A 112,135-nucleotide genomic window follows, 5' to 3' on the forward strand; every position below is an offset into this window, starting at 1 on the left:
TATCAACTGAACCACCGGGGGAGCTCAAGCAGATATTAAAGTTGTGAGAATGCCTTTTATAATGCAACCAATAAGGATGCACTGGGTTGCCCCATGACATCAACCAAAAATCAAATAAATGTGCCCCAACTAATAACAGAACTTAAGCATAAGAAGAAAGAAAACTTATCAAACAAAGTAACAATGCTATTCTGGACATCCACTAAACATTGCAGAGGATGGGGAGAAATCTTTGACTCCAGATTATATTCCTGCCTTCAGCACCACAAAGAGTTAAACTCTTTGTAAACCTGACACCTACTGTAGTGTAATGAGGAAAGTTATCCGCCTACTCCTTCACCTGAGAGCGGGTGGGTACTTTCCTTCAGTTCCCTTCAGTGGATTGATGTGTGCTGCAAAACTAAGAATGAAGAAACTGTTTTAACTGCTGCAAGGATTTGAACAGTACACTGCAGGATTTCCACACTTTGTATGGGCCTTTTCTTTGGTGAGTAAACCACTAACTCGCAGAGGAAGCAGCACCTGGGCAAGAATGGGGGAAAAAAAATCTCAAAACCATTGCAGCAATTTTTGTTGAAGTTTTTTAATGAGCATATTTTACAAAGTTTTAAACTGAACAAATTTTACGCTGCTCCTATTTTACCTCAGCTTTGTGGTTGTGCTTTGTTATCCATTAGAGTTCAACAATGAAATTGTCATTGTTATCAGAATGAAAAGTTAAACTACATTTTGGAATGAAAAAGTGATCATTGTTTAATGAAAGATTATTGATTTTTAAAAAAAGATTTTGAGATGGGTTTCAGATTCCAGGTCTAGCAGTTTGTACCTATTGTTTGAAATATCTTAAACCATGTCTTTAATATAAACCCCTAACATCATTTCATTTAGACAGTTTAATGTGAAAGCAATTGCTTATTGTAAAGTATCCCAATTTCAGAGCAGAGCCTAGTTTTTGGTCGAGTGGACTGTCTCTGAGTGGAGTCTTACGAGAGCATTGTGAGCTGTAAAATAATGGGTTGAAATGCTGGAGGTTACAGTTCTGTCACTGGTGGGTAGTGATGGGAGCAATTTGAGGAGATGAATTAAGAGCATCACACAAGCAGTGTATCACGCACTAAAATATACTGGGTTAAGTGCGCATTTCTCAATAGTGTATTGGGAGCAACACATTGAACAAACCCAGTGACAATGCCTCATGTCATGTCTGATATGTCTCTTATGTACTGGACAGTGAATAGTTCTGATGTAACAAAAGCTTGCATTCAAAATAAACTGGATTTTATTCTTCGTTCATGACTTTATAGGGAAGAATGTAATACCCTGTTCACAGTGTTTGTATGAATCCTGCTATTCAAAATACATATCCCAATTATAGTACAGCAATTCCCCACCTCAGTTTCTCTCTCCCCTGCTCCTGAAGATGCCGGGGTACAGTTTATCCTCCAGTGCCTCACCCCTCTTGGTGAGCCTAGCAAGTGAGTGTCAGCAGGTTATTCAACTATGTGGGGGGAGAGAGTGGGACCTCGCCCAACGTCTGCATACACAAACAGGAACCAATGGATAGTTAGTGAATTCTCCCCTCCCCCCAAATGCCCAAGGACACGGAGCCTATGTGGCTCACCAGGCACTATCCTGGCCAAGATCTTCTAACTCAGCACAAACCAGGGATTGAACCGGGGATTTTCTTAATCTATATGGTTTAGCTATTCACTGGATGAACTCAGTGAGCCATCAGGGATCTGTCAAACAGTCAACTGTTGGTATTGCAGTGGTATCATCAAAGATCTAGTGGCATTAAAATAATTGATTAAACTGCAGAGTAAGAAAGAGATCTTTAATTCATTGAAAGTTACATGCAACAGGTGCTTTTGTATTGTGCTAGTGCAAACTGTGCCCTAGTGCGGGACTCGTTGAACCCGTTGCAAACCAAATATAAAATGCCTGAACTAATGATGGGAAAATCTTGCACAATGGACTCCTGACTGTCTGAAATGTGCATTTAGCAGCCGAGGCTCATCACTGGCAGCGCAAAGTTAGGGGATTACCCCAACTATTTTGCCTCATGCCAAAGCAGTCTAAGCCATAGAAAATTATGCCAATGAGATCTCCGACACTGCTGTTCAAACTCCCCATGCTACACTGTTTACCTCCAAAAGTCCATGATTGTCAGCGGCTGAGCTAAGCAAGCCACTGAGAGCCAAGAAATTGCTATTGGCAATATCAGTGGGCGAACGTATTAACGTGTTTAATTGTGTGCTATTTTAACGCAGGCTTCAACTGGTTTATTTTAAATGGGTTATTGCCTCCACTAAGATAGCAGACGGAGGAATATCACATGAACAAGTTGAGCTTTCATCTGTCAGTAATTTCTGTACTATGAAATCATAACAGACTAATGGTGGCAGCAAAACCAGCGACTGAGAGCTAATGGCATAAGAGCCATTCTCCTGAATTACCAATCGTTTAGTTATGCTGCTGTTCCTGCTGAACAAGTCTGACTGCCCAAAGGTTTCTGCTTGACTACCCTGCCTAGAAACTCAGTTTCACAGCAATCTGAAAGCTTCTGTAAACTTTCTAAAGAGGATTGGCATTATTCAGATAACTTACTGTTTTAAGTTCGGGCATTGAATAGAATGCTGCTAGTTAATGGATATTGTTTCACTAATTAGATTTGTAAATGTAGAAAGCTACTTAATTTTACTTCATGTGTTTACGTTTAAGAAATTTGGGGAAGGGCAGGGTGACACAAGGCATGCCACAGCATCTTAGAATCAGTTTAAGGGTTTTGTAGACCTTTATTATGATTTATTTCGTCTTCCTGGCTCCCCTGATGGCTTAATGGAAAAATGCACTGCCCGGTTTGGGACTCAGTCACATCGAAAGAAAGAAAGAATTTGCATTTATAGCACACGTTTCAAGACTGCGTGACGTCCCAAAGCGCTTTACAGCCAATTAAGTACTTTTTGAAGTGTTGGAAACATGGCAGCTAGTTTGCACACAGCAAGGTCCCACAAACAGCAATGACATAATGACCTGTTTTTTAGTGATGTTGGTTGTGGGATAAATGTTGGTCAGGACATTGAGGAGAACTACCCTACTCTTCTTCGAAATAGTGCCATGGTATACTTTACATCCACCTGAGAGGGCAGACAAGACCTCGGTTTAACGTCTCGTCTGAAAGAGGGCACCTCCGACAGTGCAGCACTCCCTCAGTACTGCAATGAAGTGCCAGCCTGGATTATGTGCTGAAGTCTCTGGAGTGGAACTTGAATCCACGACCTTCTGACTCAGAAGCGAGAGCGCTACCAACTCAGCCAAGACTGACACCTTACATTGGCCAAGAAGGTCCCAGTTTTATCCCTGGTGCATGTTGATTTTAGTGATTCAACTATGGGGACCATCGCAGCCAAGTCAAATCCTACCCTCATTGAAAATCCACACACATGCTCTTTCCAGCAGGGATCATTGGATAGTGTTCAGGAGTGAACGCCCAGGCTGATTTTCCCTTCTTTAACCCAGGGCACTGAGAATAATAGCAGCACCCCAGCTCAGCACGTAGTGCCGTACTACAGCATGATTCACTGCCCTTAGGGAAGGAGAAGGAATTGCCTTGTTACTGCAACAATGTTAAAAACAATGAAGACACAGTGCATGATAACTGTAACATTGTGCATTACAGCACGAACATAGTATTATCATACTAACACAGTGTATTACAGCACTAACACAGTGCATTGAAGCACTAGCATAGTATTACAGTACTAATACAGTGTATTACAACTCTGACATATTGCATTACAGCACTAACATAATACTGTGGCACTAAGACAGTGTATTAAAGCTCTAACAATGTGCATTACAGCATTAACACACTGCAGTCCAGCACTAACACAGTGTGTTGATAGATTAAGAGAGTGGGCAAAACTGTGGCAGATGGATTTCAATGCAGGTAAGTGTGAGGTCATCTATTTTGGACCAAAAAAGGATAGATCTGAGTATTTTTTAAATGGTGGAAAGCTAGGAACAGTGGAAGTTCAAAGAGATTTCTGAGTCCATGTACACAGATCACTTAAATGTAGTGGTCAGGTACAAAAAATAATCAAAAAGGCTAATGGAATGTTAGCTTTAATATCTATAGCGCTAGAATATAAAGCGGAGGAAGTTTTGCTACAGCTACACAAAGCCCTGATTAGACCACATCTGGAGTACTGTGTACAGTTCTGGGCACCGCACCTTGGAAGGAGTGCAGCACAGATTCACCAGAATGTTACCAGGGCTCCAAGGGTTACATTATGAGGAGAGATTACATAAACTAAGCTTGTATTCCCTGGAATATAGAAGGTTAAGGGGTGATTTGATTGACCTTTTTAGGATTTTGAAAGGAATTGATAGGGTAGATAGAGAGAAACTTTTTCCCCGAGTGGGGGAGTCTAGGACAAGGGACATAACCTTAAAATCAGAGCCAGGCAATTCAGGAGAGAAGTTAGGAAACACTTCTTCACATAAAGGGTGGTAGAAGTGTGGAACTCTCTCCCACAAAAAGCAGTAGATGCTAGCTCAATTAATAATTTTAAATCTGAGATCGATATATTTTTGCTTGCCAAGGGTATTAAGAGATATGGAGCCAAGGCGGGTGGATGGAGTTAGGATACAGATCAGCCATGATCTCATTGAATGGTGGAACAGGCTTGAGGGGCCAAATGGTCTACTCCTGTTCCTTTGTTCTTATATATTACAGCACTAACATAGTATTATGGCACTAAGACAGTGTATTAAAGCTCTAAAACAGCGCATTACAGCATTAACATACTGCATTGTAGAACTAACACACTGCATTACAGCACTAAAACAGTTATTATAATACTAACATAGTGCACTGCAGCACCAACACATTGCATTACAGCACTAACACAGTTATTATATCACTAACACAGTGCATTACAGCAGTAACACAGTATTACGGCACTACCAGTGTATTAAAGCTCCAACAGAGAATTACAGCACTAACGGTGTATTGCAGTTCTAATAGTGCATTACAGCACTAACACACTAGTGTTGCACTAACACACTGCATTACAGCATTAACACACTACACTGCAGCACTAACACAGTGTATCACTGTCATAAAAAAGGCCAACAACATGTGTTTTTTTTAATAGGATTATGGAATCTTTTACATCTACCTGAACAGACAGATGAGACCTCAGTTTAAAATGTTAACCAAAAAGCAGCACCTCTGACTGTGCAGCACTCTCAGTACTGCACTAAAATAGCAACCTAAATTGTGTGCTCAAATCCTTACATGGGGCTTGAACCCATAACTTTCTGATTCAGAAGGGTGCCACCACAGAGAAAAACTGACACTGCAACACACTGTATTACAGCACTAATACAATGTATTACAGCACTAACACATTAATACAATGTATTACAACATCAACAACTTGCATTTATATAGCACCTTTAACGTAATAAAAAATCCCAAGGCGCTTCACTGGAGCGGAATCAGACAAAATTACAGCACTAACACAGTGTATTATAGCACTAAGGCATTAATCCTGTCCTGATAGTAACGAGTCACCTACCAGCATTGTCAGAGGTCCATTTGTCTTCCCTTCACTTAAGGAGTGACCTGAGGGAAGGAAATAAAGGAACAAATTAAGTTGTAACTCTGACTTGAATGTCTTGGTTTAATAATGCAGCCTCACGGTCAACAGTTGCAGTAATCAGATCTCTGATTTTTTTCCCTTTCACCTCCTAAATATGCTGATTCTTACTGGGGTCTGGTTCCATGAGCATTGGGTGCCCTTTGGTACTTCATCCATGTGGCCATTTGTCCAGATAGTGAGCATCAGCCTTGACCATGATGCTCCACTTGGTTAAATAGCTTGTGGCACTCACTGTATAGGATCATGCATGAAGAATATCCTCATCTACAAATTGCTTCACAGCCTCACCCTGCCCTATCTGCAACCTCCTCCAGCCTTATATCCCCCTCTTTGCCCTTCAGTACTCTGTCTCTGGGCTTCTATGCACCACCCTCTCTTCATCCCACCATTGGTGACAGAGGCTTCAGTTGCCTAGGCCATACTCTCTAGATCTCCATCCCTAAACCCCTCCACTTCACGACTTCTCCTTCTGCCTTTAAAAACCTCCTTAAAACTCATCTCTCGACCAAGCTTTTTATCTTCTCTCCTAACTCTCCCATGATGGCTGGCGCCTGTTTAGCCTTATCCTTCTGTAAAATGCCATGGGACATTTTTCTACGTTAAAGGTGATGCATAAATACAAGTTACTGTTGAATGACCACTGGAGGTACTGGAATCATACCCCAGCAAGAATCAGCACAGGGGGCAGGTGAGAAGAAAATAGAAAAACCCTTATGATTATGATGATTAAATCATTGGAGAGACTAGTTGCGATGAGTTACTGAGTAGGAGCACATGAAGGAGCTGAGTCAGTGGGGGTGATTTTGACTTCAGACGACAGTGTAAAACGGGCACTATTGTCTCAGTCGCTCGTTAAGCATTTCTCCCGATTTTCGTTTGCATTGACTTCAATGGAAACCGAAATCAGGAGAGCTGTTTAATGAAGGGTCAAGCCGATATTGCGCATCTTACACTATCGTCTACAATCAAAATTATCCCCAACGTCAGAACAGACACAGTCAGTAACCTGGAGCCCTTCAGCAATTAGCTCATTTTGACTTGAGTACTAATTCAGATCAATGAGTGGCTCCATACTGCAGTTGAATCTTTGCATTTACATTTTTAATGGACCTGTTTTTTTCCGACTGCTTTTTCCCAGACCCGACCTTAGGCAGACTGGGAAGTTTACTTTGGGGTTGTTGCCAATTTGCATGAGACCTGCACGGCAGGAGCTGATGGTACCGGAACTGATCTTGGATCTTAGATTCGCATTTAAATAACGACAAAGATGAAACAGAATGATGGTGAGGCGAGGAGCAGAAACGAACCATTGTGGTTTGTTGATGGAGAGGAAAAGGAACTGTAGTTAATTTGTTTACTGATGGTATTTAAACTGGAATGTTTGCTGGGCGGTTTAAAATGTCACTTTTCGTACATGTTTTGCAATACACTGCAGCTACAGCAACCGACTCCTCCATCTACTCTGACAAGGGCTGCACCCACTTTCTATTTGTCAGTTTACTGCTCCCTCTCCTGACGGAACCGGCTGTGGTCATCAATCATCCTCCCGTATCTCATCCAACTAGTAAGTTCTTCAAGTGTGAACAGATGTACCCGGGGGGAAGTTGGGAGTGGGCATCACATCCTCACCTGACATCCTCAGCAGGGGTCACTGGATAAAGATCAGGAGCAGGAACCCTGGCTGATTTTTCCTCTCCCTCTCCCGGAGGCACTGATGGTAAATTGTAGCAGCCCTACTGTCACTCCAGCTCAGATCAGCTAACTCAGCTCAGGCTGGGGATTGAACCCGGGGCCTTCTGAGCCTCTGAACTAATGGCCGGTCTGGTTCCATCAACTTTCATGCTCAGGGCAGGTAGGTTTCTCAGTCCAGCCATTCTGTGGCCCCTCTGAGCGAGATTGTCAAATTAGTGTCAAAGTAGGGACATTTTAAAGACTGGCCAAACTCATTTCACAAAGGACTCTTACAGCCAGCAAATAGAGAAGTACATTCATCTCTTCAGTCTGGGCTAGATATGAAATCAGGTCATAGAGGTGAAAGGTATCCAACTCACTGTACCACTCATTCTACCTAAATTTTAGTAAATCTTCCTGAACAGCAAAGAAAAAAAAAATCAGAACTCAAATCACAATACCACCCCCTACCCCACTCCTATCCCACCTCTGCCCCATTCATAACTACCCCCTGCCCCACTCCTATCCTGCCCCACCCCGCTCTTATCCCACCCCTATCCAATTCATAGCTGCCCATGCCTCATTCCTATCTCACCCCGTGCCATTTCACCCCCTGCCCCGCTCCTATCTCACCCCTTGCCCATCTCATATCTGACCCTCTGATTATATTCCTATCGCACTGACCGACTCCTATCCAGTCCCCTGCCTACTTCCTATCCATGATGTGGAGATGTCGGTGATGGACTGGGGTTAACAATTGTAAACAATTTTACAACACCAAGTTATAGTCCAACGATTTTATTTTTAATCCCACAAGCTTTCGGGGGCTTTCCCCTTCCTCAGGCAGTGTGGAAAAGACACACTGTCTTTTCCACACTGCCTGAGGAAGGGGAAAGCCCCCGAAAGCTTGTGGGATTAAAAATAAAATTGTTGGACTATAACTTGGTGTTGTAAAATTGTTTACAATTACTTCCTATCCCACCAACTAAGTGCCTATCCCATCCTCTGCCTAACCCTAACCACCTCTTGAAATCATCCTATCCTCCTAGCTTGTTCCAAGCATTCCCACTGCTACTGCTCTAACCCTTGAGCCTTAGTGCATTTACTTTGCCCGGATGTGACTGACATCCTGTCCCAACCTTCGTGCAAGTGTTGTGAGGTGATAAGGTGGTGTTGCTGCCTCCAGAGAGTGGTGGGATTTACTGAAGTCTCTGGAGGTAGTGACACCCCCCCCCCCGCCCCCCCCAGTAACAAATATAAATCCTGTCTGTGGAGACAAAGGCTGTCATTAGACCAAGCTGCTTCACTCTCCCAAGGTCTTCAAAATCTAGTGTGGACTTGGGAGAAGTACAGCCAAAAGCACAGGCAGTAATCATGATCTTTAACTTAAGCACATCATCTACTCCAGTACAGTACTGAGGGAGTGCTGCATTGTTGAAGGTGCTGTCTTTTGGATGAGATGTTAAATCAATGTCTGCCTGTTCAGGAGGATGTAAAAGATCCTGTGGCACTACTCGAAGAAGAGCAGTGAGTTCTCCTGGTGGCCTGGCCAATTTGGATCCTTTAGCCAACATCACCAAGACAGACTAACTGATCACTTATCTCATTGCTTATGTGGAACCTTGCTGTGCACAATTTGGCTTCCACATGTACCTACACTATAACAGTGACTACACTTCAAAAGTAATTCTCTGGCAGTTGAGTGTTTTGGGGCATCCCGAAGATGTTTAAGCTGCTATACAAAGAATTGCATGTACAAAACTGTTTTTCAACAGCCTTGGGCTGTATCACACACCTGATTTACCAAAATGCACCGTAGTATGAACACAACATTACAATGCACCATATACGCCCTATTGCTTCAGAGGCTTAGTAGTTCGAAAAGTGAGTAGCTGACCCAAAAATATCAGAAGGTCCTCAGTTCAATCCAGGTCTGTGGTGAGTTAGCTAATCTCAACTGGGGTGCTTTAATTGGCCTCAATGCCCTTGGAGAAAAGAGGAGGGAAAATCAGCTGGGGTTTCCCCCCTGATCAGCTATCCAGTGACCTGCTGCTGGAAACATGTATTGATGTTGTGTAGGAACAGGATCAGGCTCAGCTGTGATGCCTCCCATGGTCAGATAGTCTGCTGACACTCACTAACAAAGCTCACACATGTAATTCTCAACTCAACGTTTAAAAGACTGCACATACACATGATATACACAGTTATTTATCTGTTGTCCTGGGTGCTATGGAGCTGTCCTGGATTTTAAACAGGTGAATTCCACAGCATCAACAGCTGAGGCCAACAGAAGCACTTCTAAATGAAACAATTTGGTAACTTTAGTCTGTGTGCGTAGAGAGAACGATATCTCTATATCAGCCTTGGTATGCAAGGGGCACCTCCCTCATATCGACCAGTTAATGTTTGATGGCCTTTATTAATTAACCTGGGGTGAAAAGGAAAGCTTTCCAGATGCACGGTTAATTGGTTCTTTTGTGTTTATGTATTTATGCCTGTAATTTAGGAATGTTGAATAAATTTAGGACCTTACTGCAGAATGTGGATTTGGTTTCAAGTTTCAAAACCCAGGACAATAGCCGTGTTTACTTGAGGTAGTGCTGTTGCTGTGTCGTCACTGGGCGGGGGCAGAGGTAGACTGTGGCCTGTCAGCTCAGCAGGTTTCACTACCTAGTAGTTAAAGGTGCAGGTATAAAATACCAGAGTGGAATTTGCTGCAAGCTCCTTGCAGCAAGACTGGGAACTGTTGTTTACATTTGGAGCACAATATCCGCCCTCTTTGAACTCAGGAGTCACGAAAGTGGAGAGTTATCAAAATACCAGGAACCAATAACAGAAGGAGTGAGAGAAATCGGGAAGTATGAGAAGATAGTCACAAAATGGCTGTCAGATTTCAGGATCAGGCAAGTATAACTGTGAATCTATTGAACCGGTTAATCTTAGCACTGCAATAACTACAGGTTTGCAACCAGAAAGTTACAATATTTTAACTCACTGTGACCCAGGTATACCAAGCATCTCTGACCAGTGATTAATTGTATTAGAGTGACTGCACAGGAAACAAAATAAACCTCATAGAGCACAGAATGTCACTGTTGATAAAAATACAAAGGATGATTGTTCTGATCTCTCTGGATGGGGAGGAAGGGTGGAGAGAGTTACATTGCTTCACCAAAGAGTTCAGACACATGAATGTCAGTTTGGATCAGTGCTAGTAAACTAGCCTCTGAGTGATAAACTTGTGGGTTCAAGCCACACTCCATCTAGGCTGATACCTCAGTGTCGTGTTGAGGGAGTGTTGCAATGTTGAAGGTGCCATCTTTCAGATGAGAGGTTAAAACGTGGCTCTATTTGCTTGTAATATAAAGGATGGCATGGTCTTATTACTGTCTCAAGCTGAACAAGACTGTTTGCAGTCTCAAGCTGAACAAGACTGTTTGCAACCTCAGAGTCCTATTTGACCCTGAGCTGAGTTTCCGATCCCACAGCCTCTCCATCACCAAGATTGCCAACTTCCACCTTCGTAATATTGCCCGTCTCCGCCCCTGCCTCAGCCCATCTGCTGCTGAACATAGGAACAGGAGTAGGCCATTCAGCCCCTCGAACCTGTTCCACCATTCAATTAGATCATGGCTGATCTGTATCTCAACTCAATTTACCCTTGTCTAACAAAATTCTATCAATCTCAGTTTTGAAATTTTCAATTGACCCCCAGCCTCAACAGCTTTTTAGGGGAGAGAGTTCCAGATTTCTACTACCTTTTGTGTGAAGAAGTGCTTTCTGACATCACCCCTGAATGGCCTAGCTCTAAGGCCATCTACAAGGCACAAGTCAGGAGTGTGATGGAATATTCTCCACTTGCCTGGATGAGTGCAACTCCAACAACACTCAAGAAGTTCGACACCATCCAGGACAAAGCAGCCCACTTGATTGGCACCCCCATCCACCACCCTAAACATTCACTCCCTTCACCACTGGCGCACTGTGGCTGCAGTGTGTACCATCCACAGGATGCACTGCAGCAACTTGCCAAGGCTTCTTCGACAGCACCTCCCAAACCTGCGACCTCTACCACCTAGAAGGACAAGAGCAGCTGGCACATGGGAACAACACCACCTGCACGTTCCCCTCCAAGTTACACACCATCCCGACTTGGAAATATATCGCCGTTCCTTCATCGTCGCTGGGTCAAAATCCTGGAACTCCCTTCCTAACAGCACTGTGGGAGAACCTTCACCACAAGGACTGCAGCGGTTCAAGAAGGCGGCTCACCACCACCTTCTCAAGGGCAATTAGGGATGGGCAATAAATACCGGCCTCGCCAGCGACGCCCACATCCCATGAATTAATAAAATTTAAAAAAATAACATTAAGGTTATGCCCCCTTGATATGGACTACCCCATCAGAGGAAATAGTTTCTCTCTATCTACCCTATCAAATCCTTTAATCATCTTAAACACTTCAATTATTTCACTCCTTAATCTTCTATTCAAGGGAATACAAATCTAGTCTATGCAACCTGTCCTCAAAATTTAACCTTTTTAGCCCAGGTATCATTCTGGTGAATCTGCGCTGTACCCCTCTAAGGCCAATATATCCTTCCTGAGGTGCGGTACCCAGAACCGAATGCAGCACTCCAGATGGGGTCTAACCAGAGTTCTGTACAGCTGTAACATAACTTCCACCCCTTTGTATTCCAGCCCTTTTGAAATAATTGCCAACATTCTATTAGCCTTTTTAATTATTTTTTGTACCTGTCCACTGGCTTTTAGTGATTTCTGTACTTGGAGCCTTAAATCTCTGTGCTCATCCACAGTTCCTAACTTCTTGCCATTTAGAAAATACTCTTATATATCTTTCTTAGGTCCAAAGTGGATGACCTCACACTTTCCCACACTGAACTCCATCTGCCACAGTTTTGCCCACTCACTTAATCTATCAATGTCCCATTGCCACTTTCTTACATAGTTACATAGAATTTACAGCACAGAAACAGGCCATTTGGCCCAATTGGTCCATGCCAGTGTTTGTGCTCCACATGAGCCTCCTCCCTCCCCTCTTCATCTAACCCTAACAGCAGATCCTTCTATTCCTTTCTCCCTCATGTACTTAACTAGCTTAAATGCATCTGTGCTATTCGCCTCAACCACTCCTTGTGGTAGCGAGTGCCACATTCCAACCACACTCTGGGTAATGTTCAAGAAGTACTTGGCCATTTAGAAGTTCTCTGCTGATTTCAGGCAAATTCGGTGTTTCAATCAGCTGTTCGCACCTCGTTAAAGTGCAATTACCTTGGTGACGAGATTCTGGATGTAACTACTAACAATTGGAGATGCAGTTGCTAAGTGAGATTACCTGCTTTTAAAAAGAAATATGTTGGTTGCTTTTTTTGATTTTACCGTCCACTGCCTATAGCAGGCAAATCGCGTTAACGCCAACCTGCCTGCTATAAGTGATAGGTACTGTTGCCACTTTCTGATCAATTGTGGGCCACTTCTAATACTTGCTTGTTTTAAAACTTCTGAAACTCTAGTTCTGAAAAGCTAGTACGAGTTGCTCCCATCTACATTATTTATCGTGCCACCTAACTTAGTGTCGTCAGCAAACTTAGATATACAGCTCTCTATTCCTTCATCGAAGTCATTTATAAATATACTGAAAAGCTGTGGTCCCAGTACAGATCCATGGGGGACACCACTAGTCACATTCTGCCAATTTGAGTACACATCCATTAGCCCTACTCTCTGGCTCCTACCTCCTAACCAATTCCCTATCCAAGCCAATAGGTTGCCTCCAATTCCATGCGCTCTCATTTTTGTTAATAATCTCTTATGTGGAACCTTGTTAAATGCCTTCTGGAAGTCCATATAAATAACATCCATAGACACTCCCTTATCTACCACGTCAGTTACCTCCTCAAAAAATTTAACTAGATTCGTTAGACATGACTTACCCTTTACAAATCCATGCTGGCTCTCTCTGATCAGCTCATATTTGTCCAAATGCTCAGTCCACTGTCCCTAATAACAGATTCTATTAACTTCTCCACAACTGACGTTAGACTAATAGGCCTATAATTTCCTAGTTTATCTCCCTTACCCTTCTTAAATGGTGGAGTGACATTGGCAATTTTCCAATCCAAAGGGACAATTCCTGAATCGAGAGCGTTTTGGAAGATCACCACTAACGCATCAACAATTTCCTCACCTGTTTCTTTTAATATGCTGAGGTGGAAACCATCAGGTCCTGGAGATTTGTCTATCTTTAACAACATCAGTTTCTCCATCACCTGTTTTTACTTATATTGAATCTGGTTAGTTCCTCCCCTTGATTTAGTTTTAGTTTTCCTTGTATCTTTGGTACTTTATCCTCATCCTCTACTGTGAAGACCGATACAAAGTATTTAGTAAGTCTGCCATTTCCTGATCTCCAATGACAATTATCACCTGTGTCTATCATTAAGGGGCCCACATTACTCTTAGCCACCCCCTTTCTCTTAATATATTTGTAAAAACCTTCAGTGTCGTCCTTGATATCCCTTGCAAGCCTTTTCTCGTATTCCTTTTTTGCGGCTCTTACCACTTTCTTTGTATCCCTTTGCTGCTATTTATAAACCCTTCCAGTCCAGCAATACCTCAAATTGAAAATTCTCCTCCTTGTGTTCAAATCCCTCCACGGCCTCGCCTCTCCCTTTTTCTGTAACCTCCTCCAGCCCTACTACCCTCCGAGAGCTCTGCGTTCGTCCAATTTTGGTCTCTTGTGCACACCCGATTTCCTTCGCCCCACCATTGGCGGCCACGCCTTCATCTGTCTATGCCCCAAGCTCTGAAATTCTCTCCATAAACCTCTCTGCCTCTCTACCTCTCTCCTCCTTGAAGATGCTCCTCAAAACCTACTTCTTTGACCAAGCTTTTGGTCACCTGCCCCGAATGTCTCCTTCTTTGGCTCAGTTTCAATTTTTGTCTGATTACACTCAGGGGGATTCTGGACCCCAAAAACCCTAGGTAAATTGGGAGAAAATCAGTATTTTTTTGGTACAACTTGCATTTATATAGCGCCTTTAACGTAGCAAAACATCCCAAGGCACTCACTAAAATTAATGTCAAGGAATTTAAAAGATGATGATTTATTAATGACACTCTGGAGTTGTTTGTTATATGTGCCACAGTTAAACTGGAAACATGGCTACATCTCAGAGGTGAAGGGTCAGCGTTAGTCTACAGCACGGTCCTGAGCATATTTTACATTTTTTTAGGTGGTGGTAGCTGCCTTTGCACTGACCTGGCTTAGGATCAACTATCAGATGTAGCTGGAGCCAAAGTATTGCTATGTTCAGCCAGGTCTGGAGATTGTCGTTCATATAAATGATGGTGGGAGAGGCTAGAAGATTTCTGTCAAACTTCTCTGTGAGGAATCGTTTGAGGCATCTGTGTGCAGTAAAACATTAAGTTGCAAAGCCTCTGTTTCTTTCCTTGCTGAAAGAAGCAAAGAGATTTGGGTGTCCATGTACACAAATCACTAAAACCCAGTGCACAGGTACAAAAGTAATCAAAAAGGCGAATGGAATGTTGGCCTTTATCTCAAGGGGATTAGAATACAAAGAGGAGGGAGTACAGAGCCTTGGTCAGACCCCATCTGGAGTACTGCATTCAGTTTCGGGCACCGCACCTCAGAAAAGAAAGGGGTACATTGCAGATTCACCAGAATTATAACAGGGTTAAATTATGAGGACGCATTGTATAAACTTGGTTTGTATTATCGAGTTTAGATGGTTGAGGAGTGATCGCGGTGTTTGAAATGATAAATGTGATCCGATAGGCTGGATGCAGAGAAACTATTTCCTCTAGTGGGGGAATCCAGAAAAGGGGGGCATAATGGTAAATTTAGAACTAGGCCATTTAGGAGTGAAATCAGGAAGCACTTTTTCATACAAAGGGTAGTGGAAATCTCTAACACTCTTCCCCAAAAGGCTGTGGTTGCTGGGTCAATTGAAATTTTCAAGACTGAGAGCGATAGATTTTCGTTCGTAAAGGGTATCAAAGGATATGGAGCAAAGGTGGGTAAATGGAGTTGAGGTGCAGATCAACCATGATCTAATGGAATGGTGGAACAGGCTCGAGGGGATAAATGGCCTGATGTTATTCCTATGAAAGTCAGATCCAAGATGTGCATGCATGGCGTTGGTGATGCCATCACCTGCATGTGTGCTATATGTGGTATATGTGGTATGCATGCTGAGTTTGTGCTGTGGCAAGAGTGACACGTAACAACATCACAACTGCTGGACAATGTGTCTCAGGACCTGATTTGCAGCATGAAGAACAGGGAGAATTCGGGTGTTTTAAAAAAGTTGGCAGAGAACTGATCAACCAACCTAAGACTATCTGTGTATTTATTGTGAGAATCTGTAAAACCTGACTTGAATGATCCTGATATACAAATGCAAGTTTTTACCTGTGTCCAGGCAGCTTGCATACTACATGTTGAGAGAGAAGAGGGTGAGGCCTGGATCGGACTAGGCTGTATTGCTTGCTGGCACTCGGGCAGATTTCCACACCCCCGCCCACTCCTGTGTATGTCATACGGTGCGCTTTATAAACACACTTGATTTGACCTTGGCTGAGCCTGGTGGTTTTCTGGGATCTGCTAATTTGCATTTATTGGACAAGTGCTGGGCAAAATGGCTGCCTCAGAATCAGAGCTGGCTTCGACTCGGGGTGAGACGCTTTGTGCTGCTATAGGCCTGAAAGGCCTGCAGAAGTGCTCACTCTGAGCAAAGTTTTGGCATGCTGCCTTTTGTCAGAACCAGCAGCTAAGTGGCCTCCACCCCCTGGTGTTTCTGTGCCTCACCGAAGAATTTAAAAAAGACCACACCTGAGCTCAGAGAAAGTTATGGGCTGCCCCAATTTGAAGTCACCACTGATTCCTGCCCAACCGATTAGCTGAAGCCAGGAAACTGCCGGGTGCCGGAGATGTCAAGTTTGATGCCTTCATTATCATACCGCTGGGCGGAAATCAGTCCAAGTGTCACCAGGCTACCTGTCTGTAGGAGGATAGGCAGTGGTTATGGTAATGGACTGGCAACCCAGAGGTCATGAGTTCAAATCCCACCATGGCAAATTGTGAAACCAAATTCAATAAATGTCGTGAGTTATGGGCTGAAGTGGCCGAGCAAGCCCCTCAGTTATAAACAATTGGTACAAAACAGTATGTAAGTGTAATATCGGACAAACCCATCTGGTAACAACCCAAGCATCAGAACAGGAAAAACCTAAGGCAATCCCAGCCCACTTAACCCTGCAAAATCCTCTTCACTAATCTCAGAGGACTGATGTCTGAGTTGGGAGAGCTGTCATCCAGTCTAGTCAGGCAACAGCCTGACATAATCGTACTCAAAAAGTCATATCTGGGAATACTCACCACTTGCCTGGATGAGTGCCGCAGCAACAACATTCAAAAAGCTTGACACCATCTCAGAGAGAGCAGTCTGCTTGATCAGTGCCACTGCCAGTAGACTCAATAGCTGCATCTCCACCACCGGCACACTGTGGCTGAAGTATGTACTATCTAAGGGTAGCAACTCAGTGAGTTTACTTCAACAGCTCTTCCCAGCCCCATGACCTCTGCCACTGAGAAGGACAAGAGCAGCAATGTCATGGGAACACCATCATCTCTAAGTTCCCCTCCAAGTCACACACCATCCTGACTTGGACATATACCGCTGTTCCTCCTTTGTCGCTGGGTCAATATCCTGAAATTCCCTATCTAATACCATTGTGGGAGCACCATTAGCACAAGGGCTGCAGCGGTTCAAAAAGCCCACTACCACCTTCTAAGGACAACTAGGAAAGGTAATAAATGCAGCTTTGCCAGCATTGGCCACATCCTGAGAACAAATGAAACAAAGAACCTCCAATATGAAGTGACCACCCTTGCAATCTCCATCACTCGGTTTGCATGGGTGGCCTTCAGACCTGGTAAATGCTCAGCAGAATCCCTGCAAAATGCCACAGGAAACATCATGACATCACTTTCTGGTCATTTGCATGCAGTTTAGAATCATAGAATGGTTACAGCACAGAAGGAGGCCATTCGGCCCGTCGAGCCCATGCTGGATCTCTGCAAAAGCAATCCAGCTAGTCCCACTCCCCCGCCCTTTCCCCGTAGCCCTGCAATTTTTTTTCCTTCAAGTACTTATCCAAATTCCCTTTTGAAAGCCATGATTGAATCCGCCTCCACCACCCTTTCAGCCAGTGCATTCCAGATCATAACCACTCGCTGCGTAAAACAGTTTCTCCTCATGTCGCCTTTCGTTCTTTTGCCAACTACCTTAAATCTGTGTCCTCTGCTTCTTGACTCTTCTGCTAATGGGAACAGTTTTTCTCTATCTACTTTGACTGGACCCCTCTTGATTTTAATTTATGAATTTAAATGCTCCAGCCTGTTTCTCCCACCCCCAACTGGTAGGCCCCAGGAAATGGGTATCAAGCACAAATGGTAGATATACAGTGGTCCAGGGTCAGACACCGAATGGTGCAGTGGGTCAGATATTCAGCGATGCAGTAAGTTAGATATTGACTGGTTGGTGCAGTGGGTTAGGCAATGGCCTTTTAGTTGTGGGTTTATATCAGCCCAGACTGATGGGATGAAATTATCCCCTATCTCTAGATTTCAAGTGATTTTGGAGAGTCTCAATACAGTCACTGGTGAGAATGGACCCAGAGCAGAAAATGGCTGTCAGTTCGGCAGTTTAATAGATGTCATAGGATGGAAAGTGAAGGAAGTGGAAAATTGTCACACTGGTGCAGTAAGGGCCCCCCTCTGAAGTTGGGGCTCGGGCCCACTATTGGAGCAGTGTAGAAAGAGCTTTACTCTGCATCTAACCCATGCTGTACCTGACCTGAAGTATTTGATGGGAAACCGGGTACCTGATTTGGGGCATTCCATTCCCCAGCAGTGACCAACATCAACCTGATGATCACAAAAAAGAATAACATTTTAAAATTCGAGTGTATTTATTGATCTTACCCACACAAAAGAAAATCACAAATAAAAGAAAATAATATATGAATGGATGAAAAATATTATCCAATTCAGTACAAAATATCAGTGTAATATGCAACAACAATGAGATGCTAAAAGGCCAGTGACATTTAAAATGATAAACACACTAAAGATAATTAATAAAATTTACAAGTACTGTCTTCATCCATGGCAACGGAACCGAACACACAATGTACAACGCCATCTGTGTGCAGTGACTGTATGGTGTCATGTGTTTAATAACTGTGCTCTTACATAAAGTGAGAGACCAGCTGCACTGCCTGACACTTGAACAGCCTCCTATTTGTACTCTGTTATCACTGGCACGCCACCCCCACTTGAAGTAATTCCGTTTATAACCCTTACTCACTCAGGCACTCAAAGGGTCATCGGTGAGTAAAACTGAGGGGCCAGAGCCCATTGCCCATCTGATACTACCAGGAATATCTTCTGCCCTTTTCTCACCAGCACTGCCAATGAAACCTTAATCCACGCCATTGTGACACTCAGGTTTGGGATCGCCAAAGCTCAAATTCAGCCAAAGCTCCACCACCTGCATCCCATCTTATACTCAGCCTCACTCACCTATTTCCCCTGACCTCATTAACCTCTACTGGTTCTCTTCCCTGCAACATATCAACTTAAAAATCTTTGTCTTTGTTAATAAATCCCTCCATGGTCTCACCCCACCCTCCTTCGGGGATCTCCAGCAGTTCCAAGTCCTCGGTCGCCTCTCCACTCCACTGATCCTAGCTGACTATGCTCTGCCTCCCCCGCTCCATCAGCAGTTGCAGTCATGGCCCTACTCCATGGGACTTTCTGCCATAGTCCCTCCCCCTTTCCTCCTCTCTCTTCACCTTTAAAACCTTCCTTAAAGTCTTTCGCTTTCACCATGCTTTTGGTCACCTCCCCTAATTCTGCCTCTACAGCTGCTCTGTGCCCGTTCCTCAGCACCTCCCCCTGCCCCAGCCCCACCCTCGCCATGACATGCCTCATGAATTTTTGAAACATTGAAGCTTTTTGTATAAATGTAAGTTGTTGTAAATATTTACAATCCGGGCCTTTGTCTGAAAAGTCAGCCTTCAAGGCCAGATCTAAGCCCCTGTTTTTTGAAAGTTCTTCCTACATTGAAAGTGTGGGAGTCAGGAGGAAAAGGTCGGGAAATAAAAAGGTTTTAAACCTTTTAAAATAAATTTACTTTTGTTTCTTGCCAATTTCCCCCCTCAACCAACATCGTTAAAAGCAGGTCATTCATCTCATTGCTCTTTGTGGGACCTTGCTGTGTGCAAATTATCTTCTGTGTTTGCTTATACAACAGTGAACACACTGGGATGCCCTGTGATTTATGATAAGGCCCTATATAAATGTATGTTCTTTCTGCCTTTCCCCCTCCTCTCCTGAAGGTGTTAACTCTTACTCGCATCCTGTTCCACAGGTCCCACCAGCCCTCTCATACTTGTTAAAATGACCATTCTTCATGTGTGAGCCTAGACAGTGAATCTCCCAGTTGCTGGTCCAGCTGAGATCCATAACTCAGCACAGACTAGGGATTGACCCTAGCACCTTTCTGGCCTGTGTGACACAACTACTAACTGAATAAACTCACTGAGCCATCGAAGGAGCTCATATATGTACTTTCAATGCATCATTTTGTAATCCCAGCCTTATCTTGCACTCTTAATGTCACCATTAGTTCATTTAATTTTTTTCATAGAATCTTATAGCACGGAAGGAGGCCATTCGGCCCATCTTGCCTGTGCCGGCTCTTTGAAAGAGCTATCCAATTAGTCCCTTTCCCCCGCTCTTCCGCCATAGCCGTGCAAATTTTTCCTTTTCAAGAAAAATACCATTAAATCTGCTTCTAACACCCTTTCAGGCAGTGCATTCTGTGATTCTGTGTCTTCGATAAGGCTGTTGCTACCATATATTACTGTTATAAGAAATAGGAGCAGGAGTAGGCCAATCGGCCCCTCGAGCCTGCTCCTATACATTAGTGTTTGTTTGTGTCAGTTTGTGTGAGCTGAAAACTTGAAGAAAACCAGGGAGACTGTTGTTTCCATAGGCCTGCCAGAGTCTAAGGGTTAAACGCAGCCATTCTGGGTAATCATTTTTTATTTGTTCAAGCTGTACAGACTCTATAGAGACTGTCAATTATTCAATTCCTACTAAAAACATGTAAAGTTGTAAGTGAGTTCAGTTCACCTTTGGGCTGAGTGTCTTAATCGATAGATTTGGGTTTAGGCCTGAGGCTTACAAGTGCAGAACCCCACCGAGAGTGAAAATAGCAGGAGAGATTAGGAGGTAAATCAAGTGGAAAATCACAGCCAAAAATAGAAAGGGGAGGGGAGATGCTCCAAGCACAGAGATGAAATGAATCAGTTGAATAACCTATAACCAACTTAAAAGTGGCACCAAGCTTGGGTTTTAAAAGCCTTTAGATTGCAGAACAAAGGGAAGGCTGAGGGAGGTGAGAAGTTCCAGTTTTGAGTTCCTGTGATAGAATAAAGTTACAAGACAGTGCAATGGGTCTTGATTTTTCAGAAATTTCTGAGTTGCCTCCTCTGATTCCACTGCCCCTCCTAGTTTGATATCATCTTTAAAAAAATTGTTTTTAAGTTCATTCTTAGGATATGGGCATCGCTGGCAACACCAGCATTTATTGCTCATCCCTAGTTGCTCTTGAGAAAGTGATGGTGAGCCGCCTTCTTGAACCACTGCAGTCCTTGTGGTGAAGGTGCTCTCACAGTGCTGTTAGGTAAGGAGTTCCAGGATTTTGACTCAGTAACAATGGAGGAACGGCGATATATGTCTGAGTCACGATGGTGTGGAGGGGAACTTGGAGGTGATGATGTTCCTGTGCGCCTGCTGCCCTTGTCCTTCTAGGGGTTGGAGGTCGCAGGTTTGGGTGGTGCTGTCGAAGAAGCCTTGGTGAGTTGCTGCAGTGTATCCTGAAGCCACGGTGCGCCGGTGGTGAAGGGAGTGAATGTTTAAGATGGTGGATGGGGTGCCGATCAAGTGGACTGCGTTGTCCTGGATGGCATTACCATTGTTGAATCCCCCACCATCAACATCCTGGGGGTCACCATTGACCAGAAACTTAACTGGACCAGCCATATAAATACTGTGGCTACAAGCACTCGAGATTCTTGAGTGTTGTTGGAGCTGCATACATCCAGGCAAGTGGAAGGTATTCCAACACATTCCTGACTTGTGCCTTGTAGATGGTGGAAAGGCTTTGGGAGTCAGGAAGTGAGTCTCTCACCTGCTCTTGTAATTACGTGGCTGGTCCAATTAAGTTTCTGGTCAATGGTGACCTCCAGGATGTTGATGGTGGGGGATTCAACAATGGTAATGCCGTTGAATGTCAAATTTGACCACTTTGTACTCAGTTTCTGAACCCAGGTCATTTATGTCAATTAGAAACAGTAGTGGTCCCAGCAAGAGCCTTCTGACACCTCACTCAGTACTTCTCCCCACTCTGACATAACTCATCTAACGAATAATTGTTTCCTACTTTTCAGCCAGTTTTTTTATCTGTTCCCAGGGTTTACCCTGAATCCCCACAGCTTTGAGTTTAATTACTAGCCTTTCATGTGGAACTTTATCAAAATCCTTTTGGAAGTCAGGTTTCACTGTGTTATGGGGCTTACAATAGTCCAATTGGGTTGAGACCTCCTCAAATAAATTGAGGAGGTTTTTCAGGCAGGATTTCCCCCTTCTGAATCCACGATGACTGCTGTTAACTAGGTTATTGTACAGATAATCCTCAAGTTTACTCCTGATAATTGATTCCTTTGTTTTATGGAAACAAGACTAATGGCTCTGTAGTTTCCTGTGTCTATTTTGTCACCCTTTCGAATATGTGCACCACATTAGCCTGTTTCCAATCTACCTCCCCAATGTCCATTGATTCCCTCATAATGATTGCCAAAGCATCACAAATCTCCTTCCTAGTCTCTCTCACTTCTCTGGGATAAATACCATCTATCCCTGGGGATGTATTTATTTCAAGCCCTTTTAACCTGTCTAAAACTTTGATCTCATTTATAATTATTCCTCCCCAACATACAGAACCAAATTATCACTCCCAACTGCTGCCCAATCTGAGATCAGCTAACAAAGAACAAGGATTAAACCTGGTGCCACTCTGCATGGCTCAGTGCCACACGTAGCAGCGTATGTAACACCTGAGCCATCAAGGTGAACTCTAAATGAGGTCTAGATATCTGAACATAATTCATTCTTCTGGTGTAAGAACAGCTTGCAGCACACGACCAAACAAAACTGGTTCAATTATCAGCAATTATAATCTCGACAACCACAAGTAATCATCCATAAATTCTCATTATATTTGGAGCTGCTGAGGCAATATTTTGTTTTTGCATTGCTGCTGTGTTACACCAAGAGTCTAGCCTGGAGCAAGATTCTGTTTCCCAGATTGTTGAGCATTGTTGTGCTGCACAATAGCTTTCCAGCTTCAAAGAAAAGTGTTACCAAGCCATTTTTATATCGGCTACTGCCCCAGGCACAGAAATCTCACAGTCACCGCAGCACCAAAGCTAAACTTACCAGATTTATTTAAGGTTGGCGGCACATGTTAGGAGCCAGTGGTACTGGCACAGGATAAAAGGAGAATGTGGCCATGTGAGGACAGGACTGCTTCCAACAGGGATCACCAGACAGTGGTGACAAGCCGGAATCCTGGATGATTTGTCCTTTCCTCACCCAGGACACTGCTACCACACGGAGTAGTTGAGGCGAATAGCATAAATGCCTTTAAGGGGAAACTAGATAAGTACACAAAGGAGAAAGGAATAAAAGGATATGCAGATGAAATAGGGTGGGAGGACGCTCGCGTGAAGCATAAACACTGGCATAGACCAGTTGGGCCGAATGACCTGTTTCTGAGTTATAATTTCCATGTACTGCACTGAAATGTCAGCGTAGATTACATGCTCAAGTTCTGGAATGGGTCTTGAACCCACGACCTTCTGATTTAGGGATGAGTGTTACTGACTGAGCCAAACTGATACCTAAACAAATTAGCAGGTTTCAAGTGAGGCTGGAAATGTTCCCCTCTCTTCCCCCCCAATTTGGTAGGTAGTTGATGTTTGTTGTGCCAGTGCTGAGGGATTGATTTTAGAGATAGTTGGGCAATGTTTGATTTTGAAAGGTACTGAAACTGAGGGTTAAATCAAGACATTGCTACTCTACAGGAGGTTATGGCTGCAACCTTGCTGGATCAATGGGGTCTGACATTCCTGGAATGTGCTGGGCTCAGGCTGGATAGTGTAGATCGGAGGATAAGATTGCTCTCCTGGAGTTTGCCATTCCATTAACTTTGAGGTCAGTGGAGAATATCTTTCTCCATCTCTATCTGTCTGAGGGTATTAGAAAGAATGAAAACTTGTATTCAAATAGCATCTTATCACATTTCATTTCAAACTGATTCACTTCAGCAAATTACTTTTTGAGGCACAGTGACTGTTATTATGTAGGCAAACAGAGGCGCCAGCAGATCCCACAAATAATGAAATTAATTACCAGTTAATTTGTGTTTGGTAGAGGAATGTTGTCTAGAACATTGGGGAAATTTTCTGCTCTTCTTTGAATCATGCCAGGGATCTTTAACATCCAATCAGCAGAACAGGCCTCAATTTACCCTCTATAGTACTCCCTCAGTACGACACTGAAGTGTCTGCCTGGATTATATGGACAAATCTGGGAGTGGGACTTGAACCCACAACCTTTTTGATTCTACCAAAGAAAGTTACATAGAAAATGTTCAACCAATAACTGGGTAATAAAGGCCTTGTGTTGAAATAAAATATTCCAGCAGCAATGGTTCAGTTAGTAAATTTGCTGTAAAATGTCAAACTGAGCAACACCAGCGAGAAAGATCGAGATTCCATCCTCTAACTGCCGCTATGTTGATTTGCTCAGCTGAGGTGGCAATTGAGGCATGTCTTGATTAGGAAAAGGAAGTCAGCCAAAACACCCACTCCTGATCATTATCTACTGTTTCCAGTTAGAAAGTGCATTTGTGTGGAGGTCAGGAGAGGCACAGCTGTGAAGGCCATCAAGGTTGAAGAGCCTACCAACTGTACACGCTGAAAAATTAAGAATGGGCAATTGAGCGACATAAAGGAGGGCATCTGAAACCCATAGATGGACACCCTAACAAGAGTCAACGCCCAGGGAACAGTACCCTAGCAAGAGTCAGCGCCTGGGGAACTGTACCCCAGCAAGAGTCAGTGCCCAGGGAACTGTACCCCAAAAAGAGTCAGTTCCTGGGAACTGTACCCCAGCAAGACTCCATGCCCTGGGAACTGTACCCCAGCAAGAGTCAATGTCTGGGGAACAGCACCCAAGGAAGGGTCAATGTCTGGGAAACTGTACCCAAGGAAGAGTGAATGGCTGGGGAACTGTACCCGATAAAGAGTCAATGTCTGGGGAAACTGTATCTGAGAAAGAGTCAATGTTTGAGGAACTGTACCCGAGGAAGAATCAATGCCTGGGGAACTGTACCCAAGGAAGAGTCAATGTTTGAGGAACTGTACCAGAGGAAGAGTCAATGTCTGGGGAACAGTACTCAAGGGTGAGTCAATGTCTGGGGAACTGTACTCGAGGAAGAGTCAATGTCTGGGGACCAGTACACGAGGAAGAGTCAATGTTTGAGGAACTGTACCCAAGGAAGAGTCAATGTTTGAGGAACTGTACCAGAGGAAGAATCAATGTTTGGGGAACTGTACCCGAGGAAGAATCAATGTCTTGGGAACTGTACCCGAGGAAGAGTCAATGTCTGGGGAACTGTACTTGAGGAAGAGTCAATGTCTGAGGAACTGTACCCAAGGAAGAGTCAATGTCTGGGGAACTGTACTCGAGGAAGAGTCAATGTTTGAGGAACTGTACCAGAGGAAAAATCAATGTCTGGGGAACTGTACCCAAGGATGAGTCAATGTTTGAGGAACTGTACCCGAGGAAGAGTCAATGTTTGAGGAACTGTACCAGAGGAAGAATCAATATTTGGGGAACTGTACCCGAGGAAGAATCAATGTCTGGGGAACTGTACCCGAGGAAGAATCAATGTCTGGGGAACTGTACCCAAGGAAGAGTCAATGTCTGGGGAACTGTACTTGAGGAAGAGTCAATGTCTGAGGAACTGTACCCGAGGAAGAGTCAATGTTTGAGGAACTGTACCCGAGGAAGAGTCAATGTTTGAGGAACTGTACCCGAGGAAGAGTCAATGTTTGAGGAACTGTACCCGAGGAAGAGTCAATGTCTGGGGAACTATACTAGAGGAAGAGTCAATGTTTGAGGAACTGTACCCGAGGAAGAGTCAATGTTTGAGGAACTGTACCCGAGGAAGAGTCAATGTTTGAGGAACTGTACCCGAGGAAGAGTCAATGTCTGGGGAACTGTACTAGAGGAAGAGTCAATGTTTGAGGAACTGTACCCGAGGAAGATTCAATGTTTGAGGAACTGTACCCAGCAACAGTCAACGTCCTAACCCTAATGCAGAGCTGAAAAAAGTCTTTTTGTTGGAACTAATTTAGTAATATCTGTATTTTCTTAACAGTTCACAGAGATGGAAGAAACCCTGATATGGGAGCAGCACACAGTGGTGATACATCGGGTAAATACATATCCTTCGGTCTTTTGTCATTTTGTTTCCCTGTTTTCTCTTAGAATCTAAGAAACTGGAACCATTCAACCTATCAATCCTGCTCTTCCATCAGACCCCTTACAATCTACCCTATCATAAAGTCTATCTCACCTGCTTAATGCCCCTCCACAGTCCTTGAACACTACCTTTCATGGACCTTACCCGACCCATTCAATTTCCTGAGGGAAAATCTTGAATAAAAACTCCTTGATCCTCAGTGGGAGGGGACAGTGAAAAATCAATCAGTCCCTGTTCGATTACTGTCACAGATAGTGTGCCAACAATAAAAACTTCTTGTAAGAATGGAAAGGATGCAGAGTTAGTAAACAAGAGTGTCTTAAGTCAGTTTTACTCTGGTCGTTGTCTAAATTCAAATTCCAGAAGACTGTGAGCCCGCTCGCGGATTGTACACTGCTAAACCCGGCTCCCATATCCCGGCAGCAGATTTAGTCTGCCGCTAGGATAGGCGAGCCAGAGTTAGCAGTGCCACGATCAAAGTAGCAGCGCAGTGCTTAGTGACCCGTTCCCGCCAATGTCTTGGCCTCCGCCATTTTGGTGATGACTTTGAAATGAGCAGACCAGACACCCGGAAACAGGCAGGAGTCTCATTAGCCCATGCAAATCAGGGCCCTACGATGTCAATAGGTCGCAATGCAATTTTGAAGTATCAATGGGCACGCTCTGCCCATTGATCCTTGGCATTAAGCAGCCTAACCAATGGTCTTAAAAGGACCGCTACAGGCCACTCAAAAAAAGTGGTAAGAAAGGTTTGTAAATGATTTTTGTGGGACGAGGAGGAGCATTAATACTTCACCTGGTCCCACAAAAACTCCACCTTCCCCCACCACACGATGTCCAACTCTCTGCAGCTCTCCCCCAGCGTTGCCCCCCCGCACCCCCACCCCCCCGCCCTGCCCCTTACTTGCACCAGCTGGGCTCTGCAGTGGAGCCACCTGATTTCTCGCCGCCTCTGATCAGTGAGCTGCTCAAAAAGGCCGGGCAGCTCGCTGTTAGAATGCTGATGAGGCCGGACCATGAAAATGGAGGATTCACCCCAGTGTCTCTATGTGAGAGAATGGTAGCACAAAACAGGCGATAACGCATCGCTAGCCCATTTGACACTCCACCCGTTTTACACCCTGCCCGATTTTTGTCTCCACTGACTCTATCGCCCATCTTTGTACCATCGCTCAAGATGAATTTCACCCCCATTATGCCTAGTATGGCACAGTTAAGGGCCAGGTAAAGCTCCCGCTACTCTGCCCCAACAATGTGCCTCAGCCCCAACCTCAGAAAAGTACCCTCTGCTGCACCCATTTGACATTTATTTCATTTCCCACACCAACTATCTTACTGTCTATAGTCATTCTTAGTCTTTTGTGTTTTGCTGCAGGATTCAAAGATAGGATTTGGCATCGCAATATCTGGGGGGAAGGATAAACCCAACAGCAGCACTGGAGAAACCGCCATTCTGGTGTCAGATGTTGTTCGGTCTGGACCAGCTGAAGGGAAGATCTTGTGAGTAAAAAGATCCTTCAGTCTGGGTGATTCTATCCATAAATTAAAGAGGCAGAAATGTTAGGAATAGGTCTTGGTATGTATTGTACTTGATGGGAGTAAATATATTGTAGCAATTACACTTCAGGATATTCTCTTATATTGTTGTTTATATCTAGAGAATGTTCCAGAGAATCTGGAATAAAATCAGCCATGACATTGTCACACCAACTTCAGTGTTTATTGAGATGTAACAGTTGTGATCTCTTCCAGTTGAAGTGACTGGTGTCATAATTTTAGAGTAAATCAACACAAAGAATGGCTCATTATAGATCATTAGTAACTCATCAGATTGTGCTCCGGGTCATCACAACCCTTCATTTCCTTGTGGTTCATCAGGGCTACACCGGCATATGAAACAATCAGCAGGTTCAAAGTGCAGCTTAAATTATACAGACATCATAACTATGGAACTTCACAACAGCGGCTGGAGGGATAGTGAAAGAGGAGGAGGTGTGACTGGAATGATTCAGGCTTCTTCTCAGAGAAGATTAATGACTATGAGAATAACTACCCCTTTGGCAAAAAAAAAATCCTGAAAAGGTCCCTTCTTCCCTTTCCTTTGTTGGCTCTCCTCATGTCGTAACCATCTTGGCCCAGGAGGACAACCAGGCAATCTAGTCCTAAACCTCTGCATGCAGTTGCTAAAAGGCCAGTGGCTGAGAATGAATGTCCCTCCATTTGGTGAGCTAGGGGACTCAAATTCCAAAGAATCGTGAGAGTGGCCCCCAGCCACACCCTCAGGCTCTAAAATACAGTGCTGTCAAAATCTAGCCATTTTTAATTCACTGGCTTTAATGTGAGATCAATGCAAGGTGCAAATTATTCCTCTCACATCCCTGCACAGTCAATAGGAAGGTTCCTTGATACTTTTTATGCCAACTGAAGTGACGGATATCAGTGATGGAGAATCAAGCTACTTTTCCTACCCAGCTCCCCCTACATTGTCTGTTCAAATATTACCAGGTCAGATACAGCACAGGTTAGGTGCAGAGTAAAGAAAGCTCCTTTTACAATGCATTATCCAGTGCTCCCAAGTCAGGTACAGCATGGGTTAGATGCAAAATAAAACTCCCTCAACACTGTCCCATCAAGCACTCCAAGGTCATGCACAGCACAGGTTAGATACTGAGTAAAGCTCCCTCTACACTGTCCTAGCAACATTACAACCCCAACTCCATAAGAATGTCCCCTACTATGCCAGAATGATATTTTTCCATCACACACCATGTGTGATTCAACATCCATGCATGAGCACCTTGAAGGAGGGGTGACAGGATAGTGATCAGGAGCAGGCACCCTGGCTGATTTCTTCCTCTCTAGTCCAGAGGCCAGTTACAGCACTCTCCCACTGGGACCCCAGCTGAGATCAGCTAACTCAGCACAGAACATAAATCAAACCTGAGACAGTTCTGCAAAGGGCAATGTGTTCACCTACTAAGCCAACGGAGGGGAGAGATGTGGATGAACAGGCCCACTCTAACCAAAAACTTCAAACTCAAAACCATGCACAGAAAAAAGTTGAATAATCTCAATGGCTCAGTGACTTTATCCAATAATGAACTGAGGCACGACCCAGGATGGTCCCAGATTCAATTTTCTGTCTGTTTGATCTCAGCCAGGGCAACAGTAGCAGAGCAGTATTTACCTCAGCACTGTTGCCTTCAGGAGAGGGGAAATCACAATGGGTTCCTGCTCCTGATCATGTGTGTTTGTGTGTGTAGACGATGGGGCTGAAATTGGACATGGGGCGTGGGACGCAAAACAGGCGGTATCCGATTGGTCACTTCTTATACGCTCCGCTCATTATTTGGTTCCTCTGGCTTCAATAGAACGGAATTTCGGGCATGTTATATAACTTGCAGCAAATGCGATTCCATCTGTTTTGTGTCCCTGCCCACATCCAATTTCAACCCCGTTAAGTGAGGACAGGATTAGTCTTAGCTGTAATGCCGTCTGTGGTTGAATACCCTGACAACATGCACTGTCTGGACTCCGCATCAACCAGCGAGAGTGCCCCATCTGGAGTCAGTGTTATCAGAAGAAAAGAGGAGAATATTGGGGAGGGGAGGAAATGACACAAAGCTTATCTTGTGATAGGGAATGTTGTGTTGCTGAAATGATTCCCACTTTAATTTGAATGATTCTCCCTTTTCAGGATGAAGGACAGGATTGTTATGGTGAATGGAGTGTCCATGGAAAATGTGCCCTCTACGTTTGCCATCCAATGTCTAAAGAGTTCTGGAAAATCTGCTAATATAGTGAGTGTCAAAGGATTCTGTGCAGGTCGGAGGCAAAGACTTCTTTTACTCTGAAATATCTATTGTATCAGTTTGCTCTGGGTTTCAATAGTACCGGACTAGCAACCCAGAGGTATTGAGTTCAAATCCCACCATGGCAAACTGTGAAATTGAATTCAATAAATCTGGTAGTTTGTGGACTAGCACCAGAAAAAAATGCCATGCAAGCTGCTGGACAGTGATAAGAACCCAACTGGTTTAGTAACATCCTTCATGGAGAGATCTGCTACCCCTAAACCGATCTGGCCTACTTGTGACCCCACTCCCACATTACACGGTTGTTCTTAATATCCTCGGGGCAAACAGGGATGGGTAATAAATACTGGCTTGTCAGTATCGCCCACATCCCAAGAATAAATTTTAAAAAGGTTCGATTGAAAGAAAGAACTTGCATTTATATAGCACCTTTCACAACCTCAGGACCTCTCAGCTTATAGCCAATGAAGTACTTTGAAGTTTAGTCACTGTTGTAATGTAGGGAAACACAGCAGCCAATTTGCATACAGCAAGGTCCCACAAACAGCAATTAGATAGATGACCAATTATACTGTTTTAGTGATGTTGTTTGAGGGATAAATGTTGGCCAGGACACCGGGGAGAACTCCCCTGCTCTTCTTTGAATAATGTAATGAGATCTTTTACTTGCAACTGAGAGTGAGTCAGTTTAAAGTCCCATCTAAAAGCTGGTACCTCTGATAATGCAGCACTCACTCAGTACTGCACTGAAGTGTCAGTCTAGATTTTGTGCTCAAGTCTGGAGTGGGGCTTGAACCCATGAGGTGAACGTGCTACTGCTGAACCAAGGCTGACACAGAAATAAGTATTTTTAGAATAATGTAATGGTTTTGCATCTCATACAATTGGTCAGTGTCCTTTATTAGGGAGGGAAAATCAGGCAGAATTCCTTCCTCTGATCACCATCCAGTCACATTTGCTGGAAAGCATGTGTGTGATATGGATATGGGCTCAGTCGTAAGATCTGCCATGGTCGATCAGCCTGCCATCACTCAAGCCTAGATTTTCTGATCAGCGTTATTTTAATGTTGGTGATAGCACATTTAATTTAAACAAATTAAAATAACATTTTAGCAGAAATCACTTGGAACGGTGAACCAACAGTGCTCGCCGCTCCATAGATTTATACTAGCCCACTAACTTACCGCAGTCTTTACTTCGGGTACTTCCTCGAATAGGAAGCGGAGAAGAGCCCAGCGTCAGTTCAGGCGAAACTAGGACCTGTGGGATGGGAGAAGGGAGAGGATCACACTCTCTCCTCGAGCAATCAGATTGCAGCATTTTTAACATGTTGCAAAACTCTCTCTGCAGGTTTCCATCGTTAAAACCAGGAAGTGAAAGGTACAACATTAGAATCATTGTAAAAACAGTTATAGACAGCAAAAAAAAAGAAAGGGTAAGAAATAATTGAATTAAATAAAAGAGACAGAAGGGAAAAGTAAAAAAAAAAATTAATTTAAATTCTATTTTTAAATGACCAAAATCTATTAAAATAAGGAGTAATGAGACTCCACATTTTTAAAAGTTAATTTTTAGTTGTTTGGCAGTCATTAAGACTTACCGCGCTATTTAAACGTAGTTTAGGCCTGGTATTTTTAAATGTACCTGCTTTTGGCGATATTAGTTAGTTTCCAGATGAGCAAGTTGGCCCTGGATCAATGATTTTCCTGATTGCGGTGGGCGATATCCCTTTAATTCCTTCTCTCTCCAGGAATACATCCAATCATCCCCTGATCCTATTTATACTAGTCACTTCAATGACCATCCCTGGTAACTTATTCTACAATTCTGTTATGCTTTGGGTGAAAGACTTTTGGCCGACCTCCATTCTGATTCCAAACTTCCTCATTTGCCAGTGTGTTGTTTAGTATATTACCACTTTTGGTGTGCTCTGCCTGAAAGGGTGGAGGAAGCAGATTCAATAGTGACTTTCAGGTATGGAGGTATGCTTGAAGGGGAAGAAACTGCAGGGCTATTGGAAAAGAGCAGGGGTGTGGGACTAATTGGATAGATCTTTCAAAGAGATGGCAGAGGCATGATGGGCCGAATAGCCTCCTTCTGTACTCTATAATCCTATGATGTGCAGATGCTTGTTTGAATCGGTTTCTGGGTGATCTCATGCTAACTAATGGTTACGTCTTTTCTTTTAAGACAGTGAAAAGGCCTCGTAAAGTACAGCTTCCTGTGACTAACACAGCACCGCCAGCAGGCTCTTTCTATTCTAGCCGTTCAAATCGATCAGACTATGCACACGATGATGCCTCTGATGAGGATGAGGACTATGATCCAGCTGGCAGGAATCTACGAAGGATTCAGAATCAAAATCTGTACCATGATGACTACCATCACAGTAGTGACATTGACCGAGACTCTGGCAGAAACCACAGCTACGATCGAAGGCCCAGTCCCTCCGGGAGCTTCGATCGAAGGCCCAGTCCCTCAAGGAGCTACGATCGAAGTCCCAGTCCCTCAAGGAGCTACGATCAAAGTCCCAGTCCCTCAAGGAGCTACGATCGAAGTCCCAGTCCCTCCAGGAGCTACAACCATCGACACAGTCCAACTGGGAGTCACCATGAGTTTGAGCACTCCGGCAGCATCCATGACCATGCCATAAAGAAACCCATCAAGAGTTTCCTTATTAAAAATAAGGCTAATGAAGGTGAGAGAGATTTCTGTCAATGGAAAAGCAGAATCCAGTGGGGAAGCATTTCTAGTGCTGCTCACTCTGAATCACCTTTAGTTCTGCTCACTCTAAATCACCTTTAGTGCCGTTCACTCTGAATCATCTTTAGTGCCGTTCACTCTAAATCACCTTTAGTTCTGCTCACTCTGAATCATCTTTAGTTCTGCTCACTCTAAATCACCTATAAAGCTGTTCACTCTGAATCACCTTTAGTTCTGCTCACTCTCAATCACCTTTAGTTCTGCTCGCTCTGAATCACCTTTAATTCTGCTCACTATGAGCACCACGTGTCAGAGGTGGACGGCTTGGCCGGCGAGGCTGGTGATGCTGTTCACCATCCGAGGAGGTCATGACTGCAGCTACGGCGGCCCCCATCCGGAAGATGAGGGGGTCCGCAAGGTAGGTACATGTCTCTGGACCCTGGGGTAAGTGTGCAAGTTGGTGAATTTGATTGTCAGGAGGAGGGTGGTGGAGGCCAAACTTTGTCCCAAGTGACAGAATGGCCTCCTGCAATGAGTGAGGGTCTCCCCCCAACCACCTGTCAAATGGACCTTTGCAGCTGCCACAGGCTGATGGCTGCAACACGTCCATTTCAACTGGGAGTGTTTCCCCCTGTATGGGAAACAGTCCCAGTTGTTTCTAAAATCCCACCCCTCCTGACATATTCCCTTAATCAGGTCTGTTAATGACCTGAAATACCTAGGTAAATAGTCTCAAGTGGCACCCGCCGGCTTTAATTGCCTGCGGGAGTTCCACATGCGGGGGCTGCGCGCGCACATCGGCGCGTCTGTGGGGAACCCGGAAGTGGGCGGGTTGGAGCCGGGCTTCCGACCCGCTCCGGGATTCCCCGATTTTCGGAGCCCCCCCGCCAGGAACGCACCCGATAGCGGGTGCTAAAATGGAGGCCTATGAATCATCGAATGCTGCTCTCTCTGAATCACCTTTAGTTCTGCTCGCTCTGAATCACCTTTAGTTCTGCTCGCTCTGAATCACCTTTAGTTCTGCTCGCTCTGAATCACCTTTAGTTCTGCTCGCTCTGAATCACCTTTAGTTCTGCTCGCTCTGAATCACCTTTAGTGCTGCTCACTCTGAATCAAATGAGAAGACCCAGGAAACCCGCGTGTAATTGCCTTCACAGATTTTTTTTAAAAGGTGCAGAAGTGGTGTAAATCAGTTTGAGGAAATTCTAGGCCTTCGTCTTTTGCATCTACACACACTGCGTTATACATAATAGTCTATTAATCACTTTAGTGTTGTTCTTTCTTAAAGTGATCTGGGTTGCTTCCTTGGGTCTCTGCCTTCACTAGTTCAGTCTTTTTCTTTTTTCTCCTTCTCTCCATCCTTCTTTCCCTCTTTTCTTTTTCTCCCCTCTCCCTCCATTTCTCTCTCTTTTCCTTCTCTCTCCATTTTCCTCTCTGAGATGTAATGCGGGCATGGTGTAGAATGTACACTTGTGTCATTTGTGTGCATGTAAGGTTTTAATATTGCTGGATGTGTACTGACGTATCTGAGAGGCCCAAAGAGGTGGAAAGGGCAGCCACACATTTGTGTTTCAGGCCTATCGTTTTGCTTTTAATAAACTTCTCTCTAAAAGAATAATTGGGCTGCATGTGTCTCATTTGAAATCAAAATACAAGAGCAGGGAGATGGGGTTGAAGTCTCTTTAACTGATCATGGGTTGGCAGGATTTCTGAACAGTTCAATAGTTGAATTTCTAACTAACTTTGTGCACCATTTTATCCCACAGAATACGGCTTGAGGTTAGGAAGTCAGATTTTCATTAAACACATGTCATCGAGTGGCCTTGCCTCAAAGGAAGGGATCTTACAGGAGGGAGACATCATTCTGAAGGTAAGATATCCATTTTCAAGGGTCATAGAGCTAATAATTGGTGCAGATAATCGATTGCATTTGCAGATCTCCAAGTGGGGTCCCAGCCTATCAAAGGAGTGATTCTGCGACGCCACATTACCAGTGGGAAGCAGCTCTCTCAAAGAGTATGGATCAGAGAATCAGAGCTCTGATGGTGGAGTCCCATTAACAGGGAGAATGGGTCGAAGACAGAGTTACAACACTGTAGCATTAATTCTCTGACCTGTGCTCCCTGCAAGCGTTGTTCCCCACTGGCAGTGTGGGTTCAACCCTCTAGAGCCAGCATCAACATTGTCTGATGGCTTCAACTCCCCATTTTCCCCCTTCAGTTCAAGATCACCATGGATTTCCGGTGAATGAGTTACCTACTACAATTATTTCAGGGGCAGGGGTCACTAGAGGATGGGAGACGAAAAGAGAAACATATCATAAAAATCATTTTGTTCAATCCCTTATAGCTCACTCCAATCATTGCCCAGTGACTACAATCCATTAATGGGATTTCCAAATTACAGAACCTGTATATGACAGAAAAGACATTAACTTTATATGTTCTGATCTTGCTAGGACTAAGAAATAGAGGGTGGGCAAAGGGCTCAAACACCCGGGACGCAAAATGAGGCAGTAAAGAGTAAGAAGGGAAGTCGGGGGAATGTTTTCGGAATTAATTACCAGGAAAGACATTGAAGACATTGAAGAGGAAAGTATAAATGGGGTGAAGCGGAAATTAGATGCCGTTCTGGAGAGAGAAGGGATTGCGGAAGGTCAGTCGGCAGAGTTAAGATCCATGTAAATAGGCACAGCCTTGTTGGGCCTAATGGCCTATTCTAAGTATATTCTAAATGGGCGCGTGTTGGAAGAGGTGACAGTGATGGACCATTTTCTCTGTTTAACTAGATTAATGGTATAGTGACTGAGAATATATCTCTGGAAGATACAAAGACACTAATTGAGAAGTCGGAAGGGGAGCTGAAGTTGGTGGTTCTTCGGGATAATGAACAGTTTCTGATCAATGTTCCAGAGCTGGTAGACAGTGAGGAAAACAGCTCAGGCCTGGAGGGTAAGTGACCAAACCACAAACACGTTACTATCATACCATGTTCTCATTTTAATCCTTAAACTATCAGCAGGTCCAGGGAAAATCCTGTCTTGCTGCCTACACACTTTTTTTTAGTTTTCATTTCGTACACTGTGGCACTGAAACACGCACTAATATTACAGTAATAAATCTACTCAAACATCAGGCGTGCATTTATTACAGAAATATTATTACCCTTGTACAGCTAAGATAAATACTGTGGTGTAGAATTTCCACAGAGGGTTCCCCAATCTCCCGCTGTAACTTTGGCAGACGATTGGTGGAAACCACTGAAAAACATTGGAAATGGCTCTTAACTCCATTTCTCCAGGGATTCTGCCAATCTTCCACCAAAGTTAGAATTTTTTACATTTCTGCTCACTCTGTCCTCCATTTTCCTCATTGTCTTTGTCTTCTCTTATTTTAACTTTTCTTCTATCGATTATTTCCTATTCCGAACTATGCTAATACCTAAAAATTACATTGCCAATATTAGCACACAGATGGATAATGTGTTTGTACGAGATTCCTACCCCATCTAAAATAAATGGGACAACATCTCCCCTAAAATAGCAAGCGGAGGAATGACCGATGAACATATGCTAATATCACAGACCGTAATTTCTAGTATGATATCTTTTTCTTCTTTAATAATTAGAGGTGTCACCTTCTGCCTGCTCCAAACTGGACAAGGGCAGAATTAGATGTTTGGCAGGGGGCAAGGGAGCAGTGGAATCAAGGTTTGAGTTCTGATATTTGCTTGGTTGAAGCTAACTTCTCCACAAGACAGAGCAGTAAGAAGGAAAACTATACAAACAGACTTTTGGTGTCCAATTTACCTTTCAGAAACTTCTGGAAAGTCCAGTCAAAAACCACACAGCCTGCCCCAAACACATAGTCAGGTGTGATTCTTATCAAGTTGAACAGAAATATGGCTTTTTTTCAAAAGAAATGGAGAATAAAGCTCTAGTTCTCAAATTGTTCTGAATATCTGTATTTTCTGCGCAGATATTTCAGACTTGGAGCCTGAACGTTCAGATTCACCTGTCAAGAATCAGTCAAAACGCATTGGAGCAGATCCTACCAACACAATGAAGAGCAATGGAAGGTAGGTGCTTTACAGAGAAAAAAAACAAAGACTTGCATTTATATAGCGCCATTCATGACCTCAGACATCCCAAAGCGCTTTACAGCCAATTAAGTACTTCTTTGAAATGTCGTCACTATTGTAATGTAGGAAACCCCGCAGCCAATTTGAGCACAGCAAGGTCCCACAAACAGCGATGTGATGATGACCAGATAATCTGTTTTTCACTGAGAAACAAATGCGTTAAGGGTTTCTACATTCTTTTTCACAGGCTCTGTTGGTGTTGTTTATCCCGTGGTCAAGGGTTTGCATTCTCTCCATCATTGGCTGAAAACTGGTTCTGAAAGTTGGTTTTCAGGCGATCACAAAGGCAGATTGCAATGATTGATAAAGTAACACGGAAATGAGCTAGGCCAACCAAGTAAACTTGGCAGAGGAACCCAGAGCCCATCAGTGAACATTTTTCCTGTGTGTAAGGGTTAAATGAAACAACAACTTGCATTCATATAGCGCCTTTAACGTAGTAAAATGTCCCAAGGCGCTTCACAGGAGCGTTATCAAATAAAATTTGACACAGAGCCAATTAAGGAGATAATAGGACAGGGAAAGAGGTAGGTTTTAAGGAGCATCTTAAAGGAGGAAAGAGCGGTAGAGAGGCGAAGAGATTTGGGGGGGGGACATTCCAGATCTACAAGCTATTGAAATTCAGGCTGGTTGATAGACAACATCAACAGAGCCAGTGAAAGAGAATGCAGAAACTCTTAACGCATCCGTACATAGTTTGTTTGCTCTTATACCTAAGGCATTAATCTATTTACAGTGAATTAACTCCTCCATTAAAACAGTGAACAAAGGGAATTATATATCAACATGGTTAACATTCCAATGTTAATTTTCACACATTGTGATGTGTGTCCTGTGTGGAATTGGTGTAGAAACCCAAGTTTTCCATTTTGTTTATGTTCATGGCTGGGTTGGTGCTGACCAGGGCAGACCCATGTTTTTCACTCTTTTTCCAGTTTAAAGCCAAACAGGAAGCCAGTGTCAGAGATGGAGGGCAGACCTGCAGCCTCCAAATCCCCTTATGGTGAGTACAAATGGGTAACCAGCTTGTTGCTAGTAAGCGAGTTCTAAGGTTGGAACCCAGTGTAGCTATTTTGGTGCTCACTGATTGATCCTAACAATCACACTTCACAGCAGTGAATGGAGTTGGCTTAGCACAAGACAAGTTGTTGTTAATGAATGGATTTTAATACATCATTTATCTGACAGCTCTGCCACTGACAGAAGCCCTGACCTGGGTCCAGTGTTATAAAGTAAATTAGACGGTGCTGCTGCTTCTAAGGGGTCCCAGGCTGTCCTAAAGAGATAGTTTCTGCAACTGCCTCCAGAGCCAGCAACATAAACATAGGCTCCGATGAAGCCTGCCTTTACTTATTTCCATCATGTCTAGTTCTTGAAAGGTCAAGAACGAGGAGTTAAAGATAGAGGATTAATTGTAAGAGATTTAGAACAGAGGGCAGGAGAAAGCTCTTCACACAGAAAGTTATGAGGATGTGGAATTCACTTCCACAGTTAGTAGTTGAGACAGAAACTATGTCAACATTCAAGGTTAGATTGGATAGGCGGATGAAGAGAAAGGGGTTGGAGGGATATGGGACCAGGGTGGGTAAATGTGATTCGAGCTTTTTGCTTGCGTGGAGGGTAAACGCCAATGTGGACTGATTGGACTGAATTACCTGTTTCTGTGTTGTGACTTCTATGTTTGTGTATCGCTGCCAGAAGTGAGGAATCTAATCCACATTGCAAAGGGGACAAATTCCGCAGCTCCAGCAGCCACGTGTTTCACAGAATCCTTCTCCTTCGAACATATATAAAGGCAATGTACATTTCATTCCAACTCTGCCTCCTCAACTGAAGGTGTTGCCTCTTTGTTGGGTTACAAGACTACAGCTAGGTGACCATTCTTCATGTGTGAGCCTAGACAGCTAATGTTGCCAAGCTATTCAAACCCTGGAGGTGGGACAACAAAGTCAAACCCAATCTTGTCTCCATGGACCTCCACGTACACACACTTTCCAGCAGGAGTAGCTGGATAGTGATCACGATCAGAAATCATGACTGATTTTGCTCTCCATTGCCCAAAGTTGGCTTCAATTGAAGAGTATGAGAATACAGGCCTACTCACTAGTAACTGATCTCTGATAATGGTGAGAGTTTGGATGTTACAGTGCAGTAAGGAGCTGGGTTGTACAGTGCAGTAACTTTCTTTTGTTGATTCCCTAATGTCTGTTTTTCAATATAAATCTTTGACTTTCCAAACACAGTTATTGAGGAGCCAACATATGCTGCCCCTATAAAGACTTCAAACACAAGGCCACAGGATGAATACAACGTTGGGTAAGTACCATCAAACAATCAAACCATTGAACTGGGGGTTGGTGATATGTGCACAATTGCACGATGATGCAAACTTGATTCACCAAATACACCCCCGTGAACTGCTGGTTTGGCAAGAGCAATGGAGCCTGATTCATTCACTTTTTATTTTCTCCCCTCTTCTCCTGAAGGTGCTGACTGATGCTTGGGGCACAGTTCCATGGGCACCAGGTAGCCTGGTGCACTCCTGCTGATACTCATTGGCTAGGCCGTGAAGAGAGGCCAGTTGGACAAGCTACCAGAGGATGGCCAGACCCCATGGAACAGTCAGCACTTTCAGGAGAGGGGAGAACAAAATATGATTTTCCTTATTGTAAATTCAGTAACAAACCTGTTGATCTCCAAAAATAAAAGCTGTTAATATAATGAAGTAAACTGAGGAGCCCTCCAGGCCTGAAGACTCATCAAACTGTCCTGTACAGTAAGATTATACTTTGCATGATTTAGTCATTTGCCTTCAGTTCTGTATATCTCAGTTTCTCATTTTATAGGTCTGATCCAATTGTATTTTCTCTTTGTCCTATTATATCCTGAACAAGTAGCTGAAATCATCAACAACACAACCCGCATTTATTTAGGCAGCATTTGAAAAATGTAGCACACTTCAGAACCAGCCCTAAGGGCTTCTTGACTTCTTCTGTGCCCCTCTGGGCTACATCTAGCAGCAAGGGCTGCCAGGTGCAAGTAATAAAGCCGGGATTTACTATGAAATGTATTAACCACAAGGGCAAACCTCAGGATCATCTTTCAAATCCCGAACTTATATATCCTTTTTAAGAAATAACTTCACAAAGATAAGTAGACATCAGGGAAGCCATTTGGCCCATCCACAGAAACCTACAGTCACCCCATCACAGCACCTTCAATGTCTCCTAAAAACTGTTTATTTTAACTGCCTTAAAAAAAACGGAGTGAATATTGACACTGTTGCCACTTGACGTTGCTCAGTCGGTCAAGCCGAGTGTTGGTGCTGTGTTGTGGTTGAAGTGCTATACATAGTTGAGTTCTGCACTTAGCCATGTAGAGAACTTCAGTAGAGAACTTCAATGTAGTACACCGTCTGTCTACAGCCTGACTGCAGCAAATTACACATTACACTTCTTCATTAATTAAACGCAGCCAAAAACAAAACCTTTCATCTAGATCCTTAAAACCAGAACAATGAAAACACAGACTGCAATTCTTTCCCCCTCTATCATTGTCCTTCAATCAAACATTCAGAAGGATCAAAGTCACTGTGTCAAATGTTTCAATATTTAGCTACAGTCCGGACATGAAAGTGGCGAGATTTGTCAAGGATGCCAATGTTGGGCTGCAGCTGGCCGGAGGCAATGATGTCGGAATATTTGTATCTCGTGTTCTAGAAGATAGTCCCGCAGCTAAACAGGGAATCCAGAAAGGAGACCAGATTCTGAAGGTAACAGAATGCTCAATTCTAAATTGTTGTTATTGACATCCCATAGCCTCAAAATGTTACTCTCCTCTTTATTTTAATGTAATTTTTTTTGGGTGAATTATCTGCTCATTAAGGTGAAGAATTTATCTGGGCAAAGGTCTCAAGGATCTCTATTCAACAAACCCTAGATCCCCGTCCCCGACAAAGGATAGTCACTGAAATTGATTCATCCAGATGTCCAGGCAAAGACATTGCCAATATTAAACAAGGGGCATAGATTCAGGATGATCACTAGAAGAATGAAAGGGGATCTTAGAAAACTTTTTTTTCCCACAGAGGGTTATTAGAACATGGAATGCTTTACCACATGTGGGTACTGTGGAAGAAACTAAAGGATCATTTAAAAGAGAATGAGATACATATTTGAAAAGGAAGACTATGAAAGGATGCAGGAAAATGACAGGGAAATGGGATTAGACTGGATTTCTTTAATTGGTTAGAATGTGGAATCCTCCACAAATTGCTGTTGAAGCAGAGAACATAAATTCTTTTAAAAGGGAATTAGGTATTTGATGGCTATGATGAGGAAGCAGGTGAGAGGGATTAAATTCAATTGCTCGTGGAAAAAAAACACTGGCACAGTTAATGAGCCAAATGGCCTATTTTTGTGCTGGAACATTCTATTATTCTGCGCCAGTGTTGGAGAGCCAGGCTTCTAAGATGGATGCAATGAGGTTGACCTTTGATGTGTTAAAACACATACCCAAGCCCAGAGAGGCAGATGCTCATGAGTGTACTCTTCTGAGAACCCTGCAGTCTAATTGCTCCTAATAGAGGCTATTTCTATGACTTTGTTTGTGATTGTACAGAGACAGCAACAGATTGACCATGTGTCAAGTTAAAGCAAAGGTCAACAACACTCCCCATGGCACAATTGATAATTGCACTATCCGGTACTGATCCATACAGACTAGAAAGGTCTGGTCTTTGCTGAGTTCAGCAGTGGAGGTGCTACAACTGGTCTCTTTCCCCTTGAAGGAAAAAAATCAGTCGGTGATCCCACTCCTAATCACTATTCAGTAATTCTTGTTGGAAGTGCATGAACAGATGTCAGGTGAGGACAGGATTGGACTTGGCAATGATCCCATCTGCAGTCCAATACCTTGCGAACAATCACCGCCTAGTCTCACACATGAAGAATGGTCCCTTGGACGCTCTGCTTCGCGGTTGCAGAACAAAGTTGAAGACTTGAGTTTTCACTGTAAAGCTCAGTTATTCATTTTTTTTTGCCTGAATAGGTGAACAATGTAAACTTCCAAAATCTCACCCGCGAAGAGGCAGTGCTGCTCATGTTGGATATACCAAAGGGACAGCAAGTGGAGATCAGGGCTCAGAGGAAGGAGGACAGTGAGTAGAACCTGCTGTGCAAATCCCTACCTTTTATACTGCATCTTTATTTCATGTTTTTCAGCAAATATTCTCCCGTCCTCTCCTGAGGCTGACTCTTGCTGGGGTGTGACTCCAAATTGCCAGAGTCCCTCCAGAACCTCATCAACTCGGTCATTCGTCAGACCATGAGTTTCAGCAGACTATTTGATCAATGAGGGCGTAACAGCTGAGGCTGACCCTGTCCTCACTCAGGATTATCTGGAGCTGGGTGGGAATAATCCTAGCCCCCAGTCACAGGCCTACCCCTCTACATTCTATTAGTGAGCCAGGCAGGTTGGTCAATTAACAACAGTGCTCTGTGGACCTGCTTGGACTACCAAGTCTGCCACAGAGGGTTGACTTGGTTCCAAACTTGCATCACCAGATGTGTCATCTTAGAGACTTCGCCTACCTGCCCCCTACCTCCACCTCCCCCGCCCCCAGGAAGATGGTCACCAGCTGGCCTTTACTTCAAGGAAAAGGATAGTAGCTGGGTATTAAAAGTAAAACTAAAGATCCTGGAAATACATAGCAGGTTGATCAGCGTCTGAAAGAGAAAGACAGTGCAGCATTTTGGCTACGGCCCTTCACCAGAAGTGTCCTGCTCCTATTTTATTGATATTAGTTGATCTACATGGCATTGCTCACAGATTGGAGCACAGTTGTGATGTTTAGCTGCTACGGTGGAGCTGTGTTTAATCTGGCGTGTCCCTTCAAGGCCTCTGTTCAGACATGCCCTGTCGGTAAATGGTCTAAATGGCATGTCCTAAGCTCATTTAGAGCTAGTTGCTGAAGGAAGTTTCTATTGGTTGGCATCTGCATATAAATCCCCAGATCATGGCCATGAGAGAGGCCGGGTTATCAAGGTCAAAAAGCAGCAGGAAATGATTGGCTTCCTCTCTTTTTTTTAAATGCTTTTGACACTTTGAAGTGTGACATCTGAGGTGTGACAGAAAGGCTCTGGACAACAAACTTTTATATTCAAGAATACATATAACAGATTTCCAGTAGTCACATTTCTTCTTTTAATGTCTATATTATCTGTGTTGTTGACCGGAGGTCACCGGTTACGGTTACTGGCTTAGTTCTCTCTTAACTCTCAATTCACTTTATTCACGCCGTTAGATCATATACATATAGCTTATACGTCTGGTTAGATATAGGCATGCAGTTTACACCAGGTTATACAGTCTTATACCCAAACTAAGATCTAAACGCACACCCACTAGGTTTCTCTGACACTCCCTGAGTGGTCACAGAACATAAAGGATAATACCCGAAAAGGAGAGCTGATGCTGGCCAGGCGTTCCGTTCTCTCTCTCTTTCGACGTCATCTCTACGTCCCTGACGTAGGGTCTTCCACTTCTGCGATGGTTGGTCTCTGGAGTCTTCGCTCTGGCTCCACGCCCCAGATCCTTCATTCTTATTCCAAATCTTATCTCTTCAAGCTTGCTGTCTCTCTCCCTTTGGTTTAGGCCTACTCGCTTTTTGCCTGTGTCTTCTCCTCATTGGCTCTGTCCCAAGGACTTAGGTAGCATTACCTCATTACTCCTTTTCTAAATAAGGACTTGTGTCTTATCACATTTCCTTTGTCTTTCACAGAACTTGGTTAATTCAAACCGGTTTCAGGCAGCTGAGGCCAGGTTACTTCAGTTCAAAAGTCATTCCTGTGTATCAGTAGCTGACGTCTCAGATTACCTTCTGCAGCCTCTGGCCAACAGTGTTATTTTTAAATTTAAAATGAATTATTGGAATTTAAAATTCTGAATCTTTGTTTTCTTGCCCAGTTTCATTTCCTGGCTGACTACACTATTTATAAACACAAAATAACACAAAGGTCTTTTTCTTTCAGTTTATAAAAAGATGATCAACTCAAACGTAGGGGACTCTTTCCATGTGCGGACACACTTTGACCACGAACAAGAAGGGACACGTGATCTAAGCTTCAGGAGAGGAGAGGTTTTCCGAGTCGTCGACACCATGTACAAAGGGAAGCTGGGAGCTTGGTACGCTGTGCGAATCGGCCGAGACTTCAAGGAGCAGGACAAAGGCACCATCCCCAGCAAGAACAGGTCTGCAGTCTGATTGGGACTCTGTAAAGAACACAGGCTAAAGGATGTGCAGCCAGTGTGATTTTATTTCAATCTGGCTCAGGAATGTCAAACCATTCCTTTAAGGAAATGATAGATTTATTTTATCAGATATACAAATTTTTATAAATCTTGCTCCCCTACTCTCTTGAAGGTGCTGACTCCTTGATTCCAATGGTAGCACCCTGCCCGCTGCCCTGGCTGAGATCAGGAAACTCAGAACAAGCCAGAAATCGAACCAGGAACCCTTCCATTCTACCTGGTGCAGCTACGCACAAAATTAACTTTCCAATTCTCCTCTCCCACATTAATTTTCCTCCATAATCTTTGCAGTGGCAGAGAACTATAGGTACAGGCCACATCCTGGTACTTTCTTCGGGCGGCCATTTGTCATACATATAGAACATAAGAACATAAGAAATAGGAGCAGGAGTAGGCCAACCGGCCCTTCGAGCCTGCTCCGCCATTTAATAAGATCATGTGTGAGCCAAGGGAGTGGGGGCATCACAGATGATCCTGATCCTATCCCCACCTAATGCTCAAACATGGGCATATGAGTCTGGGTCACTGGATCATGATCAAGAGTAGGAACCCTGGCCAATTTTCATCCCTGCCTTCCTAGCCCAAGGACACTGATGCTAATTGTGTCTGTATTGTTAGCATGGCTGAGATCAGCTAACTCAGCATAATCTGGGATCTTCTTGGTCTGCATGGCTTAGATTCTCACTGGCTTAACCAGCTGAGTTAGGGGAGAGCTGTAATTTTGGAATTTAAAAGCAGATTGGGTGACGTTAAACTCAGTTTAAAATTCAGTAGAATTTCCAACCTTATTCTCAGAATGTGGATGTCGCTGGCAAGGTCAACATTTATTGCCCTGAGAAGGTGGTGATGGACCTTCTTATTAAAATAGTGGTTTGATATAACTGAGTGGCTTGCTCGGCCACTTCAGAGGGCAGTTGAGAGTCACATATGGGTCAAACCAGGTAAGGACAACAAGTTTTCTTCCTCTAAAGTACATCAGTGAACCTGTTGGGTTTTTACAACAATCCGACAACATGATCACTTTTACTGATCGCAGGTTTTTAAAAACTGAATTCAAATTCTCAAACAGCCATGGTGGGATTTGAATTCACATTCTCTTATTATTAGTCCAGGACTCTGGATTACTAGTCCAGTAGCATGACCACTACATTACTGTACCCTTGTGCTATGGATTTGTGACAATAATGTGGACTGTAGTGCTTTTACTTGCAGGAAGGGTAACTGTGATACAATGATCTAACATCACATCTTGTGCTGTTCATTTCCTTATAGAGCTGAACAGATTGCCAGAGTTGAAATGACTCAGAAAGTGTCGTCCAGTTCATCGGCCGGAGCTCGGGCTGAGTTCTGGAAAATGCGCGGCCTAAGAGGTGCCAAGAAAAACATTCGGAAAAGCAGAGATGACCTTTCAGCTTTGACTATTCAAGGCAAATTTCCCCCCTATGAAAGGGTCATTCTGAGAGAAGGTACAATATAAAGAATGTTGTCTGAGCGAGATTTAATTCTTTTTACATGATGTGACATGTTTCAAGAGTAAGGATGTGGTGGATTCAGTCATTTAAATCACCAAGTAAAAGGGGAACCATAAACTCGAGTACCACGGACATGACTAAGTTTCAGCAGTAGCATCAATTTCAGAGACCTCATGAAGACAAGTGAATAAGAGTGGAGATTGGAGGGGGGGAGGGTTTGGGAAGAGAGACAGAGAATGTGTGTGATTATGTGTGTGAATGAGAGAGAGACACACATACACAGATATAGGGAGAGCAAAAAAGAGAGAAATTAAAGCAGAAGAGCAGGAGAGAGTCACAGAGAAGAACAGGGAAAGAGAGAGCAATAGACAGGGAGGGAGAATAAGACTGGAAGAGACAGAGAGCAAGAGAGTCACACAGAGAAAGACAGAAAAAAGAAAAGGGAGACAGAGAGATTTGAAATGTATAAACTATACAATTTTGGGGGGAGGAGAGAGTTGGAAATATAGCACAACCAACATACACAAATCTTTGAAGGTGTAAGGCTGTTTAAAAAGCATACCGGATCCTTGGCTTTATAAATAGAGGCATAGTGTACAAAAGCAAGGAACTTATGCTAAGCCTTTATAAATCACTTGTTAGGCCTCAGCTGGAGTATTGTGTCCAATTCTGGGCACCACACTTTAGGAAGGATGTCGAGGGTTTGGAGAGAGTGCAGAGGAGATTTACTAGAATGATACCAGGGATGAGGGACTTCAATTAGAGAGAGTGGAGAAGCTGGGGTTGCTCTCCTTAGAGCAGAGAAGGTTAAGGAGCGATTTAATAGAAGTGTACAAAATCATGAAGGGTTGTGATAGAGTAAATAAGGAGAAATTGTTTCCATTGGCAGGAGGATCGGTAATTTTTTTAGGCAGCAAGTTATGATGATCTGGAATGCACTGCCTGAAAGGGTGGTAGAAGCAGATTCAATAGTAACTTTCAAAGGAAATTGGACATATATTTGAAAAGCAAAAATTTGCAGGGCTATGGGGAAAGAGCAAGGGAGTGACACTAATTGGATAGCTCTCAGGTACGATGGGCCAAATGGCCTCCTTCTGTGCTGTATGATTCTACGAAGACAATGTAATATCAGATCCATGATAAGATCAGATCCCTGACAGTATCAGATCTGTGACAGTATCAGAACAACCTCAGATGCCCAATAGATCAGATCCCTGACAGTCTGAGATCCCTGACAGGTTTAACACTCTCTGCTCATTCCTCTGTCATGTTTGTAGTTTTGTGCCGTTCTCAAGCTACAGTTTTTTGACAGGGTGGAAATTGGGTTGATACCTGGGGTGGACGCATAGGAGTTGAAACTGCTGGCGTGGGACTCACATCTGGCTGTTCCTTTTCTCAACTGTACTGTTTAATGTCAGTGCAGTTACTGATTCAGCCATCAGGGAGTGTGTTGAGTTTGTCTTAAAGAAAGATTTAAATGAATCCAGCACTTTATCAGCCTTGGCTCAGTGGTTGTACTTCCACCTCTGAATCAGAAGGTCGTGGGTTCAAGCTCCATTCCAGAAACTTGAACACATAATCTAAAATGACACTTCAGTACAGTACCGAGGGAGTGCTACATTGTCAGAGGTGCTGTCTTTTGGATGAGATGTTTGGATGAGTAGTTGCAAAAGATCATCTAGCATTATTCAAAGAAGATTAAGAGAGTTCTCCAGGTGTCCTGGCCAACATTTATTCATCAACCAACATCACGAAAACAGATTATCAGATCATTTATCTCATTGCTGTTTGTGGGACCTTGCTGTGCACAAATTGACTGCCTCCTTTCCCTACATTACAATAGTGACTACATTTCAAAAGTACTCCATTGTTTGTGAAGCACTTTGGGATGTCCTGAAGTTGTGTAGAGTGCTATATAAAATGCAAATTCTTTCTTTCTTATCACATGTCTCAGAAATATCCCAAGGCATTTCAGATAGAATGAATTACTCTGAAGTGCAGTCATTGCTGTTATGTACGCAAACATCATCGCCATTTCATACAAACAGCAATGAGATAAATGACCAGTTAATCGTTTTTTTGGTGGTGTTGGATGAGGTTGGAACGTTGGTCAAGACTAGGAGAACCCTCTACTCTTCTTTGAAGAGCACATGGGATCTTAAACATCCACCTGAACCACTGCAACTGGCAGATGGGGCTTCAGTTTAACATTTCATCTGAAGGACAGGGAATTTAATGTTATCAAGGCCCCACTTTACCTCAGTCTTGGGAAAGAGAAACTGCCTGAGGTGAACTCCCACTTCCAAATGGCTATTATATCCACTGAATAAAATAATTATTTGTTTTTTTCCTGAAGTCCAGAAATTATAGTATTTTATTAATCTATATTAATTTTGCATTCATTTTTTACTTTCTTTATTACAGCCAGTTATAAAAGGCCTGTTGTGATTCTTGGACCAATTTCAGACATTGCTACTCAGAGGCTGGCCAGCGACCTGCCTGACCAGTTCGAGCTTGCCCGTGAGTATTCATCTCACTGTGACTTCAGTTACCTATCCTGGAAATAGAGGTGCTTTTGGTCAGTGATGGATTGGTTGGTTTTAGGTGGCAAGCTCAGTTGGGCAGGTGCATTCTTGCATTTGTGCCTTTGGGTTCACTCAGCCTTTCATCCTTCCAAAGCATATAAAATAACGAGCAAGTATTGGCTGTTTGGAAATAAAATAGGGATCAGGATTGCACCCAAAAGGCATTCCCTACCCAACAGAGACCAACTTCTACTGGTAGTCTCTCTCTCAGTTCATACAAACATAGAAAATGACAGGTAGAAAAAGATCAGCTGGTCCATCAAGCCTGCCCCAGATTTGTGATGCCTGGAGCATAATGAGTAGACACTTCCTGCCCCCCAGCAGCCATGTAATCTCCTGTGAGAGGAAAAAAAACCCAGGGCCAAAAAAGGGGGAAAATCTGAAAGATTCCTCTCCAACCAACCCCACCCCCCCACACACACCTTGAAACCAGTCCAGACCACCAGATTGGCCATGATTATGGTAAATGGTACATGGCGTACCTTTTATAAGATGTGATCTCTGCAACAGCTCTGTTTTTAAGGTATGCAGAGAGTCAGCACACACCGCATGAGCCGTCAACTTATTCCAAAGATCCAATACTTTCTGGGAAAAGAAGAACCACCTAACATCTAGCCTATTCCTACTCTTGCATAGTTTAAATGCATGTCATCTGGTCCTCCCCAATCTGTCAAACTGAAATAATCCATCAGTGGGTATACAATCCAGCCCTTTCATTATTTTATATACCTCTATCAGGTTGCCTCTAAGTTTTTGCTCCTCTAAAGTAAACAGAACCAGCTCTTTAAGCCTATCTGAGTAACTTAGGTTTTTTAAGCTCATAATTATACTTGAGGCTCTCCTCAACCTTTTCCAAGGCCACTATATCATGCACCATGTGAGGGAACCAAAACTGGATGCAGTACTCTAGCTGCAGTCTAACTAAGGACCTCTATAAGGACAGAATGGTGTCCTTTGACTTATAATGAATGGTTCTATTAGTACAACCCAAAACCCTGTTTGCTTTGGCTATGGCTTCTCTGCATCGGTTGTGAACCTTGAGTGATCTGTGCACAATAACACCTAGATGCTTTTCTCTCTTGACCAATTTCAGTACTGTTCCCTGTAAATGGTAAGTATATTCTATGCATTCCTGCCTACATGCATCACATTCCATTTGTCTAGGTTAAATGCCATTTGCCATTGTTTGGCCCGTTCACCCAGCACAACAAAATCTTTTTGCAGAAGATTGTACTCCTTTACAGTCTTAACATTCGCACATATTCCTTAGTGTGAAGATCCATTATCCCCAATTTGTGAATGGAGTGTGTGATTTAGTTTGCAAAAACAAGCCTCTTTCCACAATGCAGTCAAATGTTCTTTGAACTCTGTACCATGCAGTAGTTTAATGTACTATTACTTCCAATCCATTTATTCAAATATACCCCATAAATAGCCACTGAATAAAGAAAAATTTTGCATTTATATAACGCCTCAGGGTGTCCCAAAGCACTTCACATCCATTGAATTACTTTTCAAATGTAGTCAGTGTTGTTATGTAGGCAAATGTGGCAGTCACTGTGGCACCTGGGTTGTATTATAATCACCATGGATGTATTGAACTCTCACTAATCCTACAACATGTCCATTCTAGAAACGGTACAGAGGAATGCTGAAGAAGAGGGATCGTCATCCATCATCAAACTTGAAACTGTGCGGCTTATCTCTCAAAAGGTGTGGCGAAGTCTACTGATTGTGTAACAGTTAACCATCATTTGTGCATATTTCTTAACAAGAATCCCATCAATAGCTCAGTGGGTGAATGCACCGTCAGCAATATAGACCAGTAAAGTCCCAGGTTTGATTTCTGGCCTGCCTTGAGCTAGTTGATCGTCAGCCAGGCAGCAGTTGGGGTATTATAATTGGCCTCAATACCCCAGGGTTAGAAAGGGAGAGAAATCAGCCAGGGCACCCACTCTTGTATGCACAAATGTGGACATCAGTGAGGGCACGGTCAGTCTTGGCTGTGATACTTCCCTGTGGTTAAATAGCTTTCTTATGCTCACACTTAAAGAACAGCCATTTTGCTAAGGTAATGGAGGGTGACTAATGCATGTGGAAGCGCACCCGAGAAAGAGTCAGCATCCTTAGGGGAGAGGAAGGGAAGGAAAATAATTTTTTTTAAAAAGGGCAATCCAGCAGTGCTGGAGTTTTCTGTTAAATGACACATGGTGAAAAATGTAATTTTAATTCAATTTACAGAACAAACATGGACTACTTGATATCACACCTTCAGCCATAGAGCGGTTAAATTACGTCAAGTGGTACCCGATTGTGGTGTTCTTCAATCCAGAGAACAAACAGGAAGTGAAAGCCATGCGGCAGCACCTCTACCCTCAGTCAAGGAAAAGCTCCAAGAGTCTCTACACCCAGGCTGTAAAACTGAGGAAATATTGGTCTCACCTCTTCACAGGTAAACGCTTTAGCTTCCAGTACGAGATACTTTGGTGCAATCATTCTTCAACTGCGTCCTGACATTTTGTTGCCTCAGCTCTTAAATTCCTGGAATGTTTTCAACAAAAATAGCCCAAACCTACTGGACACCTCAAAAGTTAACTAGTTGGCTACATTTGATCTATGGCTTCATTTCCATGTTGCACATAATGTGGTGACTGAACTTACCCACTCTGTGGTTAATGGGAATGCCATCTTGAGAATTGACTTATCCCCACATTAATACTAGGACACTACAGTCAAATATCCTGTCATCACCTACTGTCTACAAGAAATTAATTTAATTTAAATTTAATTTAATGCACTTAAGGAGAAGCTAGATATGAACATTACCATCGCCAAATCCCCCACCATCAACATCCTGGGGGTCACCATTGACCAGAAACTTAACTGGACCAGCCACATAAATACTGTGACAACAAGAGCAGGTTGGAGGCTGGGTATTCTGTGGCAAGTGACTCACCTCTTGACTCCCCAAAGCCTTTCCACCATCTACAAGGCACAGGTCAGGAGTGTGATGGAATACTCTCCACTTGCCTGGATGAGTGCAGCTCCAGCAACACTCAAGAAGCTCGACACCATCCAGGACAAAGCAAACCGCTTGATTGGCACCCCATCCACCACCCTAAACATTCACTCCCTTCACCACCGGCGCACCGTGGCTGCAGTGTGTACCATCCACAGGATGCACTGCAGCAATTCACCAAGGTTCCTTCGACAGCACCTCCCAAACCTGCAACCTCTACCACCTAGAAAGACAAGGGCAGCAGGCACATGGGAACAACACCACCTGCACCTTCCCCTCCAAGTCTCACACATCCCGACTTGGAAATATATCGCCGTTCCTTCATCGTCGCTGGGTCAAAATCCTGGAACTCCCTACCTAACAGCACTGTGGGAGAACCTTCACCACACGAACTGCAGCAGTTCAAGAAGGCGACTCACCACCACCTTCTCAAGGTCAATTAGGTATGGGCAATAAATACTGGCCTTGCCAGCGACGCCCACATCCCATGAACTAATAAAAAAAACATGAGGGAGAAAGGAATAGAAGGATATGCTGGTAGGGTTAGACGAAGTAGGGTGGGAGGAGGCTCATGTGGAGCATAAACACCTTGGGCTGAATGACCTATTTCTGTGCTGTAAATTCTATGTAATTTGGACCCTTGGATAAGGTACCAGAGGTTTGCCAACAGCCCTGTGGAACTGTACTCGCGCCAGCATGTTTAGGAGCAGGGGGAGGAAAACATGTTCTTTCTGGGGATGGGGGGACATTTAGTTGAACCCAGTATCCTATCCCCATAGTTTGTACGTGTATGGCCCTGGTTCCTGTTCAGTTGACTTCAGCTATGCTGAAAAAGCAGACGTCAGCATTCTTTTCCTTTTTCCGATTTGATGCAGATTGAAGAGTTAAAGTCTACCAGCTCGGATTAGGTCTCGGACATGTGAAAAGACAGAATTAATCCCAACACTATTGATGACATCATCTATTTTAGGGAGCTACATTTCTTGGTCTGCAGCCCCCTCCAATCAGGAGCCATGGAGGCCCCGGAGGCTGTGTTGGAGGGATTGACTAGATAAACTGGGGCTCTTCAGCCTCAAAGACAGCTCTCACAGAGGACTTTATAGAGGTGTAAAAAGATACTTAACTGGATAAAGAAAGTAAACTCAGAACAGTACTTTCAGATATGCCAGACCAGCAGGACACAAGGGCACAGGTTCAGGGATGTCAGGAAGTATTTTTTTACATAGAGGGTGATAACAGCTGGAACGGGTTGGCAGGAAAGGTGTTGAGGCCAGGACATGGCAATCCTTTAAGAAACAGTTGGATGCTGTAATGGAGGTTGGTTTTCTGGAAGGATGAGATCAAATAGGATGAAGGGCTTTCTTCATCTTGTGATCTTGCACATGGTGCCAGCAGAACTGGCAACTGGTCGTCAGATACATGAGGGCCCGACTGAATAGTAACAATGAGATGAATATTTCCAGCAAATAGCTTCCATTCTGTTAAACACACTCTACGGGGGTACTGCATTAAAATACCACTTATAAAGACTGGGCATACTGTCTTCCTTTCTTCCTACAATCACCAGGTATTTAAAACCCAAGCTTGGCATTAACTAAGCACTACTTCTTGATTTATCTTGTTTTCTCGTTTCAGCCTTGATGGTGTCCTGTACTATGGGGCCTCAGCCCTTCACCTGGGTTTCTCAATAAAAACACAAAGGCCCAGATTTTGCTGGAACAGAGCATATCCCAGCGTGCCCTGTTCATGCATATTTAAGTTTTAAACATTTTTGCCCACAAAGTTGCTGGAAGTGTGAGTTGATAAGGTCGCAGCGAGGGCAACAGGACATCTGGGACCTTGGTGAACAATGGGACAAACTGTATCTCCTTAACCAATGAGATTAAAGGATTGAGAAATAAACAGAGGAAGGACTGAGAAGGAGGGTGAATTCAATGTCATGTCAGGTACAGAAAGAGAAGTAAAGTGAGGGAAAGAAAGATTGAATTAAGAAAGAGAGAAAAAAGAGACAAAGGAAAAGTAAGAAAAAATATTTAGAAATTTAAAATTTGGCATTTTTTTAAATCTCCAACAATTCACAACCTGAAGGAATGAGACTCCACACTTATAACTGTTCACTTTCTGGGCTGAAGAGGTTAATTGTCAGCAATTAACAATTACCACATCGTTAAAAGGGTACTTAAGCTGATAAGTACTAGATTTAACTTTCTGTAGCGAGTTTAATGGGCAATTAATGTGCAAATGAAGCAACTTCATGAAAATCACGGGGAAATTAAGGGCGGGGTGCCTTTTTCACAAAGCTAATTTGCGTATTAATAAAAGCGTGCGTCATTCAGATGCCGTTATTTTTTCAGCAAAATCTGGGCCAAAGGATCATTTTGCGAAGCTTTGCTCGCAGTGAGTGTGGGTGAGAGTCTGGGCTGCAATGATGCAGTCCTAACTCTGGCCCATGGTCAGCACTCTGCACCACCAATGGAGCCTCGCAGAGTGGTCTCCGCAGTGCCGTTCAACGTTTATGCAAGTTTGTTCCTGCTCTGGTTCAGATACTAGTCCAAATCAAACTTTTGTCTGTTCTGAATATTTTTTTGAATAAATTCATTCTTTAATTTTATGGATTTTATTCACAGGTACAATAAATCTGAATTCTGGTTCTAGCATGTGGTATGAAGCCCTGAAAGCAACAATCAAGGAACAGCAGACTCAGGCTGTGTGGTTTCCTGAAGAAAAGGTACTTTTTTTTTCTTTGAAACTTCCAGTGATTTTCTTCCGTGTAACAAAGTCCAAATGCCATCAGTATCAATATGTTCCAACTCTTGTGGAGACTGTGGTGTTGACCAGAGGTCACCGGTTACTGTTATTGGCTTAGTACAAAGAGAAGAATCAATTCTCTCTTAACTCTCAATTCGCTTTATTCACGCCGTTAGATCATATACATATAGCTTATACGTCTGGTTAGATATAGACAAAGCTATATGTATATGATCTAATGGCGTGAATAAATCGAATTGAGAGTTAAGAGAGAATTGACTCTTCTCCTCTTTGTACTAAGCCAATAACCGTAACTGGTGACCTCTGGTCAACAGTGGTTTAAGATGGTTTATCTTAAGTTTCCTCAATGAGTCAGTTAGTAAGTATTCCACCTGGCATTGTACTGAGCCAATACACGGAAGGTCTCAGGTTCCATCGCTCATCTGTGCTGAGTTAGCTAATCTCAGCCAGGGCAGCAGGTGGGATGCTACAATTCACATCAGCAATCTTGGGCTAGGCAAGGGAAAGTCAGTAACCATTCCTGCTCCTGATCACTAGAAAGTGCATGGATGTGCACATCAAGTGAGGACAGATCAGGCTCTGTAGTGATGCCACCCATGAAGAATAGCCTGCCACAGTTGACTCGGTTGGGAGCACTGTTGCCTACGGCGCAATTCAAAGAAGAGCAGGAAGATCTCCAGGTGTCCTGGCCAAGATTCCTCCCACAAATTGAAGTATCTTATGGAAGACCTTTTCCAAAAGATTTTGTAGAAAATCTACCAGAGAAACTTTGTTGCCTCATTCTTATTCTATTTCATTTTGTGACACAATGTCTCCCATACTGCTGAGCCTTAGAATGGTAGGGGGAGTGCAATGAAATTTTGCTTGCAGAAGCAGCAGGGCACAGTTGAATAATGGCGATGTGAGGACGAAAAAATATTCTGGAGTTTTGATTGATTACCTTTGGAATCAGTGACTATTTATATAGAACTTACCCTCAGGAGATCAATAGAACGGGGTATAGTCTGTGATAGGGTAGATTGTACATCGGCTATGGAAGGAGATTAAATAGATTGGTTAGAGTCTCTGATGGGGTACATTGTACATGGACTGTAGAAGAAGATTAAATGGTGCGGTAAGAATAAGATTAATGGGCCAAGTGGCCTTTTCTTATTTTGTGCTTTTTGTTTCAGACTGAAGAATCAGGAACTGAAGAGCTGGAGCTGCTGAACAGATCGACTAGCGTTAGCGTGGATTACCTAAGCTGCGATGAGAGCAGAGCAAACAGCGATTATGAGGACACAGACGGAGAAGGTGGGGCTTACACAGATAATGAACTGGATGACGGGCTAGATGAGCCTGCAGTCACTCGATCCTCTGAACCAATCAAGACCGAAGCATCCCAAATCTCCATGGAAGCAATCCATGCTACAGCAAAGACCTACTCACGAGCACAGGTATGTGAAGCGACAAATGGTTAGAGTTTAACCAATGTAGGGAAATCGAACTTTGGGTCAAATGGAAGCCCCCCTGCAAAATCTGGAAGTTTTTTGGTGCCAGAGAACACTTAAAGAAAAGGCCCTTTTACTAGATGAGTTAGCTATGCACTCCACATCAACCTTTTAAAAAAAATTTGTTCTTGACAAAGCTACATTTATTGCACATCCCTAGTTGTTCTGAGAAGGTGGTGGGAGCCACTTCAGAGACCTTAACAGAACAATAGTTGGAATCATGCAGTTGTTCAAGATGGTCATTTTGTGGTTTTGAGAAGTCAACTATGAAAGGCTTAAACTTAATTTCTTGTCCAACAAACTGGGAAATATTAGGCATAGGAATCATAACAACAGCCGTTCCTGGATCTATTAATTTAAGTCTGTACAGTCTCCATCCAGTCCCAATGAAAACAACTTTCCTGTAATGTGGCACCAAGGGTACCACCACACTGTAAGAATAGCACTAACAGTAAACGGTGATTCGAAAAATCAGACCTCGTCAGCAAGGGGATTGGACTCCTATAGTTGAGTACAATAGTAGGTGCAAAATGGGGGTAATGCTCAGCTCTGCATTCCAACAGGCAATATTCTTGACCAATGATTAGTGTGGTCCCGAATTTATCTTTTAAACAGGTTATTCACAAATGGAAGACCCTAACTAGGAACCAGTTTTAACAATCAATGCAGGATTTGGCATAGAGACTTCATTTCCCTCCAACTCAAACTTCAGAAGCACTAAATGTAAACCTGTCTTATGGTGCAATTGCTCCACTTCAGTTTGTTTGTTCTAACAGGTCCAGCCTCAGGGACAGCACAGGGATCCTCATTACACAAGGTGAGTGCTCACTGGGCCTCTCTCCCAAGCCACTTCATTACAAGAACCTCGTGTGCACAGATTCCAACAGACTGCGTGATTCTGCTCCATGAAACCGAAATCCTCCATTCAGCCAGCATGAAATCACTTGATTTCTCTATAAGGAAACAGGTGAAATTCAAATGATAACTAAAAAGGAGGTATATTTGGGTTTTCTCTGTAACTGACAGCCAGCTAATGAAATCCTGGGAATGCACAACTTTCAAACAAACGATTTACTGTTCATTAGTAGTGCTCATTCTGACATTTCTGTGATTTGTTAGTGCGTTGTTAATTTTGGAGAAACACTACTCCATCTTAACATTTAAACTTTACAACTGGGCTCCAGGCCCCAGACTAACCATGTGCAAAGCCACTGAAGATTTCCTAGTCCACAAATTTAAAAATACTTACAGGGCATCTAATGAAGCTGACCACTACAGACGAGCCGTTTATCCTGCAACCCTCCACCCCAACAACCTGATTGTTACCCATTGGTCACAGTTAGAATTTGCTGTGTATGAGTCCTGACACTCCCAAATTCACAAATGAAGAATGGGCAAGGAACTGGAGGTTTACTTCCACCCCCCCCCCCCGCCCGCCCCCCCCACTCCCTCCACAGCATTGGTTATTGCCTTCAACGAGAAGGAATGTGGAGACAGTTGTGGGGGGGAGGGGGCTGGAAGAACTATACTGTACAGTGACTACAGGTATAAGTTTGGTTCAGCTAGTGGCACACTTACCTCTGAACGAGAAGATTGTGAGTTCAAACCCCACTCCATGATTTCAGCGCATAATCTAGGCTAACAACAGTTCAATACTGAGTGAGTACTGCATTGTCACGGTGCCGTCTCCTTCAAGTGAGACGTTAAAATGAGCTCCTGCATGTAGATGTTAAAAATTCCATGGCACTATTTGAAAAGGGGCAGAGGGTTCTTCCAGTGTTCTTTTTCCTCAACCAACTACCAAAAAATTCCTCAACCAATGCTACTGTTATGAATTCAGGTCTGCCGTGGATACCTTGGGGAGAGTTATAGAACAAAGAGATCTAGGAATACAGGTTCATAGCTCCTTGAAAGTGGAGTCACAGGTGGATAGGGTGGTGAAGAAGGCATTCAGCATGCTTGGTTTCATTGGTCAGAACATTGAATACAGGAGTTGGGATGTCTTGTTGAAGTTGTACAAGACATTAGTAAGGCCACACTTGGAATACTGTGTACAGTTCTGGTCACCCTATTATAGAAAGGATATTATTAAACTAGAAAGAGTGCAGAAAAGATTTACTAGGATGCTACCGGGACTTGATGGTTCGACTTATAGGGAGAGGTTGGATAGACTGAGACTTTTTTCCCTGGAGAGTAGGAGGTTTAGGGGTGATCTTATAGAAGTCTATAAAATAATGAGGGGCATAGATAAGGTAGATAGTCAAAATCTTTTCCCAAAGGTAGGGGAGTCTATAACGAGGGGGCATAGATTTAAGGTGAGAGGGGAGAGATACAAAAGGGTCCAGAGGGGCAATTTTTTCACTCAAAGGGTGGTGAGTGTCTGGAACGAGCTGCCAGAGGCAGTAGTAGAGGCGGGTACAATTTTGTCTTTTAAAAAGTATTTGGACAGTTACATGGGTAAGATGGGTATAGAGGGATATGGGCTAAGTGCAGGCAATTGGGACTAGCTGAGTGGTATAAACTGGGCGACATGGACATGTTGGGCCGAAGGGCCTGTTTCCATGTTGTAAACTTCTATGATTCTATGATTCTTGGGTTCAGTGACATCAGCCACTCCGTTAAGGAATCTGAGTGTCTTTCTTTAATGGGATTGACTCACACTGCCTTAAACTTACCTGTATGATTGCATAACCTGGGATGTAGTGATACGATCCCCTTGTGATCTAGACCAGATATCCATGTCTTTATCATATGGATCTCTCCAATCTATGAAGGCAGACTGAACTAACACTAGATAAGGTGAAGCTTCGTTCAAATTGTAAGCTGCTTTATTCCACAGTAAGATGAGGCATACAGAGCAACAGCTGCGGTCAGTGTTGTTTAGTTCAATTGGCACAACGTATATTCATGCAACAATACAAAATAAAGAACACACAACGCTGCGCCTACTTTGTTGGGTCTTCTTACTTAATTTACACTGAATAATCCCTCTGCATCCTGTCCTACAGCCCAGGGCAGAACCACTCTTCCTGCTGTACCTTATCTTTCGCAGTCTTCTGCCTGCCTGTGCAGCATCCAGTTCCTAAAAGCCCAACTGCCTCCCTTGGTATCTGTGTTCTGTTCTTAAAACCCTCTTACTCTGTTTAAAAAGCATGTTCCTCTCACTGATCGACAAAGAATTTCCCAACACAATGGTGAGGTGTGTCTTTTTGAATACCAAACCTAGCGAATCGCTGAATGTTTAGTCTCAAGGAGCAACAACTTCCACGTAGCATATTAACCACCTTTTGTCTATGTGCTTGTTTTTTAAAAACGGGAGAATCTACATTGCTTTTAAAAACCCAGCATGAAGAGGAATTTGTTTTCCAACTCCTTTCTGCGGAAAATCGGTCAATAAAATCCAGAAACGTGACTGCTAGCAAAAAGAAAAACAGGTTAACAGGTCATTCATCTGATTTTTGTTTGTTGGATCTTGCTGTGTGCAAATTGGATGCTGTGTGTTTGCCTACATAACAGTCACTGCACTTCAAAATAATTCACTGAATGTGAAATGTTTTGGAATATCCTGAGATCTGATAATATAGTATATGAATGCATGTTCTTTGTTTAGATAAGTGATGAACATACCTCTTTATTGATCCCTTTTAAAGACCAAATGAACGGGATCTTCATGCCATCAAGTACGCCCAAGAACCAATCTATAGTTCGGAAGAAGATGATGATGATTGGAATGGACCAGCCACTGAGCTGTAAGCAAAGCCCCATCAAACAACCACTCCTGCAATGGAACATTTTTAAATAATCAAAGGACAGTTTAGCTGCTCTCAAACAGTAACCAAACTTGTTTTAACTCCATTGTAAATGATTTTTTAAAAAATAAATGTAAACAAGATAGTTACACCTTAATTGTAAATCTTTCCCACTTCTCTGTAATTAGGTGGTGGTAGGGGCTTTGGCATTAAGCCTCTGTGCGATAGCTCACCTCCCCAAAGTCGTCTTGGGTCAACGTATCATTCAGTATGGTGCATACCTGCAAGGTTCCACATTCAATCCCTGGTCGGTGTGGAGTTAACTGATCATTGGGGTGGATTTAGGGCTATAATTGGCCTCATGGCTTCCAAGTTCGGGAGGGGAAATTGGTCAGGGTTCCTGTTCTGATAACTATTCAACAGCTCCTGTTGAAAAGTGTATGCATGTGTAGATGTTACATTCTCTTTCTGTCGAGTTCACAGACCAGGAATTGAACTTAGGACTCCCTGATCCTTGATGCATTTATCAATAGAGCCATTCACAATCCTTTTCATTCATATTTTTATTAAAACTCTACAATCACAAGTACCGCTCCCCAGGTTTTTTTTCCAGAGGGCTTGTGATTGTTTTTTCATCAAGTAGGAAACTTTCTGCTGGATAAACTGTCTTGTTTCTGTGAAATGGTTGGAGTAATAGACTGAGTCGTTTGCCAGATGAAAATACCTACCTAAAGTTAAGGATTTTTTTAGGAATTGATTTTTAAAGAAAAACACTCCACTATATTAGTAACTGTGACTACCCCACCTGCCCAATTGGTGGCAATGAGCCCTGGAAGTCGCCAGGTTAGATCCGTGTGCAACAGTTCGTACCTACAATTGGTCCGCAGCATCTCTGTGCTAGGTATGCTGTCACTATCCAGCAATCTCTGCTGGATAGGGAATGTTAGATGACTGCAGAGATTGGATTCAGTGATGATATTCAGTCAAATAGCCTGTTGACATTTGCAGGCTAGACATACACACAAGAGTCAGTTCCCAGGGAACTGTACCCCAGCAAGAGTCAGTTCCCAGGGAACTGTACTCCAATTCAGCACCTTTAGGAGAGTAAAAACTGGAGAAAGAAAAAAAATCATGAATTCTAAATAAGCTAATCGCACAATGTATTCCAGTAAAGTGGATGTAGGTGAGCAAAAAATGAGACCAATGTCTTTCTTGATCATACTGCTTCCAAATTTAGCACAACCTTTTTGCCCATAACAACCAAAGACAGTACAACTGAAATTTGATGCTATTACATTCTATGCTCTAACAAGGGGCCATCGGGTATGTTGATCCTCAGTGTGGCCTGAGCCAGTGAGCTCGGTCCGCACTCAACTGGACAGTTACAAACAATGTCAATTGCATAGTAATGTTTTTTTCTAGGAGCATAGTAAAGAGGGAGGGTGAAAGTTCAATGATATTAGCTGCCTGTCATATCCTGGTGGCTTTATCCCTCTTTGCTGATCATAAACAGTACTAATATTAATTGTGTTAGTTAGCTCATTTAGCTATTGGAGTAGTAGAGGTACTACAAGTAGCTTTAGCATTCCCATGTTAGGGATGAGAGAACAGCCAGTCCAGGTTGCTGCTCCTCATTATTATCCAGGATCCACTGGTGTAAATGCTTTTGGTTGTCCAGTCCACATGCACTATCTAGACTCACACCTGAAGTCTGTGTCCATGGAACCGAACATCAGCTGGAGTGAGTACATACTGGTGAGGTGGGGAGAGAATTGGAGGAAAACAAAGCATGAGGTATGCCGACTTAATTGAGCATCCAAACCATAAATATTCCAAACACCCACTATGTGGGTAACTAGTCTCGGCATCACTACTGTCAGTAGTATTTCTATTGAACGGTTTGTGTTGAGTTACATTAGCTGGAGTTAATTTGCACATATTTGATGGCATTTTGAGAATAGAAATAGACAAATAATCTTAAAATGTACAGAAATTCTCGGAGTTCTTCTGCTGATATATAGTCTGCTTATGTGAAATTAGCTTGACCAGTCTCACTTCCTGGTGGACATAAGCCCACAGCAGGAAACTATCATTCTCACTCGGAGAGGCCACAGGACAGTTGCTGTGGGAAATGCTGGAAAATGCATGTATGCGTGGATGTCACTTTCCCTCTCTGTCGATTTCACAGACCAGGAATTGAACCTGGGAGTCCCTGAGCCTTGCTGCGTTTATCAATAGAGCCAATCCCTTTCGCACATATTTTTATTAAAAACAAATGAACTCTAGAATCACAAGTACTGCTGCCCAGGTTTCTCTTTCAGAGGGTTTATAGGAAACTTTTGGCCGGATAAACTGACTTGTTTCTGTGAAATGGTTGGAGTAACAGATTGAGTTGTTTGCCAGATGCAGATACCTACCCAATGTTAATGATTTTTTTTTAGGAATGGAATTTTTAAAAATACCTACTGTATTAATAATTGTGACTACCCCACCTGCCAAATTGGTGGCAAAGAGCCCTGCAAATTCTCAGTTTCAAGCCTAATGCAACAATTGGGACGCTACAATTGGTCCTTTGTGTCTCTGAGGTGGTGAGCACTCTCCTGAGTTTAGGGCTGAGGTATATTGTAGAGCCTTACTCTGCCTTTCAGTTGTGCTGTACCTGATCCAGGAGTACTTAAGACTTACACTTGGTGCCTGAAATGGGAGCATATTCCATTGCCCAACACCTTGAGCACAGAATTTACAAAAAGAATGTTAATCATCTGCCCAGCATTTGTCACCGCAATATCTTGTATGCAGTAAATGGAAGTTGGGGGACAGTTGCAGCTTTGATTACTCCAAACTGGCTTGGAGGGGGATGGTGTTAGATCACGGGCCTACCTTGCCAGTATTTGTTTCCTTTGGACTAACAGGTGTATTCTTGTCTTGACAACTTCTCATGCTAAGCAACTGTTTTTGTAAGATTACATATATATATATTTCAATAAAACATATGTTTTTACTATATGTTGACTCATTTCTTACTGTGTATGTTGCTGGTATTTACTATTTCTGGATGAGACATCAGTGACAGGCAGTTCCACTTCAGTGGGACTTGCAATGAGGGCAAAGAAATACTGTTTTCTCTCAATTTTTCCCCTCCTCATCTTAAGTTGCCGACTCTTAATGGGATACGGTTGTACTGGCACCAGCAGCCTTCAGTAGCTCACGCAAGCAGATATTCATTATATAACACCTTTATCTGATTTTAAAAGCCTTTTGTAAATTTGTGCCCAAAGTGCCTCATCATAATGGGTCCCTCAACCTGGAGGCCTGTAACAAGTGCCAATGATCAATTAGTTGATCCATTTGAACCCAAAGTTTCCGCTATAACTGTTATGCACCGAAATCCTCTTTCTAGGACAATGTGAGCTGCCTGGGCCCTAAGCTCTGAAATTCCCTCCCGAAACCTGTCTGCCTCTCTCTCCTCCTCCTCTAAGATGCTCCTTAAAACCTACCTCTTTGACCAAGCTTTTGCTCACCTGTCCTAAATTTTGTTTCATAATTACTCCTTTGAAGCATCTTGGGTCATTATATTAATGCTAGTTGTTGTATTTCAAGTGCAGAGGGCATCATTGCCATCTCCTTTCCCATCGTTCTATGCCATCTATGCATATTCACTTTCCAGCAGGGGTCAGCGGATAGTTATTAGGAGCAGAAACCCTGGTTGACGTTCCCTCGCAAATTACAGGTGCTTTCAACACTCTAACTGCTGTCCTGTCAAAGATTCACTAACTCTGGAGAAACCTAAGACCTCAATCTGGTACCACACCAGCTAGTGCCTTTACCTACTGGCCCATCAGGGGGCACTCTCTATATATTCAACATGAGATTAGCAGGCCATAAGCTCGTCTGCTGCTGTTGGGTTCGACTCCAGTATCAAACAACTGCTTTGTCCCAAACTAACTGAAGTGAGAACTGCTGAACCCACCTGCAGATCTGTCAGCCACCAAATTCTAATACAACCCTGTTGGTCAGCACCTTCAAGGGCTTATTACCTTAGGGATTGATGGTGGGAGGAGCAAGCAGGGTCTAAGAGTTAGCAGTTCTCATTTGAGGTTATGGCTGGTGCCGAGGTGCCAAAGAAAAGGAATAAAGCCACCAGGATAATGACAGGCAACATGGCAGCTACCAACCAATAAAACCCATCAGAAATGGTTTAATAATAAAGAAATAATAAGGAAGGGCGGTTTCATACCAAAAAAGTTCTCCCACCAAAATATTAGCTCCCCCTCAGAAGGAACTGTATCAGAATTCAATTTTACTCAATCTCTCCCTGGCCCCAATTCTGATGTTGCAGATCAGTCGCTTGGTATAAAGTAGTTTGAAAAGCAAAACCACTTTAAGATTCCAGCATGTTAAAGAGCTTGGGAATGCAGCTTCTATTATTCAGTTCACTTTCCAACTCTATAACAGAGTCTGTATGTAACATGCATTAGACAACTCTCCCTCTTGATTTTCAAAGGCGAACTGATCAAGTTCTGGCTCCGCAACAACTCGATTTCACATGGAGTCGATATTCAGTGCACACATTAATTATAGCACTCTGTTCCCAATCGTAACATGCATCATTGACACGTTCCGACCGAGGCTCTATACATGTATATCAACCTACACTCACTGCCAACATGCATTCCATTAATAGGAAGGCAAAAGGTCCATTCAGGTACTTTGTTAAGGCTGGAACAATACTTTCAGACACACTGGGCCAGCAACAGGCACAGCTTCAGGGTTGAGAAGGACTAGCTTACGACAGATGCCAGAAAGTAATCCTTTACACAGAGGATGTTTAATAACTGGAGTAAGCTTCCGGGAAGTGTGGTTGAGGTCAGAACACTGGCCTTGTTAGGAAACAGCTAATGCTGTAGTTTGGAATGCAGTAGGGTTGAGGTTGATATTTTGGAATGATTGGAGGCTCTTTTTCACTTGAAGCTCTTGTGATCTTAAAAACTGTTTGCTAGAATTCAGCTAAACAGAAAACATATATGTAAACCTGTGCCACCCCCCATTTTTTTACTAAGAAAGTAATGCATTTATGTCACAATAACTGTTTATTGCAATGAAAAGTGTAAATGAGCACCACATGAAGGAAGCACTGCATCAAAGACTCAGACAGAGTTTGCCCACAGCAGCAGGTTCTCTCACTTTCATTCAAAATATCTAAATATCACACATCAATAGCACATTCTTTTGGAAGAATTCAGGGCAGACCTGTGCAAAAAAAGCAGCTTACAATTGTACGGTTAAAACACCACATGGATCACTGATCATAGCAGTTGGCTGTCCACACTGGTCATTAACTTCTGACGTAATTAATATAAGTACAAGGATATAGCTCGAGAGAATTGTTCCAGATGTATTGAGAGTTGCAGAATTTCCCTGCCCTCAAATTCCTCTCCTCCTTGCCTGAAGACTCTGACTCTTGCTGGGGTACAGTTCCACAGGTCTATGCCCAGAGAGTGGTGACAGGCAATATCTTTAACCCATGGCCCTCACATAGGCATTTCTAGCAGGAGTCATTGGATAGTGATCAGATGCAGGAGCCCTGGGCTGGTTTTTTCCCTCTCCCCCTAGCCCAGAACAATTATATCATCCTCTGCACTGTCTCAGCTGAGATCAGCGAAATCAACACAGACCAATGGCTGAACCTGGGACCTTCTGGTCTGTATAGATCAGTAAAACATCAGATGATGCATTTACCAGCTGAGCTGCTGGAGTAGCCTTTTTCTCAACAGTTAATAGTAAGTCCCCGTGAATATGTGAAACACTGTACAAACATTGCTGTATACATTTTAGTCAAAAGTTGGAGGTCCTAATAAGCTCCATAAGCATGCCAAGACCTACAGCTAGCTTAATGATGCTTTTCAAGGCATCAAGGGCAAGTATGTGAGTGAGGTATTCTCAGAATCGTTTCAATGCACTTAATTTCTAGTCCTCCCCTCCCCCCACCCACACACTACTTTCCATCTTTTACTGAAAGAAGCAAGTCATGCTAGGGTTAACTTTCAAAGGCATTAGTCACCCTCTGGAACATCATCCATGTGGCCATTCTTCATGTGTGAGCCTGAGCAGTAAATGCCAGCAGTCTATTCTACCATGGAGAGCATCACAGCCATGCCCGACCCTGCTCTCACCTGATGTCCACACACTTTCCAGCAGGAGTCACTAGATAGTGACTAGAATGGATTTTTTTTTAATATAAAGTTCGTAACATTCAGCAAGAACTTTTGAAAATTTGAGAGGCAAATTCCTCCTCAGAGTTAGATAAAGCTTCGTTGTTTTAAAATTCCCTGACATACTTTAAACTCCAGGGTGTATGTCAATAAAATGTGAACAAAAATAGAGCTCTCCTGCATGTATAAATCTAAACTGTGTGCATATATAATCTATGGACAACATACATAATTCATTATTATTCAGACTCCAGTATAATATAATGGTGAGGTGTGGTCCCATGGGTGCAGTTCCATGGATCTTGACCCATGCTAGAGGGTGCAGTTCCAAGGGTGCCAGCAGCTCTTCAGCACCTTAACAAAGTGGGCATGTGTGATGATAAGGGTCAGCAGGATATTCCACTGTGGGGTGGGTATCACAGCCAAGCCCAACCCTGTCCTCACCAATCGTCTACACTTTCCAGTAGGAATCACTGAATAGTGATTGGGAGCAGGAACCCCTGGCTGATGTTTCCTCTTCCTATACAGGGGTATTAGGGCCAATTTTAGGGCCCCTAATCTTGCCCTAATTTTTTTAAAGAAAGATCTGTATAGAAACTTGTAAACTGCATTTGGTATAGTCCAGAGCAAAACTAGAGAATGTCAACTGAACCTGAAACCCTTATCCCAGAAAACCACGCAGTTGGAAAGGCACCATTCACGAACAACAACACTGAGCAGCTTCCAGAACAAGGGACAGGCCTGGGATTTTATACATACCTTTATCCCTGCTGTGTTTAAAAAAAACTCTGTGGCACACTACTCTTTTTCATACATGTCTTTCATTCCCTTGGCTGTTTTTTTAAAAAATCATTTGGTTAAAATATTTGTCAAGCTCATGCCCATATCATTGATAAAATACATCCACGTGGGATTCTACTTAAATAAAACAGTGGAGCTGCTTGCAAATGCCATGTGATAACTAGTTTGTGCTGGTGATATGGCAGAAGCTTTGTGTGATTTTCTTTTCCGTGAAACACACAGTGCTGCCCTGAATCGCAGTGGCAGAGTCTCCGACGTGTAACACGCAGACCCTGCCCGAGAGGTTGACTTTTTTTCCCCTCATGCTGGCCTGTTGTGCGGCTGCAGCTCTTAGCCCCTAGAGGGCAGCCAATTTAGTGGAGTAGAATGGCTGTGCTAAGCCATCTTTTGAACACGCCAATAAAGAATGGCGTTGTAACACTATCGAGGCACAGCAAACCAGGCTGTGTCAATGCAGAATCCATATATCCCAAACTGTTGGAGCTGGCTACTGGTGATGATCCTTTCTTTATATGTATATTGGTTGCTCCTGTCCTGTTAGCAGTCTGTATGTTGCAGCTGGCATTGTCTTTATGTGTATCTAGAAAAGAAAAACAGTTACCATGGTGTAAATTCTCCATAGTGGTTCCAAATCTCTTGTCTTCATGTAAACATAATGCACTGCCTCAGGCAGTATTGAGCTATCGAGCAGCAGGTCTAGGTTTGATCACATCTGCACTCATGTCAGTTGGGGCTGCAATTTGGAACCAGCCAAGATTCGTGCTCCTGATCGCCATCAGTGACCCCGGTGGAAAATGCAAATGCATCAACATCCGATTAGATATGCACTGGACTGTGATGCCTCCCTGAAGTTTTATAGCCTATCAATAGTCACTGTCCAGGCTTGTTAATAAAGAATGCCACTTGGAGCAAGAAGTCAGAAGGTAGTTGGTGCCTTTGGGAGGGGAGGGGTAGAGAAAAGAATTAATTGCCCAAAAATGCCCTCACGGGAGTTTGACTTTCTAACATATTGACTTTGGGAGCATATTTTTAAAGAAAGACTAAAACTGAATAAAAATAGGGTACGTGTTAAATTGCAGAAAATAAAGTACATGGAAAAGTTAGTGCAGTGCAACTATCCATCACAGGGGTAGCCCTCTAGTGAATAATGGAAATTAGTGGATAATCGAGAGTTCTAAAACAGTGGCCTTAGATGTTTAGTGCAGCAACACCCTTGGCACGGGAATGAAGATAAGTCTGGTACAAATAACAGAAACTGAATCTGGGGCTACGAGGTCAATTTGTCAGATTGGAGAAGATTGGCGTTCGCGGACTGTGCAACGAGGCCACGTTGCTCACCGGGCTTCGCTCCAATCTGCTATAAAAAGAGCGCGAAAAGTACTGTTCATTGCTTTCAAACTTATTATGTTTTTCTCTCGTCTATTGTCCCAGCTACTCCGCCCAAGAAACAGTAATAAAAATCGATTGTCTATCCTGTCATTTTATAAGGCTTTTTGTCTCTCTTCCCTTCCTGGAGTTGCTGATTCTTTCTAGGGCATGGTACCATAGGTGCCAGCTGCTCTATGGTACTTTGCCCAAGTGGCAGGTTATTTAACTGTGGATGGGGAAATCGCAGCCTAAATCAACTCTGTCCTTACACAATATCCGCACAGATGCACGTTCCAGCAGGGACCACTGGGTAGTGATCATGAGCAGGAAACCTGATTGATTTTTTGCCCCTTCCCCAAACCCAGAGGCATTAAGGACAATTGTAGCAACCCTAATCTTGACCCAGTTGGGATCAGCAGAGACGGAAGATGGAACCTGGTCTGTATGCCTCAGTATCACACTGGGACGTGCATGCAGTCACCCAGTCAGCTATCGGTGAGCTGGGCACTTCTCAATAAGCAGAGATTATACAGCTTTTTAAAAAAAAAACTTGCTTTGTATTTTTCCACTTACCTCTCCAATGGCATGCGACAGTCTTTGCACAATCTTTTTATGAGGAGTTGCAACAACACTTTGTCCGTTTATTTCAATGATGCGATGTCCTACTCGGATTCCACCTCGTTCTGCAATTCCACCTCTCATGAGGCTGTAGATCTGAGTCAAGAAGTCAGACAATATTTAGCTACATTAACCGGTTAGCTGTGCAGGATGTTGAACTCTGGCTGATATTGCCCCTCTCCATCACAAGGGCCTTGAGGCCAGTCCTAGTGCCTTTAAAATAAAAACAATTTTACATGCCAATTCTGCTCATCTTGTTGCCCCTTCCTTCTGTTTCCTCCTTTTCCATTTTTAAAAGTCCTTTCCTTTGTGAGACTTTTTTACCTGGTTTCTCTTTCCAATGCCTTATTTCTCAAAAATAAAGTTTAAATCCTTTTGATATTCTTTCTTCTTCCTCTTGGCCACCTTTGAAGGTGGGAATCAAGTTTTCAAAAAAAATGTTTTGATTGGCCAATCAAAAGCCACACGAGGCATGACCTACATGGTCACACAGTCAATCTCTGATCTTTCTTGTGCATCACAACAGGAAATGCACTCACCAGCAGCTAGCATGGGAAAGGCATATATGGCTGAGTAAATTTGCTCACTGAGCACAAAGAGTTGATCTAGGGCAAAACCCGTATCACGTGATGTGCAAAAATATCACTCAGCACGCACCAAATACAAATAACTCAGCTGATTGCAGGAATTTTATATTTTAAAAAGTGTGTATTCTATAAAATAAGTCACTTGGGAGTAATTTCAAGACTGAACTGAACTACAGGTTTGGATGATGTCAGTGCTGACTTCAATCTCTAGATTAGGTTACAGTCCTGCAACTCATTCCCAGCAATCTGATGGCTAAAGCGGAAGTATCCAATGACAAGGATGCACAAATGACAGAGAATGGTGAAATGTGGACCTTCAGATTTTTCAATGTGCTTGATGGATTAAAAACCTCTGATGGGCTTTTCTTCATATGGCCTTTACTGTTTGGAACCACAATGATTTCATTCTGAAAGATGAAGTCTCAATGCTGCAATGTATTGTGTTTAAGAAATTCAGGATAGAAGTTACCATAACACTACTCTCACCAAAATATAACGGCTTAGGTAAGCAAATGGCAGTACTTTCAGTATGAGGTACGCTTGTCTGCAGTAAATTGGGTTAGATACAGAACTGTAACCTAAGCTAGAGATTGAGGTCAGGGCAGTCATCATCCAAACCTGTAGATCAGTTCAATTCTGAACTTTTTTCTCTGCTTGCTCTAAGGGTCTTAAGTGAATTGAGTTTGGACATTGTCAATCCAGCTCCTAGTGAGCATGGACTAACATCATAAAATTGCCCCTAATTAAACAAGGAATAGCAATATCAGAGAGGCCATAAAATAGCTGATATCAGAAATAGAAAAAATATCACACTGGTGCAATAAAGAGCAGAGCAGAGGAATCCTTACTCTTTTCTATTTAAAAACAAAACATACCTCTAAATGTCAGCTTAGGCAAGTCGATTTCACTCTCACCTGAATCAGAAGGTCGTGAGATTAAACCCCACTTCAGGACTTGAGCACGTAATCTAGGCAGACACTTCAGTACAGTACTGAGGGAGTGCGGCATTGTCAGAGGTGCCATCCTTCAGATAAGACATTAAACTGAGACTCTGTCGCCTGTTCAGGTGAATGTTAAATATCCCGTGGCACTAGTTGATTGGCACCCCATCCACCACGCTGGCCAACATTCCATCCTCAACCAACACTACCAAAAAGAGATTAACTGGTCATTCATCTCATGGCTGTTAATGGGGCCTTGCTGTATACAAAATGACTGCCACTTTTGCCTACAAAACAATAGTCACTCAATGTACGTGTAGTACCTTTTTGGAAGGAAACAACTAAATGTAATTTCCCTCACAAGCTTTTTCAATGACGTATAGAACACAAAAGTTCCTGACCAGCTCGAATATCGAGCCTGGAAACCGGCACTTCAAAGGGCTTTGGAATGCTGCTGCAAGACCGCTCGAGATAGGGAAAGGTAACACTGCCTGAACACATGCAGAGATTTTTAAAAGAGAATTTCCTAGGATTCACACAGGGACATGTACATAACTAGGACCTACCCCACAAAGGCTCCCCTTTAAAGAAAGAACTTGCATTTATATAGCACCTTTCACGACCTAAGGACATCCCAAAGTGCTCTACAGCCAATGAAGTATTTTTTTGAAGTGTAATCACTGTTGTAATGTAGGAAATACGGTAGCTAATTTGCACACAAGGTCCCACAAACAGCAATGAGATGACGACCAAATAATCTATTTTAGTGGTGTTTGTTTAATTAAACACTAACAGGGTTATCAAGCTTTTGGGTTAACTAATAATCACCCGAGATATCTTAACATATCAATGCAGCAGACAGAAAGGATAATACCACTTAATTTCCTCTGGAAATTCAGATGAATTCTACGTTACACATCATGTGTATCAGTTAGATTTGATTCGTAAATTGAAGATCTAACTTAACCCTTTCTCTACCACAGACAAATTATCCCATCTAAATATGACGAAGTTGCCAGCACCATAAGCAAGACAACTGGTTCCAGTGTGGTTCACAAAACACCTTTGGTGTTAGTTTTCAGCTGGAGGCCACTATCCATTGCTCCCCCTCTATTACCAACAGTGGAAGCCAGCAGGCAAAACAAATAAATAAGTATATTAAACTTTAAAAAGGCTTAGGACAGAGTTTATTAATTAAAAATTAGCTAAGCGTTAAAACAACAATGGGAATAGGAAAGACAGGGTAAGAAGTAGTGTTTAAAAGATTAATTTAAATTATTTTCATAGTTATGGAGTTAAACTTACAATAATAAAGTGATTCCTGACATGAATAGATTGCTGTAATATTAGTGCTTGTTTCACATGGTGAACTGAAAACTTTTTTTCTACAAAATGGCATGTTTAGGGAGACTAGAAATTCCCTTGGGGTTAAGAGTTAAAATCTACTTCAAGTAATTTGTTTAAAATCTGTATACAGTATTTTACTTACAATGCCATCCTGTACACTAAATCCTAACTGGTGCTTCAGGTCTGGTCGTTTGATAATCGCCGTAGTGACTGGAGGGCAGCGCACAATGTTGAGCTTCACTTCAGATTGGTATTTCAAGTCCTTTAAAACCAACACATTAAATGTCAGAAAGATTTCCTGTAAAAAGTTTCCAATTGATAAGACTACCACTAAAACCATGTAAGGAGGTTCAGCAGTGCTAACAATTCCTTAGGAGTCATGCTAAATAATCAGCAAGGATAACCATGGATCAAGGCTCACACAACTCAACCGAATAATCGTGCACCCTAAGCAGCTACTGACTATTTGCTTAGTAACTTATTCAATTATTTATCATTGAGGTGCAATTTCATGGATGCAGCAGCCATTCTTCATATGCAAGTCTAGTCAGAAACTCTTTAGCAGGATATTTTTACAGGCGGGGCATTACAGCCGAACGATATTCTGTTATTATCTGACCTCCAAACACACATACTTACCAGATGCAGTACTGGGTAGTGATAAAGAACCAGATCTCTGGCTGATTTTTCTCTCCCTGGCTCAGGGGTGCACAGGACAACTGGAGCACCCCCAACTGTTCCCCAGGCTGAGATTATCTAATCAAATCTAGGACTTTCTAATCTGTATGACTCAGCACAGCACTCCTTCCAGCTGAGCCTTTGAAGTAGCTGTATGATTGACTGTAAATTGGAATAGCTAAACATACTTCTCAAATAGTTTGGAGATTCCATAAGCCAGCATCTAAAGTAACAAAGTTTTACACCACCATAGATCACATGCATTGATAGAAAACTGATCACTTCCTTGGACCCGTCCTCCTCTTCTACATGCTTCCCCTTGGCGACATCAGCCAAAGACACAGAGTCAGCTTCCACATGTACGACACCCAGTTTCACCTCTCCACCATCTCTCTCAACCCCTCCACTGCCTCTATGCTATCAGACTGCTTCCCCAATATGCAGACATGGACGAGCCGGAATTTCATAGGAACAGGAGTAGGCCATTTAGCCCCTCAAGCCGGTTCCGGCATTCATCGAGATCATGGCTGAACTGTGACCTAACTCCAAAGACCCGCCTTCGCCCCATAGCCCTTAATACCTTTGGTTAACCAAAATCTATCAAACTCAAATTTAAAATTAACAATTGAGCTTGCATCAACTTTATCCAATTAATGACAGAGAAGGCGAAAGCCATCGCCTTTGGTCCCTGCAACAAACTCTGTTCCCTTGCCATAGTTTCCTTCCCCCTCCCCAGCCATTGTTTCAGGCTGAACCGCACCCTTGGATTCCTATTCGGCCCTCAGCATATAAATGCACATTGTTATTGGTATAAATATTCTGATTGGCTCAGCTTCAATTGTCACTTTTGGTAGTGGATTCCACATTCTAATGACCCTTTGTGTGAAAATGCATCCCAGCTATATTTATTCCATCCAATGAAATAGTTTCACTCGCAAAATAAAACTAAGTGAACCACGAGTGCAAGCCAAGGTTTTGAGCGATCAATTTGAAATGCTGCCTCACAATTGCACAGATCCACTTGTTCTGACACTCAATACCAGTCTTTCAAGCTTTTCCTTCATGAAAAAATGTCTCTTAACATATCTGGAATCTTCAATAAAGCAGAAACTGCAGAGCACCAGGAGTTCAGTACCTTGATTATGCCCTGGCAGGTAGCGAGGGGCAGTCCAACTAAACTAGTCCCATTCACAGAAATGATCTGGTCGCCAATGTTCAACTCTCCTGATCGTTCTGTGGGTCCGCCATGCATGAGGTTGGCTATCACCACTGTGGGAAGGATAGAGCCCCAGCCTGACTCCACTATCACAAGGCCAAGGATCTCTCCCTTTGCTTTTTCAATACGGACCTGTGTAGAGAACAGAACTGCATTAGTCACTCATGCCCACAGTGAAAATATTGGAAATTCTCTAAGTGAAAGTAACTTCACAGATTCTAATGCAGAGGCCCAGTCTGCCCTCTCAGGTGGATGAAAAAGGTCCCATGGCATTACTTTGAAGAACAGTAGCGGAATTCTCCCTAGTGTCCTGGCCAATATTTATCCCTCAACCAACATCTCTAAAACAGATTATCTGTTTCTTTTTCATTTGTTCATGGGATGTGGGCATCGCTGGCTAGGCCAGCATTTATTGCCCATCCCTAATTGCCTTTGAGAAGGTGGTAGTGAGCCGCCTTTTTGAACCGCTGCAGTCTGTGTAGTGAAGGTTCTCCCACAGTGCTGTTAGGGAGTTCCAGGATTTTGACGCAGTGCGATGAAGGAACGGCGATATATTTCCAAGTCGGGATAATGTGTGACTAGGAGGGGAACGTGCAGGTGGTGTTGTTCCCATGTGCCTGTTCCTCTTGTCCTTCTAGGTGGTAGAGGTCGTGGGGTTGGGAGGTGCTGTCGAAGAAGCCTTGGCGAGTAGGTGCAGTGCATCCTGTGGATGGTACACACTGCAGCCACACTGCGCCGGTGGTGAAGGAAATGAATGTTTAGGGTGGTGGATGGGGTGCCAATCAAGAGGGCTGTTTTGTTCTGGATGGTGTCGAGCTTCTTGAGTGTTGTTGGAGCTGCACTCATCCAGGCAAGTGGAGAGTATTCCATCACACTCCTGACTTGTGCCTTGTAGATGGTGGAAAGGCTTTGGGGAGTCAGGAGGTGAGTCACTCACCACAGAATACCCAGCCTCTGACCTGCTCTTGTAGCCACAGTATTTATATGGCTGGTCCAGTTAAGTTTCTGGTCAATGATGACGCCCAGGGTGTTGATGGTGGGGGATTCGGCGATGGTAATGCTGTTGAATGTCATGGGGAGGTGGTTAGACTCTCCCTTGTTGGAGATGGTCATTGCCTGGCACTTGTCTGGTGCGAATGTTACTTGCCACTTATCAGCCCAAGCCTGGATGTTGTCCAGGTCTTGCTGCATGCGGGCTCGGACTGCTTCATTATCTGAGGGGTTGCGAGTGGAACTGAACACTGTGCTATCATCAGTGAACATCCCCATTTCTGACCTTTGATGGAGGGAAGGTCATTGATGAAGCAGCTGAAGATGGTTGGGCCTAGGACACTGCCCTGAGAAACTCCTGCAGCAATGTCCTGGGGCTGAGATGATTGGCCTCCAACAACCACTACCATCTTCCTTTGTGCTAGGTATGACTCCAGCCACTGGAGAGTTTTCCCCCTGATTCCCAATGACTTCAATTTTACTAGGGCTCCTTGGTGCCACACTCAGTCAAATGCTGCCTTGATGTCAAGGGCAATCACTCTCAACTCACCTCTGGGATTCAGCTCTTTTGTCCATGTTTGGACCAAGGCTGTAATGAGGTCTGGAGCCGAGTGGTCCTGGTGGAACCCAAACTGAGCATCAGTGAGCAGGTTATTGGTGAGTAAGTGCCGCTTGATGGCACTGTCGACAACACCTTCCATCACTTTGCTGATGACTGAGAATAGACTGATGGGGCAGTAATTGGCCGTATTGGATTTGTCCTGCTTTTTGTGGACAGGACATAACTGGGCAATTTTCCACATTGTTGGGTAGATGCCAGTGTTGTAGCTGTACTGGAACAGCTTGGCTAGAGGTGCAGCTAGTTCTGGAGCACAAGTCTTCAGTACTACAGCTGGGATGTTGTCAGGGCCCATAACCTTTGCTGTATCCAGTGCACTCAGCCGTTTCTTGATATCATGTGGAGTGAATCGAATTGGCTGAAGACTGGCTTCTGTGACGGTGGGGATATCGGGAGGAGGCAGAGATAGATCATCCATTCGGCACTTCTGGCTGAAGATGGTTGCAAACGCTTCAGCCTTGTCTTTTGCACTCATGTGCTGGACACCGCCATCATTGAGGATGGGGATGTTTACAGAGCCTCCTCCTCCCGTTAGTTGTTTAACTGTCCACCACCATTTCATTGCTTTTTGTGGGACCTTGCTGTGCACAAATTGGCTGCCGTGTTTCCTACATTACAACAGCGACTACACTTCATTGGCTGTAAAGCACAAATGTCCTACTCCTGCTCCGATCTCTTATGGTCTTTGAGACCTCCGGATATTGTGAATGTGCTATATAAATGCAAGTCTTTCTTTTTTTCAGTAACTGGCCGACTTTACAATAAAATTGATTTTACAAACTAAGTGACAGAATTAACCATAATGGGACACGCAATTTCCCCTGCCCAATTTCTCCCCTGTTCTCGCGAGGGCACAGTCTGTTGCTATCCCACACGCACTAGTAGCACTCATGAGCAATACCATCTACCTTCAGTTTGACTCAGGTCTCTGTTATATCTTTTTCTGCTTTTACCTCCCCAAGTTAATTTAAAATCAGCTACCACTTCCACTCCCCCACCCCATGTTTCAGCTGGTAAAAACAGGAGGGTGAACCCAGACTGATATTTCCTCAGGTTAGCCCCGGGCTTTCTGAGGCCAACTGTAGCACCCCTACTGCCACCACAGATGACGGCAGATACCTCAATACAGGCCAGAGATTTTCTGGTCTATGGGGCTTAGTGCTACACCAGGCCATCAGGTGAGGACATATCGAGGGTAATTTTGCACGGTTACCGGTTAAGCGCTAGTTGGAAAATCAGGACTACATTATCGTATCCTCATCTCCGTTACTGTGCTCGCTGTTAGCTTGACCCTGTGCTAGGATCACAACTTCACAAAATTACCACCAATAATGTTCAAACACAACTTGTTTACTGTTCTGCTGAAGTTTGGGTCAGCAGAGATAACGCTCCGATACAAATCCACTAAGATTCCCTTCATTTAATTTTTTAGTGTAGTGTCCTTTTACAGTAACATCTGGTGTACCTTTCAAGCTACTATAGAGTAGGGATTCTTTTACATTATGTATACACAATCACCAGGGTTCCTGAGTAGAACAATTTTTTAGGGTTAATTTCTGGCCAATATATCTCCCAACTTAAAGTACAGTTACTTCTCTTCCTTGTTCACTGTTTATCTCCTCTCCTTCACTAATTTTGCAAATCTATTAAGGCACATTGTAACAAATGAAATGTACTGGTTAAAACTGAGCTTCAACAGTGACACCAACTTAAAAACTAGTCTTAGAAGAAAATACCAGGAATTAACATAGAAGATTTCACAGTGCCCTGGACAGCCCAGTTGGTTAAAGGTCCTGCCCATACTGAGCCATGGAAAATAAATGGATGGATTCCTAGTCTGTGCTAAGTTAGTCGATTTCATGGTAGGGCCACTATAACTGGCCTAAGCTAACCAGATCTACAGATGGGGGGAAAAAATCAGCCTGAGTTTTTATTCCTGATCACTATGCAGTGACGCTTGCTGGTAAGTGCATGCGAGAAAAGAATCAGTCTCGGCTGCAATACCCCCACTGTCCAACAAACTGCAAGCTCACACACGAGGAATGACCACTTCGGCAAAGCAGTGGAGGTCTCCCTGTCTATGGAACCATAAACCATCATGAGTCGGTGAGGGGAAGGGAGGAAAAAGTGGCAAAAAAAATTCTCACAACTTTGGAGACTAAAGATGACTCCTGAGAAACACACAATATTAGTTGATCTTCTTGGTCTGCCAGTTGTATTGGAAAATCCAAGGTTACCCTTCGCCTGGTATTTTCAAGCAGCCCCTTAACCTTGAAACAAGTAAAACTACGTTACTACTCATTTCACAGCAGACGCTCACCTCTTTGGAATTCTCTGATTTGGAAAAATGTACAAGATCCCCGTTGTAAAACTCGGTGTCGAGTAAATCATTGTATTCTGTAGGACTCAGATCCGCAGGATTGATGCCATTGGCGTTCAAAAACTGCTGGTATGCCACAGTGAAAGCTTGGCCTATTGCTTGCGCGATAAGTGATGCCTGTAAGAAAAGGCAGGAAACTAAGCATTGGTATAAGAAAGACACATTGGGGTGGTTCTGTTAAAACTGTAAAGAACATAGAGATGAATAACACAATGGGATTTGTACAAGTGATACACCAACACCATGGATTTCTCACATACACAAGTTCTTCTCAGGGCACTTTACAGCAATGGATTTTTCAGACTTGTGTGTGTCGGGAATCCTCTGTGAATACCAACACACTGCTGGGGATGCTCTTCGAATACTGATCCATTCCCTGTTCTAACTTCTCAAAGAAGTAACAGGTAACCAAAGGAAAACAATATTATTGCAGAAAACATTCATCAGTAAACAGCAACATAAATTATGCCTTAGTAAGTCCATAAATACAGAAATCTTATGACCTCACAGCATGTGAGATCCCCTACTGTCCAGGGACCGTTGTTTGAAAAACTATGCTATAATGGAATGATATAAAGTACTCACGTCTTCTGACTCAAAGACATGGCATATCATCTTGTACTCTCGTTTTCCAGCAGACGAGCTCCCGGTCTCCTGGTCTGGAGTTTTACGTGGCAGTCGTCGACGAGCCATGAAAACTATTGTAGTTCCAATATCTGCAATGTATGAAATGGTCTGCAGGGGGTGATCCATCAGGGCTTCCTACAATAACAGGGAATCGTTTTGTGATAAACCAAAGATATATTCCTGCAATTAGTTGCTAAATATGACAAATGTTTTCCAGTTAAATGCATAGCTCTTCAACCCTGCCACGAGGATTTCAAGAAGTCTAACAACAGGCATTTGAAATCTTCATATTCTGTCCACATGAACTGTAAAAACACCCTGTAATATATTTAGACTGCCTTTCCAAATTTGGGTGGTGTCTGAAGAAAAAACTTTGAGCTGTCTAACACTAGGTGTCAGTCGTGGCTCAGTGGTTGCACTCTCGCCACTGAGTCAGATGGTTGTGGGTTCAAGTCCAAATTCAGAGGCTTGACGCAAAATCTAGGCTTACACTTCAGTGCAGTACTGAGGGAATGCTGCACTGTTGGGAGGTGCTGTCCTTTGGATGAGAACTTAACCCGAGGCCCCATCTATCCTATCAGGTGGACATAAAAGATCCCATGGCAGTATTTCGAAGAAGAGCAGTGGAATACTCCCCGGTGTCCTGACCAATATTTATGCCTCAACTAAAACAAATTATCTGATCATTATCACATTGCTGATATTGGGACCTTGCTGTGCGCAAATTAGCTGCCATGCTTCCTACTTCAAAACTAAATAAATCCAGTGACAGTGTACTGTGTGTTGAGTAGCCTAGGTATACGCCTTGAAATCTGGTTCTTCCCTTACCTGTGTTTCTGCATTCAATACTTTAATTCGCTGTGTTGATATGAAGAGATCCACTGCAGTCATTGGTTGTGACTCTCCTTCTGGTGCCTAATGAACATAAACACAAACTAGTTACTTCACCTGTATTCCCCATTACGCCCTCCCCCAAATTTCTCTGCTATTCTGGAGAAGCTTACTCCTTGCTGGAGTCTGCAAGTAGCAGGAGCCCTTCAGTACCTCGTCCAAGCAGCATTTTTCAAGCATGAATCCAGATAGTGAATTTCAGCAGTCTTTTCAACTGTGAGGGACCTCCCAAGCAAATCCAATCCTGCCCTCACCTGACATTCGCACAGGGACCTTTCCCAGCAAGGGTCACTGGACAGCAGTAAGAAGCTGGAAACCTGAATGTTTTTTATGGTCTCTCTCTCCCTGGCCCAGGGACAGTGAGGCCAATTGTAGCACCACATGCATGATCAGCTAACAGTACAGATCAGGTATCAAACCATGTGACCCCCCTGGTCTGGCTGACATAGTATCACACTGAAAGCTGTCTATACCACCTGAGCCTATGGGCAGCTGAATGCTGCTTCAACTGTTTTTGGAGTGAATTGTTGGTTTATCACATTGCAAACTGCTAGAATTTGAAAATATGATCAAGAGTATTTTGTGTTAGTTTTAATACTTTTCACAAGCACCTTTATCCTCCCCACTGCTTCCTGTGCTTGAGCCATTCGGACGTTGGTTGATGGATTTTTCTCAGAGAATAGCTGGGTTGATCCTAGGTAACTTGCTGCAAATATGATTCCATCGAGGAGATCCTCGGATTCGCAGGGTCCAGGCACTTCATGGGGAGAAGGAAACAACAAAAGCGCTGTTACTGAATGCAGGTGTTTTATACCATTCCTTATTTCCCCCCCCACCGCCGAAGGCACTAAGTATGGATTCCATGGGTGCTGGCTGTCCTCCAGTTCCTGCCCATGTGACCATTCTTCATATAAGAGCCCAGTGAATGATGCCAAGCTTTCTGACCCTATGGCCCATTACAGCCGAGTCCGATCTGGTCTTCAACTGAAATCCACACACACGTACTTTCCACCAGGAGTCAATGGATAATGATTAGGAGCAGGAAGCCTGACTTTTTTTCCCCACCCTCTCTAACCCTGGGGATGCTAAGGCAAATTGTAGCAGCCCTAACATCACCCAGTGGAAATCAACTAATTTAGCATCGATCAAGGACTTGTGGGCTGCATGGGCCAGTGTCACATCAGGCAGTGCATATAGAATGATACTATAAATAGAGCAAACTGAGGATTGAATTTGCTGCCTAGTTGGATGCATAATGCATGGTTGGGTCCACTTATGCCACAATATTATCACTGGATGAGACGTCTGCCCTCTCAGGTGGACGTAAAAGATCCCATGGCACTATTTCAAAGAGCAGAGAGTTCTCCCCGTGTCATGGCCAATATTTATCCCTCGACCAACACCACCAAAAACAGATTATCTGGTCATTATCACATTGCTATTTGTGGGACCTCACTGTACTCAAATTGGCTGCTGTGTTTCCTACACTACAACAGTGACCACACATAAAAAATTCATTAGCTGTAGAGTGCTTTGGGAAGTCCTGGGGTTGTGGAAGGTGCTATATAAATGCAAGTCATTCTTTTCTTTTCAATACTCTAACTCACTGTACAGTAATTAATAGGCATATATTCCGAAGTTTGAAGATCACTCAAGTAGAGCCAGCTTACCTTCTTTAAATGCAGGAAAGGAAAATTTCTTCTTTGCCTGAAATAAAAAATTTAAAGTAATTTGTTCAGTTGCTTGACATGGTTTAATCAAATATTTAAGAAGGTAATGTATTTTTTTCTGTTTGAATATATTAATAAAAAGATCAACTCTGTCAGATGACTCGGTGGTAAATAAAATGCTCTGCGAGTTACTGAGCCATACAGATTAGAAGGTTCTTTCAGGATCTCAGTCGGGCAACCAAATGGGATGCACTAATTGGTCTTCATGCCCCTGGACTTAGAGTCAGTGTTTAGCTCCCTCCCACATTCTGCTTGAATGCAGAAAGCCCACGGCCTCACTCCACAACCTTCCCTAACAACTTGGCAAATGATATGAACTCACTTTGTAAGAAATTAAAAGCAAGATCTCACATCAATCTACATCTGTAGTGTAGTGTGCCAGATACACCACTAATCCTATAAATGTCTAGTTTGACCCCAGCCCTGCATTTTTGGAAAGTTGTATCACTTCAAACTCCACGTTTGTGCATCTGAACGTTTGCACAATTTTCTGTAAGTCTTGCACGCCTGATGCCCTTTTGCAGATGTGGGACAAGTGGTCCTTAAATATTACAGTTGGATGTGTTTTTATTAGTACAGAAATGCAAACTGGCACCTTTATAATATTTCTTCACTAAAAAGTTTAGTGACTGTAGAAGTGTTGGGTCCCTTGCTTGCTTTCTCACTGATTATTGCTGGGCCAGATGCAAAACCTGTTGATACTGCCAGCAGAGTAAAGCAAAAATAATTTTACACAGGAATATTTGAATGGCTACCTGGGGTACTTGTTTGTTTTATTCCCCACTTGCTAGTTGCTACCACTGGCAGATTTTTCATTAATAGGACTCATCTAACCAGCCTGTAACTCTGCTGGGAGCAGGTGGGAAGATTGCATGTACAGCTTGGTTGGCCCATGTTATAGATCAACCAGGACTCATAGGCAACACCATAGGAAATCAAATAGTTATTACATATCATTAAGATTGAATTATACCCCACTAAAATATAAATGAAATGACATAGGTGTTTCCAGAGACAATGGGCTGCTGGACATAAAGGTAAATGGTTGTCCTGCTGTCACTTGTCATCAGGGCCATCATTTAATTCAGGCCACCAGTGGGCTGAGCCTGGTTATACAGACCAGCTGTCTGTAGCAGAGGGATATCAGTACTGGAACCATTGTTCAGTCAAGCCTCGTCTACATTTTCCCAATGACACGTCTCAACTCCAATCATAGAAAAGAACCACTACCTTACCAGTGGCCATTCCCTTTCCCACACATAAGGCTCAAGAGTGAGCCTGCCAATTTAATACCAGATTATGGAGAGTTTGCACCATGAACCTACACCTGTTTGCAGCTGGATTGAAACTAGCCTAACTTATTGCACTTCGCACTCAAAGTCCAAGACGACATCTCTAATCTAATCTAGCCCAGATGTTATTAGGCAGTATTCTAACCAGTTTTCTTTCTTACCTCTCTATCACGTTCAGAGATGTTGTCTTCTATATGGCAAGCCCCTTGGTTTTCTGGATCAATGTGCTCAACACCATCATCAGGCAGAAACGATTTGCTAATATACTCAACCTCTTCTTTTAACTCTTTAACAGCTAAAGACAAGGCCTCTCCCTCTTTCTTCCAGTCCTTCTTCAGCACCATTTGCCTAAATAACAGCCTGCCAACTAAAGAGGAGCTTGAATAGTCTTCAATTGCCCCATCATTGCCTGCACAGAAATCAACGATCTCCTCAGGTTGGCCAAACTCATTTTCAAATGACGCTTCTGGCCAACTGCAAGTTTCTCGTGAGATTTTATGTATTCTATCAGTTGCTGCTGGTGTGTGAGTGAATGCAGCAGTAATCTGATCACTATACACTACATGACCATTAACATCAAATGCTGAGCCTGGGTTGCTTGCTTGGATCAGCTCATTGCCATGTTGAACCAGATCTTCCATTTCATTTACTCTCAAACTTCTAGGTCTCTCATTAGACAACATTAAGGGGTCATGACTCATCTCAGTCAAAGCATCCCAATGGTTAACTGTACCAAATAGTTGTCTGTCATTATCTACAGTTGATGAATCAGTCCCTCCATCTGTTGTGAATTTGTTACCACTCTCTAAACTATAAGCATCCGACATTGGATGGGAAGCCACTTTTGCTTTGCTCTCCAAGGTCAATGTGCCCTGTTCATAGAGACGTAATTGAGCCAAAAGCAATTTAATCTGGCAGTGATCATCATCCTCATTATCTTGAAGCTTTGAAGTCTCCTCTGTGTTGTCAGTTCCTGAACTGAAGACTAGATCACCACCTTCAATCAAATTGTTTTCAGAATCTGCATTTAGGTCTGACGGATACGAGTGCACAGAACCAACAGAAACACTACCTTCTTCAGTCAGTGTGTTTTCCAGTTCCACATTACCGGTACAGTTGTCTTTTCCATTAACATTTTCGCTCACAAGCACAGAGTCTTCATCAGCATAAAAATCTTCCCCTAAATCCTCTCCATTGGCATTCCTGCTGCCATGAAAGTTTTCCTGAGAATCATCATTAACCTCTGTCAAAGGAATTTCCACATTTACTACTTCATCATTTTCCAGTTCTTGTTCATCCATCTTAACCCTGTTTAGACGTGGGCTTGAAGACACAGGGAGACCATTGTCAGCTTCAGTGAGCGCTTCCTGCCTGCTCATATTAATCTCCCATTACCACTATCTGTAGAGCAAAAATGAAATACTAAAGACTAAGCACAGGTATTTTTAAGTTTTGGGGAGGGGGGCAGTAATAGAAGGAGAGAAGGCAGTAATAGAAGTGATGGGGGGGGGTCACACTTGAAATGAAATCTGCTTACACTGCTCTCAGATATCAGGTCCCCATCATAGTGAAACCCACTTATAATGAACCCCGCTCACACTGCTCTCAAGTGTTGAGACTCCGCTTATAGTGAAACGGCCTACTGGGAAGAGACTTTATATTGACACCGGGTGGGGTGATGGTGGTGGTGGTGTCAGGCCGGGCGACTCGAGCTCACGAATCCGGATCCCATTCCCGGGTTGCTGTTGCTGGAAGATCCGAGGCCTGCAGTCCGGGTTTGAACAAGTTCTCAGACCCTTCCGTTCCCGGCTCCACATCAAGTCCCCTCAGCATCGGCCAGGCCGCGGCCGACACTCCGCACTCATTTCGCTTCACAGTGCTGGCGACACTCCGGGAAACCTCTAAAACCGGGCCCGGCTCCAGGTTGCTCTCGATCGGCCACTTTACAGCCCACTCGACGCCTCCGGTCCCGGTCAACGTCCTCACGCACGCCCAACGTCAACACCTTCCTTTGCGCGATGACGTTGACACGAACGTACAGCTCTTGGCCTCCACGCCGAAGCGTCGGAGTCACGTGGTCTCTTCATTCATAATATGCTTCTGACAGCCTGAGCGAGACTGGCTCAGCTGGTTTGTAAAATCTCACCTTTCTTAATGCATCTCCCGCTGGGAGATAATCACTGCTCCATATTTTAGAAATTAAAATAAAACTGAATGCTGGAGACCTGAAACACAAATGGAAAGTCTGTCAGCGCAATAAGGAGTTGGAGGATAGGAGAGGGTTGCCAACCCTCCAGGATTGGCCTGGAGTCTCCAGGAATTAAAGGTTAATCTCCAGGACACTGCTGCAAGCAAACCGGGAGATAAATCATTGGGGCATTAAAAAAATTTGTTTCCATTTTCTTTGAACGTTTTCATTTATTAGTTATCAAAATATTGGAAATGGGAAAAATGTTTTTTTTATTCGTTCGTGGGATGTGGGCGTCGTCGGCAAGGCCAGCATTTATTGCCCATCCCTAATTGCCCTTGAGAAGGTGGTTGGTGAGCCGCCTTCTTGAACCGCTGCAGTCCGTGTGGTGAAGGTTCTCCCACAGTGCTGTTAGGAAGGGAGTTCCAGGATTTTGACCCAGCAACGATGAAGGAACGGCGATATATTTCCAAGTCGGGATGGTGTGTGACTTGGAGGGGAACGTGCAGGTGGTGTTGTTCTCATGGGCCTGCTGCCCTTGTCCTTCTAGATGGTAGAGGTCGTGGGTTTGGGAGGTGCTGTCGAAGAAGCCTTGGTGAGTTGCTGCAGTGCATCCTGTGGATGGTACACACTGCAGCCATGGTGTGCTGGTGGTGAAGGGAGTGAATGTTTAGGGTGGTGGATGGGGTGCCAATCAAGTGGGCTGCTTTGTCCTGGATGGTGTCGAGCTTCTTGAGTGTTGTTGAAGCTGCACTCATCCAGGCAAGTGGAGAGTATTCCATCACACTCCTGACTTGTGCCTTGTAGATGATGGAAAGGTTTTGGGGAGTCAGGAGGTGAGTCACACGCCGCAGAATACCAGCCTCTGACCTGCTCTTGTTGCCACAGTATTTATATGGCTGGTCCAGTTAAGTTTCTGGTCAATGGTGACCCCCAGGATGTTGATGGTGGGGGATTCGGCGATGGTAATGCCATTGAATGTCAAGGGGAGGAGGTTCGATTCTCTCTTGTTGGAGATGGTCATTGCCTGGCACTTGTCTGGTGCGAATGTTACTTGCCACTTATCAGCCCAAGCCTGGATGTTGTCCCGGTCTTGCTGCATGCGGGTACGGCCTGCTTCATTATCCAAGGGGTTGCAAATGGAACTGAACACTAGTTAGCAATCATCAGCAAACATCCCCATTTCTGACCTTATGTTGGAGGGAAGGTCATTGATGGAGCATCTGAAGATGTTGGGCCAAGGACATTGCCCTGAGAAACACCTGCAGCAACTTCCTGGGGCTGAGATGATTGGCCTCCAACAACCACTACCATCTTCCTTTGTGCTAGGTATAACTCCAGCCAGTTGTTTGACTGACAGTCAAGAATCATCCAATCAGGCAATGAAAAGCCTGTTTGCTTTCCAAATGGCCTGGGAAGGCAATGTGCCGTGAGGGTGGACATGTCGGGTGACCAATGCATGTTGGGTCCATGGGGGCAGGGAGGTCATGCGATAAAACCTCCTGGAATACGCCCACCAAGAATCATAGAAAGATTACAGCATGGAAGGAGGCCATTCGGCCCATCGAGTCCGTGCCGGCTCTATTCAAGAGCTGGTCCCACTCTCCCTTCCTTTCCCCATAGCCATGCAATTTTTTTCCTTTCAAGTACTTTTTATTGATGCTACCATGGTGAGTGCTCCCTCTCTGGTTCCTCTTAAGCTCTGAACATATTGTCCTATAAGCTCTTCCTACATCCTCAGACTCTGGGTCACATCCCCTAATTCTTCTCCTACTTGTTGCCCATTTTATCTTCTCTGTGAAGCATTTTGTAATGTTTTCTACATTAAAAGTGCTACATAAATGTAACCAGCTGTTGTTATTGTTCTGCTCAGCCGCCGACCTCTGCTCTACCAGCAGAGTTATCGAAGGCTAGTGATCAGGACATAAAAACTGTGGAGCCCCTAACCTTCTCGGTTCTCCCTTCCTCCTACAACCTACTGCCTTTTAATACCTGGGTTTAGTGTCACATAAAGTGCTTTTAAACATTGTGAAGACCACGCAAGTGCTGACGGGTCCTGGCGCATGTTCTTTACCAGATCGTTCTGGTAACCGGCCTTAGCAAATCAGGCAGGCATTGCTTTTGTGTAGCACCGTGAACCGTGCATTGGGAACCTGTGGTGTTAACACAGGTCTCACATTGTAAAAGGTGCTTTAGTCCGTGCTCCCTGATTCATCTCATCTTCTCTCCTCTTTTCAACCTTGCAAAATTGATTCATGGTGCAAATGAAGCAAGATAAATCATATTTACAACATGAAACACCCCAACACACGCACACATACACACACACACGCACAAACACACACTCAATGCCTGAGGGCTGCAGCAGTTTATCAACAACCCAGTACCATTTACATCTGTAGAAAACATTCATTCTAATCCTAACAATGACGCCACCAGCTGCTTCCCTCTTTGTGTTTTGCACAGGGCAGTTAAAAATTGATGCTTCAAACCTCCCTAGGGACTCTATGCCAATGAATGTCTGTTTAACTCATGTGAGGTAGGTCTGAGAATGGGCACATTATTGACCAACTTGCATGAAACTTGGTGAAATCGGTTCCCCGCCGATAGCCTTGAGGGTGAACCTACGGCCCGCTGTGTTACTGCGTCATACACATCAGGTTTGATCTCAGCTAGGTGGTGATGGAGGCTACAATTGCCATGGTTTCAGTGCCTGATTACCATACAGCAACTCCTCCAGGAAAGTGCCTGTGTGTGGACATTAGGTGAGGACAGGGTTGGGCTCAGTTCTGATGCCAACACTCATATAATGAGAATGATTACTTGGGTGAGGTAGTGAAGGGCACTTGGTACTTGTGGAAACTGTATCCTAACGAGAGTCAGCGACTTCAAGAGAGGAGGGGAGAAAGTACAAAAAATAAAAGTGTCTGAGGATTACCAGGTAACCACCAGAGGGCGACAGAACTCTACTATTGAAGCAAATTTTTAAAGTTACAATTTATGTTCAAATTTTCATATGTGAAAGAAAGAACTCGCATTTATATAGTGCCTTTCACATTCTCAGGACTTCCCAGTTAATCCCAGGACAGCCAATTAATTACTTTTGAAGTGTAGTCACTGTTGTTATGTAGGTAATTGCGATGCCAAGTTGCACAGAGCAAGGTCCCACAAACAATGAGCTGCATAACCAATTAATATGTTTTGCTAGTGCTGGTTGAGGGATAAATATTGGCCAAAACATCAGGAACAACTCCCTGCTCTTTCACAAGGGTAATGGGATCTCTTACATCCATCTGAACAGGCAGAGGGTGGGGGAGGGAGGGGTTAATTTTAACCTAACCCGCTCAGCAGAAAGCTGATGAAATCAGGTGGAATGCTGAAGACAACGGAGATTAAAATTGGGCAGGGTGTAAATCCAGCATTCGACCCGATGCCTTTAGTGTCCCACAGGGTCTCAGTTTAATGCCTCATCCAAAAGGCGGTACCTCTGGCAATGTAGCACTCCCTCAATACTGCAGTGAAATATTAGTCTAAATTAGGTTTGCAAATCCTGGAATTGTCCTTGAGCCCATGACCTTCTGAATCAGAGGGGAGAGTCCTACCACCTGAAACAGTATTTGATGTTCCCAAAAATATGGTCATGTACTTAACATCGAGAGTTACAACTCTGTTGCTGCAAGATAGAAATAAAATGACAGCACAGGGCAATTAAGCACAAGCTTTACAACAGCTGGCTAATGACTTCAGTTCCCATTGGTAATTCTGACATGCCCTCCTTTGCAGCTTACTATTTGTGTGTTTCCTCCACAGAGACTGGGTACCAGGTCTGGGCTGTGCCACTGCTTGATTCTTGTGTGTGACATTCCAGAGCTGTGGTGCCCCATGGCCCTGAGTGACACACGCTGAAGGGGGCAGGTGCTGATTCTACCTCAGTGAGTTGTCACTGTGAATGGAAATACTTTCATATCGTATCCCGAACCCAGTGACTCATGATTTTCAGCAACTCAACTGGGTTTATGAAAAAGAAAGGCTTGCATTTCTTTAGCATCTTTCACAATCTCAGGACACCCCAAAGCGCTTTACAGTCAATTAAATACTTTTGAAGGGTAGTCACTGCTGTAATGAAGGGAAACATGAAAGCCAATTTGCACACAGCAAGCTCCCACAAACAGCAATGAAATAAATGAGCAGAAAATCTGATTGAGGAATAAATGCTGACAGGACAACTCCCCAGCTGTTTTTTGAATAGTGCCATGGGATCTTTAATGTCCACTTGAGAAGGCAGATGATCTCAGTTTAACATCTCATCCAAAAGACAACACCTCCAACATTGCAGTGTTCCCTCAGTACTGCACTAAAGTTCTAGCCCAGATGATGGGCTCAAGTCCTGGAGTGGGGCTTGAACCCGTGACTTTTTGACTCAAAAATGAGATTGGTACCAGTGAGCTATTGCTGGCACATTGGATTGACAAAGAGAACCGTCTGTTCATCTTTTAGAAATGTATATCTCCCCTCCTGACTCTCACTGGGGTACAGTTCCCCGGGTGCTCACTCTCACTGGGGTACAGTTCCCTGGGTGCTGACTCTCACTGGGGTACAGTTCCCCCGCCACTGTCTCTCACTGGGGTACAGTTCGCCCGACACTGTCTCTCACTGGGGTACAATTCCCCCGACACTGTCTCTCACTGGGGTACAGTTCACCCGACACTGTCTCTCACTGGGGTACAGTTCCCCCGACACTGTCTCTCACTGGGGTACAATTCCCCCGACACTGTCTCTCACTGGGGTACAGTTCCCCAGACACTGACTCTCACTGGGGTACATTTCCCCAGGCATTGACTCTCACTGGGTGGGCCATGTGTTCTGTGGGCCCTCCGCTCCCTCTATTATCTCACCGAACGGGTCTTTCTTCAGATGTGAGCCTAGACAATGAGTGGTGGCAAAAATTTTTCAATGGGCTGGAGGAGGGTTGTCACCACTGAGCCCAGTTCTCACCTGACACCTGACAGGGTCACTGGATAGTGGTCAGGAGCCTGGCTGATTTCCCCTCCTCACAACCCAAGAATATTGGGGCCAATTGTAGAGCCCATACTTCTACCCTGGTTGAAATCAACTAACGGCACAAACCCCGGATAGGACGTGAGACCGTGCTGGTCTGTCCAGCTCAATACCACACTGGGCAGGGCATTCACCCACAGAGCCCTGGGGCTCACCAAATTTTCTTTAAAGAAATATTTTAAAGTTTGGATCAATGCCACAATTTGCAACACAAAGCTAGTGAAAGCAGATTTTTGCAAATCTGTCTGCGAGGGTTTAATGATGTCGAGCAGAGGAAACACTAATAGCCGAGCCAGCGAAAACAGACTAAACCTCTTCTCATTTATTGTTCTGTAGACATTTCCCTTAAAGACTTATAAAGGAAGTGAATTTTTACTGGTATACAAAGGATATATCTTCAATATCCAGGATGTATAATTTATATTCGATTGTAATGCATGAATTAGGAATGAAGTAAATGGAATATTGATAAGTAACTAACGCTTCTGAGGCCTTTAGCAGCCCTGGGGTCTTCCAGCAGCATGATTTTATTATTGAGAAGCTGAGTCAAAGGCCTGGGGCCCGGGAGCAGGACAACGCCAAGGTTGAAAAGAGTAGGGAGAGAATCAAGTCGGGATTAGGAGACGCCAAGCTTGGGTTTTAAAAGCATGCAGGTTGTAGTAGGAAAGGAAGACTGAGGCAATCTGTATCTTACCGAGAGTATAAACTTTGTGGCCATCTAACAGCTGCATTCTTAGAGATGCACTGACACCTCCATTAAAGGCCAAAAAGAAGAAGAACGTGCATTTATATAGCGTCTTTCACGACCTTGGGACATCCCAAAGTACTTTTGAAGTGTAGTCACTGTTGTAATGTAGGAAACGCGGCAGCCAATTTGCACACAGCAAGGTCCCACAAACACCAATGAGATAATGACCAGATAATCTGTTTTTGGTGATGTTAGTTGAGGGATAAATATTGGCCAGTACACTGGGGAAAACTTCCATGCTCTTCTCAAAATAGTGTTATGGGATCTTTTACATCCACCTGAGAGAGCAAACAGGGCCTCAGTTTAATATTTCATTGGAAAGACAGCTCAGTATTTACTCAGTACTGTACTGGAGTGTCTGCCTGGATTATTTACTCAAATCTCTCAAGTTGGACTTGAACCCACAACCTTCTTGACTCAGAGGTGAGAGTGCTACCAGTGAGCCACACTGACACCAGAGCTATGGTGGAACAGGCATAACCAAGATTCCCAAATTTCACTCTCACGTTTGGCACAGCAATACCCAGGAGCGAAGGGAAGCACAGGGCAAAACAAAAGATTGTCATTTCAAAATCCATTGCAAGACTTTATCCTGCAAAAATTTTGGAGGATAACTGGAGTGTAGATAATGGAGGTCCCACTGTAGTGATGTTTGAACTGTGGGCAGTGGGGATGGAACAAGGTCCCTCAACATTGTCCACTGGAATATTTTTTACCAACATATAAACATAAAAAATCCCTAAAAGCCATTAGAACATACTCTAGGCTGACACTGCCTCTTCCCAATCCCCTACCTGGTCCCAGTCCACGTTCCCTGTCTCCTACCTATTTCCAATCACACACCTGCTGCCAGTCCCCTATCTGTCCCCGGTCCCACACCCGTTCCCGGTCCCACATCTGTTCCCAGTCCCACATCTGTTCCCAGTCCCACATCTGTTCCCAGTCCCTCATCTGTTCCCAGTCCCACACCTGTCCCCAATCCCACATCTGTTCCCAGTCCCCTATCTGTTCCCAAACCCACACCTGTTCAAAGTTCCCCACCAGTTCCCATACCCGCTCGTTCCCAGTCCCACACCTGTTCCCAGTCCCACACCTGTTCCCAGTCCCCTGCCTGTTCCCAGTCCCCTGCCTGTTCCCAGTCCCCTATCTGTTTCCAGTCCCACATCTGTTCCCAGTCGCACATCTGTTCCCAGTCCCACACGTGTTTCCGTACCCTGCCTGTTCCCAGTCCCACATCTGTTCCCAATCGCACATCTGTTCCCAGTCCCATACCTGTTTCCGTACCCTGCCTGTTCCCAGTCCCACATCTGTTCCTAGTCCCCTGTCTGTTCCCAGTCCCACACCTGTTCCCAGTCCCACACCTGTTACCAGTCCCCCATCTGTTCCCAAACCCACACCTGTTCTCAGTCCCAGACCTGTTCCCATACCCTGCCTGTTCCCAGTTCCACACCTGTTCCATTACCCTGCCTGTTCCCAGTCCCACACCTGTTCCCATACCCTGCCTGTTCCCAGTCCCATACCTGTTCCCATACCCTGCCTGTTCCCAGTCCCATACCTGTTCCCATACCTTGCCTGTTCCCAGTCCCATACCTGTTCCCATACCCTGCCTTTTCCCAGTCCCACACCTGTTCCTGTACCCTGCCTGTTCCCAGTCCCATACCTGTTCCCGTACCCTGCCTGTTCCCAGTCCCACACCTGTTCCCATACCCTGCCTGTTCCCAGTTCCACACCTGTTCCCATACCCTGCCTGTTCCCAGTCCCATACCTGTTCCCATACCCTGCCTGTTCCCAGTTCCACACCTGTTCCCATACCCTGCCTGTTCCCAGTCCCACATCTGTTCCCATACCCTGCCTGTTCCCAGTTCCACACCTGTTCCCATACCCTGCCTGTTCCCAGTCCCACACCTGTTCCCATACCCTGCCTGTTCCCAGTCCCATACCTGTTCCCATACCCTGCCTGTTCCTAGTCCCACACCTGTTCCCATACCCTGCCTGTTCCCAGTCCCACACCTGTTCCCGTACCCTGCCTGTTCCCAGTCCCATACCTGTTCCCATACCCTGCCTGTTCCCAGTCCCATACCTGTTCCCGTACCCTGCCTGTTCCCAGTCCCATACCTGTTCCCGTACCCTGCCTGTTCCCAGTCCCACACCTGTTCCCGTACCCTGCCTGTTCCCAGTCCCATACCTGTTCCCATACCCTGCCTGTTCCCAGTCCCATACCTGTTCCCATACCTTGCCTGTTCCCAGTCCCATACCTGTTCCCATACCCTGCCTTTTCCCAGTCCCACACCTGTTCCTGTACCCTGCCTGTTCCCAGTCCCATACCTGTTCCCGTACCCTGCCTGTTCCCAGTCCCACACCTGTTCCCATACCCTGCCTGTTCCCAGTTCCACACCTGTTCCCATACCCTGCCTGTTCCCAGTCCCATACCTGTTCCCATACCCTGCCTGTTCCCAGTTCCACACCTGTTCCCATACCCTGCCTGTTCCCAGTCCCACATCTGTTCCCATACCCTGCCTGTTCCCAGTTCCACACCTGTTCCCATACCCTGCCTGTTCCCAGTCCCACACCTGTTCCCATACCCTGCCTGTTCCCAGTCCCATACCTGTTCCCATACCCTGCCTGTTCCTAGTCCCACACCTGTTCCCATACCCTGCCTGTTCCCAGTCCCACACCTGTTCCCGTACCCTGCCTGTTCCCAGTCCCATACCTGTTCCCATACCCTGCCTGTTCCCAGTCCCATACCTGTTCCCGTACCCTGCCTGTTCCCAGTCCCATACCTGTTCCCGTACCCTGCCTGTTCCCAGTCCCACACCTGTTCCCGTACCCTGCCTGTTCCCAGTCCCATACCTGTTCCCATACCCTGCCTGTTCCCAGTCCCATACCTGTTCCCATACCCTGCCTGTTCCCAGTCCCACACCTGTTCCCGTACCCTGCCTGTTCCCAGTCCCATACCTGTTCCCATACCCTGCCTGTTCCCAGTCCCATACCTGTTCCCGTACCCTGCCTGTTCCCAGTCCCACACCTGTTCCCGTACCCTGCCTGTTCCCAGTCCCATACCTGTTCCCATACCCTGCCTGTTCCCAGTCCCATACCTGTTCCCATACCCTGCCTGTTCCCAGTCCCATACCTGTTCCCGTACCCTGCCTGTTCCCAGTCCCATACCTGTTCCCGTACCCTGCCTGTTCCCAGTCCCACACCTGTTCCCATACCCTGCCTGTTCCCAGTCCCACACCTGTTCCCATACCCTGCCTGTTCCCAGTTCCACACCTGTTCCCATACCCTGCCTGTTCCCAGTTCCACACCTGTTCCCATACCCTGCCTGTTCCCAGTCCCATACCTGTTCCCGTACCCTGCCTGTTCCCAGTCCCACACCTGTTCCCATACCCTGCCTATTCCAGTCCACATTCCCAGTACCCTGCCTGTTATCAGTTCTCCCTTTAACCTCTGGGGGCTGTTTGGGGAGGGGGTTCAGTGACTCTCTCCCTGCCAGTGTTGGGACATGCCTGTCCTGTACTCTGCATTCTCTTTGGTGGCTCTGCTGAGATAGAGGGCACATTGAGTCGGGGGCCGTGAGTGCGACCTTGCAGTTCGTCAACCTGAACGTCAACTCATTGGATCTCCAATCAGAAATTTCTGTTGAGAAGAACCTCATTGTGCACTGACTGGGACAGGCTGTATCCGGAGCTGACGCCTGCTCCTGTTTTTCAGACACACAGTGACCTGCACTGACCCCCCGCTGCCACATAGCACTGCGGGAAAGACCAGCCAGACATTTTTCACAAATGAGTCATAACCTCCTTTAAGGTCAAAGGTCATAACGGTTACTGGGAGGAAAAAAACAAAGCGACTGGCTGCCCCATTCAGCAAGTTACTGGGAGAACAATTGTGCTACTCATCTCTGTGCCATTTCCCATTCTATTCTGTTACACACAGTGTCTGTGTTAACTGATGAAGCCAAGTTCAAGGAAGGATGCAAGGAGGATGATTCCACTATTTCAAATAAAGTTTTATATGAAGAATAAAATTATTGTCACAAAGTTATGAGATTTGTGTTTCCAGCCACTCGGAGTGATATCTAACCCACCCAATCAGAGTGATAATTATGGACAGTGTTTAAGGTCCATTATCAGGTGACATAAAATGTATTGGTGTCTGAAGTGTATATAATTTTGTTTTGATTTTCTTCCCTCTTTTCCTGGAGGCGCTGTCTCTCGCTGGGGTGCAGGTTCCACAGGCACCAGCCCCGCCCCTGCGGTACCTCACTCAAGTTGCCATTCTCCATCTGTGAGTCTAGACAGTGAGTGAAGGCGACTCCTCCAAAAGAGACCAATGCTCTCCTCACCTGACATCATCTTCCAGCAGGGGTCACCGGATAGCCACGAACCCAACACAAAACAGGGGATTGACTACGGGACCTTGCCACTCTGTCGGATTCTAAGAAATATACTGGGTGGTACGTTTACCCACTGAGCATCAGGGGAGCAGGGTAACATTTTCAGTGCACAGTAAGAGGTGGGAGAAAACACATTTGGGATTCTACCAAAAGATTACATTCAGCACACAAATGGTTAATGTGAATTTGCCCATTATGTGTGGAGGCCCCTTTCTCCCATTGGCCATGGTGCAATCAAATGGAACATTGTTTAAGCTCAGTAACAAGCATCGTCCATCTCCTGTGGAGACGTCCCTTTCAACATGCTCCCGATTCCCACTGTGGAGAAAACAAAGTCCCCCAGTCCTTGCCCATGGCTTCTCATTCACCCCTCAGTCCTCACTCCTCAGTCCTTGCCCCTGTTCCTTGGCCCTCACCCATAACTCCTCACCACTTGCCATTCCTCCTTTGTCTCTCATAAGAACATAAGAAATAGGAGCAGGATTAGGCCATACGGCCCCTCGAGCCTGCACCGCCATTCAATAAGATCATGGCTGATCTTCTACCTCAACTCCACTTTCCCGCTCGATCCCCATATCCCTCACCCTTTGTTCACCTATTGCTCCTCATCCCTCACACCTCCCCCTTCATTACTTGTATCCCTTGCTCTTCACCCCTCACTCCTCACCCTTGCCCCTCATCCTTGTTTCTCACCCTTTGCTCCTCACCCTTGTGAGCCAGGATGACAGGAGGAATCTGCAGTCCTGGAAAGTGAAACTAGAACAGCTGCTGATCACCAACACAACAAACTGTTCAATTTAGTCCCTTCCAATTTTCTCCTCTTCTCTTCTAAAGGTGCTGACTCTCACTGGGGTACAGGTTCCACAGGCACCAGCCTCTCTCCACTATATCACCCAAGTGGCTATTCTTTATTTGTGAGTTTCGTCAGTGCGTGATGCCAAGCTATTCAACCGTGGATAGAATCACAGCTGAGCAAGATCCTTTCCAACACACACCCACACACGATTCTCCCCTCACTATTCCAGGGGCACTAAGGCCAAATATAGAACCCTCCATTACTGCCCCAGACTGAGGTCAGATAACCTCAGCACAGATTGGGGATATGACCTGGGCCCTTCCGTCTACAAAGGAAGATAGAAACTGGAGTCGGCTATTCAGCTCCTTGGGCCAGCTCTGCCATTCAGTTAGATCACGGCTGATCTGTACCTTAACTCCATTTACTCGCCTCGGCTCCATACCCCTTGATACCATTACCGAACAAAAATTTATCTATCTCAGTCTTGAAAATTCCTAATTGACCCAGTATCCACAGCCTTTTGGGGGAGAGAATTTTATGAAGAGAGGCTTCTGGGGTGGAGCCTTGCTGGACAGGGACGTGGGGCAGGGATCGGTCTATAACCCTATTGGGCTGATTCAGCAACCCACGCTCCTGTCAAGTGACGGTCTATCGTGGGAGCTGGGCCTGGCAAGATTGCCCCTTATTTGTGCCAATCAAAGGAACATGCTCGGCCCACATCTCAGCACAGAATATGGGGGTGTATTTGCGACCGGCATTGATCCTATACGAGCGCATAACGAGTTTCTACCAGCTTTGTACAACACAGGCACAAGTTAACCTGTGTAAAAGTAACTGGACTACCAGATGCACAAGAAAGTGCACAGAAGGTGAGTGCACTTAGCGTTCGTATGGGAATAGACTGATGGGAAATACACTCCCACCAACTCCTTTACCCAGAGAGTGGATAGAATGTGGAACTTGAAGGAGTAGTTGAGGCGAATAACATAGATGCAATTAAGGGGAAACTAGATAAGTACACGAGGGAGAAAGGAATAGAAGGATTCTGAAAGGGTTAGATGGAGTACGGTGGGAGGAGGCTCGTGTAGAGCATAAATACTGGCATAGACCAGATGGGCTGAATGGCCTGTTTCTGCGTTGACAATTCTTTGTAATGGCCTGTTTCTGTGCTGACAATTCTTTGTAATTCTATATGTTACACCAACCCCCCCACTCCAAATCCTCTATTGTGTTTGCTTCAAGGACTTTGGTGGCAATTTTTGTAGTTTCCACCAGAACAGGGAACCCCCATAATCAGATGACATTAGAAATTTCTCACTGGGAATCCCCTTATGAATCTGACAACTGTCCATGTCCAAGGCCACAGAGCGATCATTTTCAACCCAGCCTTTCTTCCCCCAGTTTTCTCCCTCTCCTCTCCTGAAGCCATTGATTCTCATGGGTTCCCATGTGCACCAGCCGCTCTTTGATATCTCGTTCTTCACGCGCAAGCCTAGACAGCGAGCGTTGGCGGGAAATTCGACCGTGGAGGACATCAGAGGTCAGCTCGATCCTGTCGTCACATGATATTCACTTGTCTAGCCGGGGGTCACTGAATAGTGATGGGGAGCGAGAAGCAAGGCTGAATTTTTTCCCCTCCTTCACCCTGGGGCACTGAGCCAACACCCAGTCTTCCTATCTGGCAAAATAACAGATTGATGATTTTCTACATCCAGCACACAGGGAACGTCCCTGCAAGGAGAGCTGAAATGAATAACATCTCAATGATGCACTGGATACAAAGCCACAGGAGGGCCCTTTATATGATCCATCTTCCTGACTCCCCATGTTGCAGGGCTGAGTGTGGCAGATGTGCCTGCATCCCTGTATCCAAGGCCAATCAGGTAACCTTGTAAACCTGTGTGAACACATCAAAGTCAGCCAGTGATCTGTAATTTGGTTTAAATGCTTGAAATTAAATTACGAAAAATTGAACCTAGAGAGTCCACCCAATGTTTAATCAGGGGTGAATGGGAGTTCACAGAACTTGTAATGCCGACATTAAACATGCATGTTATTCTTTTCAATAAATATACTTTTGTTTTATAATCAGGAGCAGGAATTCTGGCTGATTTTTCTTCTTACTGGCCCAACAGGTTCTGATGTTAATTGTCCCTGACACATGGGCCTCACCATCAGCCCCTGACACATGGGCCTCACCATCAGCCCCTGACACATGGGCCTCACCATCAGCCCCTGACACATGGGCCTCACCATCAGCTCCTGACACATGGGCCTCACCATCAGCTCCTGACACATGGGCCTCTCCATCAGCTCCTGACATGAGGGCCTCACCATCAGCTCCTGACACATGGGCCTCACCATCAGCTCCTGACACATGGGCCTCACCATCAGCTCCTGACACATGGGCCTCACCATCAGCTCCTGACACATGGGCCTCACCATCAGCCCCTGACACATGGGCCTCCCCATCAACTCCTGACACATGGGCCTCACCATCAGCCCCTGACACATGGGCCTCCCCATCAACTCCTGACACATGGGCCTCACCATCAGCTCCTGGCACGTGGCCCTCACCATCAGCTCCTGACACAAGGGCTTCACCATCAGCTCCTGACAGATGGGCCTCACCATCAGCTCCTGACAGATGGGCCTCACCATCAGCTCCTGACTCAAGGGCTTCACCATCAGCTCCTGACACATGGGCCTCACCATCAGCTCCTGACACATGGGCCTCCGCATCAGCTCCTGACACATGGGCCTCACCATCAGCTCCTGACACAAGGGCTTCACCATCAGCTCCTGACACATGGGCCTCACCATCAGCTCCTGACACATGGGCCTCACCATCAGCTCCTGACACATGGGCCTCCGCATCAGCTCCTGACACATGGGCCTCACCATCAGCTCCTGACATGAGGACCTCACCATCAGCTCCTGACACATGGGCCTCACCATCAGCTCCTGACACATGGGCCTCACCATCAGCTCCTGACACATGGGCCTCCGCATCAGCTCCTGACACATGGGCCTCACCATCAGCTCCTGACACAAGGGCTTCACCATCAGCTCCTGACACATGGGCCTCACCATCAGCTCCTGACACATGGGCCTCACCATCAGCTCCTGACACATGGGCCTCCGCATCAGCTCCTGACACATGGGCCTCACCATCAGCTCCTGACATGAGGACCTCACCATCAGCTCCTGACACATGGGCCTCACCATCAGCTCCTGACACAGGGACCTCATCATCTGCTCCTGACACAATGGCCTCACCATTAGCTCCTGGCACGAGGCCCTCACCATCAGCACCTGACACTTGTGTCTCACCATCAGCTCCTGACACGTGGGCCTCACTGCCGGCTCCCAACACAAAGCCATCAGCGATGGCTCCTGACACAAAGTTACTCTGACACAAAGTCACTCTGGACACACGGGCCTTGCCGGCAGCTTTGGACACTCAGGCCTCACCAGCGGCTCCTGGAAAACGTGCCTTGCTGCCGGCCTTCATGAATCTGTCCAGCGTACTTTTGGTGCTGCCGTCGACTGTTCAGAACATGCAGGTCAGGCATTATCAACACCAGCACAATATAAAAACAGGTATGGCCGGATCTCGCTGGAGCAGGGCATCTCCGGCATACGCCGTTAGTTAGACTTTTTCCTGCACACATCAGCTCCAAAATTTTTTGGCTGTAACTTGCTGGAAGTATGAGCTGATAAAGGTACAGCAAGGGCAACAGGACATCTGGGACCTTAGTGGCTGGTGGGACCAACGGTCTATTTCCTTAACCAATGAGATTTAAGGATTGAGAAATAAATATAGGAGTAACTGAGAAAGAGGGTAAATTCGAGTCATATCAGGTATAGAAAGAGAAATAAAGAAAGGGAAAGAAAGGATTAGATTAAGAGAGAGAGAAAAAAGAGACAGAAAGGAAAAATAATAAAAAATCTCCAACAACAATTCACTACCTGAAGGAAGGAGACTCCACAGTTCAAATTGTTCACTTTCTGGGCCAGAGAGGTTGATTGGCAGTCATTAACAACTATCACATTTTTTAAAGGGTACTTACACTATTAATTACTAGACTTAACTTTCTGAGGTGAGTTTAATGGGCAATTAATGTGCAAATTCTTAAAAGTAACAGGAAGGCTAAGATGCCATTTGTACGAAGCAAACAGCGGAGCGGCGTAAATCAACCCACAAATTCTGGAGATTCACAACTCAAGGTGTATCTCTTAACCCTCTGAACTTGCTGGCCGATTTGCACACTAATAACTTAACACCAACCAGGAATTGAACCTGGGACCTTCTTGCCTGTTCAGCTCAGGCCATGATGAGCCACAAATCTACCCAGCAAGCCATGGGTGGCCCCTTTGACCACTTCCTGCTGTCTCATCAAGTGGAGCTGTGAGTTGTTAAGAAAGAAAGAATTTGGGTTTTCAAAGGGTTCTTCGCAGCAGCAAAACAAATAATAGACCTGAATCCACAATCAACTGGATTTGGCAGATAGTGTGACTTGAAGTCTTGAGTTTCACTTTGACTCTTAGCAGAACTGTGGTGCATTCTATCCCGAGCTGAGCAGCCACGAGTCTGCAAACAATGAGAAATGATTCGGTGTGGTTTTACCTCAGTACTAGTCCTAACCACAAGTACAGAGCAACAGCCTCCAATTTATACTGAGATAATCTTTCTGCCCCCTGCCCAACTGTCAATGCAATCCAAGAGAAATCACAATTCAATATGTTTCCACAGACAGCGACATGGCGCAGTGAGCAGTACTATCTTCTTTTACTTTCGTAGTTTGAGGTTGAAATTCTTAGAGCGAACACATTGATTACAGCTAGTCTGTGCCTCATGGATGCGAACAGGTCTGTCTGCAATCAGACTGTCACCCACGGTGCAAGACGCTGCCTGTTCGCCTGAGAGAATTAATCCATTTGCCAATGAGCTTGGCGGTCACAGGACGCCAAAGGAGCAGAGGACATCAGCAATTTTGACAGGCAGCCCCTCCCCCACAGCTCCGACAGTGAGAACGCTACAGACTGAGAGTGTGCTTCTTATATTGTCTTTAAAATCATCATCCACATCTTCAAACCCCACCACAGTCTCGCCCCACCCTATTTCTGCAACCTCCTCCAGCCCTCCTTTCCCCCCCCCCGCTCCACCCTATGTTACAGGCTATTCAACTGTGGGGAGCTTCATGGGCAAGCCTGATGCTCTCCTCTCCTGACGTTTACACACATGCACTTTGCCTACATGGCAAGTGACTGTATATGAAAATTCACGTGAAGCACTTTGGGAGATGTTTCTGAGTGATGAATGCCAAGTCTGTCTCTTTCTTTTAATTTTTCAGCGGAGGGGACACTAGATAGCGATCAGGACCTGGAACCCTGGTTGATTTTTTTCACCCATCCCTAGTCCGGGGGAACTGAGGCCAATTGCATCACCCAGCCTCTCCTCTCCTGGTATCAGTTAACTTAGCACAGAATGGAGATCAGACCTGGAACCCTCCTGTGGCTCAGTGCCGTAGCAAGCAGTGCATCCATCCCGAGCCGATTCTTCATTCTTTTACTGTAACTTTTCTCGGGGAGTGGGGAATAGAGAGAGAAAAAAGGAACAAACAAATGGAATCAAAATAAAATGACAGAAGGACAGAGATGAGAGATATTGGGAGAGATGAGAAACAAAATGAAACCAAAATGTGCACACATTGTGAACTGAAGCTTGTGGCTGTCACAAGGAAACAGATCAAAGATTAATCTTGAGAGAGCTTGATACAACCAAGGGATAATAATAAATATCCTGCATATGATTCATTTTCAGTGCAGTAAATCCCCACCAAAAAAAATATACAACTTGGTTAGCTTATCTCGGAATTAAGTTGTGATAAAATAAAACCGTGCCTGCCTGTCAGGACACTGCCGGAATACCAAGAGGTTCAGTCTCATCCAAACAAAACACAGTATCAGGAATAGGCCGTACTGCCCAGGCACACATCCAACTCACTCAGAACATTGCATGTTGCTTCTGGCAGGTCACTGAGAGGAAGGAGGGCTGACCTCTCCTTGGGTTATTGTGGAAGTGGACAATGTATTTATAAAATAAGCTGCACAGCAGGTAAATCGGAAGAGGCAGTCAGCGCTCCCGATGGCTCAGTATGTAAGAGCATCACCTGATGTGATACTCAGTTGTACAGACTCTGGTTTGAGTTAGCTGATCTCAGCCAGGACTATGGTAAGGGTGCTGGAATTGGTCACAGCACTCCCGGGCTGGGAAGAGGAAAATTCCGACAGTGTTCTCATTCCCGATCACTAACCAGGGACCCCCGATGGAAAGTGTGCAACTTAGGGCGAGGACAATATTGAGCTCCATTGAGATGCCCCTCACAGTTGAACAGCCTGATGACACTTGAATAATAGCCATTCTGGTGTAGTACCGGAAGGTGACTGGCATCCATGGAAGAACATTCAAGTGAGGAATGCAGGAAAATGAGGGGAAGAAAGGGGGCTGCCAGAGCTAGGACCTGACAGGGACAGAAGAGCCCCAATCACCAATATGGCTGGTGCATAAGACCCTGGTTGCAGAAAAGTGAAGATAGGAATCTCTGTGAAATGCCAAGGTCATTGTCTGTAATTTCAGCAGCATCCCACTCCTGCTGCCGGATTCTATAAATGGATCGCTGATGGTTGAATGGGAGTGCAGGGAATATTATTTGTCACCGTGCAGAGACTCTGATCTCCAAGGCTCAGAGCAAGACTCTTGCAATGTCACTTTGAGGGATAGCTGGTCCAGTCCGAAATAGCAGCTGAACGACCAATTGAATTTACCTGCAAGTGGGTTGGACATCTGATGGGTCCAGTTCTGCTGTTTGACAATCAACAGACAACTGCAAACTTCACGAAGGAGTCCTTCAAATGGTTATCGATCACACATGCACACACACACACCCCCCCCAACAAAAACACAAACAGACTCACATAAACACACACATAAACACAAAGACACACACACATAAACACACACACACAAACACCCATACACATAAAAACACAAACACACACACATGTAAACACAAAGGGTTCGATTTTAGGATGGCCAAGCGGGTGTGTCGGGGGCTGGGGGGCTCGTAAAATCAGGAAATCCCGCAGCGGGTCTGGAGCCCGGCTCCAACCCGCCCACTTCCGGGTTCCCCAGTGACGTGTTCGGGTGCGCGCTGCTCCCACATGCGGGACTCCCACCGGCAATTAAAGCCGGCAGGATGACAATTTAAATACTTACTTACCAAGTTGAGGTCCTTGAGAGACCTCATTGACAGGAGATTTTGGCAGGGGTGCAATTTTCATGGATCCTCAGCGTGTTTCCCGTGCTGTGGGAAACACTCCCTGTTGGAGCAGACGTGTTTCAGTCAGCAGCCAGTGGGAGAGGCAAAGGATTTTTTGACAGTTGGGGGGAAAACCTCATTTATTGCAGCAGGGCACTCTGTCACTTCAGACAAAGTTTTGGCTGCAACACCTTTGTCTTTTCACTCAAAATTGTTAATTTATACCCTAAACTCTGCTGTGCAAACACATTTACCTACTTTGCGGACCCCCTTAAACTCACACCGTCAGGATGGGGGGGACGCCATGGCCGCATTCATCACTTCATCCGAGGACGAGCAACATCACCAGCCTCGCCAGGCACTCCGTCCACCTCCGCCACGTGGAGCTCCACAACACAGTGCTGCGCCACAGGCACCTGCACAAAATAGTCGTGCAACTACACATACACCCGCTGTAGGGTGACCCAGTGGGTGGCATCAAGTGTGGGTGTTCATGGAGAACCTCATGAAAGGGACTTATTACACAAGCCAGTCAAGAATGGCCAAGACGTGGCAGCAGTGGTGACAATTTAATATTTAATGCGAGTTGAACCAAAATCAAATATAAATTAAAAAATGACAAACCGTCAAACACCCTTGTGCATCCCCTTTGTGCTCACGAAACCTTTGCCTTACGCTTCCTACTGCTCATATGTAATGCATCCCCTGTGGCTGCAGCAGAGGTAGTGGCAGGTTGGGTAAGGGTGACCGTGAAAGAGATGCATCAGAGGGTGAGTATGAGACAGAGCCATGAGATTGTATGAGGATTGGGTTGAGTGGTAGTGTTGGGATGAGTACTGGGGAGGTGAGTAAGTGCAGGTAAGTTGAGGATGAGGTTTGAGTGGGTGTGAGGAGTGATGTGATAGAGTAGTGTTGGCAGTGCAGAAGGAGTTGTGGGGTGAGGGCGGTGATGTGGAAGACGGAGTGTAGGAGAATGAGTAAGTGTGCTCACTTTGGCTGACCTAGTTAGGTCATTGAAGCGCTTCCTGCACTGTATCCAGGTGTGGGATATGTTGCTGGTGCTGTTGACCTCCTCTGCCACCTCGAGCCAGGCCTTCTTGGTCGCAGAGCCAGGCCACTTCCTCCCGTCCACCGGGTAGAAGATCTCCCTCCTCCTCCTCCTTGCCCCATCCAGTAAGACCTGGAGTGAGGCATCATTAAACCTGGGAGCAGCCTTTCCCCTGGGCTGCTCCATGCTGTAATTTTGACTGTTTGTTGCAGGAGCAGCATTGGAGGACTGCCCCTTTAAATAGGGCTCCTCCAGCTGACAGCCTGACATGTGGGTGCGCAGTCCGCCCACTGCGCAGGTTTGGGAAACCCGGAAGCCAAGGTAAGTGGCTTCAATTTACCCGCGATCGTGTGGGGAACCCACTGATTTTACTGGGCGGGTTACCCACGCGCCCAGTCGACCCCCCGCTGCCAACCCGCCTCCCTGGTAATATCGGAGCCAAAGACACACACACACACACACATACACAAAAACACAAACGTATACATAAATGCACACACATAAACACAAATTCACACACACACTCACACATGCACACATACAAACAAAAAACATAAACACACACACCCAATCAAAAATACACACACATAGACATACACGCACACACAAACATTAACACAAACACACACACAAACACACACACACACACACACCAGGTCCCATCCCCAATCTGTGCTGAGTTAGCTGATCTCAGCCTGTGCGTTATTTGGGAAGGGGGGCTAGAGTTGGCCTCACCAGCCCTGGATTAGGGAGGGGGAAACTCCCCTGCTGCATGCATGGACTCTGGGCAAGGACAGGATCAAGCATAGTTGTGATGCCCCTCACAGATGAATAGCTGACTAATACTCACTATCAGAGCTCACGCATGAAACATGGGCACTTGGGTGGAGACACCGGGTCAGCAACTTCAGGAGGGGAGGTGAGGAAATTACTAACTACTCCGCATAAGATTGCCGCACAGTTTGAAGATTTCAGCGAGAGAGATGTGTCTCGTGTTATCCAGCAGCTGATGTTTCCAGTGAGTACTGTGCATCCTTCTGTTACTTGGCACGTCAGCACTTGTTGCCACATATGCACAGCAGATGGTCCCTGTTCCTCTGCCAGAGCACATGCCATCCTCCCACTGGCATTTACATTCAAGCAACCACAATCCCACAAGTAGGCTCCAGCCGTGTGTTGTAATGTTGTTTTCATAGTTATCCCATTAACTGCTATTCAGCCTTTAATCCTCTTGTCTTTAACATTTTTGATGGGTGTATTTTTCACTATGGTTCCCTCTTTATATTTTCTGTATTTTTATCCCGTTTCTACATTCGGCCATCCTGATACTGGAGCTGACAGAGTGGCTGCAGAATCTTCTTCCAGGGTACGGCCTGTGCTCGATGTAATCAGCCCCACCCCTTGAACTGGGAGGCACTGCGATCTCCACTCGATACCTCTTTGCTCAGCGTGGCTCAGGGACTGAGCACAATAATGTTGTATATGTATTGGTGTGTGTGTCTCTGTCTGTCTTTATCCATATATTTGTTTATGTCTCAGTATGCTTGTCTGTCTGTCAAGTCTGTACCTGTCTATTGTATCTGTGTTTATGTATGTGTGTGTGTTTATGTCTGCTGTGTGTGTGTTGTGTCTGCTGTATGTGTGTGTTGTGTCTAAGAACATAAGAACATAAGAAATAGGAGAGGCGTAGGCCATACATCCCCTCGAGCCTGCTCCACCATTCAATAAGATCATGGCTGATCTTCGATCTCAACTCCACTTTTCCGCCCAATCCCATTATCCCTTGATTCCCTTAGAGTCTAAGAACCTATCGATCTCAGCTTTGAATAACTCAACAACTGAGCATCCACAGATCCACAGCCCTCTGGGGTAGAGAATTCCAAAGATTTACAACCCTCTGAGTGAAGAAATTTCTCTTCATCTCAGTCCTAAATGGCCGATCCCTTATCCTGAGACTATGCCCCCTAGTTCTGGACTCTCCAGCCAGAGGAAACAGCCTCTCAGCATCTACCCTGTCAAGCCCTCTCAAAATCTTATATGTTTCAATGAGATCACATCTCATTCTTCTAAACTCTTGAAACATTTGCCTGAGGAAGGAGAAAATCTCCGAAAGCTTGTGAATTTAAAATAAAATTGCTGGACTATAACTTGGTGTTGTAAAATTGTTTACAATTGTCAACCCCAGTCCATCACCGGCATCTCCACATCATAAACTTCAGAGAGTATAGACCCAATCTACTCAATCTCTCCTCATAGGACAACCCTCTCATCCCAGGAATCAATCTAGTGAACCTTCGTTGCACCGCCTCTAAGGCAAGTATATCCTTCCTTAGGTAAGGAGACCAAAACTGTACACAGTACTCCAGATGTGGTCTCACCAAAGCCCTGTACAGTTGCAGCAAGACCTCCCTACTCTTGTCCTCCAACCCCTTGCAATAAAGGCTAACATAACACTTGCCTTCCTAATTGCTTGCTGTGCCTGCATGTTAACTTTCTGTGTTTCATGTACAAGGACACCCAAATCTCTGTGAACACCAACACTTAATAGTTTCTCACCATTTAAAAAATATTCTGTTTTTCTATTCTTTCTATCAAAGTGAATAACCTCACATTTCCCCACATTATACTCCATCTGCCACCTTCTTGCCCACTCACTTAACAAGTCTATATCCCTTTGCAGACTCTTTGTGTCCTCCTCACAGCTTACTTTCCCACCTAGCTTTGTATCATCAGCAAACTTGGATACATTACACTCGGTCCCCTCATCTAAGTCATTAATATAGATTGTAAATAGTTGATCCTTGGGGCACTCCACTAGTAACAACCTGCCAACCTGAAAATGACCCGTTTATTCCTACTCTCTGTTTTCTGTCCTTTAACCAATCCTCTATCCATGCTAATATATTACCCCCAACCCCATAAGCCCTTATCTTGTGTAACAACCTTGTGTGGCACATTATCGAATGCCTTTTGAAAATTCAAATATACTACATCCACTGGTTCCCCTTTATCTACCCTGCTAGTTACATCCTCAAAAAACTCCAGTAGATTTGTCAAACACGATTTCCCTTTCATAAAACCATGTTGACTCTGCCTAATCATTTTATGATTTTCTAAGTGCCCTGTTACTACTTCCTTAATATTGGATTCCAGCATTTCCGGAAGACTGATGTCAGGCTAACTGGCCTGTTGTTCCCTGTTTCTCTCTTCCTCCTTTCTTGAATAGTGCTGTTACATTCGTTACTATCCAATCCACTGGGACCTTTCTAGAATGGTCATTCTGAGGGAATTTTGGAAGATCACAATCAATGCATCTACTATGTCTGCAGCCATCTCTTTTAGAACCCTAGGATGTAGGCCATCAGGTCCAAGGGATTTGTCGACTTTTAGTCCCATTAATTTCTCCGGTACTTTTTCTTTACTAATATTAATTCATTTAAGTTCTTCACTCTCATTAGCCCCTTGGTTCCCCACTATTTCTGGTATGTTTTTTGTGTCCTCCATTGTGAAGACAGATACAAAATATTTGTTTAACGTCTCTGCCTTATTCCCCATTATAATTTCTCCTGTCTCAGCCTCTAAGGGACCCATGTTTACTTTCACTACTCTCTTCCTTTTTATATACTTGTAGAAGCTCTTATAATCTGTTTTTATATTTCTTGCTAGTTTACTCACATATTCTATTTTCCCCCTCTTTATCAATTTTGTGTGCTGTATGTGTGTGTTTGTGTCTGCTGTGTGTGTTGTGTCTGCTGTGTGTGTATTTGTGACTGCTGTGTCTGTGTTTGTCTGCTGTGTGTCTGTGTTTGTGTTTGTGTCTGCTGTGCATGTGTATGTGTGTCTGTGTTTGTGTTTGTGTCTGCTGTGCATGTGTATGTGTGTGTGTGTTTGTGTTTGTGTCTGCTGTGCATGTGTATGTGTGTGTGTGTTTGTGTTTGCTATGTGTATGTTGGGCCTGCTATGTACGTGTACATATTTGTGTCTGCTGCGTGTGTGTTTGTGTGTGTGTTGTGTCCGGGGTACGTGTCTTTGTGTGTGTGTTGCGTCTGCTGTGTGTGTTGTTTCTGCTGTGTATGTTTGTATCTGTTGTGTGTGTGTTTGTGTATGTGTGTTTGGGTCTGCTGTGTGTGTTTGTGTCTGTGTGTGTTTGTGTCTGCTGTGTGTATGTGTGTGTGTTTGTCTGTGTCTGCTGGGTGTGTGTGTTTGTTTGGGTTTTTTTTTGTTCGTTCACGGGATGTGGGCGTCGCTGGCAAGGCCGGCATTTATTGCCCATCCCTAATTGCCCTCGAGAAGGTGGTGGTGAGCCGCCTTCTTGAACCGCTGCAGTCCGTGTGGTGACGGTTCTCCCACAGTGCTGTTAGGAAGGGAGTTCCCTAACTACACAGAAGCATCAAGTTTCTGGTTGAATCTTTTAAGGTTTGTTTATTGTCCAGTCATAGTCGATAAGTGCAAGTAGACCTAATCTCTGCTTTTCTGCACTAGCTGCACAACTGATACAAATCTGTTCTCCCTGGAGAAAAGCATATAACAGCTCAACAGGATGCAACCAACCCAGAACATTCTCAATGCAACATTACCAATATGTTGGGCATTACAAATGGGCCTCAAACCTGCATGTTACAATGAATCAATGCATTAATGCACTGTCCCACCCGAGCTCCCTCTGTGAATATGCTGTGAAATGTCCTTGGCAGGCTCCACTGAGACACTGAGCTGAAACATACTTTGTTCCATACACTTTGCAGGAAGTGAATGAAAATAGCGGAGGAAAGAATAACTGGGAAGGTCCAGTGGGTAGATAGTTGGGGGGAGCTGACCCAAAGATGGACCTTCCAGCTAATATGCTGAAGGGATACAGCTCATCTTTTTGTTCCTGCACGTGATGCAGGACCTGCCTCTCCAGGTGAGACAAAAAAGAACCTTTCTCGGATTGCACAGATAATAAATCTAACCTCTCCGGTCGAGAGAACAGGAGCTGGGAACAGAGGTGATTGGAAGGTGTCACTGAGTCTCACAATAGGCGGATACTGTAGTGTCACGTCCCATTGACCATTATAGAATAACCAGAAGCCACAGTTGCAAGCGAGCAATAAAGAAACCATGTTCACCCTCATGTATCTGTTGTGCAGACTTAGATACTCTTTGCCTGATCCAATTGTTAGTTTTAAAGACAGACTCACATATATCCAGCATCTTATCATATTTCCTAGAAATATCTCAAAGTGCTTCACAACAACAACAACTTGCATTTATATTGCACCTTTCGCGTAGTAAAAACGTCCCAAGGTGCTTCACAGGAGCAATCAATTACTTTGAAATGCAGTGAGTGTTGATAAGTAGTCAAATACAACAGCCATTTTGTGTACAGTAAGATCCCACAAAAAAGCTGCTCGTGGAATCTTCACTGAAATCCTTATACATGCCTCTACACTGAACTATTTTAAGCCTTCTTTGTCAGTCTCCCATCCTCCATAAGCTCCAACTTATCTAAGTCTCTGCCACATGTATCTTGTCCCACACTAAGTCCCGTTTGTCCATCACCCCCACCCTCACTGACCTACACTGGCTTCCCACTCAACACGTTAAGTTCGAAATCCTGCCCTTGTCTATAAATCCGTACATAGTCTTGTCCTCTCTATCTCTACAATCTCCTTCAGCACTATATCCCCTCCCGAACACTACATTTCTCTGACTCCAGCTTTCTTTTCGTCACCCCTTCCTTTGTCCACCGTTGGCAGCACTGCTTATAGCCACTCAGTCCCACTCTTTGGAACTCCCTCCCTGAACCTCTCAAAACATAGAATTACATGGAATTTTATGGCACAGAAACAGGCCATTCAGCCCATCTGGTCTATGCCGGTGTTTATGCTCCACTCGAACCTCCTCTCACCTTACTTCATCTCACCCTATCCTTCTATTCCTTTCTCCCTCGTGCACTTATCTAACTTCCCCTTAAATGTACCAGCCCACCTCTTCAACCAAGTTTTCAATCATCTCTCCTAAACCCTCCCTTCCTGTCTGGGCGTCACATGTTTCCTCACATGTCTTTGTGAAGCACTTTGAGACTTTCCTCTGTTATAATAAGACCAATATGTTGTTGAATGAGCAGTTAATCTGTTCTTGTCGGTATTGTTTGAGGGAAGAATATTGGCCAGGGCAACTCCCTGCTCTCCTCAAATAGTACAGCTGAACACACAGACAGGGCCTTGGTTTAACATTGCATCCTAAGAACAGCACCTCTGACAATGCAGCACTCCCCCAGTACTGCACTGATGTGTCAGTTTAGATTATAGGCTCCAACTTCTCACTCAGAGAAGAGAGTGTTACCAAATGAGCACGTGTTTATGTGTTTTTTTCTTTACTTCTGAGGTCCAGGGGTTCTAAAATGTTTTAAAACTTTCCCCAGAAATGTAAATGAGATATAGCTGAGGAAAAAGAGTTTTGTAAAAATTATTTAATTTGTAAAATATTCTCAAAATGGCAAATAGCTGATTCAATTCCTAATCGGGGCTCCATCCAGTCCCCTATTCACTATTGTATTACAAGACTATTTATTCTGGAGGAAGGTGGAGCGATACAGGTCTGGGAGGAGATTCTGGGTCACATGGAGAGGATCAGGTGGCAGGCAGGAAGAGAGACTCCTCAGGGAAGGTGGTTCCCAGGTGGTCAAGCCCACTTTAGGCAGCACCAGTGACTCGTAGTGATTGTGTCACATTCATTAACCCTTTAACTAACACCACCTTCACCACAACACCAGCCGGGCAGCAAATAATGAACACAGCCCTCCCCCACCAAACAAAATGATATCAACCCCTATGAGTGCCCCTAATGTTTCATAATAGATGCATCAGCCTTTGTGATCCTGATGCATACAGACCAGGAAAGTCCCAACTTGTGCTGAGTTAGTTGATCTCAGCCTGGGCATTGACAATTGACCTCTGTGTCATGGGTTAGGGAGGGGAAAATTCCTACTCCTGATTCCTGCTGGAAAGTGCACTGGAAAGTGTGTGGACTTTACGAGAGACGGGGAATAGCAAGTGATGCCCGCCAAAACTGAATATCTGACCGACAATCACTGCCCAGCTCATGCATAAAGAATGGCCAATTGAGTGAGGTACCAGAGGGCAGTCAGCACTAGTGGAGCCTGTACTCCCATGGGTCAGCATATTCAGGAGAGTGTAGGAATCTGATGGGAAAAGCTTCTCCAAGCTGTTCCAGTACAGCTACAACACTGGCATCAACCCGACATTGTGGAAAATTGCCCAGGTATGTCCTGTCCACAAAAAGCAGGACAAATCCAATCCGGCCAATTACCACCCCATCAGTCTACTCTCAATCATCAGCAAAGTGATGGAAGGTGTCGTCGACAATGCTATCAAGCGGCACTTACTCACAATAATCTGCTCACCGAAGCTCAGTTTGGGTTCCGCCAGGACCACTCGGCTCCAGACCTCATTACAGCCTTGGTCCAAACATTGGCAAAAGAGCTGAATTCCAGAGGTGAGGTGAGAGTGACTGCCCTTGACATCAAGGCAGCATTTGACCGAGTGTGGCACCAAGGAGCCCGAGTAAAATTGAAGTCAATGGGAATCAGGGGGAAAACGCTCCAGTGGCTGGAGTCATACCGAGCACAAAGGAAGATGGTAGTGGTTGTTGGAGGCCAATCATCTCAGCCCCAGGACATTGCTGCAGGAGTTCCACAGGGCAGTGTCCTAGGCCCAACCATCTTCAGCTGCTTCATCAATGACCTTCCCACCAACATAAGGTCAGAAATGGGGATGTTTGGTGATTGCACAGTATTCAGTTGCATTCGCAACACCTCAGATAATGAAGCAGTCCATGCCCACATGCAGCCATACCTGGACAACATCCAGGCTTGGGCTGATAAGTGGCAAGTAACATTCGCGCCAGACAAGTGCCAGGCAATGACCATCTCCAACAAGAGAGAGTCTAACCACCACCCCTTGACATTCAACGGCATTACCATCGCCGAATTCCCCACCATCAACATCCTGGGGATCATCATTGACTTAACTGGACCAGCCATATAAATACTGTGGCTACAAGAGCAAGTCAGAGGCTGGGTATTCTGCGGCGAGTGACTCACCTCCTGACTCCCCAAAGCCTTTCCACCATCTACAAGGCACAAGTCAGGAGTGTGATGGAATACTCTCCACTTGCCTGATGAGTGCAGCTCCAACAACACTCAAGAAGCTCGACACCATCCAGGACAAAGTAGCCCGCTTGATTGGCACCCCATCCACCACCCTAAACATTCACTCCCTTCACCACCGGTGCACTATGGCTGCAGTGTGTACCATCCACAGGATGCACTGCAGCAACTTGTCAAGGTTTCTTCGACAGCACCTCCCAAACCCGCGACCTCTACCACCTAGAAGGACAAGAGCAGCAGGCACATGGGAACAACACCACCTGCACGTTCCCCTTCAAGTCACGCACCATCCCGACTTGGAAATATATCGCTGTTCCTTCATCGTTGCTGGGTCAAAATCCTGGAACTCCCTTCCTAACAGCACTGTGGGAGAACCTTCACCACACAGACTGCAGCGGTTCAAGAAGGCAGCTCACCACCACCTTCTCAAGGGCAATTAGGGATGGGCAATAAATGCCGGCCTCACCAGCGATGCCCACATCCCATGAACGAATAAAAAATATATATTATTAAAAAGAAATTGCTACTTGGCAATGATTCAAAGCTATAATTTCATCCTGAGATTCAAATAATGACTATAAACCTTCTGAGCCTCGTTGTCAAACATCATCAGAAAGTATTTATCTGGCTCTCCCTTGTAATCAATCCCTGATATCCATTACCCTCTACTCAATTTCTAAACTGGCTGTATCTCCATGCTGTGACTGCAGTTGTCACTATGAATCACTTGCCATACTTTGCTCGCCTGATTGAGGGCTGGCCATATCCATTTGGTGACACTTGAGTGCACTCAAATGAGCACTATAAATAATCTTGTGCTGTAAGCAGCATTATTTACATATGAGCATTCTTACTTTCCTGGTATTCAGTGCTTGAGCCAGTGCAGCATCTCCTGACAATGCTGCTCTGGGGACTGGGTCCTCCCGGGGGGGAGATCCTTCTGATTCAGTCCTCAGTTTTCTTTACATGTTAGCAGTTGTGT

General features: G+C 44.5%; 2 protein-coding genes across 4 annotated transcripts; one reads left to right on the forward strand and one right to left on the reverse strand.

Moving 5' to 3' along the window:
• Positions 1–383: 383 nt before the first annotated feature.
• Positions 384–62,128, forward strand: LOC137299421 (tight junction protein ZO-3-like). 2 transcript variants are annotated; one of them, XM_067968155.1, is made up of 21 exons: positions 384–487; positions 25,967–26,023; positions 27,447–27,571; positions 29,769–29,871; positions 32,077–32,584; positions 34,356–34,459; positions 35,378–35,540; positions 36,567–36,666; positions 37,665–37,732; positions 38,973–39,045; positions 40,345–40,501; positions 41,779–41,887; positions 43,761–43,980; positions 45,313–45,506; positions 47,937–48,032; positions 49,731–49,810; positions 50,339–50,549; positions 53,744–53,844; positions 55,058–55,321; positions 56,152–56,192; positions 59,026–62,128. In XM_067968155.1, the coding sequence occupies exons 2-21, from the start codon at positions 25,976–25,978 to the stop codon at positions 59,126–59,128; spliced, it is 2,868 nt and encodes a 955-aa protein (XP_067824256.1). In that variant the 5' UTR covers positions 384–487; positions 25,967–25,975; the 3' UTR covers positions 59,129–62,128. The 2 variants fall into 2 exon arrangements, with proteins under 2 accessions (XP_067824256.1, XP_067824255.1); XM_067968154.1 differs by lacking the exon at positions 384–487 and adding an exon at positions 9,876–10,246.
• Positions 62,129–64,195: 2,067 nt separating this feature from the next.
• Positions 64,196–83,418, reverse strand: si:ch73-40i7.5 (amyloid-beta A4 precursor protein-binding family A member 1). 2 transcript variants are annotated; one of them, XM_067968156.1, is made up of 10 exons: positions 81,583–83,418; positions 80,070–80,106; positions 79,011–79,156; positions 78,337–78,423; positions 77,467–77,643; positions 76,822–76,998; positions 72,812–73,024; positions 71,141–71,260; positions 68,079–68,219; positions 64,196–66,717 (listed from the first exon to the last, which is right to left on the reverse strand). In XM_067968156.1, the coding sequence occupies exons 1-10, from the start codon at positions 82,798–82,800 to the stop codon at positions 66,646–66,648; spliced, it is 2,388 nt and encodes a 795-aa protein (XP_067824257.1). In that variant the 5' UTR covers positions 82,801–83,418; the 3' UTR covers positions 64,196–66,645. The 2 variants fall into 2 exon arrangements, 1 of the variants encoding a protein (XP_067824257.1); XR_010957889.1 differs by lacking the exon at positions 64,196–66,717 and adding an exon at positions 69,625–69,856 and having other exon boundaries at positions 68,140–68,219.
• Positions 83,419–112,135: the final 28,717 nt, after the last annotated feature.

The sequence above is a fragment of the Heptranchias perlo genome, chromosome 29, assembly GCF_035084215.1.
Source record: "Heptranchias perlo isolate sHepPer1 chromosome 29, sHepPer1.hap1, whole genome shotgun sequence".
Classification (NCBI taxonomy): Eukaryota; Metazoa; Chordata; class Chondrichthyes; order Hexanchiformes; family Hexanchidae; genus Heptranchias; species Heptranchias perlo.

Coding starts and splice junctions, on each gene's coding strand:
- LOC137299421 (XM_067968154.1), top strand. CDS start 10,223: ATGGCTGTCAGATTTCAGGATCAG. Junction 34,460..35,377: donor AGGGAGACATCATTCTGAAG/GTAAGATATCCA, acceptor CTGTTTAACTAG/ATTAATGGTATAGTGACTGA. Junction 37,733..38,972: donor AGCCTCCAAATCCCCTTATG/GTGAGTACAAAT, acceptor TTCCAAACACAG/TTATTGAGGAGCCAACATAT.
- si:ch73-40i7.5 (XM_067968156.1), bottom strand. CDS start 82,800: ATGAGCAGGCAGGAAGCGCTCACTGAAGCTGACAATGGTCTCCCTGTG. Junction 78,424..79,010: donor AAGCAGTGGGGAGGATAAAG/GTGCTTGTGAAA, acceptor TATGTTCATTAG/GCACCAGAAGGAGAGTCACA. Junction 77,644..78,336: donor TATTGAATGCAGAAACACAG/GTAAGGGAAGAA, acceptor CTGTTATTGTAG/GAAGCCCTGATGGATCACCC.